Source organism: Balaenoptera physalus, assembly GCF_965194825.1.
Source record: "Balaenoptera physalus genome assembly, chromosome: 7".
Lineage (NCBI taxonomy): Eukaryota > Metazoa > Chordata > Mammalia > Artiodactyla > Balaenopteridae > Balaenoptera > Balaenoptera physalus.
The window spans coordinates 12,582,060-12,685,947 of record NC_138886.1 but is presented as its reverse complement, the minus strand read 5'-3'; the positions used below and the strand labels follow the sequence as shown (position 1 = coordinate 12,685,947).

General features: G+C 43.2%; 2 protein-coding genes across 9 annotated transcripts; one reads left to right on the top strand and one right to left on the bottom strand.

Moving 5' to 3' along the window:
* Positions 1–7,572: 7,572 nt before the first annotated feature.
* RBM18 (RNA binding motif protein 18) lies at positions 7,573–29,328 on the bottom strand. Of its 5 annotated transcripts, XR_014265389.1 has the most exons (7): positions 29,193–29,328; positions 26,385–26,513; positions 19,393–19,519; positions 16,377–16,463; positions 14,596–14,681; positions 9,733–11,191; positions 7,573–8,290 (listed from the first exon to the last, which is right to left on the bottom strand). XR_014265389.1 is itself a non-coding variant. In XM_082467903.1 (6 exons), exons 2-6 carry the CDS (start codon positions 26,415–26,417, stop codon positions 11,032–11,034), a joined length of 540 nt encoding a protein of 179 aa, XP_082324029.1. In that variant the 5' UTR covers positions 26,418–26,513; positions 29,193–29,328; the 3' UTR covers positions 9,147–11,031. The 5 variants fall into 5 exon arrangements, 4 of the variants coding, with proteins under 4 accessions (XP_082324029.1, XP_082324028.1, XP_082324030.1 ...); XM_082467903.1 differs by lacking the exon at positions 7,573–8,290 and having other exon boundaries at positions 9,147–11,191; positions 19,393–19,566; XM_082467902.1 differs by lacking the exon at positions 7,573–8,290 and having other exon boundaries at positions 9,147–11,191.
* Positions 29,277–85,000, top strand: MRRF (mitochondrial ribosome recycling factor). 4 transcript variants are annotated; one of them, XR_014265388.1, is made up of 8 exons: positions 29,282–29,414; positions 34,193–34,404; positions 40,949–41,104; positions 45,088–45,206; positions 52,470–52,561; positions 74,690–74,849; positions 80,880–81,045; positions 84,431–85,000. XR_014265388.1 is itself a non-coding variant. In XM_082467893.1 (7 exons), the coding sequence occupies exons 2-7, from the start codon at positions 34,221–34,223 to the stop codon at positions 84,506–84,508; spliced, it is 789 nt and encodes a 262-aa protein (XP_082324019.1). In that variant the 5' UTR covers positions 29,282–29,414; positions 34,193–34,220; the 3' UTR covers positions 84,509–85,000. The 4 variants fall into 4 exon arrangements, 2 of the variants coding, with proteins under 2 accessions (XP_082324020.1, XP_082324019.1); XM_082467893.1 differs by lacking the exon at positions 80,880–81,045; XM_082467894.1 differs by lacking the exons at positions 34,193–34,404; positions 80,880–81,045 and having other exon boundaries at positions 29,277–29,414.
* The last annotated feature ends 18,888 nt before the right edge of the window (positions 85,001–103,888 follow it).

The window sequence follows — 103,888 nt, the reverse complement described above, 5'->3', positions numbered from 1 at the left end:
AAACACCCCACACAACTGTTCTTACATGTGTTCACACATCCATAGTTAAGAGAGCACAGACTCCCATGGAGCTCCATACACATGGAAAACCCCGTGTCCTCGACTCAGACACCCTCAGATATACACACATATCCCTACAGATGGCAAGGTAACCATTTATAGTCAGAAACAGCCTACACACCTCTGCAGACACAGGATTCCCAGTAGTCACGGCTTCAGTCATGCACACACACAGGCACATCCTAACAGACACAGGCAGACAAGGGTATCTGCCCTCCAGTGTAATACTAAAGACTCACACCTGTATCCTCGAAAGAGACAAATATCTGTTTTTTTACAGACACCAAGGTACACGAAAATGGCCCCCGCCTCAGCCAATGGCATTTCCCACCCACTGCATTTCCAGCCATTTATTGCTCTCCGATACAGACATTCAGAGTGAAAAGCTTCTCTTCGGACCCTAATCATTTTTTTAATATATAAATTTATTTATTTTATTTATTTATTTGTGACTGCATTGGGTCTTCATTGCTGCGCACCAGCTTTCTCTAGTTGCGGCGAGCGGGGGCTACTCATTGTTGTGGCTTCTCTTGTTGTGGAGCATGGGCTCTAGGCATGCCTGAGGCATGGTAGTTGTGGCATGAGGGCTCAATAGTTGTGGCTTGCGGGCTCTAGAGCACAGGCTCAGTAGTTGTGGCGCACAGGCTTAGCTGCTCCTGGGCATGTGGGATCTTCCCAGGCCAGGGATCGAACCTGTGTCCCCTGCATTGGCAGGTGGATTCTTAACCACTGTGCCACCAGGGAAGTCCCTGGACCCTAATCTTTTCTACTAAGAGCACAATTGCAATGTGAAAGTTGGTGCATACGCACACACATACACACACATACACACGCACCCTCAAACATCCACATGACCACAGACGAACAACATCCTCCTTCTCAAATATCTTTTTTGAACATAATAAACCCAGCAGCCACTCCTTGGTACTTTACTCCAGGACAGGCTTAACATTTTACAATCATGACCTTTTTTTTTTTTTCATAATAACCCTATGAAGTAGTGTCTCTTATTGTACCCATTTCACTGATGAAGAAACTGAGGTTCAGAGAGATCATGTGATACCTCCAAAATGGTGCCACATGGCTACTAATTGTCAGGTCCAAGAACTCAAAACCAGATTCATCTGACATCAAAGTTTATGCTCTTGATTTCTAGGCTACATACATGACCATGTCCACTCTATGCATACACACGGACACACATGTGCCCACACACACACACACACATTTTCCATATTATCCATCAAAAGACCTGGATATGACTCTTGGCCTCATCAGTTACGGGCTAAGCTTGCTTTGTCATCTTCAAAATGGAAATAATGGTCGGGCGACTTTATCTCCTTGTTCTCCTCCCCTCTGGGTAGCTGGGGGAAGCGGGAGGTCATTGAACATTATATGAAGCTGCACATATGTCAGATGTGTGAGTGCAGAAGGACTCCAGGAAAGAAGAGGCCATGAGGATGGTACTGGCTTTGCAGGCAAGAGGTGCGGAGGAGGCTTGAGCTAAAACGAAAGGGCATATGAAATATGGATGCATTCATGGGAGAGAAGAAAGTATTCCAGGTAGAGAGATGACGGCCAAGATTCAGAGGCTGGACAAACAAGCTGTTGTTGTCCTATGAGAAGGAACGTGAAGGATTCGCTCCCTAAGTGGTGGTGGTGGTAATAATAATAATAATAATAATAATAAAACTACTGTTTATTGAGCACTTATGTGCCAAGCACTGTTTTACATGCATTATCCTCTTGACCCCTTGCAATAACTCTGCATGGAGGTTAAATTATTATACTTATTTCATAGTTGAGGAAACAAGCTTACAGAAGCCTCATTTCAAGCTCTAGCACTCAGACTCCAGAACCCAAACTCTTACCTACTACGCAATTCTGCTCCTGAATTCTGATATGGCACTCAGAAAATCAAAACTAGAATAACAGGCATTAAACTTAGTAGGGAAGCACAAATACTCTGGAGTCAGACTGCCATGGTGCCAGTCTTGACATTGCCCCTTACTACCTGGAGGACCCTGGACAAGTTATTCAGCCACTCTTCAGTATCAGTTTCCTCATCTGTAAAGTGGGAATGATAGCAGAGTGCACTTCTTATGCTTGTGAAAAGTAAGCAAATGATTCATGTAGAAGGGTTCAGAACCGTGCCTAGCACACAGAAAGCAACCAATAAATATTAGCCATTGTTACTATGGACTGGCTGCCTTTTCCAGTTGTTATTCTAGTAGGTGCCACATCAAAAAAAATTTTTATGGCGGAAGGCAGGGCATAAGTCAACCAAAGAATCAAATATTCTCCTGAATAACTGCAGAACCATTATTCCAACCCAGGGCTTGCCTGACTTCAAAGAGGACAGAAGTGAAATTGATTTGAAAGAGAAATCTCTTCCAGCAACTCCTGACTCCAGCAGGAAAGAGAGTCGGGATAGCAGTGACCTTGGCAAAATCAGGATTAGCAAATTCAGTACATTCTATCAGAATCCTGGGGTTCTTCCTATGGGAGACTGTGGGCAGGTCACTTAGCTTCTCTGAGCCTCAGTTTCCTTACTTGCAAAAAGGGAATAACAGTACTTACCTCTCAGGATTGTGGTGACAATTAGCTGTATATTAAAAACTAATATTTTAAAAGTGTTACCTCTACTTCTGGCACAGTATAAGCGCCTTACGTGTATAACGCCATCAGTAGTCCACATATATAATGTCATCAGCATCCTGCATGTACAACGTCCTAAGCACCCTGCATGTATAATGTCTTCTAGTTCTCACCTCAGTCTTTCTCCTGGTCACTAAATAGGATGTGGTCATCCCATCCCCTGGGGTGAGTTTTGCAATCCTCCTCCACCTGAGTCACGGTCCAAGATTTGGGTTTAAAAAGAGGCTTCATTAGTAACTGGTAAATTCTGTGGGAGTGCCCCCAGCAGCGGTTCCGCCCCACCGGGGAGTAATTCTAGGAAGGTAATGTGAGCTGGGGGAGGCTGGAGACCCAACTTCACATTTATTTACTCTGACAGCTAAATTGGTGAGCACAGGGGGACATCAGATGAAAGGCATTTCAGAGTAAATACTAAATACAATATTTAAACATATAGGTTGTGACAAATGGGAGGAGGTGACAGGAAAAGACACGGGCAGCGCTCCCCTCCCTGGCTCAGGACCCAGTCCTCACCTGTCACCTTCCTGGGCACTTCCTGTTTGAGTAGAGGAAAGAGCACAGGATGCGGTACGGACCACATGACCCTAGGCAAGCAATTGACCTCTCCTGGCCTTGGCGTCCTCATCGGTAAAATGTGTCTGTGTTATTTGAATCAGATGATTGTGGAAGTGATGGAGAGACCACTAGCCTTGAAGTCAGATAGACCTGAGGTCAAATCCCAGCCCAGTCACTTCCTGGCTGGGTGAACTTGGACAAGTCACTTATCAGCTTCCTAAACTATGGGGATAATAACCTCAGAGGGTACATGAGATAATCAGTGTGCAAGGGCTTTTAGACTTCAAAGTATATTGCAAATGTGAGCAGCTGTGATCACAAAGTCGTTCAGTCCTCTTTCAGTTCTGACATCCACTGTGTAAATTCAAGTCAGCAGACATTTATGAAGCACTGACTCTGTGCCAGGCTCCAGATGAAGCACAGGAAACAGTAAACCATGAGGAGCCCAGTCTACAGGGCGAGAAGAGAGCCAGCATTTGCAGTGTAGCAGGACAGGTGCTACACAGTGGGGAGCACAGGTGCTAGAGAAGCAAGGAGGAGGGGCATTGAAACTGGCTCATGGGGTAGGGATTAGAAAAGTTGTCCTAGAGGGGGTGACCTTTCAGTGAAGTCCTCAAGGATGAGTAAGTCTGAGGCAGGCTAGGGCTGGGAGGGGTCGGATCAGGATGGAGGGTGGGTGCCCAGTCAGTGGTTTGCTGGGGCAATGTTGGGAGATGAGCTGGGGAGGTGGCTAGGAGCCAGATCGGGGAGGCTGAGCGCTGAGCAGAGGAGCTGGGATTCCTCTTGAAAGCTATGGGTCTACGAGTCAACAGTTCTACAGGAAGCAGCATCCTGTCCCTGCAGACGCAGCATGGTGCAGTGGTTAGGGAATCTGGGTTTGGAGTCGGGTCGCCCGAGTTAACACCTGAGTCTATTACACACTGGTTGCGGGACCTAAGGTGGGTGACAAACTCCATGAGCCTGAGTTTCCTCAACCACAAAATACGCCTTGAGCTTCCCTGGTGGCGCAGTGGTTGAGAATCTGCCTGCTAATGCAGGGGACACGGGTTCGAGCCCTGGTCTGGGAAGATCCCACATGCCGCGGAGCAACTAGGCCCGTGAGCCACAACTACTGAGCCTGCGCGTCTGGAGCCTGTGCTCCGCAACAAGAGAGGCCGCAATAGTGAGAGGCCCGCGCACCGCGATGAAGAGTGGCCCCCGCTTGCCGCAACTAGAGAAAGCCCTCGCACAGAAACGAAGACCCAATACAGCCAAAAATAAATAAATAAATAAATTAGAAAAAAAAAAAAAAGGCCTTAACAGAGAACCAATTTACAAGTGCTGTGATGATTCCAAGAGAGCAAGATGAATCTCTGAATTGAGAGGTTGGCACTGGCCTGGCATCCAGTAAGCACTCAGTCACCGAGTGCCATAGTCATTGTAAGAAGAGGGTGTAATGGGGCACAGGAGGCTCTAGCTAAATGGGATGTCCTCAAGGGGCTAGATGTCCCCTCCTCAGAGAATTCTGCCCTGGCCACACTGTTTGAAATGAATCTCTCTTATTAATCTTTTTCCAGCAGAGGGTAGATGAGGCTTAAAAGTAGGCTAGCCTGGGATAAGTCTTGTATAGCATGCTAAGGCATTTCAACTTCAAAATATAAACTGTGAAGGGCCATGGTCAAACTGCGGCCTCGGAAAGATGACTTAAGCTGCGGCTTGAGGATAGATTTGAAAGGGATGAGTCCTTCCCTGAGTCCTGAAGACACTGCAATAATCTAAGGGAGGGGTGATGAGACAGCTTCAGGGACAAGGATGGAAAAAGGGCATATAATGAAAAGTTAATTATTATATGTCACTTTATCATGTTATATATGATCATATATTATATACATTTATAACTATACATATAACAATAACACATCCAGTTTCCTAATCTTTATATATTTAAGCTGTATATGATATTACATAGGATCCTATATAAAATATTGATGTAATATATGATTCTATATAACATCATATATAATTTTAATATATAAAGTTGACTATTTAGGAGACTGGATTTGGGGAGTGGGGGAAAGGAAAATGTCAAAGAAAACGCAGAGGTTTCTAATTTTTAATTTATTTTTAATAAACATTATGTTGTTCCCAAAGACAAGGAACACAGGAGCAATTGGGGAGCGGCAAGGGGGAGTAACGAGCTCGGTTTTGGTTCGGGTACCAGGGGAATATTCAGGTGGAGGTGCCCAGGAGTGAACCAGACAGATAGGTCTGTAGCTCAGAAGAGAGGCTGGAACTAGCTCAGAAGAGAGAAGGGAACTTCAGAGACATCAGTGCAGGGATGGCAGTTGAAGCCAAAGGAGTTGAACATTTCCAGCATCCAGGATTAACTCCACATACAGAAGAGAGTTGACTGGTGTACTTTCCGAGTTCATGGGGAAGCAGCTTGTCCTCAAGGCTCGTCTATTTTCAGTGAGAATCATTTTTTAAATTATAAATAAATAAATCTCTAGATAGATAGAGCGATGAGTCCTAAAGCAGAACCAGGCACTTAAGAAGCAGAAAGGCAGTGGACTGCCTTGGGGGGTGTGAGGATGGGTAGGGAGGTGTCTGAGAGACAAATGGGTTCGAGGTGCACGGAAAAGACTTTGCAAGTAGAAGGAACATCTTGTACAAGGACACGGGGAACTGGGAGATTGCGTGGCGTTGGGGTGTACAAGCAGTTTTGTCTGGTTGGGGGGAGAACATACATTGGGGCACACTGCAGAAGGCCTTGTACTCCTGGCTTATCCTGTGGGTAGAGGTATTCAGAAGTGTCTTAACTCCTCTTATGATTAGTTCTCGTGATCACTTCACTGGGCTTTGTTCTCCCTCCGACACTCTTCTTAAACCTTTTGCCTGGCTAGTGTTTAAACACCCTTCAGCGCTCAGCTCACCTGCTGCTTCCCTTGGGAAGTCATCTGTGCCCTCACCTCCGTTTCCAGCTTGGTTAAGTGCCCACCTTCTGTGCTCCTGCAGCTCCCAAATCTTCCCTTTCTCAAGGCACACGATAGTGCACAGGGACCATGCCTCCTCATCTTTACACCTTCCACGCCTGCCATGTGTAGATGTTTGAGGAATGAACCGCTTTCCTTTTGCTGAGGTTGGTGGCCAGAATTTTTTAATGGGGAGAGGCCTGTTTTCAGCGAAGGTAAACTTAATTTTGTTTTTTAAGGTTAAATTTTAAATTCTATTTCTACCTTAGAAAGGTCACAGGGCATATCAAAAATAAAATGCCATTCTGTATAATCAGAAATCCTAGCCAAGTAAGACTGAAAGCAGAGGAAGGAAGATGCAGCCCCATGTCCTGGGAGAAATTCTGAGAGGTCTGTTTTTTTTTAACTTGGGATTCAAGTCTCTCTCCAGAGACCATTAAGGAGAGCCTGCCTGAGAACGAAACTAACCCAGAGGAAAACACAATCAAGAGATAGACAGATTCCTGACCATATCATTCGAACACCTGGTCTTTTTAGTTCCCTGAGCCAATAAATTTCCTACCAGAAGGTAGCTGGAGTAGGGTTTTTGTCACTTGAACTGAGTCCTGACTAACCTGCTTGCACAGCTGGGGCTAGAACACCAAAGCTCTTTGGGTCTTAAGTTTCCTCCTGTACAGTGAGGGAATTTAGCCTGCACTTGTATAGTTTTTTTCAGTAGAGATGCTACTAGACTTGGACAGCCAGTTAGGGGGCCAGAGATGTGATAAGGAACTGACACCATTCTCTCGCCTCTGTGCTGCTTTTATTCTCTGCTTTTAACGCCGGAACTGTTGACACTGCAAAGGTTTAGAAAGACATTTCCACAAATGGAATATACTTTAGAGCAGCGGTTGGCAAATTTTTTCCATGAAGGGCCAGATGGTAAATATTTTAGGCTCTGTGAGCCATACAGTCTTTGTTGCACTAAACTCTGTAACTGTAGTGGGAAAATAGCCATGGACAATATGTAAATGAATGGACACGGCTATGTTCCAATACAACTTGTGGATACTGAAATTCAAAATTCATCTAATTTTCATGTGTCACAGAATAGTATTCTTGACTTTTTCCTCAACCATTTAAAAATGTAAAACCCATTCTTAGCTTTGTGGGCTGTATGAAGAGGGCACAGGCCAGTTTGCTGATGCAGCACCGGACTAGGATTCGACCTAACGTTCTTCCATTAACTACATGATCCTGGCCAAGTCACTTTGTCTCTCTGGGTTTGTGTTTTTTCCATCTGGACAGTGAGGGGGCTACTTGGGATGGCCTTTCAAGGTCCTTCAGTTCTCAAGTACCACGATTCTGATTTTTCATCAACAAGTATTTATTAGGCATCTATACATACCCGGCATTGTTTTCAATGTTGGGGACATAGCAGTGAATAGAAGCTCCTGTTCCCATAGAACTTACATTCTAATGGAAAAAAAAAGAAAAAGAGAGAAAATGAGTTTGTATACGATGTTGGGTAGTGATAAGGGCTATTTAGAAAATAAAGAAGGGGAAAAGGATTAGGAAGTGACAGGGCTGTGGTTTTAGAAAGGGAGGTCAGGTAGCCTCTTAGACATTGACCTTTGAATGGAGACTTGAACAAATGAGGGAGTGTGGGCTCTGTGAACAGCCAATGCCAAGGCCTCGTGGTAGGAGCTCCCTGTACTCAAAGAATAGCAAGGCCAGTGTGGCTGGAGCACAGTGAACAAAAGGGATAAATAGGCTGTAGGGTCAGGCAGGTTGTCAGCGACAGGTCATTTAGGGCCTTGGGATTTAGGTCTTTGGATTTTATTCTAGGTGTGATGGAAAGCCCTTGAGAAGGGAATGGCACACTCAGATTTGGAGAGGATAGCTTTGGCTACTGTGGAGGCAGGGAGTTAATTAGGAAGGTACTGCAACAGCCCAGGCAAGAGATGACAATGGCTTGAACAAAAATGGTAGCGCTGAAACGTGGTGAAAGTGCTTGGATTCAAGATTTTTTCTTTGTTTTTTCAAGACGTATTTTGAAAGTAGACTTGGCAGGATTTGTTGGAGGACTGGGTAGGAGGAGCAGAAGAGAAAAAGAGAAATCAAGGATAAATATGATGGAATCAAATCATGTTTTAGGAACATAATGATTACATAAAGGAAATATTTAACATTAACTTGTAAGGTAAGAATTAATCCTATTCTTTTATATAGTAGTATTAAAAAAACACAGATGTATTTGGTGATTTAGAAATTAACTGTACATACCTTAATAGACAAGGGACAGCTCTAGAATACCTGGTTTTAAAAACTTTGGCTGTTGATTTTTGGTATGTTTTGAAAAATCTTTCCTCATGTGATTCTTTTCCCTAATACTGAGATGCCAATTACAGAAAATCAACTGGGTAGGGTTATAGTTTGCATTTGATAAAATAGGAGCTGAGATTAAGAAGATATTTCCCTCAGTTCTTCACTCTTGTATAAATCAAAATTGTGACTTAATTTTAGCAAAACAGTAAACCAATAAATAATTTTAAAGTACAGGTAACTTCATAACAGTTGACCAAGTTAACACTTATATTTTACAAGCGTTTCATCAAACCGCTTTCAGCATATTTATGACACACACATTTATTCTTTTGAAACCCCTACTGTGAAAGAGGGCCTAAGCACATTATGATACTTCAGGGGACTTCCATTAACAACTTCTTTTCAAATAGATTTATAGTGAGAACAGCTAGTCTCTTTTCTCATCTCTAACAGAAGTAGGCAGGCAGAAAAGGTGGACAGAACTGCCTCTGAGGTCTGAGAAGGCACTTAGAAACAGCACCCCGCCTGGACACACTGGCCCACGTCCTGAGGGGAAACAAGCCTCCCCGAGAGCCGTGGTCTTCACTGCAGGAGATGGACGAGAGAAGACACAGCCGCAGACACTGTCTTGCATTTATTCACACAGAGGAATAAGAATCGGTACAAATAACAAACATTGCTTTAAATACAAATAAATAGCTCTGGTTTCTAAAGGAAACAATTCTAGATAATTCAAAGTTAAGTATTTTCTAAGTTCCTATTAAAAATAGAAGACTATTTTGCATTAAATAAGTCCTACTCCACCATAACTCTCTGAGGACTTAAGGGTAAAACGGTGAATTCTATGCTCTCAGAAGTCACCAGAAAAATGGGAGATAATGCTCCTACCTCCCTGACCTATCCCCCAAATGGAAAGAGAGTTACTTGCATCTTAGACTGAGCTCATAAACGCAGGAAGTATTTAACATTTAAAGATATCTGAAAAGTTTTACCTTGGGAAAGGTGATAAGAATTTCTCTGAACCAGTTCTGTGAATTCTGAAACCTCACTATGCTGAAGTTTTGGTTCAAGTGTCTTAAATTCATTTATGCTCATAGGAAGACTTAAGTTCCTACAATGAAAGCTTCCTCCTGCTAGGAAAAATGACGGTAAACAGTCTGTACTCACTAAGAGTGGCACGTTGGGTAACAAAATGATTTACCTGGTAAAGAAGCAACGGTGCTGCCCAATGAAACAGTCTGTCAACCTTGCACCAAAATGACCAACCAACACTGCCGACAGAAACACAATCCCAAATCTGTTGATTTCTTTTTCTTTCTCTATTGTTATATTTAAAATGTTCACAGAGGCAAAAAATATCCGGGGAGAAGTAGGTTCTACACATGAAGAATCGTTTTAAAGTCATGCAGTCTTTCAAGCCTTTAAAAACCACATAAAACATGAGGTCATTACAATCTCGGTGCCAGAGCAGTGCCTGCTCCATTGACTTTCTGTGTCCACTGCATGTCCCCACCTCACTCCGCATAAGAGAATTTGATTTCTTCTACTCAGACCTCTACACAATTATTAATAAATAATATGTCTGTTAGAGATCAATATAGCAATGTTTAAGTTTTCAAAGAAATTTTGCTTTTCTATTTAGATTGACCATGATACAATTCCAAATAGAACATCCTCATGCTATTAAAAACAATCTCATGCAATAAATGCAATTTTAAAAGTCCCATATTCATAATGACATTTGGTATTACAGAGGCAGGATTATTTAGATTCTTAAAAAATGATTCCAGTAGAAAAACTGGATTTCCAAACAGAACTTCCATTGTGGTATAAAATGCTAAATTTCATTCTACAGTTTTGTCAATGCAAACAACTTTTTAAGATACACACGTTTTCTGAGTTGGGATTTTGAAACAATAAGCATAATTCTTAAACAATTACCCCAACATTTGCTCAGAGAAACAGCTCTTTTTGCCAAGAACCTTTTCTTTTAGTCCAGTTGGAGGGATTTCCATAGAGAATTCTGGAACAGCAGTTCTGAACATGATTCAAAAATCTCTCACTTCCTTCCCTGTCTTTTACTTCTTCTTTATGTTGTAAAGACACTTGAGTACAGAAAAATGTTTTTTTTTTTTTTAAGATGGATATTAATAACTTAAGTTTCCTGATTTAAATAGTAACATTTTTTATGTTTGCCTTTCTCTCTGGCACACTATATAATGTTTCTGGAGTTACAAATCCAAACAAACCAGTCAACTAGAGCATCCCAGTGTTCAAATCACAGTTTTGGATACAATCCTATTTATTCTGGATGATGCTCAATTCCACACATACTTCAGGGGAGAAACATCCATAAGAACATCCAAAGACGTTATGTTACCAAATTCTAACATGTGACTGTGCTCTGTCGGATAGTACCATTCACAGCTACAAGCACAAAGGCAGAGGATTTCAGGTGTGGAGACCAATTTGCTTTTGCTGTTATGGTAATTCATAACCATCATCTTCGAGACTTCCAAGCTGTTCTAGAATAAGGCGTAGTCCTTTTTTTATCTGGTGGCTTGAAGTAGGAATAAACAGGTGCTGCTGGATACTCTGCATCTGGGTTTTCTGCCATCATTTTCAGCTTTGCTTCAATGGCTTTTATCTTTGCAGTGACACTGGAAAAAGGACAGCAGAGGATCAGAGTGGGTACATTCAGAGAATACCTGTGTCTTTCATCTTCTTTGTGCCTCTTAAGCATATCAGAGTAGCAACAAGATATTCAAACACAAACATGCAAGCATTTCCTAGAAAACACATATAAAAACAATTAATGTTCTCATTTCAGGAAAGAGATCAAGTCTGGTCCCTCTATTAAGTTTTTTCTGTAAGACACTGTTAGAAGTACTTTGCATATTGCTACATTTAAACCTCAGACACCAACACTGATCAGCATCTTAGTGTCTGTAGATAGTAGGCACTCAAAAATAATTCATGTAGGAATTCAAAGCAGAGTCTGGAAGAGATGTGTACACTCATGTTCATGGTAGCATTGTTTTTTTCATGGTAGCATTATTCACAATAGATAAACTGTGGAAGCAACCCAAGTGTCCATTGAAGTATGAATGGATAAGCAAAATGTGGTATATACATATGCTACAATGTGGATGAACCTGGAGGACATTATGCTAAGTTAAACAAGCGTTAAAAAGTTAAATACTGTATGATTCCATTTACATGAGGTACTTAAATGAGTAGTCAAAATCACAGAGACACAAAGTGGAATGGTGGTTGCCAGGCGCTTGGGGGAGGTGGGAATGGGGAGTTAATGTTTAATGGGTGTAGAGCTTCAGTTTTACAAGAGGAAAAGAATTATGGAGACAGATGGTGGTGCTGGTTGTAAATTATGAATGTATTTAATACCGTTGAACTGTACACTTAAAAATGGTTAAGATGGTAAATGTTATATTATGCGTATTTTACCACAATTAGAAAAAATGGAAGAAATGATTCACGTAGGTTATATTCTTCACTTTGCAGATAAAGAAAACAAGGCATAGAAAGGTTAACTTGCCCAGTGTTATACCGCTAGTGAGTGGCAGAGTTGAGATTTGAATACAATTGGACTCCAGAGCCATACTATGAGCTATTATACTGTACCACCTTCTGAATCACTAAATAATAATGGAAAAAAAATCCTGGAACTCCTACAAAGTCCCTGTTTACTGACAAATGTGTGTTTAGGCTATCATTTACAGAGTGCTTACAATGAGCCAGGCAGTGGCCCAGTATTTTACTTATATTGTTTCTAATTCTTGCAACAATATTGCAAGGGTTTTGATCCACATTTTACAGGTAAACAAATGCATAGAGGTAGGGATTCACCCATGGTTCACACAGCTAAGAAATTGTGGAGCCAGGATTCAAGCCCAGTTTATCATCAAAGCCCTTGCTTTTTCCTCTCCATTAGGTTGGGAGCTGCGTAGCCATGTATTAGAGAGAAGGGGTGAGGAGACATTGCAGAAGTTGTGAGGAATTCCCTTCTGATCAAGGTCACTGCTATCCCTGGACCAGAATGCAAAGCACTTAGGCAGAGTATTTTTTGGCCCGCGGCTCCCTTTATTTTCCATTCTGATGCTGTCAATGGTCTACAGCCCGGGACAGAAACTTGGGAGGGAATGTGTACATGGCCTTTTAGAGATCCTCAGAAGGCATACATCTGCACATACTCATGATTTTACACCGGCAATGTAAAATTAAAAAACTAAGTTGCAATAAAAAAAGAACCCTGAGGTCGCACTGAGATGCATTCCAGCACCTTTTTCCATTAATGGAAAATTAACAGCCAGCCATTCATTCTGTATGAGTCACAGGGAAAACAACCTTCTCTAATTAGGCATAGATGTTAATCGAAAGATGTAAACTGAGGTTCTCTGGATTAAAAAATAAATGGAAAACACCAGGCTAGATTATCTAGTAAAAAGAGCAAACAGTGAAAATAAGAAACTAAAGACATGTTCACTGTACCATGGAGATCACCAAGCATAAATGCAGTCGTCCCTTCCTAACAGGAGTTAGATTTATGAAAACCTTCATGAAACCAATCTGTGATCAAGGAGGTTTAATCTCATGCGGGAAAATAGGATAGCCAAAATAAGTTCCCAGTGAATCTACAGAAGTCATTGGTTAGGGAAAAAAAAAAAAAAAAAATTGGGAGTATAAAATAAAGCAGCACAAAATTAAGAAATATCAATGATATTAGACAAATTAGTTGACTATAAAATTAATTTTAATTTACCAATTTTATCGCTCCTGAAAACATTTCAGGATCACCTTCCCCTGCAGTTTAATGAGATGCTTGTACATCTGTTTTGTTTGGTGCAAATATACAGGAATGTTTTTTTTTCCCTGTCTGGCCCTCTGTCCAAATAGGCATCACTTTCCTGACTTCGTGACATTGTTGATTTCTTTTTTTTTTTTTTCATTTTTATTGGGGTATAATTGATTTACAATATTGTGTTACTTTCAGGTGTACAGCAAAGTGAATCTGTTATACAAATATATATATATCCACTCTTTTTTAGATTCTTTCCCCATATAGACATGTTGATTTCTGACCCTTATGGAACACAAATGCTCTTTCACACATCTTCTTCCCCTCCCCTGGAACAGGCTTTAGAACAGTAGTCCTGCATTTACAGCCTGGAGTTTCTTTGAAGCAGTAATTAAAAGACTGAATTTTGAAGTCCAGTAAACCTGTCTTTGAATCTGGACTCTGCTATTTGCTACCTGAGTGATCCTGGCCAAGATATTTTACCTCTCTAAACTTCAGTTTCCTCATTTGTAAAGTGAGTACAACTGTACTTTTACCAGAATTTTTATAATTCAATGACATACGGCATGTAAAGTGTTTAGCACAGAGCCTGCTTCATAGTAAGCTCAACAAATCCTGGCTTTTGTTATTGTTACCATTTCTCCCTCGGCTACGATGCAAGGTAAACCCCTCTACTTCTGCTCACCCATCTACTTAACTTCCGCTTTCTCTACTCAACCCTCAATTCCTTCTGTTTTGAATTAACTCCAAGGAAGGAAATGATAATTTGTACTTACTAGAACCAAAAGTGTTATATTTGCTGAAATGGTAGATAAAATTAAAGTGCTACAAACCCAAACTGTGTATAAAGGAACTCGTAGTTGGGGAGGAATTTGTGTATAATGACAAACGCTGAAGATAATCAAGGCCTTATTAAAATGCCTGTTTTTATGGCAAGGACTGAATCTGATTTACCTCTGTATTCCCAGTGCCAAGTATAATGGCCGGTACATGGTAAGTACACCCAGCCTCTTTTGAGTGTATGAATTCTGTAAATGGCTGGTACACACTCTTAGGGGTGTGGGAGGAGGTGAAATGTATACATTCTGGAGACTAACTGAACACACTTCTCAGCGTGTCAAAAGTTAGTAGATTCCACTCTAAATTAAGAGTCCGAAGGTTTACTAGAACCGGAATGAAGGTTAGAATGAAGAGATGGCTCAAGCTCTTGCATACCTGCTTGCGTCTTCCTATAGTACACCTCCTTACCTTAGGTTAGACTGAGCGGGCTCAGTGCTTGAGGATGGCTCAAGACTAATTGGAAGGACCTTATCATTCTTGTTATGATCGTATCTCTGCAAGTAAGAAAAAGGCAAATTACTTCACCTGGGCAGAAACCAGCCCTCTACTGCAGGGCATGTGTTCAGAAATCCTAATCCCATCAGTGTATCGTTAGATTATTTTTCGACAATCTTAGGACTGCTTTATGCTTAGAATTAATGTAGACGTCCAGACAGTTTTGGCCTAAAAGTTATAAACTGAGAAATTTAGAAGAGGCTTCCCATCTAGCCATTAGTCCTCCTTATTTGGTAGGGAAAGAGTTTCAGCCTTTAAATTCAGATGGTACAGATACACAGCAGGATTGCCCTCTCACATTCTTATTCTGTCATACATCACCTCTCACAATATTTATTTTGCTTTATTCCAAGCACTTTAAAATTTTGCTAGATTTTTGCAAAGTACCAACCATAGCATTCAACTCTTAACAGATCTAAGTGGAGAAGAAAAGTAGTAACAGCTTTCAGCCACTGATATAGAAAACATTCTCCAGGAAGAGTAGTTTATTTGATGTCACATAATTATATACTTCTTTTAAAAGGTAAATACAATATTAAAGAGCAATCGGGAGCCTCTGGTGGAAAAGACGTGTAAGAGAAGAGAACTGCAGGGCACAGAGATTCTCAATGAAAGAACGAAGGATGATTTATTTCTCTTGCATGTCTTTTCAATGAGATGCAGAATGAGAAAATGACAGCCAGTCTGGCAAATGAGACTTGATTTTCTTTTGAGTAAAAAAGCATTTGGTAATTCTCTTTGCTGTTTCTATTTTTAAAGGCAATGGGTCCTAGAAATTGAGACGGTTCTGTGATTACCTGGAACACTCATAAAGATCCAAAGTGTCTGAGCTCTGTTTTTCAGCTTGGACACTGAACTCAAATGTCTTATTTCTGTGACTCTTTACTGGGAAGCTTGTTGGGTACAGTCTCTGATCAAAACTCATGCTCATTTAGCTAAAGACTGAGGCTCCAAATCTAGTTGTCACATATCTTTTTGCAGGCAGCTCTGTAAAGACCACACTGCAGGAGGAAAAGAATCAACTTTGGGAATTGCTCCAGTGCACATACTTCACCTGTGCTGGCTGTAACAGAAGACTGTTCTTTTTTTTTTTTTTTTTTTTAAAGCGGTTGTAGCTTTTCCAGTGCACTTTCCCAAGAGAACAACTAGGAGATGAACCTGGCAGTTCACCACTGCTTGGGCCTTGGAGTCAATACAGACACTGCAAAGTCCCACAAATAACTCTTAAAATCTCTGGAGTAAGGAAATGTCAGTGCTTTAAGCACTCTTACAAACTACCCATTTCGCAAGCATTTAGAATAAACAATTCAAACTCTCCACAGAACTGAGAGGCTGGGAAGAGTCTAACAACGCCTAAAGCAACTAATTTTAAAAATAAATACATTTTTTTCCTCCAAAGAACCCCCACCAAAAAAATGATAGAGGTCTGAGTATACATATCAGTCACATGGAAGAATCAATCAAAAACAGAATCTGTGGGTATGCGGAGAGAAACGACGAAGGAACTTAATCCCTCCTGAGATGTTTCTCAAAAGAAAAATCTGGCAACACACATGGTAAATACAAGTAGGAGACCAGAGTATGGCTGTTCCAGATGTGCAGAGGCTCGGATGCAAATGGGCAAGTGGACAACTGTCTTTCGGAAGCTTCAGTTAGGACGAGCTGGCGCTGTCTTTCTAGCCTGCTAGACTTACCTTCGCTTGCGCGTGTGCCCATCGCACCACCAGCTTCTTGGACAGAGCCAGCTTGCCATTGAGACACTGGATGGCTTGTTCTGCTTCCTGTTCGGGAAAGGGATTAATGTTAGTCAAAGATTCAAATGCCTCACTAGCTTTGATGGCTGAATTTCTAACTGTTTTGTTAAACAAGTGGCAAAGGGTTCACAAGAAAAAAAAAAAGGCAGAATAGTAAAAAGGGTATGAGTTTTTGTAATCTCAGTCATACAAAAATTCAAATCCTGGCTCTGCCACTTACTGGCAGCGTAATATTTAGCAGGTCAGTTAATCTCTCTGGATATTATCTTTTTCACCTGTAAAATACGGACATTGCTTGTTCCTCAGTGGTCATGAGGAGTCAAAGAGCGCATGTAGAGCACGGAGCATATGGTAAGCACTCAACCAAAGTCAGCTTATTAGCTGACTATTGTGTTGCCTATTGGGTGATACCTTTCTACATACTTCCGTTAGTTACAGCAGCACCTACTATGTCAAGAAACTGTACTCCCCCAGGGACTCTGAAACTATATCCTGGACTAGGGCTTATACTCCCTGAATTCAAAGGATATAGGAGTGAAGGAAACCAGGCCGGAAAAAGCAGGAGTGAGTCAAAGAGACTACGAGCAAGGTATCTCTGTGGGCCAATCTCTGCACCTGGTTTTCAGAGCCAGAACTTCCCTGACCCTTTCCCCATCAGATATAGGAGCAATGAAGTTGAAAGGAATTCCTGAGGCTGGGTAATAGGCACTCTAGGACATTCCCAGGAAGCCTGGCTGTACTTTTCCATCCTGCCAAGCCTTCTCTGCTCCATTTGTATCCATGAGGCATTCGGCCAAGCGTAACCCACGTTTACTGGGAGTGAAGAAGCCCTTAAGGAACAGGAAGAGGAACAAGGAGAGTCCGAGGCTCAGTGTAGGACATTCCAGTCTCGTTTTCCCAGTGACTCTCTTATTCCTCTGGATCCTGCCAGCATAACATCCAACAAATATCTGAGTACCTACTATGTGTCAAATATTCATCACTGGCATCCTTGCCTCACTATGGCACGCAAAGTTAGAAGGACAGATGAGACATTTTATTCTTAAGTTTCACTTAGTGAATTAGAATTTACATGACACTCTCCATTAATTCTGTAGCATCAACAGTCATAAAATGCCAGCAGGTGATAAATGTTTTAAAAAATAATTTCCCGTCTCTGTAACTTGTTTCAAAATTCATGTTTCCAACAATATTATTAAATGCCAAATGTGTTTTCATATAAATTCTCACCTATTCTCTCAACTTCCTAAAAGGTAAGGAGGGTGTGTGTTTTTAATCCCCATTTTTAGATGAAAACTGAGGTCAAAATAAGTTAAAGAGACTTGCCCAAAGTTAATAAATAAAAGAGTCAGAAATAACAGGCTTTGTGACTTCGAGTTTAGTGTTTTTAAACCAGCATCTATCCTCAACATGACCACTGATTTTAGTTGTCTGTAAACATCCTCAACGTGCTCTATCATTAGGAAAGAATAAAGTATTTTAAAATGCTAACTATATAGAGCACATGTTCAGTTCCCTCAAAAAAAACCTTGAACAATTAGAACAATAATGAATCACATACTGCCTATCACATTTGCAAAAATTAGGGGAAATTAAAAAAAAAAATCCCCAGCACTGTTAAGGACAAATGACACTCTCAGACAGTCTCAGAACATACTGATACATCATTTCTTGAAGGCAATTTGGCAGTCATATTACGAAGAAAAATTGTGGCCTTTGTTGACACCACTCCATTTCCATGAATATAGTAAATATGTACATAGGGCTAAAGAGATGTTCACTGCACTGCTGACACATGTGGAGATTAGCTAAGTAACTTACCATATGTTCACAGAATAAAATATTATGCAGTCATCAAAGATGACACTGTTTAGTTTTTAAACTGAGGTCTAAATAATAAAATGTATTATAGATATAGATCAGTGAATTTTTACATATATCTACAGCTACACCAGTGAAACCACAATATGACACAGAATGTTATCTTGATGTGTATTAGATGACAGAAAAAATTTTAATTTACTTTCAGTGGTAAATAGGATATATGATTCTGTTTGTGTGTTATAAGCTGCACGTTTTTTAAAAAATTGTGTACATGTGTTTGTGTGCGTGTGTATGTGTATGTGTGTATGAATGTGAAGAAAGAAGAAGGGACTACAAAGATATACAACTAAATATTAAAAACAGTGATTATTTCTGGGTTTTAGGCTGATAAATGAAGTTACTTATCTATATTTTCATCTGTAAGAAACAGGTATCACTTTTACAGTAAGAAAAACATCCAAATACAATTATTATTAATAAAACAGTAACTAGGCAATGTTCTCACACATGACTAATAAAGTTATAGAGTTATAAGCAGCGTCTCCATATTTAATAACATTCAAATTCAATTCCTTTATCAATGCATGACCTCTCCAAGGACTAAATTTTAATCCGGATACATGGATACATCACGGTTGAAGCTGGACGTTCTCTTTCTCCGTATATATTCAAATTTGTCCACATTTATTCTGAGACATTGAGAAGAAGCATACATTTTTAAGAAATAAAAATAAAAGAGAGTTTGTGGGCGGCTCACCACAGACAGGGAGGGCTTCTGCACCACGGGGCAAAACTACTGAAAGAAAAGGAGGCTTGGTTGGCCAGCCACTAAGGGAACAAACACAAGAGAACAGGGAGGATCACGTCCATGTGCTTAATGTGGGCATCCCGAAGCATCTGGTCAGAAAAGTAGGTCAGCTGCCTGAGACTGCCAGCCTGGGGACGGGAGACTTGGAAAGCTGTTCACTAATTCAGTTTTTACCGAGGATCTCCTTTAGGACTCAGAGCACAGCACACAAGATGAATCCGACATGGCTCCTGCCCACAAGGAACTGCTATTCTAGTAGTCAAGAGGGATGCACAGATAATTATGAGAGCATAAGTACTGGGAAAGGGGGAGAAGTTCAATTACCTGCTTAGTTTCAAAGTTAACGAAACAGTACCCTCGAGGCTGTCCCTCCAAAGCACCTGACTTGTGGAAGAGGAAGTCGAACTGCTTCACCGTGCCAAACCTCTGCAGGAGCTTGAGAAGGTGGTATCTATGGAGAAAGAACAGCCCCTGAGACACTCTGGGAATTTGGTCAGCCTGCGAGATAAAAGCAGGAGATAATTTACCCCAGGGATAAAATCTCACATCACTGCCCCCTGCCTTCCTCCAAACTGCCGTGTTAGTTTATTTGGCAAACAGAGTTGTTTGCCTCTATTTGGAATGGGAACTAGAATTGTCATGGCTATGCATCTGTCCAACACAAAAATACCAAACAAAAAAACCACACCTAGCAAACAGCTGTCTGGCCCACAAGCACCATTTGTTTTTCTTTTGGAGAACAGCTCAAAAATAGTGTCGATTTATTTATTTTCGATTTCCTGGCAATGAAATAGTATTTGTGAATAACTACAACTCCATCAGAAACACACACCCACACTCCAAATGCAAAAGCCAACCCTACCTCAAAAATAAACAAAGTAACACATATACATTCACACAAACAAAAAAACAATCCTGGAAGACTTCCCCGTTAGCTTTCACAGTTAATCATTAGCCCCAAATTGCACTTGAGACAAATTCTGCCAAAAGCCAAACCACAGCTAGTGGCACTTCCGTAAGTGCTTGAGAGTTTCCATCCCTGATGTGACCGAATGACAGGACAATGTGGAACCGCAACGTGATGGAGGCTGGTGTCACACAAGGCAGGGGAACCTGGCCGGTCCTATAAATCATCCCACTGCAGGTAACTACCCAACCTCAGTTGCTTCAATATGATTTATGCTCTGGAGTGTGGCTGAATAAAGAATCTAGCTGGCCAAGGAAGGCATTTACTCCTGGCAGGAGGTTTACCCCAAGCTCTTGCTTGCCACTCTGCCCCTCACCCTCTTCTTGGATTCCTTTCTCTAAAACTTACTTGGTTTCTATAGAGCTTTTAAGTTATTCAAACAGATGTGGCCTTAACAGGTTGCTGTGGCCAATCTCAATTCCGACTTCCTGTCATCTGATGTGAGGGTGAGACAAACCAACAGCTCTCCCGTTTCCTTTTCCTTTGGCCTTCCTCCTGGCATCCTCCACGCTATTCAAATGGAGTCAAGGCTTTCTCTAAACAATGCTGTCCCTGTGATACTAAAAAGGTATCAGCCCACATGCTAAAACTGTTATTACTGGGAATTCTACCCCACAGGGAGTCAGTAAAGCTGTCTTCACAGCCACATTTATATTCACATTGTTTTCTAGAAGAAAACTCATCAAGATTTTATTCTTGAGTAAGGATCTCCTTTGGGAGGCAGAAAGATATGAAATGGAGCATAAGCTACACTAAATTTGAGACTAATGCACATCAACAAGCAAGCCCATTATCCTGGATCAGGTCCTGACACAGTGGAGCAAGGAAGACATAACACAGGTCTTATACTGGGGCAGGGTGCAAGGATCCCAAGGCATACAGTGGATATTAATCTGGCCTTTAGATCTGTTTTGAAAGAGAAAACAACCATAACGCTCTAGTTTCCGAACTCTCAATTCCTATCACGATACCTCAACTGCTGGTGAGAATGAATGAGGTGATTCTTCAGGGGAAAGGGAGACACCTAAAGTGCAAATTTCTGGTTTTACTTAGTTTTCTGAATATGCTTACAGCAAGGGTGGGTCTCTCAAGTGCACAGACAGATGGGCTAGAAGAATCTCTCTCAGGGTCTTTAATTCACAGCTGCATCTTCCACTTAGTATACCCATTCAAACCTCAACACTGCACCAGTTGCCATAAATGGTGGGTCAAATCTGTTTTTTAAAAAACAACCTAAGGGCTACTGTGGGCCGGTCATCTTTTCATTAACTCCATTCTGCTTAATAGCAGGAAGGTAAGGCGATCGGCATTTCCTAGGAAATGAATTTTAATTTACTCAGGGAAAGAAAAAAAAAAAAACTCCGACAGATTATTCTTTGAAAAGCTAACAAATGCGTTCTGCCCGAGAAGTGCGACCTTAAGATTCCAGGAACATCTGCTTAGGTCCGTGTCTTTCAACTGCTCCAGGATTTCTTTCCTTGTTTGATAATTTCTTGAAATTATCGGAACACCGAAACAAAAGGAATGAAATGTTTACTATTTTGCTTCCTGGAGATGGGGACTGCAAGCTCTGATAGTGAAAAAAGCCTGAAGAATCTTGCTTTCACATCTGCAAGCACTTTCATCTGCTGCTGAAGTATGGGAGAGCTCACTACTCATCAGAGCCTTGCTTCACTTAATGAAAACGTGGGCCCTGCAGCCTGCGGGAGCCAGAGAATTAGTACACCAGTCCCATACATATTTCTGCAACATAATCAGTGTTTTCTGTAATGGGTCTTTAAAATGGCCTTCCTGCCTAATGGCACAGAGGGAATTAGTCTATATGAATTAGATTAGGTTAAGACAGACACCTACAAATGTGTCAAGAATTGTAGTATTAGGCACTTGGACTATCCAAATGAATACAACTAAGTCTCTGTCTTCAAAGACCTGACATTCTGGTTCGAGGAGAGAGAGATGTAATCAAACAATTTTAAAACAGTGTGAAGCTTGCACACAGAGGTATGTACGTGAGCACACAGATGAAGAGGACCACCTGCGCAGGGAAGGTGGCAGTTAGTGAAAACCCTGTGTAAAGACATAAAGGTGAAGAAGACCGATCCCTCGGCAGACAGTGGGGGCTCTTAGACAGTAAGAGAAGAGGCTGAAAGGCAGGCAGGGGACAGGCTGTGAAAGATGTTGTGTGCAGGAGGGAATCTTAATGTGATGTTGTAGGTACTGGGAAGCCAACGAAATGACATCTAAGATTCTTTTTAATGCACAATTTGTTTCAGAGAAAATTTTTTTTCATAAACTTACAGAAATTATTATGTGGTGGGTCTTTATGTTCTATGCCTTATATGTTTTTAAATGGTCTTACTTTGTTTCAAATATAAATAAGCGAATAGTAAAGGCTGTTTTATGCAAATCAAAGCATGAGAAGCAGCACAGGTCATGGAGGAAAAACAAGGAATGGGCTGAGAGGGAAGCGGGGGCGTCTTCAGGGGGAAACACTCTGTTCTTACATGCTCATGCATTTATAATCCCTTCAGTTTAGCTCTGAAAGTCTGCATCAGAAGGACATTTCCACCCAGGTGGCTCTCCATTGCTTTTAAGTTTACTTAATACACGCCAGTCCTGACCTCCTCCTCTCCACAAACTATGCCTCTTTCCAGCTATTCCGCTGGACGGTGTGGACATGATTCTTTTCCATTTCTCAGGCAAGAGACATCAGGATCATCTTTAGCTCTCCACTCCTCTTCAGTCACCTTCTTCATCTCGCAGACTCCACCCAGTGGCCTCCAAGTTCACTGTCTCTATCTAGGTGATATTAATGGCAGGTCCGCAGCTAATCTTCATCTTTAGTCTTTGCCCCTCCTGTTCATCCTAAATACTGATGTCTGATTTTCCTACTAAAACATCACTTTCATGATGTTGGTCTCCTGCCAAATACCCACGAGTCTCTTCTACGTGAAATTCAAACTTGTCTGAATAAATTTTATAGATCCTGTCTTAATCTGATAGCATTCTCTCTCTCCAACTACTATTTTCATTATCGTTTAGTATTCAACCTCCCCTTTAGTCAAAAAGGTCTTCCCGATATTCGACTCATCCATAACAATACTTCTTATTCCTACTTATATTCCTTTATTTATGATTCACCCTCCATCTAGAATGTTCTTTCTTTTAGAATTTCTACTGGCTTTGTTCTCTCTCATACTTCTCCTTATGCATAACGCAGTGGCTATTAATTTGGCTTTCTATACAGCACATTTAATATTTAAAAAAGAAAGCAGTATTAACCCTTTCAGAAGAAACCATGGTATGGAAAATAGATGTCTAAAGACATTAATTTGTTCAGCTTCTCTATTGACGGCACTAGTAATGGTATTTAAAGTTGTTGTTTTTACTCTTACAGTTAGACTGGGTCCCATAACATTTAAAGGAAGTCCTTACAATGAAAAATTTAGAATAGAATACTTCAGGTTATGACTGTCCAGTTACATGGATTGTTAGAATATTTGTGCAAAGAGCCCTATATTAGGTGCCAGGAACTTAGTCCTATCATTAACTACTTAAGTGAACTGAGTCAACTCCCTTTACCTTTCTTTACTTATAAAATAGGGAAATGTTGTCTGTTCTACTTGCCTCACAAGATTGTTACAAGCTTAAATAAGAGGAACTAATGAAATATTAGAGCTAGAAGACATTTCCAGAGCATTTAGTTGAACAGTCTCACTTTATAGGTAAGAATTATGAGGTACAATATAGTTGAAAGGAATCCAAATATAGTGGAAAGAACACAGGCTTGGAATCTGCTACCTCCATAAATAAGAGTATGTCATCATTCCCTTAAATCCAGATCTCTAAGATCTATTTAGTTATACAGATATTCCTGGCATGTAACATGGTCCTAAAATGGTCAGTATTGCAACTACAAACTGAACAGAGTACCAGGGTGCTAGGCAGTCAGTCAGCAATGCGTATTCTGTTGAGAAGAGGCTGATGGACATCCTACTATAACTTGAGCACAACTCAGATTAGTAACAGGCCCACACACACATAAGATGAATAGAATTATTATGAAATAAACTTTGAAAAACTGAGTGGAAAAGGTTTTTTTCTTTAAAAAACTTCTGTCAAGAGTCATTAGAACTTTAGAGATTTGGATTCAAATAATATTTTCTGAGATTGGACTACAAGCTGGGTACACATGTTCACACAAGTTTCATCATGTAGCCCTTCAATGTTTGGGAATGACTGTATTTTAATAATTAGTCTAGGTCCATCGTTACCTACATCTTGAAAGGAACAGGATCCAGAAGTTTACGTACTTCAGAAACTTGGAAGAAAATCACATATTTCTACAAGATGAGACCTACCTTACTATATAATGTTAGGTTTCTTTGCTGTAATTAAGTAAATTAAATGAAGTAACACTATGCATTTCATGCTAACCATAAGCTACAATTGGTGGTTATGTCATTAAGAAGAAATTTAATAAATCAGTTTGTTTATCGAGAAAATATTTTAAGACAAGGAATCCATAGATGAACTACAGTAGAAATGACCTCTGGTGACACAGAGGTGGGAAGTCACAGGTGGAGCCAGCAAGGCCCTGATCTGTAGTCTAGTACTGGATGTCCACCTTTGTCCTGGTATGAGAAGAGCAGAGATACCAGTGGGAGAGTTTTTGATTCCATGTTCCTGTTAATGCTCTAACTAAAGAAAACATTCACATACTCCCACTTATGACATAAACTGAGGTGGCAGATGCCCATGTGAACCTTCCTGTCAAGCAGCAGGATACAATTATAACACGAGTATCATTACAGGGCACCGCAGCTACAACAATGAGCATTGTTTCCTCGCTCCAGATTTCCATTCAGACAAGAAGCGGTGGGAATGGAAGCCACTCTTGGGAGCATCCTCTCACAGCCCGGGTTTTAGATGATGGAAACAGCTTCTCTGTTTAATTCCCTCATTAACTGAGAGCTTGGGCAGGTTCACACATTCATCCTCAAAGCCGTAAGTCATAAAGAGAGCCAAAATAAATGCACAGTCTATATTTAAGGGCCCTCGTGACCAAGGTAACATAATTAGGGGGCAACACACCTTAAATACCATCATAATTTCTAGAGGGACCCAACAGTGTCTGCACTTAGCCAATTTGAGCTTGAGCAGGTTTAAGGAACTGAACATTCTGTCATGATCCTGATATGTTAGTTTACATCTCTTTCCTCTCTCATAATCCCAACCCTGCTATACACCTCCTCTCACCCCAGACTCCAACAGGCAGATTCCCTTGTTTCCTCTCTCCTTGCTTTTAACACTATTCCACAGGGAATAACTTCTAGGACCGAGGCTGTAACCCATGCTTGCTTTAAGCGTTGACCCCAAACGGCTCAATCCACTCACGCTTGGCTATCCTGCCACCAACCACCGCCTGCCCCTACCGAACAACTGGGGGAAGGAAAAACGTCTCAATTCTCTCTGCTAAGCAATTTCATTCCACTATAACATCCACAAAGGAAAGAGTGGGGAGTCGAGACAATTCAATTAGCTTTGTCACCACGGACAAGGCACTTCCACCTCTTGGGTTCCAGTCTCCTCTGCTGTAGGACAAAACAGCTGGAAAACCTCAGAGTCCTTCAAGGCTGCTCCACGAGTCCTATCAGTGATTGCCAAAGAAAGGGCGACTGCTGCCCAAAGGCACTGGGCATACCTTGTCCTCCCTTTAATCAGAGCAACTCTGAGCTTTTATTTTATATCTAGGTTCTGTACTTTAATAAGACAAGGCTCCTCAGATTTAGAAACTCTGAAAACTGCCTAGCATGGCACTTGGCACACAGTAGGCACTCAAATCATTTAACGAAATGAATGAAAACCAAAGTGACTGGGGTATCTCTAAGATCCCTTCTGACTTTCCTTGGTTCCATGGCTGCTTAACATGAATTAGAGTCAAGTGGTACCTCTCTGCCTTTTTGTGAAAATACTGATACTTCTTCTGCTTGTTCCTTCATTTTGGGGAACGAAAGTATGCCCATGGCTGGTTTTAGGAAATAATTTCCTAGTCACTGGGTACAAGGATTCAAAATAGTTGAAAATTAGGAGAACATCTTAGGCAAGCAGGAGAAACAAGTAATATATGGTTTAAAGGGTATCCAAGTCTGTGTCTATGCAGTAGAAGAGTCCAAATGTAAGAAAAATGACAAGATGACAGGCTAAAACAACATATTCCCTTCAAAGATAATTAAAACATAAATAAAAGGGCCAAAATATAGCCTATATCCCTTGAAAATGCTTCTGAACGTCCTCACCACAAGCATCCCAATTTTGTAGGTAATGAATTAAAATATCTTAGACTCACTCTGTGATTTTGGGGTCCAGGTTGCCAATCCATAACCGGTGCCCTTCCTGTAGGGAACCCTCCGAAAGGATGGATGCATTCTCCAGGGGAAGAGTTTTGGTTTCTGCTTCCATCAATCTCTACGAAATACTAAAGGAAATGTGAACATTCAGACAGGAAAGGAGCAACATGTTGTGAACATGAGACTTCAAATTCAATTCAACAAACATTTATTCAAGGAGGGCATGCCCTGGGCAGTCCTTCAGAGGCTTCAGTTATTCCACAAACAGGGCCCCAGCACCAGTTCCCTTGGGACAGCTCCTCCGGCAGCCAGAGAGCAAAAGCTTCCATTTAAGGTGAAAGGGGCGTGGTTCTGTGTGTAGAAACTAGTTTTTCTCTTCTGAAGCCAGAGGCGGACTGGGCAGGAGGCCAAAGTCTCTATTACTACATGATACTCCAGTTCAACAACCGTCACCCAAAATAAGCCTTGGAAACCACCAGAAAGTGAGTCTTAATGACACTTAAGGGTATGGGTGGGGAAGAACAATAATAAGTAATCAATTAGCTATTATCATGTCTAATATTTTGGGAGACACTGGGAAGAAGAGACTACCTTGCTCCGTAGTTATTCCAGTTCCATTATTTACTAGTTCTGTAACGGTGGGCAAGTTACGTAACCACTCTGTGTCTCAGTTTCCTCATTTGTAAAATGGGGATAATAAACAGCTATGCAGATTCACTGAGTTAACACACCAAAAACATTAAGAACAATAAACGCATGGCACCTAAGAAGCATTCAATTAATTTTAGCTTAAACTATTACCGACTTAGTTCCTGAAATGTCTCATCTCACAGCCACAAAAGGAGGATGAGGGTTACGATGGAGACAGTAATGTAACGAGCAAAAACCTTGCGGTCAGAAGGCCTGGTTTCAGATTTTGGCATTTCCATTGGAAGTCACTTCACTCTTAGCTTCAGTCTCCTCACCTCTACCTAATAAACCTTGCCCTGCTTATAACTCAGAGTTGCTGAGAAGACCAAAAATGACACAACAGATGTAAAATAAAGCTTTAATGTATAATGTGGTAGAGGAAGAAAACTAAAAGGGCTGGGAAGATGGCAGGCTGTGACAGACTTCAGAACTCCCTGCTAGAGAAAACATGTCCTGTAAAACCAGAAGTGCCTCCGAGATCAGTGTTGCAGGAACTGTGTCTTAGTAACAACAGCTGACATACTGAACACTGCCATTACCTCTTATTCAACTCAGCACAGCTTACACAGGCTAGCACATAGCAGCCCCTAAGGTAATTGTTTGTTAAATGTGTTTATCTACCTCCACACATGAGGGTATTTTTCTTCCTCTCTCATTCACATGTTCAATCTGTTCCATAACGTGAAACAAGCAACTAATAACTGCTAAACCCTGGGCTATGTGCTGAAAATAGAGAGATGAACAAGCCATAGCTCTTGCTCCTACTTCCTGGGACAAAGGTAAAACAGGCATAAATAGAATCCCAGGTGTGGAAACTGGAGAGGAGAAATATTTTGTCCTTTCCTTTCCTTCTACTTACAGATCATTCATTCAAAAAATGTTTATAGAGCCTCTATTTTCCAGGCGGTGTCTAGGTACTGGGGACCGAGCAGTGAACAAGCAAGGTCTCTGCCCTCTGGATGCTTATATTTGGAAGAGGGGCAGGACAAGACAAAAGCAAAATAAATAATCAAGATGTAATTTGTGATAAGTGCCGCAAACACAGTTAAGCAAGGGGATTTGACAAAGTCTAGGGATGGACTACTTTAGAATTAGTGGAATGGGAAGACCTCTATAGGAGATGACATTTGAGATGAGACTTGAATGATAGAATCTTCTGATACTAATACCAACAGGAAATAGTATCACACGAGGGAACCATTTTTAGTGGGAAGAGTGCAGGATATGGGGCCAAAAGATAGGCACTCAAATCCTGGCTTTTGCACCCAGTTATTTTGTGACTTTAGAAAGTCATGATTGACCCTTAAGTGTCCCGTCCTCAGAAAAGCTTTCCCTAATAGAGCAGAGCATCTGGTTAGTCTCTATGACAGCTACCTTTTTCTTTCCACATAATACTAGCTCAATGTGTCACATACTATTTTATCTTCTGTTTCCCTCACTAGAATGTAAGTTACTGGAGGGCAGGGCCTTACCTATTTTGATGATTCTATTCCCGGCACTTAGTACACTGCCTGGCTCCTGGCTGGTACTCAGTATTTACTGAATGAATGAATGAAACAAGCCACTTCCCCACTCGGAGCCTCAGTTTCTTCCTCCTTCCTACAAAAGGCATAATTATCCCTATCTCAAGGGTTGTTATGAGGCTTAAATATGACAATACACGTGACAGCTCGGCACAGCACTTTTTGAGGAACGGTAAAGTGTGGTAAGTGATCAAGATGCCATACGACAATCAAAATCCTTTGGGTTCGCAATGGCGACAACCTCTTATAGTCACAGAATTCACAAAACGCTCCCGCCCACCCCCCCTCCCCCGCTGAGCTACAACGACCCTGGAAGCCACGAACAGTCATTTGGGGAAACTGAAGAGCAGAGAAGCAGGCGCTTGTTCCTAAAAGCTAATGGTAACGGTGGGGTCAAGCCTGGAATCCCGGCTTCCCGATCCCTGGCCGCGAATTCCCAGATGCGATGGGTCATTACTCGGATTGTTATTTCCGGGCCAGCAGCGGGACAATCCGGGGCGGGGCCTGAGAAGCCGTCTCTCTAGGGCAGCCTCCTCTGGGAGCCCCTCGCGGGGCCGGGGCTAAGGTGCAGGGGCTCGTCGCGGCCGGACTCACCTCGTCACCTCGGTGTAGTCCCCTCGGCTCATGCCCCCAAAGCAAGCCCCGACTCCGCGGTCAGATGGCCCTCTAGACGCGTCCACCTCTGCGCCGCCAGCTGCCAGGCCGCCCGTGACGCACTACGCCTGCGCCGCCGGCCCGCCCCGTGACGTCACGACGCCCGCGCCGCCGCCGTCGCCACCGTCGTGCGAGTCTTCCTAGTAGCCTGGGCGCTAGCTGGTGAGTGGCCTCGGCACGGCCTCGAGGCGCGCGCGGGGCCCGGGTGCCAGAGATCTCTACTCAAGGACCTCTGGGGGACTGAACACCCGGACGCGTTCCATTCGAATCCGGCTTGACCTTTTCGGCTGGGGGCGGGACCTGCTGATCAGAGCGAGTCTGGGGGCGGGGCTCATCTCATCAGCTAGGAACTTCCAGGATGGGAGGCGGGGCTTACTAAATAGTGGCAGCTACTTAGTAGCTTGCTACCTGGCTGGAGCATTTAATTTTCATAACAATCTTTTGGGGGTAGGTTTTTCTTTTTTTATAGAATTAAGTCCAGACCCTTTATTTATTTATTTTTTTGGCCGCGTGGCATGTGGGATCTTTTCCCCAACCAAGTATCGAACCCGCGCCCCTTACTCCCAGGGGAGTAGGTATTTTTAATCCCCCATGCTGGAGAAAGGGAAGCGCAGAGAAATAACTTCATCAGGGTCACGTGGCTAGTGAGTGATGGCGCCCAAATTCCAAAGCCTCAACTTTTAACCATTACTCTGTGCGGCCCAGTGGCAAAACAGTTGTCATTTGAATAGCCCTTCTGTATCTACAGAGTGCTTCTGCATCTCTTATTCGATCGTCCTGATAACCCTGATAAATATTATTGTCATCTGCAGATGAAATTGAGGCCCAGAGATTTTGACCTATCGAAGGTCACATACCTAGGAAGTGCTGGAACCAGCACTCTTTCCCAGGTCTTCTCTAAGTTTGATGCCTTTTTCCTGTCACCCCACTGTCTTGCATTCTCAGAACCTTGGAGAGCTTTATAGTTAGAAAGAATGAAAACCTAGTCTGACCCTTCGTTTTATAGTTGAGGAAAGAAAACCTAGGTAGAAGAAATGACTTGATACAAGTCTCAGGTCATCAGCAGAGCTTCCACAAGTGCTTTTTGAATACAGGGTAGTTATGAGTCTAAAAAGGATGGCTGGCAGGGAGTGATGAGATAGGAATATTGGAATGCAGCCCTCCTAGCTCTTAGGCAAAAGCTCTTTCTCCACTTGTTAAAGTGTCTCATCCTTCCTTTGGCTGTGCCAGGGACATGATCCTGCATAGAGTCAGATACTATAAATGCCTTCATATGGCACTGAATTTAGAGAACATGCCCTATTATCTCTAAGTGAAAAATCTGGCAAACCAAGAGATAATGGAAGCAGTGGGAAGTAGAGCCTAGGACCTACTGTCTGAGGCTTAGATTTCAGTTTTGGTGCCAGCATCGTGACCTGGAGGAAGGACTTAATCTTTATAGACTTTGGCTCATGGATTCTTCACATTTATTCAGTGTCTCCTGTGTTCAGGACTGTGGTAGGGACTGGGGATGCAGCCGTGAACAAGACAACCATAGATTAGTCCTTGTACTGCCTATAGTCTTACGGAGGGAATTAGACAATGATCAAATAACTACACAAATATTAACTGATATTGTTAAAGTAAGTGCTATGAAAAAGTACAGGGTGCTATGAAAGTGGGCTATAGGACGTTTGACCTGTTGGGCTAGAGGAGATAGCCAAGGAAGGCATCCTCTGAGGAAGTGATGCTTAAGCTGAAATCTGAAAGGAAAGTGTGCGGTAGTTCATTAAAGAGGTGAGGGAAGATCATTCCAAGCAGATTCAACAGTATTTTTGAAGACCCTGGAGCAGGAAGAGTATTCAAGGAAATGAAATATCAATTTGCTTATTTGTAAAATGTGGGTGATTATCACAACCCTGGTTACTGTGAGAACCAGGTAACACGTGAAAGTATTTTATATAAAACAAGGGCCTGCGTGTGTGCACACCCACATTTATAAAAGTCTACGTATCATAAACTAATATACAGCTGGATTGGTAGAGGTTGCTGGGACAGTGGATAAACCAGGACTTTGTGTTCCTCATCTATTTCTTTACAAAATTAAAGTGCACCTTCTATGAAAAAACAGGAAAATTCAAGTTTTGAGAACTTCGACTTTGGATAAAGAATTTGTGCTTCAAGTAGTTTTTAAAAATGTTTCAACAGTTGGAAAAATAATGCCAGTAATTATACTGCCTTATGTACACAACCTAGGATAGTGGTTAAGAGCACAGACTCTGGAACAAAAGTGCCTGAAATAAAATCTTGGGCAAATTATTTATCTTGTGCCTCTGTTTCTTTATCCGTAAGATGGTTATAATAATAAGTACTTATCTCCTAGGTTATCATGAAGCTCAAATGAGTTAATATATACAATATATCACTTAGAATTGTTTCTGGCACATAGTTATCACTATATGATTATAAGCTATTGTTTCATTATTTTTGTTATAATTACCTTTTTAAAGGCTCATTAATATCACCATGAGAAAGTTGCAGTGGAAACTGTAGCTCAGAGAGGCTGATGATCTCCCTAAGGTCACACAGCTAGTAAATGGGCAGACTGAGATTCCAGTTTAAGACCGCATCCAAAGGTCAGATATTTCCTGCTGCATTTTTTTTTCTGAATGTAGGTTAATTTTGTTGTATAATACTTGGGCTCCCATAATGGTTCCTTTCCTCGACCTTACTTCTCTGCTGAACTGAGTGTTAATATGCATGTTCTTAAGGTAAAGGGTCCAAGGGATTGCCTTTATTGACCTTCCACTTTGAAGTTTCCTGACTTCTGTGCAATTAAAATCTACGCCTTAAGCATTTCAGCAGTGTGGTTTATTTATAGAGTCGTCTTCCGGTTCACGTGTACCGGGTCTGCTTTTGGGTGCGTTTTCTGTCAAAGGTTGTTTATTTCTAAACCATTTTGATTTCCTGTTGCTTTGTGGATTGGTATTGTGACCTGCAACAGGAACACCAGGAAACCTGTCTTAGTGAAACAGCCAGATTGAGACCCTGTAGATTAAAAAAAAAACACACTATATTATACAGCCATATTTGGATATAAGTGTGGGTTAGGCATTGGCTATATTAGGCAAAAACCTAGATATAGAAACCTCACTTAGAGGCACATTTCTGTGAACAGTTTTGCTGCTACAGGGCAGAACTATTAGCTCCATGCCCTTGGTCAGTGACAGTCTCTTTGAGCCTCAGCTTCTACATCTATAAAAAGGAGAATATTATACTATCTTTGTGGCATTTTTGAGAGGATTAAATGAATAATATGGGTAAAGCAGGCAGCCCAGGCCTGACCTCCATTAATAGTAGGCATTAATAATGTAAAAGGGGAAAATTTTTTTTTTTTTTTTATCTAGCTCTGTCTTTACTGACGTCCACACACTCATCACTGACATCTAGCATCTCTTGCTATTAAAAATTACATCGGGAGAAGTTATTTGCCTTTGTGCAACTCATTTGCTTTTCTTTAAAAAAATAGTGGTAATGATAGCCAGCTTTTATTAAACAGGTACTATATTCCCGGCACTCTACGAGGTTTTTAATATGCATTCACTATCTCATTTTGCTTTAAGAGCAGGATTATTTTTCTCATTTTGCAAAGGGGGAATGTGATGCCCAGTAAGTGGAATCAATTGCCCAAAGTTGAAATTTATATCTAGATGTGACTGACTCTAGGCTTCCTTGTACTTTAGTAATGACATGTACGATTTCTTTGTTGTGTCTGACCCTGGCATGGAAGTCTTTGAAAGGAAAGGTGACAGCTGTCAATAGGTACCCTTTTGGGGAACTCCTGCTGTCTGCTAGAGACTGTGCCAAGTGTTTTACTTACATTAACCTATTTATTCTTCCCAAACCTAGGAAATAACTATAATTATCTCCATTTTACAGTTGAGGAGATCAAGGTGCGGAGAGGTTCAGGGGCATTTAGTCACCATTTAGTGGTGGAGATGGGATTGGATTCCAAGTCTTCTGACTGCAAAACCCATGCTCTTATTCAGTCTGTTATACTGCATCAAAATTCTAGGATGAGATTTGTTATTTTTTTAATGAGGTTTGGGGCTCTTTTTCAAAGACGGTAGTTTCCAAGTATTTGATGCTAATTGTGCTTAATTTTTAGCTAAGTAATAATGGCCAGATTCCTGGCAGAAGCTATTAATGCTACATTTGCCAGTAAGCTAGAACTGTGTTCTATCCCAGAGGTAGCTGTAGGCTCTAGCATCTTTTCCATGGTCAAAGCCCTCAGAAGTATAATGTGTAACTTGTGTTAACACCAAGGAGGGTGGCATTTCCCAGAGCTTTAGTTCTGTAACATGGAAGACCTCAAACCTCAGCCATGCTTCAGACTCACAGTAAAGTGCATTCTAATTGGTAATCGGTGCATAAGGAACCAAAGAAAATTTTAATTAAATGCTGTTGTGTGAATTTTCCAGTCATTTTATGCCTGTTGAAATGGTTTTATTTAGTTTAAAGTCTTCTTCCAGTGATCTGCCCTTCCTCTTTATAGTATAACTGTATCAAGATTTTGTGCCTTTTCTCCTATAAAGGTTTAATTACCATCATTAAGGATTTAGTCTGCTGCACATTTACTTAACTCTGTTCCCTGTGTGCTAAGGGGCATTTGCTGTAGTGGAAAGAGCATGGCGATTTGGAGTCCTACAGACTGTGAGCAAGTTACTTAAATCTCCATGAGCCTCAGTTCCTTCGTAGTATAAAATAGGGCTAATCATATTAAGTTGTACAGATGTTGGGAGGAGGATTAGGGATAATGTATTTAAGTTACCTAGCACATACTCAAAACTGATTGATAGACTCTGCTGATAGGATTTGCTTGCTAACTGGTACAGATTATTTTCTGAAGTTGTAATAGGGTCTGTTTTACTTTGATCTCCTTTTTGTCTTGTTCTTTTTAGTGGGTGTTCACAAGAATTGTCTTCAGTCATGGCCTTGGGTTTAAGGTGCTTCCGCTTGGTCCACCCTGCCTTTTGCAACTCCCTTGCAGCCTTGACCAGACCTGTTTCAGAAATTACGCTGAAGACAGTGAGTGGAAGACAGAATGACCACGGGCAATACCTGGCCTATCCAGCTGTACCAATCCGTCATTTCGCTACCAAGAAAGCCAAAGGTAGAGGCATGACCTCCTCACCCCTGTCTTATATTTAGCCCTTGAATTATCATAGCTGGAAGGGATCTCAGAGATGTTCTGAATTTCTCCCCATGCCTCATGAGGAAATGGTATCTCAGGTGGTTCAGTTGATTAGCTTAAAAGGTCACAGTGACAGAGATGGTATTAGAACCTGTTTTCTCATTTCCATGCTGCCTCTTTTGTTATTATGGCTCAGAAAATGCCTAATTTCTTTTAGATTTAGAATTAGAGGTATAAGTGCCAAGCAAATCAGAATACTTGTGGCAGGGATCAACATGCCTTCTTATAGGAAGATCTGCTTTGGAAATAATATTAAAAGCAGAAGGTTGTTGGGTGAGGAGATATTAGAGCCGTGGATTTAAATGGATGATCTTAATGGCTTGTGTCATCCAAGAATGAGACCTTGATACAACTCAGGTCTCAGCTTAAATGTCGCTTCCTCAGGGAAGCCTTCCCTGACCTCTTAGGCTGGGTCAGGTCCCTTGTTACGTGCATTTGTGCACACTGTCACTTTACCTTTGATGTACTTAAGCACAACACTCATTAATTAGTTAATTATTGTTTGTTATGTCTTCCATACTGGACCCTGTGAGGTCTATGACTTTCTTGTTTAGCAACTAACAGGGCCTGACACATAGTATGTATCAAAAAATTTTGTTGAAGGAATGAATGAGTGACAGAAAATTGTCAAGCAGACTTGCTATTTGCAGTGGTGGGTCAGGGAGTCCACTCCTAAGGATGGTGCTTGAAATACCCTACTGAATATTTTTCCCACTGCTTTTCTTTTATGGTTTCATGCAGACCTTTTCCTTTTCTGTTAATAGGAAAATTAACAAGTTGCCAAAAGAGCTTTAATGCATAGAAGCCTTATAGTCGGTTAATAACTTTTGATCTATAGGTTGCATTATATTGTTTTAAATTCACATACATTTAATAATTTAGTTTGATCCTTATAATTATCCATTGAAGGAATTGTAATTATCCAGTGAAGAAATTCTTCTAATTACCTAGTGAAGCACAGATCTCACCGTTTTGCAAATGAGGAAACTGAGGTCCGTATGTAAGACATTTGCCCATGGTCATATCAAGTTAGTGGCAGAACTGGAATCCAGGTCTCCTGACGCCCACAGCATTGCAGTCTTCTAGTGCGCTAGACGTTAGCTGCAGCGCGTAAGCAGCATCTTGTCATATTTCATTGGCTCTTCAGTTTTTGTCTTCTTTGATTGCCTCTTAAAAAGTTGGTTGTTTGACGTTTTCCTTTAGATTTATTGGATTCTTTCTATATTAGGAATGCTAATCCTTTGTTGACTGTATATGCTGCAAGTATCTACTTTGCCTTTTTACTTTATGATGTCTTTCATTGAACATAAGTTTCAATGTAGTCATATTTTTCAGTTCTTTTATCATTTTTGCTTTTTCTGTCTTACTTAACAAACCCTCAGCTATCTGAAAGTCATAAAGCTATTCTTCTGTATTTTCTTCTAAATCTTTTAAAGGTTTTTACTTTCCACATTTGGGTTTTTAATCCATATGGAATTTATTTCTGAATATGATGTGAGGTAGGGAATCTAATTTTATTTCTTTTTAAAATGGGTAATAAGTGTGTCAGCCTCACTTATTGAGTGGCCCTTCTTTACTCCCAGATTTGTAATGCTTCCTCTGTCATATGTCAGGTTTCTTTATATGTACGATTTATATCTGAGTTCTTGATGTGTTGAACTACTCATCTCTCCCTGCACTAAATTCCTTAGTGCCTGAATCACAAGTCTTGAATCTAGTGGTACAAATCTTTCCCCTCAGAACATGCTAGCTTTTTCTTTTTCTTCTTCTTGGCCTTTTGCTCTTCTCTATGAAACTTATATTGTCAGGTTTTCTCCATAAAGGTCTTGCACAGTTCTTTAATCAGGTTTATTTCTAGGCTATCATCATTTTTGTCACTTTTGTATATGATGTTTTTTAAAGTAAATTGAGTGATGTACACAGAAAAGTACGTACATAAATTGTAAGTGTATGGCTCAGTGAATTTTCACAAAGTGAACACAACCATGTAACCATCACCCAGATTAAGATATAGAACGTCACTTGTACTCTGGAAGCTTCCCTCATGTCCTTTTCAGTTGTCACCCTTCAAAAGACAGTCCCCTCTCTTGACTTTACCACCACAGATTTGTTTTGCCCTTTTTGAACTCAAGATGTATTCTTTCATGCCTGGCTTCTTTTGATAGCAATCTGCATGTGAGATTTGTCCATGTTGTTGCCTGTAGTAGTTGTTGGTACATTTTTATTTCTTTATAGTACCCCAGTGAATGCGTATACCACGATTTATGTGTGTTTTCTATAGTTGATGGATATTTGAATTGCTTCCAGTTTTGAGCTAAAATAAATAATGCTGCTATGAACATGCATTTTGGTGCCCATATGTATGCCTTTCTGTTGGGTGTATTCCAAGAGGAGGATTGCTGAGCCTTCGGTTATGCATATATTCAGTTTCAGTTCAGTTTCAGAACATACAATTCTCCAAAGTAGTCATGTCAGGTTACACTCCTTCCCAGAGTGTTTTAGCTTTCTATTTGCTAAATACCCACTGTATCCTTGTGAGCACTTGGTATGGTCAGCCTTTTTAATTTTAGCCATCCTGATGGGTGTGCAGTTATATCTCATTATGGTTTTAATTTATATTTCGTTGATGAATAATGATGGTGAGCACCTTTTATTTGTTTATTGGTTATTTGGATATCTTCTTTCCAGTCTTTTGCCCATTTTAAAAAATTGACTTGTAAGAATTTTAATGTATTCTAAAGATAAGACTTCTGCATATATATATGTATTGCTGATAACAATTGCCTTTTCACAGTGTTTTTTTAGTGAACAGAAGTTCTTAATTTTAATGTAGACCAGTTTATCAATCTTTTTCGAGTAGTGCTCTTTTTTTCCTTTTCAAGAAATTTTCCCCTGCCTTAAGGTCATAAATATATTCTGTATTATTTTATAGAAGATTCATTGTTTTAAGTTTATATCTTTTTAAAAATTGTGTGTTCTACTTGGTTGCTGGTGAATAGGAATACTTTTTTTTTTCTTTTTTGGCCACGCCATGCAGCTTTCAGGGTCTCAGTTCCCTGACCAGGGATTGAGCCCAGGCCACGGGAGTGAAAGCCCAGAATCCTAACCACTAGGCCACCAGGGAACTCCCCGATTTTCTTTTTGTTCTTGAGTTAGTTTTAGTAAATTATATGTTTATAGGAAGTTCTTGGCATAAAGTTGTCCATAATAGTCTCTTAAGATTATTAAAATCTCTACTGTTTTGGTGACTGTGTCCCCTTTTTCTTTCTTAGTATTATTTATTTGTGTCTACTTCCCTTTTTTAAAATAATTAATTAATTTATTTATTTTTGGCTGACTTGGGTCTTCATTGCTGCACGCGGGCTTCCTCTAGTTGCATCGAGTGGGGGCTACTCTTACTTGCAGTGCGCGGGCTTCTCATTGCTGTGGCTTCACTTGTTGCGGAGCATGGGCTCTAGGTGCGCGGGCTTCAATAGTTGTGGCCCGTGGGCTCAGTAGTTGTGGCTTGTGGGCCCTAGAGCGCAGGCTCAGTAGTTATGGCGCATGGGCTTAGTTGCTCTGCAGCATGTGGGATCTTCCCAGACCAGGGATCGAACCTGTGTCCCCTGCGTTGGCAGGCAGATTCTTAACCACTGCGCCACCAGGGAATTCCCTACTTCCCTTTTTTAATCAGTTCTTTTTGACAGAAGTTTGTCAATTTTATACACCTTTTTAGTAAAAGAGCTTTTAATTTTTTTGGTCTCTCTTTTTAAAAACTTCATTGACTTCTGTTCTATATTGTTTACTTCCTCCCATGTTCTTGTTCTTTTTATATCCTTTGAGCTGAACAGTTAGTTCATTAATTTTCGACTTTTGTTCTTTTCTTGTAAGCATTTAAGGCTGTAAATTTATAAATACAACTTTAGGTACTTCCTACAAGTTTTTTATGTGTAGTATTTTTATTATTGTCATTTAAAATATTTTAAAATTCCACTGTGCATTTTTCTTCAGTCCATAAGTAGTTTTGAAGCTCAGAATTGTTATATCTTTCTGGTGAATTTTTTCTCTTTTTATGAAGTGCTCCTCATTGTTTCTAATAATGCATTTTGTTGTAAAATCGATTTTGTCTTATATTAATATAACTACACCAGCCTTCTTTTGATTAATATTTGCTAGGGTTATAATTTTCTCATGCCCATACATTAAACTTTCTGTGATCTTATATTTTTGTAAAATCTCTTGTATATATTATATATGACTAGATTAAAAAAAATCTTACTGAGAATCTCTAACTTTTAACTGGTTCTTTGGTCTGAGTACTTGTATTTCTATTATTTTGTACTACCTCTTTATTGAGGTTTTCTTTGTTTCTTCTTTTCTCCTTTCTATTGGATTAATCAAGTTTCTTTATTCTTCTTTTTTCATCTCTGCTGATTTGGAAGGTATACATTCTATTTCTTATTGTTTTGGTGGTTACTTTTAATTTCTTTTTTATGTTTTTATAAAAATAAAGCACCTATGGAAAAGTGCAGCTATCATAAGAAAATAGCTTGATAATTTTCACTTATATAATTTTTACTTATGTAATCAGCACCCAAACCAAAAACAAGAGCATTCCCAGCATGTCAAAAGTGCCCTTTTGCTCCCTTTTAGTAACTTACCACCTTCTACCCTTTGCAGGTAACTATTATTCTAACTACTCATGATATACTGTTTATCTGTTTATCTGTTATACTGTTTAGTAGATGTTATTGTATCTGGATTTTGCACTGTACAGTCTGGATTCTTGTGTCTAGCCTCTTTGCTTAACATTATGTTTGTGAGATTCATTTAAATTCTTCTTTGTAGTTATAGATCTTTTCTTCTTACGGTTGTATAGTATTTCATTCATAAAGAATATTTATCCATTCTAATATTGATGGGCATAACTTAAAATTTTTAACATGCATACCTGGTTTAACACCAAAGTTGATATTATTTCCATTGTTTCTAGCTTCTGTTGTTGCTCTTGGAAATTATTTCTAGCTTCTATAGTCGCTATTATTCTAAATTTTGATCCTTTATGGATAATTTGTCTTTTCTCTGGCTGTTTTCACAATCTCTTTGTCCTTGGTTTTCTGCATTCACAAAATGTAGGTATGAATTTACTTTTATTATCCTGTTTGGAACTTGTGTTTCTAAATCTGAAGATTCACCTCTTTCATCAGTTCTGACAATTCTAAGCCATTAGCCTGTTAACTTAAGACCAGTGAGATTTCAAGCAAGATGGTGATACAAGCAAATAAATGTTCAAAAAAAAAAATCACTCTGCTGCTAACTGGTTGGTTACTTTGGGCAAAACATTTAAATGGCTTGTGCCTCAAATTTCTCATCTGTAAAACGGGGACAATAATAATCTCTGTTCTTCCTACATCAAAGAGAGCTGCTTTGAATATCTAAAAGAAGAATGTACTTGAAATTGCATTGCAAACTGTAATATGGTATACAAATAGCTCAGGATCTAGCTCACTGTAGATGTTCAATAAAATTTGTTGTATACTTAATAAATAAACTAGTATAGGATAATATTATTTAAATATTTTTATTCTTTTTCTCCTTCCCACACCCTCCTTAAAGAAATGCAAGACTATTTGTAATACTCACGGGAGTGATCTATGCATGTACACATTATAGATGCATATGAAAAATCGCTATGATGGTTTAGATATAAATTAGAATTTTATTCAGTTCTCAGTATTGTTGCTTTCTAAAATATAAGCCATTGTCACTACTACCGGCGGTGTTTAATGTTGCTAAACTACTGTTGTTTTTTTTGTCTGTACCAGCCATCAGATACTTTGCATATCCTTGTCTTAGGATTCATTTTTAAATGAATTAATATATTTTATGTATCTCCAATTACATTTTATGAAGACAATTTAATGGAAAGTTCATGGGTTTAAAATTAGGCACATCTGGGCCCAAACCTTGTCTTTACTATTTCATGACCTTGTGACATTAGGCAAAGTCACTCTACCTTTCTCATCTTCTGTTTATTTTTCTGAAAAATAAGGAATTCATTCACTTATGGAGTGTCTGCCATGTGGATAGTGCTCTTTCAGGTATTTGAATTACTTAGTTTGTATCCTTGCAGCAACCTGGCAGTATAGATATTATTCCTGTTTCATAGGAAAGGAACCTGATATCAGAGAAGTAGAGTAACTTGCTCAAGGTCATAAAGGTCGTATGCATTATAGCCCATATTTTCACCAGGATGTCTCATTATAAAACGTGTGCCTTCACTAATATCTGAGAAAGTGCTTTGTGTGATGCTGGGTCCCAGGTTGACAGTAAGTGTAGGCTCTTTTTTAGGGCAGTGACAATGTTCTGTAATTTTCCAGCACTTGGCTTTTTTCCCTGCACATAGTAGGTACTTCTTAACTCATTGTTTATTGTCTCTGTTTATGCTGCTGTTTTTTTAATTCATTGAATGTTGACTTTCTAGCCAAAGGGAAAGGACAGTCCCAAACCAGAATGAATCTTAACACTACCTTGGTTGAGGATATAATCAGCTTGGAAGAGGTGGATGAAGAAATGAAGTCGGTGATAGAAGCGCTCAAGGATAATTTCAATAAGACTGTCAATATAAGGACCTCACCAGGTTAGTGACTGAACCTGTGTTTTGGAGAGGGGTATAGTGGCAAAAACATTGCTTTGGCACAGCTGGATTTTAGTCCTAGCTTTGTCACTTACTAATTGGTGACCATGGGCAGTTACTTTACTTCTCTGGTTTTCAGTTTCCTCGTCTAATTCCTACCTTCTAGCTTTGGGACGGGTAAATAAATGAGGTAACATGTGCAATGGTTCTAGCACAGTGCCCAGCACATATTAACACTACATTTATCCATTTAGCAAATACTTGCCTACTATGAACTAGGCATTGTGCTGGTATACAGTGAACAAAATAGGTATGGTCTTTGCTCTCATGGAATAATACTCTCAAAAAATGGGAATTTTATTATTGCTGTACTCTATACACTTGTAGGTATTTAGTCTCATAGTAACTGACATCTTTGGTCTGATTTTTCCAATTTGTCCTATTTGGCCATTCTTATCGCTTACTGGGAACCAACTGGCTGCAGACCTGCCCACCTGAGGCATTTCTGTACCCCTGAGCTTGACCAGGAAGATTCCGTTTGGGTTAATAACTTCCTGAAAGTGGCTTTCCTAAGTGGGAAATGTCAGAACTGTCTAGGAGAACTGTTTGCAGATGTGATGGAAGAAGTGAGTTGTCAGCTAATGGTGCAGGCAGGCAGGAAAAATCCAATTGCTGTTAAATTGGCCTTTTGGAAATTGTCATCATCCTAGAGTCAAGCCTGGGACCCCCTCGGAAAGTATCTATGGGAGCTTGCACTGCTCCCACTCACATCTTGCTTGGGGTAGTTCACAAGGAAACTAGAAAGTATTTCATGAACTTGTTCTTAAGAAAACCAAGTGAAAAGTATACGGCTTCATTTATAAACACCAGCAGAAACAGAGTTCAGAGACGAGATCCAGTGTGAAACCAGAAGACCATTCCGTCATTTGTCAGCCCTGGACTGGGGCATTTCTGCCTTTGCTGACAGTAGAGCGTGCCATTCAATCTCTCCCAACTGTTTATTTTAAACTTGCTTATTATTTTAGGTATGAAGCTGATAAAGTGCTTTGTCTCCCCTGTGCTTTCTGGCCTGTTAACATTCTGCAGCCGAAACCAGAGAGCAGTTTGAGAGGAGCTCAGGGAGAAATGTGATACTTAAAATTAGCCAGCAAGCTCCACTCTTGTTGAACTTAAAAAGATGATGGGCCTGGAAAGAGGTTGGGAGTGTAATTTGTTAAATGTTAACCTCTGCGAAAATGAGGGGCAGGAATGAGGCTGAGGGAGATTCTCGCTGGGGACAGATTGAGGGAAAAGGATTTGATGCATTATGTCGATACGGATTTAGGGAGTGGGAACCACCACAATTGCGTACTGAAAAGCCCATGTTGGGACTTCTGTGGCAAAGGATCTTTTGGCAAATCAGGAAGGCTGAATTAAGATCCGTTTTCAGAAGGCCTCCCATTGGTATTTCCTCTTTGCTTCTTTCTCTTCAGGGTTATGTCTGTGCAATGTTCTGTGTAGAAATTTGGGCCATGAAGAGACTGGGTGAAACAGGCTAAAGACTTAGCCAGTCTTTTATTTTATTTTATTTTATTTTTTTGCCAGATTCTTTCATACCATCTTTCATTACTATCTGAACCAGCAGGCACTTTTCCTCTTACACGTCCATCTACCAGCAATTTCTGTCTCCAAGATAGTTGATTGCTTTTAATAGTTGTCTAAAATACAGGTTTATTTCTTTGTTCATTCTTGTCCTCTCATTCATTCATCCATCCATCCATACATTGATTTATTCATCAAAGCATTATTGAGCACTTATTCTGTGCTGATTAATAGGTGCTGTAGATACAAAGAGAAAAGACATTGTCCCCACCTTCCAAGAGCCTAGATCCTAATGTGAAGGGATAGACAAGTAAACCAACATGTGTAAAACCATATAGCAAAGCAGAGTGGTGAAGACCATGGCTTTGGAGTTGATCAGACCTGGGTTTGAATTCAGGCTCCATTATTAAGAGCTTTTGTGACCTTGGACAAGTTATACTCTGTGCCTCAGTTTCCACATCTGTAAAATGGTGGAGCTGTCTCATAGGGTTATTGTGATAATGAAAGCAAATAAATTACAGAAAGCATTTAGCACCATGTCTTGCCATGGGAAGTGTTCAGTAAATATTGGTTGCCATTATTGCAGAAGTGTGCATAGGATCCTCAGGAGCTCATAAAGGGTTTGTAATCCAGCCTAGGAGGTCAGACAGGATTTCTGAGATTAGATACAATCATAGCTGAGTGTTAAAGAGTGAGCAGGAGTTATCCGAGCAGAGAAGGGCATCCTCAGTAGAAGGATCCTGAGGCAAGAGAGAACAGGCTGTATTAGAGAAATTGTAAGTAGGTTAGTTTGGTTAAAATACAGGAGAAAGTTGAGAAGTAATAATAATAGCATTTATTGGGCACTTACATATACCAGGACACAATTATAAGTGCTTTCCATAAACTCTTTCATTTAACCCTCATAACAACTCTGTGAGAGAAGTATGATTTTAATGCCCCATTTAGAAATCAGGAAACAGACGCCCAAAAGGTTGAAGGGACCTTCCTAAGGTCACACAGTCAGGAAGTGGCAGGGTTGGTATTTGAACCCAGGTCACTGGTTTTCAGAATCATGGACTTTTCCAGATTGAAGCCAGTGGTGTCAACAGCCTTCTATCTTGTGATGGTGAATTGAGTACTGTGCTTCAAATCAGATCTTTGGGCCATGGTATGGTACTGCATTATTCTAACAACAATTTGCTGGGACAGCTCCCAATTTGTTTAAAAAATTGACCTCCAGCCCCCGACCCTTTACTCTTTGTGTATCAGAATGAGCCATCTGTGAGTGGTTCTTAACGTGAGTGGTAAGGTTTCCTTTTAGTTTTCATTTGCATAGGAAATCAGGGAGTTTGAATAACACCCCTTTTCCATCTGTAACTATATACTTGCCTTCTTGACAAGAAAATTTTGCCCAGGGTTTTCCATAATTCAGATAGAGACAAAGATCAGATCCAGGATAACAGTGAAGTGGTAATAGTTGGTGGGGGTTTTTTTTTGTTTTATGTTTTTTGTTTGTTTTTCTTCCTAAAGGGAATCTAAGTGCCAAAATCAAGGTGATCTCAGGGAACAGTTCCAAACCTGGCTGCATGTCAGAATCATGTGGTGATCTTGAGAAAAACTACAAGCTCCCCCAAAATCACAGGCTCCCAAGCCCCTGCAGAATCAGGCTCTCTGGGGGTGGGGCCCAGGAATCTATGTGAAAAAGCTCCCTGGGGATTCTGATGCACAGCCAAATTTGAATTCCACCGATAAGATAAGGGTAAGAGCCTTGATTAGAATTGGAAGTAAGCACACCTGAGTTGGAGCTTGGCTCTTGCGCTTTTTCCTTTCGTTAGCTCTGTGATTTGGCCCATTTAACCTCCCCAAGTCTCTTTCTCTGGTGTCAAGTGGAGACAGTGATAGTGTTACAGACTAGTTGTGAAAACTAAAAGTCCTAATAAGTGGTAACTATTTTTATGTTTATTTTTTGTGCCTATGGTATACTTGCTTGTTTTTATTTAGTTATATTCCTCACTTTAATCCTGTAAAGTATTTTTTAATTGAGTTGGAAACCGAGGTACCGAGAACATGACTAACTTGCCTGAGGTTTCATGTTAGTAAATGGCAGTGTTGCTGGAGGGGTGACCAGCTCTTTCCAGTCTCAGCTCTCAAAGTCACGTGTCACAGGAAACCGCTCAGGGCCAGGCAGACCAGGACTGTTGGCTACCCTGGTGCTGGTAAGCAGTTGCAACCTAGTTTTGTCAACATTTCAAAGCCCTTTCCATCACATGACACCACTGCTCCTGTGGAAGCCCCTTGAACCATCTTGCCACGTTAGTAAGGGATCCCTAAACATTAGCCGAATCTGAATTGATAGAGACTTAGATGTGGGGCTACCGAAGTCCTTCTGAATTTGAAGACCCTTTATTTCATTTTTCTTTTAGGATCCCTTGATCATATCACTGTGGTAACTGCTGATGGGAAACTTGCTCTAAACCAGATTGGCCAGATCTCCATGAAGTCACCACAGCTGATTTTGGTGAATATGGCCAGCTTCCCAGAGGTAAGGTGGCCTTGCTAAAGGGGTCCCTCTCCATGGTCTCTTTTGGAATGCAGGAGGCTGAGTCGAGTCAGGAGAAAGTGTTCCCTCTAGTTTGGGATGAAACGAGAGAAGGCATAATAATGGGAACTTAAGGATAAGAAAAGCTCTCTTCCTGTTTGTAAATTCCTTTTCTGTTTAACTCAGAACACTATAGAGGCCAAGCAAGTAATTTGAATACTGACACGGGCCCCATCTAAGACAAACAGTAGTGGCAGCGCAGTGATGGGAAGGGCTGGGGTAAACTGTGGCTGCCGTGCCCTGTCTGAAGGGAGCAGCCTTTGCCCACCTCCTGCTGATGCAGAAATGCAGGCCTGGGAATTAGATATTACCAGGTGTTAAGACGTTTGTTTACAGAAGAAGCCAGTGACCCAAATTTTTATGTAAGATCTTTGTTAAATGTTGATAACTAATTCCCTTTTTTGTGTGTTTTGTTTTAAGACTATGACAAAACCTAATGGGCCACGTTTGGTCTGTGGGCCACCAGTCTGTGACTTTTGCATTAGTATTTGGAGCAGACCTTCCAGGAATTCACATTCCTTTCAAACTGGACTGACCATTGCAGAATATTGCACAGAGCACAGTGCTTCCAAGGCTGGAAGGTGGGTTGCATTAGATCATTGCAACCCAGAGGCTATGATTTTAAGTCTGGTTGAGGAAGGTAAACGGGTTTTTCCTTACTGGTCCAGTAAGAATTGACCTGGATCGGGAATCACTGAGGACCTGGAATCTGGTCCCACCTGTCTCGCCAGCTGGCTGTTTGCCCTTGTGTAGGTTGCATCACTCTCTGGGTCTCCATTTCCTCATCTGTTAATATGAGGTAAAGGAATCTGAAGTCTCTCCCTATTCCGATGGTCTGTTTCAGCAGTTCTAGCCCAAAGACAGAGACCAAAGTTGAAACTGCTGGATTTGACAAACTGGGTTAGAGATATGAGTAAGAGAAAGCCCTTGCTGTCAGCAGGCTGTTTCAAATAGGAGGGCTCTTGTAGCTGATGTGCTAGGTACATTTGTGAGGGGTATTACTCACTACTCCACCAATCTATTCTCTATACTGCAGCCTGAGCGAACTTGTAAAGATATCTACTGGATTATGTCATTCCCAGGCACCGAGTTTATCAGTGGCTTCAAGTAATCTTTAAGAGATGACTGTGGCCTAGAAGGCTTTGCATGAAATGGCCCCTGCCTGTCTCTGCAGACTCTCCAGTCTTGTGCCACTGTCACCCTTGCACACGGCTCTAGCCACACTAGCCTTTCAACTCCTTAAACCCTTTGCATCCTCAGGGCCTTTGCGTATGCTCTTTCCTTTGCTCGGAACACTCTTGTCTGGCTAATTGCTACTCATATTTTGGATCAGAGCTTACATATTACTTTCTCAGGGAAGTCTTCCCCAATCTACCCAATCTCAATTATTCCTCCACATTTACCACTTTTATACAGCACAGTTCTTTTTCTTCATTGTACTTGTCATTATCAATAGTTATACAGTTATTTACATCTTAATTTTCCAGCTCACTTTCACTAGATTGTAAGCTTGGAATGTAGGAATCATATCTAACTTGCTCTAACTTACACCTAACACTGTGCCTGACACATGGATGCACTCAGTAAATTTTCCTCAAATGGATGAATACTTGTCTTTAGGTTGATGGAAGGGAGACACTCATTCCTGGTGTTACCGAGGAGCAGAGTAATGGACAAAAAGGGAACTGTCAGCTCTTTCCCTTTCTGGCCCCTCTGAACCACTGAGGCCTCTCTGCCTTGTTCATCTAATCCCACAGGCACTGCGGGCCAATTTAGGGAATAGCCTCCTAATTACACAGTTTGAAGACCTCATCAGGCAGATTGCTTTTCAGAGCCAGCCACTTCTGTTATTAAATAGCAAATGGCATTCACAGAAGAAGCACCTGATTGGCCACCAGAGCATCTTATGAGGCAGGAGGAGGTATTAACAGCTTAATTTTTTCTTAGGAAGTTGGAGTATATCTTCATTTTTCAAGCAAAGCATCTTTGCCATTTCTCCAAGTTGAAATTCTGTGGGTTTTGAAAAAAAAACATTTACAGTCATCTCACTAGAGAGGTTCTTTACAAGGACAGAGTGAGGAAGTGTGAGTTACATTGTCTTTTGAATTCCTTTATCTCATCTGGTGTATATATTAAACAAATAGCTCTAACTAAACATTTCCTTCCTCCAGTTTAGAAGCTGTCCATGCAGTACCCAGGTTTATAGCTTCAAAATGCTGAGCTAATCCTCACTGTGTTTATATAATTCCTTTCTGTTTCATATGCGGTTGGCTTTCTTTTCAAACCTGAGCATTTCTGTGTCATGCCGTAGAGACATGATGCAGATTTACATGCAGAATCTTTTCAGATGCATCAAGGACAGAAAACTGCGTTGCATTTGTTAAGCATGTGTCCTGCTTGATAAATGATGCAGTTGCTGCCTTCCATAAACTTGCCTGCAGCTAGAGTTAATGATTGGAAAAAAAGAAGGCAGTAAAAAAACCACAGCATGATTTGAACAAGGCAAATGAAAAAAAATTCTGCAGGCTCCATTATTGCTCTTGTGGCAGTAAGAAAGCAAATGTGCGCTGAGCGTCTACGGTGTGACCAGGCACTGCTTTCTCATGTTTTGCTTCATGTGATCAACACGGATACTCTTTATTTTTTTATTATTATTATTATCTTTATCATTAAAAAGTGTTTTTATTTATTTATTTTTTAACATCTTTACTGGAGTATAATTGCTTTACAATGGTGTGTTAGTTTCTGCTTTATAACAAAGTGAATCAGCTATACATATACATTTTTTTTTATTATTATTATCTTTATCATTAAAAAGTGTTTCTATTTATTTTTTAACATCTTTACTGGAGTATAATTGCTTTACAGTGGTGTGTTAGTTTCTGCTGTATAACAAAGTGAATCAGTTATACATATACATATATTCCCATATCTCTTCCCTCTTGTGTCTCCCTCCCTCCCATCCTCCCTATCCCACCCCTCTAGGTGGTCACCAAGCACCGAGCTGATCTCCCTGTGCTATGCAGCTGCTTCCCACTAGCTATCTATTCTACATTTGGTAGTGTATATATGTCCATGCCACTCTCTCACTTTGTCCCAGCTTACCCTTCCCCTTCCCCGTGTCCTCAGGTCCATTCTCTAGTAGGTCTGCGTCTTTATTCCTGTCCTGCCCCTAGGTTCTTCATGACCATTTTTTTTTTTTTAGATTCCATATATATGTGTTAGCATACGGTATTTGTTTTTCTCTTTCTGACTTACTTCACTCTGTATGACAGACTCTAGGTCCATCCACCTCACTACAAATAACTCAATTTTGTTTCCTTTTATGGCTGAGTAATATTCCATTGTACATATGTGCCACATCTTCTTTATCCATTCATCTGTCGATGGACACTTAGGTTGCTTCCATGTCCTGGCTGTTGTAAATAGAGCTGCAATGAACATTGTGGTACATGACTCTTTTTGAATTATGGTTTTCTCAGGGTATATGCCCAGTAGTGGGATTGCTGGGTTGTATGGTAGTTCTATTTTTAGTTTTTTAAGGAACCTGCTTACTGTTTTCCATAGCGGCTGTATCAATTTACATTCTCACCAACAGTGCAAGAGGGTTCCCTTTTCTCCACACCCTCTCCAGCATTTATTGTTTGTAGATTTTTTGAGGATGGCCATTCTGACTGGTGTGAGGTGATATCTCACTGTAGTTTTGATTTGCATTTCTCTAATGATTAATGATGTTGAGCATTCTTTCATGTGTTTGTTGGCAATCTGTATATGTTCTTTGGAGAAATGTCTATTTAGGTCTTCGGCCTGTTTTTGGATTGGGTTGTTTGGTTTTTTGATATTGAGCTGCTTGTAAATTTTGGAGATTAATCCTTTGTCAGTTGCTTCATTTGCAAATATTTTCTCCCATTCTGAGGGTTGTCTTTCCATCTTGTTTATGGTTTCCTTTGCTGTACAAAAGCTTTTACAGATGCTCTTTAAAATTAAAGTTTATTCCATTTTATAGATGAGGAAACTGAGGCTCAGAGAAGTAGAATCTCTTCTGCAGGTTCACGCTGTTGTGTTAGAGCCAAGATTTGAGCATGGGTCTATTGGACTCTAAAGGCTGTGCTCCTTTCACCATCCATTCGTTAATTCCACAAATATTTTTTGAGTCCCTGCAAGTCGGCTGTTGACTGGAACCTGGATTGTCAAGAATTTGTTCACCTGTCTACAAAAGTTTCATCGTCTTTTGTCCTGTAGCGTAGACATGCACATAGACGCAAATGAGTTAGATTTATTAGTTTAAGAACAGTAATAGCAGACATTGCTAATTGATCGCAGCACGCTTGCCTGCCTGAGCCCAGGTAGGGTTTGTGATCTTTCTCGACCCAGTACTCCAAGCAGCTGCAACCAGTGAGTCAGTGTTATCACTGGAGAGCAGCCTCCTGGTGGGCAGCCCTTCAGCGAGGGGGTAAAAGCTAGGAGAGGGAAATGTGATAGAAGTATATGCCTTTTTGTCTGAACCACGAGCAGTTCAGAAGTCACTTTGGGAAAATGACTATAATTCCCTGAGTTTCTGTATCCTTCCATATCAAACTAAAATGTACATGTTTAGAGTATTTTAGAACTACCTCTTTTAGTAGATTTCTTTGCAAATGAAACCTCTCTTGGTTCATCTTTTTTCTGCATGTGAAAGGACACAGAACATGTATAAAATAGTATAAAATAAGGGTTTTTTGTGTGTGGGGGGGTTATAAACATGAAGTAAAAGTAAGTAGATGAGTTTTTCTAGCAGGTCTGAGTCAGTGCATTAATATACTCACTCAACCAGCTTTTACTGAGCACTTACCACACACTAGGCCCTGAGCCTGGGACTGGGAATACGTAAATACTGAGACATAGTTGCTGCCCAGCTTGGAAGCAGCAGTGGGTACTCCCTTGCTTGCCTGGGAAGGCTGTGTGGCAACACTTGGGTCAGAATGTGAAAGGAGGGTGGTGGTGGTGGGATGGTCCAGCTGAGTTATCAGTCAGTCAGTGAGAAGCTTCAGAAAAGGAAGGTTAGGAGACTTGAAATCAGGCCGCTCCTTCAAAGTGGTCATTCTCCTTTTATTGTTAACTTTAGAAATCTGTGTTTCATTTTATTATGGAAGATGGCAGTTTTCTTGCAGAGGAAAATTTCATTTCTTCATCCAGCTCTTTTATTTACCTTGGCCATACCCTTTATACACCAGACCTAGTTCCAAATTCTTTTTGGCTATTAGAAAAAAATCAAATTCCCTGTGCCACAGTTACTGAATACATTGAGCTAGGGGATCTGGAAGGTAACAGAGACAAAGTAACGTCACTGGATGGAGAGTTGAGGAGCGAAGTCTCCTCTTAACTCTGCCGGTAACCGGAAGCATGACGGACGAGGTCTTCACTCCCTTGCTCATGGCTTTCAGGGACTGTATCTCTGTATGAGGGATGTGACCTTTACCAGCAGGTCCCTGCATTCGTAAGGAAGGGACTGTACCTTGTTATGTCCCAGGTCCCTTCCGGCTCCAGTAGTCTATGGTCAGAGGTACATTTTAAGAATTTGCAGTTTTAAGCAGTGGACACACTGTTAAATCCTGTAGCCCGAGGGGATGGTTCGTCTGCATGTGGAATGCCGGTTTGTCTTTTTGACGTTATGATAATATGTCATGTCCCTGTAGAATTCAGGTCATTTAAAAATGAAATGGATGAGTTTTCTAGGCACTCCCTTAAAAAACAAAACAAAACCTGGAAAAGTAAAATAGGTGTGCAGCAAACCCCATTTATTTAAACCAGAAAGTCTAGGGAGGAGCTCAAGGCTGGGAATTGGCTCTGTGAATCCAAGCAATGTGGATTGGCTCTGGTCAAACCTAAAATTCTTTTGAAAATGTCAGAGGCCTTGTTTTCATGAATTCCACATTGTCATGCCAGTGAAATTATCTTTCTTCCACACTGCTTTCTTTTATGCTTTAGGATTGCAAGCCAGGTGTGGTTATAATGTTGCTTGAGGTGAGATGAGGCACTTGGGGAAATCAGTGTACCAGTGTGCCACCTGGCACGTTAGAGAGCAAGGCTGTGTCAGAAGAGACCCTGGAGGATGTCAGGACAGCAATGCATCAGGGAATAATATTCAGTATTCTGAAATAAGCCATAATGGAAAAGAATATGAAAAGGAATATGTATAACTGAATCACTTTGCTGTACAGCAGAAATTAACACAACATTGTAAAACAACTATACTTCAATAAAATAAATTTAAAAAAAAAAGAGGGACTGCCCTGGCGGTGCAGTGGTTAAGACTCTGTGCTTCCACTGCAGGGGGCATGGGTTCGATCCCTGTTCGGAGAACTGAGATCCTGCCTCCCGCATGCCTCGTGGTGCGGTCACAAAAAAAAAAAAAAAAAAAAAAAAGACAGCAGTGCATCAGCTAAGTGATGATATCAGCTCGTCGTTATTTGGGGGTTTTGTGCGTTCTTCATTTGTTGAATACGTTTATATAATAGCGCCCCTTGCCTGGGTGTTACAGGCACAAGAGGCATGGCTCATGTTGCCTCATTTAATCCTCTTTGAGGTACAGTACCGCAGGGTCTCAGATTACAGCATGGAGGCTCAGAGAAGTCAAGCTTGTTGCCCAGGGTCACATGGTTAGTAGAGCCGGGATTTGAGCTGAGATCTTTCACGCTACCTTTCTTGGTGCACACACCAGCAGAGATTCATTGCTCATGCCAAAACATGAGTGAGGTGGGTGTGAGCATAGATGCGAATGAGTTAAATTTATTTACTCATTTCAAATCGGCACTGGTATATTTTGAGTGTAAAATGTCAACTGGAATTTTTAATGTATAAAATCTTTCAGCTGTCTTTACACCAGTCTTTGCACAGATCAGCCCTCCTCCCTTGAGGATTTATTGTGGTTTTGATCTGTGTTGCCTCAAACCATTGAAATCTTTTCAAAGAAGCAGAGCTGTTTTCTTTTTCTTTTTTCTTTCTCTTTGCTTTTTCCCTCCCGCAGTACACTAGTACCAGGAGTGGACATAGTTTGCTATTCAGCTTGATCAAAGCACTCTACACCAATGTAACTTCCTGATCTTACTGGTAACAGAACTAAATGTTTCCATGTTCTGCCAAGATGGGTTGCCAGTTATCGATGGAGGGCTTGCATCTGGTAATAATTATTTACTAATTCTGTTTACCTTTTGATCTGGTTTTCAGTGTACAGCTGCAGCTATCAAGGCTATAAGAGAAAGTGGAATGAATCTGAACCCAGAAGTGGAAGGGACGCTAATTCGGGTACCCATTCCCAAGTACGTCTGGCTGAAATTCACATATTTTGACGTAATGGGGCAGTTGTCTTTGGAAGGAAACCAACACTCCATGATCCTGTTAGACTGATAGTGTACTTTACCTGTACTTCTCATCCTGGCAGACTCCAGCATCTTTTGAGATCCGGTTTACTTATTCAGATGCAGCAGTGAATCTGACAAAGTTCTTGTCCTCATGTATTTTACATTCTGATTGGGAAGATAGGACACATAAATAGAGAAAGTCATTCCAAATAATGAAATGCTGTGAGGAAAGAGAAGGCAGTGTGATCCAGTAGAGAGTGCCTTGATGAGAGTGATGGTGGCAGGGACAGCTTTAGCTGGGGAGGACTCTAAGGGAAGTCACATTTTGACTGACAGTTGAATGATGAGGAAGAGCCAGCCTAGGGGAAGAGCTTTCCAGGCAGAGTGAACAGATAGCCCAAAGGCCCGGAGTCCGAAAGATCTCGACACTTGTAATCTCTAACCCAAGTTCCTTGAAGAGTCATTTTCCCATTAATCCTCACTTGTTGAAGAATTTTAGGCATAAGAACAGAATATTGTTAATTACATAAATATATAGAACTTAGAGTTTCAAATGCATAAAATGTATGTTTATTTTTAAATTAAAAAAGAAATGATAAGACCTTGGTATATTTGATGAAGAGAAAGCCATTGTGTCTGAAACTCGGTGAGGGAGGGAGAGAGTGGGACTGGGGGTGATGGGCTGGTGAGAGGACGGTGCTCTAGGCATTACAGGCCGTGGTGAGGAGTGGGGGCTGTGCCCTCATTGTAGTGGGCAGCCATTGGAAGCACTTAAGCAGAGGAGTGATATGATCTGATGTTGACTTTTTGGAGGTCTCTCTGGCTGCCAATTAACAAGTGGAATGTAGGGAGACAGGGCAGACGCAGGGAGCATAGTCGGGAGGCCACTGCAGTAGTCCAGGTGAGATATAAATCTTCTCAGATTCCATAGCAGGCAGAATCAGTTTCTCCTTCTGTAATCTCATTTCTTAGTTGTTTCTAAACCCCTCTTCCTACACAGTGCCTCACATCTAGCAAGTCCCAAATAAGTGTTGAATTCATTCATTCAGTCACTCAACAAATATTTATTAAGCACTAACTACATGCCAGGCCCTTTTCTAGTTGTTGAGATAGGGCAGTAAACAAACAACAAGAAGTCCCCATCCTCCCAGGGCTTACTTTATTGTCGAGTAGGCACAGTAAAAAGAGAAACAAATAAATACGTAATGTAATGTCAGGTGATGATAAGGACTATGAAGAAAAATAAGCAGGCTAAGGGGATAGAGAGAGTTGGGGGTTTTATTGTAGGCAGGAAGGTTCAGGAAGGAAGTGATGTTGGAGCAGAGACCTAAGTGAAATGAATGAATGAAGCTTCCAAATAACTAGAAGAGAAGTGGAGTGTGACACTTGCTGAGTCATTGTGTGCCACTCATCGTCCTGTATTCCTTTATATAGATTGCCTCATTTGTCACGCAATCTCTGTAAAGTAGGTTTATCCCCAGGTGTGGAAATTTAGGCTCAGAGAGGTAAAGTAATATCTCTGAGGTCACACAGCTTATGCTGAAGCTGAGACCTAAACCCAGGTTTAGTTGATTCTAACGCCTCATGATGTACCCATGCTAGCAACAAGAATTAATACCAACACTGAGAGTCCGGGATCTTTCCCACTGAACTTGTTTCTTGCTTTATGGCCAGAAAATGGCCTCCTTATTCCATTGTGTACTCGGTACTCTGTAAGTCAGAATTAACACTCTGCTTTGAAATCATGTTAATTGGGAGAATATAACCTAGGGTTTAAGAAGCAGATAAACCTGAGTTCAAGTCCAGTACCTGTTTGCTTGGTTAGTTCATTGATTCGCTCAGCAAATTTTCTACAAATGTGTTATGTTCCAGCCTCTGTGCTGGGTGCTGGGGATGTATGTGGACCTGATGTTTGCCTTTGTGGAATTCAAGGCTGTGCCGGGCCCCTTGTTTATATTACCGGCAGCTTACTTGTGGAATTTACTCTTACCCATAGTTTATAGATGAAAAAATTGAAATTCAGAGAAATTAAGAGACTTGCTGAAGATCACATGGCCAGTTAGTAGCAGTCAGGACTTGAATCCTGAGTTTTTCTGTTACCATAGTCCGGGCTCTTTCTCCTGCACCCTCTATCTAGATGGGTAATTCTGGAAAGTGCCACGTGCACTCATGGACATCAGAAGCAAGACTTGCAAATGGAATGGATAGTAGTCAGCAGCTTTACTTTTTCGTTCTTGCTCTCCTGTCTATGAAATCTTGGAAAAGCCACTTAACCTCCCTGAGCCTCGGGTTCCTGATGCACAGGCTGGAGGGGTTGTTCTCAGTGGTCTGCCAGGTCCCTTCTGGAGCTCCAGAGTGCTGTGATGCTGTGAATTTATGCCGCTAAATGCTCGTTGCTGACTTGGATTCTTCTTAGAGTGGCCCATTGTAGATCATATGTTTCTTTCAAAGAGCTCGTTGATATAATGTGCGCCTCTGCAGCCCCACACGAGTTAATGATTGCCCTTGTGCCTTGTATATAAGTTTGAAAGATCAGTGAGTTTAACTTGAATTTCCAAAGACACGGGGATCTGTTACATTATATTTTGCATTATTTTATGTTGGTTAATGGGTGTAATCCAAGAGAAAGTTGACGGACCAAAACCGTCTGCTCCTGCAAACCTCATTTTTTATATGCTTTCTTCCCTTTGACAAGGTGGTAAGGTCATGAGGCCCCTCACTGAATTATACGTTTAGTAGTTTTCCAGATAAAAAATGAATGATCTGTTCTTTATTATGGAGGCTGTGTCATGTGAGAGGATAAAGGCTGATTTAGATGTAAAGAGGACCAAGGTTTTTATTTGGTTTTGGCAGTGACTTCCATATGACTCTGGGCACGTCACCCTAACAGCTTGCTGCCTTCTAGCTCCGTATTTGTAAAATAAATGAAATAATACATAATGGTAGCTAGAGCTTTGGTGAGATTAGCAGAGAAAATAGATTAAGTAGCGTGATCTCCTTAGAGGAAAGAAGCTATATAAATGTAAGATACTAATATTTCAGTAGACGTAAATTTTTCCATATGTACATAATTTTACTTTAGGAGAAAAGGAAGGAGTGAGGAAGGGGACTGATATGTTGAGTACCTACTATGTGCCAGGAACTGTTAGGTGCTTGACATATACAGGAAAAGTGGAAAAGTCTAACGGTTAAATTTGTGCCTTGGTATCACAAAAGCATGAAATTGAGTTCTGACTCTTCTGCTTTTTAGCTGTGTGACAATGGCAACTGTCTCTACCTCTCTGAATCTCAGAGAGCTCCTCTGTAAAATATTTATGGGACTGGCCTTACATAGTTATTGGGAGATTTCAGTGAGATAATGTGCACAAAGCTTTTGATGTTTAGCAGGCACCCAGTTAATGCTAGCAAATGTTCCTTCATTCCTTTACATAAATAGATAGGCACATCCCTCCCTTCAAAGGATGGGGAAACTGAGATTCCAAGAGGTAAGGCATTGGCTCCAGGTCACACAGCTGGTAATTGGCAAAGCTGCAAGGAGGAAAATAACACACTAAAGCTTATGTTAGGAGTTTGGGAGGTGGGAGGGAATCAGAAGCATAAATTCCCATGATCAGTTTCTGATGATAAAATCTCCAAGTTTAGTTCTATAAAAATTTACCTTTCCTGGTTGATTGTGGTTCTTCCTCTGCCTAATGATAGTCTGCAAGTTTGCTTTTTTGCCTTCACTCTGGATGTTGCCCAGAGCTAAGTTTTATTTTCAGTTGCAACAGATCTCAGCTGGTACCTCACCCTCATCACACTCCTCTGATTCTTATATTCTTATTTAAATGAGTCTACTGAGTACGTGACTCTTCCTATAATCTGCCTCTGATCATTTTGGGAAGTAGGCGGAGAATAAATCCTAAAGCAATAACAGGTCAAACTTGGAGCCTGGGTGGTGCATATCACCAAGCCTTCTTTTCAAAGCCTCTGCGAATCCAGCTGTGTGTGGCTGTGTGCAAGTTTTTTCCTGGCTGTCCTCAGTAAAATGACATTGGACCTCACAGGCTCTGGGTTACATTCGTCCGCAGTGACACTGTGTATAGCTTTTGTTTTCTTCTCTGGCCAGTGTTCTTCCATTTAGAGCAGTCCGTCAACTGGACGGATTCTTTGAACATTCCTGTTAATCAAGATTCACTGAAATAGTTTCTTCTATTTTTCTTTCTTATTTATGTAATCAAGTTCTGGGTCCTATTTATAAACCACCTGCACTACAGGTGTAATGCCTGGAGGTACTGTGCTGAATGCTTGAGGGTTTCTCCCTGAATTCTCACACCACCGCTCTGAGGTTGGGAGACTGCTCTTATGCCCACTTGCCCGATGGAAGACCTGAAGCTCCCAGGAGTCAGTGCCCGCTGTCATAGGGCTACCAAGGGGCAGAAGCACGATGGAGCTCAAGTCTTATTTACTGCCTTTTTCCCTGTTCTTTTCTCCGGATAGCAGCTTTTTCTGGTATATCAGTCTTCCACTTCTTAATCAGGGACCCTGAAACGTTTTGAGCAGTTTATTTTGATCAGAGGCCCCACCCCATTCACATCTTCATTATGCCCCCAAACAAACAAACAAATACTCCCTTACTTACTGTTTTACCAAATATTGATGAGAAAACTGCACAAAGTAGAATGAGGGTGCTTTGGTTTGAGAGCACTGAGTTCGTGTCTGGCTTTAAAGAAAGCCGTAAGGAATCATGAATTCACCGAAGAAATCAAAGTGCTTAAGGTTGACTCATTCCCCCGCAAAGTTGCATCCTTCCTGTATTGTCCTCCTCTTTCATTATTCTTGTCAGTGTCTGCGTTGGTTTTACTTTAAGTAGGATTAAATAAAAAAGTACCGGGCTTCCCTGGTGGCGCAGTGGTTGAGAATCTGCCTGCCAATGCAGGGGACACAGGTTCAAGTCCTGGTCTGGGAGGATCCCACATGCCGCGGAGCAACTGGGCCCGTGAGCCACAACTGCTGAGCCTGCGCGTCTGGAGCCTGTGCTCCGCAACAAGAGAGGCCGCGACAGTGAGAGGCCCGCACACCACGATGAAGAGTGGCCCCCACTTGCCGCAACTAGAGAAAGCCCTCGCACAGAAACGAAGACCCAACACAGCCATAAATAAATAAAAATAAATAAATTTAAGAATCCCTTCTACTTGCTCATTGAATAAAATTTAAAAAAATAAAATAAAAAAAAATAAAAAAGTACCTCCATCCTATTCTCCATAGGGCACTACTTTTAGCACGTTGATTTTCCAGATTTTTTTCTGTGCAACTTCAGACACGTGTAAATCTCCTTCTCCATCTTTCTTATAATGGTATGGGATTATATTACACGTACTCTTATGCAGTTTCTTTTCTTTCTTTAAAAATTTATTTATTTATTTATTTTTGGCTGTGTTGGGTCTTCGTTGCTGCACGCAGGCTTTCTTCTAGTTGCAGTGAACGGGGGCTACTCTTCGTTGCGGTGCGCGGGCTTCTCATTGCAGTGGCTTCTCTTGTTGCAGAGCACAGGCTCTAAGCGCCTGGGCTTCAGTAGTTGCGGCATGTGGGCTCAATAGTTGTGGCTTGCGGGCTCTAGAGCACAGGCTCAGTAGTTGTGGTGCATGGGCTTAGTTGCTCCACGGCATGTGGGGTCTTCCCAGACCAGGGCTCGAACCATGTCCCCTGCATTGGCAGGCGGATTCTTAACCACTGTGCCACCAGGGAAGTCCCTGCAGTTTCTTTTTTTAACTTAACGTGTCATTGCTCTCTCTGAGGAGAGTTCTTCCTTACTCTTTTTAAGGGATACGTAGTGCTTGCATGTTACGTATAACATTAAAACGTTCTCAATTGTTGAGTATCTTGGTCATTTAAAATTTTTTCTCGTTTACTAACAGTGTCGTAATGATCTCCTAAGGATCTTCCTGTTCTTCTGCTGGGAATGGGAAGTGGTAGAGGCGGGACCGTAATTGGGGAAGAAGTGAATGGAATGTGGGGGGACTTGGTGTAGCTTTTGTTCCTTGATTGTCTCAGTGCTTGTTTGCACCAGTGTGCTGCATATTGCTGAGCTTCTTGGAGACATGGACACTTCAGGGCCAAACAACCATCTGCAACACACCCGAGTGGCCCCTCCAGTGGTCCTCAGACCCAAACCTGACGTCACTCTCTTAGGAAACCCCATGGATATTTGAAGGGCCTTCCTGGCTCACTGCATGGCAATAATAATATTAAGCAAAGTGACTACTTACTGAGTGCACACTGTATTCTAGGCCTTATGCTGTATTACTTAAGTCATTCTATTATCCCCTGTTTTTTATACATGAGCTAAGTAAGCCTGAGAGATGTTAAATAACTTGTTCAAGTTCATTTAGCTAATAAGGATAGAATTGTGCAGGATTTAAATATGGGTCTGCTTGACATCAAAGTCTATTCTTAACGTCTATGGACCTCTGAGAGCACTTTTTCTTTTTGTAATAAGGGGCAGTAATTGGTATTTTAAAATTTAATTATATACCAACCCAAACCATGTGGAGCATAATTGCCAAAGCTCAAATCAGGATGCATAATCTGAAATGAATTTATGTGCCACTTTTGGTGTGAGAAGCACTCTGGAATATAAAGTATTTGTTTTTTTGTTTTTGTTTTTTTAAACTTTGGGTTTATTTATTTATTTATTTATTTATGGCTGTGTTGGGTCTTCGTTTCTGTGCGAGGTCTTTCTCTAGTTGCGGCAAGTGGGGGCCACTCTTCATCGCGGTGCGCAGGCTTCTCATTATCGCGGCCTCTCTTGTTGTGGAGCACAGGCTCCAGACGCGCAGGCTCAGTAGTTGTGGCTCACGGGCCCAGTTGCTCCGCGGCATGTGGGATCTTCCCAGACCAGGACTTGAACCTGTGTCCCCTGCATTGGCAGGCAGATTCTCAACCACTGCGCCACCAGGGAAGCCCCTTTTTTTTTTTTTTTTAGGTAACTTTATTGAAATGTAACTTACATATAAAACATGAACCCATTTCAAGTGTACATGATGATGAATTTTGACAAATATAGGTCAAATATATATCTTGACTGTAACCACCATCTCAGTCAAGATATAGACCAGTTCGGTCATCTTGAAAGTTCCCCATGACCCTTTGCAAGTCATCTGGCCCCAGGTGACCACTTAACTGCGTTTATGAGAATATAAAGTTTTTATGCTGAAATGTGAAACTTCTAGAGTATTTGTAAATTTATTCAGCAGATATTTATTAGCACCTACTATGTGTCAGGCATCGTTCTAGACATGAAGGACACAGCAGTGAATAAGCTAGACAAAGCCTCTGCCTTTGTGGAACTTCTACTGGGGAAATGGACAGTAACACACACATGCAGTGTGTGTGTCAGCTGGCCATATTTTTCTCTCTGTGGAGAAAAAAAATAAAGGATGTCATAGATGGGGGTAGTGAGCCGGTGCAGTTTTAAGTAGTGTGTTCACGGAAGGCTTCGGGGGAAGGTGATAATTGAGCAGAGAGCTGAGGACATGAGAGAGCAGACTAGGCTTATATTCAGCACTAAGGCAGAGGAAGCAGCAAGTGTAGAAGCCCTGAGGTGAGGGTCCACCTAGGGTGTTCAGGGAATGGTGAGAGCACTCATGTGTCTGTAGCAGAACGAGGGAGGGGAGAGAAATAGGAGATGAGGTCAGAGTGAAATGGAGAGGCCAGTATCATGTAAAGTCTTTCTATTAGTCAGTGTTCTCCAGAGAAAAAGAACCAACAGGATATATATATATCCATACACACACATGTATATACATACGTATATGTAGATAGATTGATGGATGTAAGTATATGTGTGTGTGTGTGTATAAAGAGATTTATTATGAAGAATTGGCTCATGTGAATATGGAGGCTGACAAGTCCCAAGATCTGCAGTCTTGGGAGACAAACTGGGGACCCAGGAGAGCTGATGGTGTGGGTCTGATCTGAGCCTGAAGTGCCTGAGAACCAGGAGAACTGATGGTGTAGTTCCAGGCTAAAGGCCAGGAGGCTTGAGACCCAGGAAGTGCCGATGTTTCAGTTTGAGTCGAAGGCAGGAAAAAACCATTGTTCCAGCTTGAAGGCAGTCAGGCAGGAGGAATTCCTTCTTATTCAGGGGAATTCCCTATTATTTTTGTTTTAATGCAGGCCTTCAACTGATTGAATGAGGCCCACCTATATTAGGGAGGGCAGTCTGCTTTACTCAGTCTGTTGATTTAAATGTTCAGCTCATCCAAAAACACCCTCATAGAAACACCCAGAATAATGTTTGACCAAATATCTGGGCACACTTGTGACATATAAAATTAACCATCATAGTCCTAATAGACCCTTATAAGGATTTTGGCTTCTACTTGGAGTGAAATGGGAAGTCTCTGGAGGATTTTGAGCTAGGGAGAGACATGCTCTGATTTAGGTTTTGAAAGGGTCATTCTGCCTGCTATTTTGAGAATTATACTGTAGGAAGGCGAGGGTGAAAGCAGGGACTGGTTAGGAGCTATTGTAGTAATCTAGGTATGGTGCCTGGACTAGTGTGGTAATGGTGTTGGTTAGAAGTGGTCAGATTCTGGGTACATTTTAAAGGAAAAGCTGCCAGGATTTGCTGACAGATTGGTTGTAAATTTAGGAAGAAGGAACTCAAAGATGACTTCAAGGTTTTTGGCCTGAGCAACTGGAAGGATGGAGTTGCCATTTACTGAGATAGGGCAGATGTGGGAGGACAGGCTGGGTGTGAGGGAAGAGCAGGTTTTGTCCATATTTATTTTGAGATTCTACTAGACATCCAAGTGGAGAGGTCAAGTAGGCTGTTAGGTATGTAAGTTTAGAGTTCTGGTGACAGGTATGGGCTCAAGAGAGAAATCTGGGAAGCATGAACATGTAGAAGAAGCCATGAAATTAGATGAGATTATTTTAGAGAATAAATACAGATAATGAAGAGAAGGGTTTGGGAACTGAGCCTTGGACAGTCCACATCAAGGTTTATGGGTCAGGGTGATAAGGAGGAACCAGCAAGAGAGACTGAGAATAAGTGACCAGAGAACTAGGAGAGTGTGGGGTCCTGGAAACAAAGGAATTGTTTTAGAGGGGAAGGACTCATCAGCTACACCAGATATCGCTGACGGGTCAAGGAAGAGAAGGTCTAAGAATTGGTCATTGGATTTAGCAACATGATTTATTTATCAGTTAATCTCTGGGTATAAAGGAAAGCACAAGGGCTTTGGGGTAAGACAGACCTAGGTTCAAATCCCTGTTCTCTCATTCTCTGGGTATATCAGCTTGGGTCCTCTGAAAACAGATGCCAGGACAGAATTAGATGTGCAAGAGATTTATGGGCAGAAAGGCCTGTGAAAGAGACAGGGTGCGGGTCTGCCACTGGTGAAGAAAGGAGAAGAGGAGGACTGGGTAGAAGACGCCTCACACTGCAGTGCATTTCTGAGAAGGTCAGCCGGGCTGATGGGGCGTTCCTGAGCAAAGATTGCCCATCAAAGGAGTCTCTGTGCCACGGGTGGCCATTGGCTGACAGAGGCCTGGGGAATGTGCTCACTGTAGTGACCTTGGGCAAGTGATTAAATTTTGGAAACTTCAGCCTCCTTATCTGTAAAATGGGCGTTATTTCTATGATTTTTTTGAAGAATAATGGGATGTTATATGTGATACTCCTAGAGTGAGGCCTGGTGTGTCATAAACTTTAATTCCTTTTTCTTATAGTATTTGTTATTATCTAATTCTCCTGGTTAAGGAGTTCTTGGAAACATTCTTTTTCTGGTTATTTGGGAGTAAAACCAGCGATATTTTCTTTCTGTTTGTTTGCTGACTGCTCTTTCAGTCCTTAACACTCTCTTTCCCTCTCTTCCTCACTAACCCCCTCCCCCAGCCCCATGTTCATTTTTTTTTCCTATCTTTTCCTCCATTTTTAGGGGTGGGAGGAGTTGAGTCATTACGTTGTAATTATCTTGGAATTTAAGTTGCTCAGGAACACTGTAGTTTGTTTGTTAATGAGCACTTGGTTTGTTCTTTGAATGTGAATTATGGTGACCAAGACTTCCAGGAAGGTATATCCCAAGGAAGAAAATCCGCTGACTAGTCCTGCCTGTGGTGTGAGATTTGCTTAGTATTTCTGGAAAGGCCAAGGGACCTTGGCTCTTCTTGACACCCTCAGCCCACTGAACTGCTCCCCAAGGCCTCACCAGTGTTGGATAATTGCCATCATTGGCTCCCACTTTTCCTTCAGGCGTTGTTAGTGACGATAGACCTTATGCCTAGGCCAGGCTCCTGCCCTCAGACTTTGTTCCAAGGTGACAGCATGGAGGAGAATTCTCCTTGGGATCGGACCAGGCAGTTTCACCAGATTACAGTTAAAAGCCCTGGGTTGTGGTTCTCCTAGGCTGGATTCTCTTTCTCAGGTGTTTTTTCGCAGCACATGCTGATGTACAGCCTCTCATGGACGGTGAGCAGGTTTTCTAGGGAGAGCAGCTGGTACGGCAGGGTAGCAGGGTCCCCAGGCTGCGTTAAACAGGGAGGGGTAGCTGCTGTGCAGCCAGGGAGAGCTGGAATTGATACCTGGAGGAGCCAGGGTTACAGTCAGAACAACCTGAATAAGAGAACCAATGAAATGAGTTGTGTGACCTTAGGCTAGATACTTCAACTCTCTGAGTCTCGGTTTCCTCAGCTGTAAAATGCGGTAGTAGCAATATTTACTTTTCTGAAAAGTTATTGGGAGAAACTCTTGTGGGGGATAAAGGGGAGAGGGAGCAGGAGTAGACAAGGAGAGCCTTTAGACCGTGATGCAGGTCTGATACCAGTGAAGAAGGGAAAGAAATTCACTAAATGAGAAATAATGTTATTTTTAAAATCTTCCTTATCAAGTTAACTGTTGTTGCTGAGCGTTCCCGTGACTTTTTCTGCGTGGTGATTGTTAACTGTTATGGGGAAGCAGTTACTGCCATCCCACAGGTGAGGAGATCGAGACATGCTGCCTGCCATTAAGCTTTCCACCTAGGAGACAAGTACTGTTCAATGACGAGAACCAGATAGGCATATGGCATCTTTTAATAGCTTTACTGAGATATAATTCACCCATTTAAAGTGTATAATACAAAGGTTTTTAGTATATCCAGAGTTGTGCAACCATCACCACGTTCAATTTTAGGACATTTTTCATCACCCCACAAAGACACCCTGAACCTACTAGCAGTCACTCCGCACTTTACCCCAAATCATCCTCCTAGGGATTGCTCTAGGCGACTACTAGTCTGCTTTCTGTCTCTATAGATTTCCCTATTAACACTTCATATGAATGGAATCACACAGTATGTGGTCTTTTGTGACTGGCTTTTTTCACTTAGCATAATATTTTCAAGGTTCATCCATGTTGTAGCATGTATCAGTACTTCATTCTTTTTTATTGCCACATAATATTGCATTGTGTGGATATGCCACATTTTATTTATCCTTTCATAAGCTGATGAATATTTGAGTTGTTTCCACTTTTTGGCTATTACGTATAATGCTGCTATGAACATGCTTTCAGTTCTCTTGGGTATATACATATGAGTGGAATTGCTGGGTCATGTGATAACTCTGACTTTCTGAGGATCTGCCAAACTTTTTCACAGGGACCACACATTTTACATTCCTACCAGTAATATTTAAGGATTCTAATTTCCCCATCTCCTTGCCAGTACTTATTGTTGTTACTGTTATTATTATTACCATGCTAGTGGGTATGAAGTGGTATCTCATTGTAGTTTTGACTTGCATTTCCCTAATGTTAATGATGTCGAGTATCTTTTCATGTGCTTGTTTGCCATTTGTACATCTTTAGAAAAATGTCTATTCAAGTCCTTCACGCAGTTTTTAAATTGGGTTGTTTGTACTTTTGTTGTCGAGGTGTAGGAGATCTTTATATGTTCTGGATACTAGACTCTTATCAGATATGTTATTTTCATCTCTTTAATTATAAAAATAATACACATTTATTGCAAAAATTCAAATCCTACAGAAAAATAAAAAGTTATTTTATTGTTCCCCAAATATTCTTCCCAGAAGTAACTGTCGGTAAGTTTAATATATATCCTTCCAGATTTTAAAAGATGCGTACACACACATACACACACACACACACATACACACACATACATATTTAGTTTACATAAACGGGATTAAGTATCTGCAGTGCCACAACTTGCTTTTTTTGTCTTAACAGAATCTTCTGTACATCTTTTCATGGTGATCTCATTGTTTTTGTGCCTGCAGAGAAGTACCGTTTTGAGATGAGTATAATACAGATGAAGAAACTGGGGTTCAGAAAGTTAAGTACTTTGTTCAAGGTTACAGATTGGTAAGCAGAGGAGTCATTATTCAAATCGAATCTGTTTCCAAAGCCCACGTTCCTGCCACACTATCACATTGCTCTGCGGGCTGCTGACCTGGAACCTCCCTCCTTCTAGCTCGGTGGCCTCTTTGTCTAGCTGCTGTATCGCTTTGTGGATCTCGTACCAGGGATTAGTGTGTATAAGATGCACATTCTAGGAAATATTGATAATGCCCTTTTCTTCCATAACTCACATACATATAAACCTTTAGTGATGGTGAAAGAAAAATCAGAGGAGACCGCCTAATGACCTCATTCGGGCTGGAGCAGCCACCAACTGCGTTTGAGCAACTGTAGCAGCTTTTCCAGCCCTTTTCATGCCCGCTGCCTGTTCGCCATCGCTGCTTTCCAGGGCCGTTCATTCATTCATTCTGCTGGAGGACTTCCAGTACAGTACGTTGTTTCTCTCGACTTCCAGGCCTGGCGAGCCTCCGTGCAGTTTTAGGATGGCTGCTTTCTCCTCACCCAGCCTGTGGCTTTTTACGAGAGCCTCCTACTATTCAGGTCCCAAGTGTGTGGAATGGGGGCCCCCTCCCTGCACAGATGTTCTGTTTGAAACACACAAGAAAGTGCAATCAGGAATCAAGAGCGGAGCATGGGCTGCGGAGAAAGTTGCCATCAACACCCGTGCAGAAGCTGCGCCCAAAAGGGCAGGCTCCTTCTCCCCCTGCCCCTCTTCTGTTGTCACCCTCTGTGTCCTGCACCTACTTACAGAACCTGGCAGTTGGCCGCTGGAGATCAGCTAACTGTTCTACTGCCCACCTGTAGGGACTCGCTTTCTCCTTTCTCGCCACTGTGCTTAGACTTGTAGGGGAGCCGGAGGAGTAGCCGTGAACTGTGTGTCTAAGCAGGCCTTGGTGACCGAGCAGTGCCCTCCACGTCCCTGCAGCTAGTAAGATTAGCTGCTTAGATTTGTCTAGCACCATCAGGGATACCCGGAATTCACGAGTCAAGCTGCACTGGGCTCAGATCCCAGGTCTAGCAGGAACTTGTTGTGTGGCCTTGGGCAGGTTACTTGGCCTGTCTGAGCCTCCCTTTTCTAATCTGCAAACACCAGGTAATAAGGCCACTAATGTCATAGGAATGATGTGAAGGTTCAGTCAGCTAATGCACAAAGTGTGCGTCACCCCAGATCCTGGCACGTGGGAAGAGCTCTGCAAATGTTAGTCATTGTTCGAAGGCGAGCAGATGGCACTGGGGCTAGAGGACTAGGCAGTTACCAGTGGGCCTTGCTGCGATCATAATGTTTCCTCCTTCTCTCCCCATCTTGCTTTATTTTCTTCATAGCACTTACGTGTCGGTTTATAGACTTACGTGTACTCTTTCTCTCCTTCACTAGAATGTGACTAGGCCAGTTTATTTATCTCTTGGTAAAATAAAATACAGTGTGTGTTTGTGAAACAAAAAAAGAAGACTGTGATTAGGTGGAGCCTCGTCGGTTTTGTCCATTGCTGTATCCCTAGACCCCGAAACGGGGGCTAGCATGTAGTAAGGGCAGTAATGCAGTCAGCGTGCCCGCTGCTGTGCCAGGTGCTACTTGTACATTAACTGCTATATTCATAACAGTCTTTTGAGGTAGGTATGTCACTACCCCTATTTACAGATGAAGACGCTGAGTCACAGGGGAGGGGAGTCCTTTGTGCCCAGTGTTACACGGTTAGTAAGGGGAAGGACAGGCGTCTTCCTCAGAGCCTGGGCCTGTAGCCACTCTGCGCTACTCGCTCTCTCTAGTGGGAGACTTCACTATTATTTTTATTACTGATCTGATTGACAGCTTTTAAAATAGTCAGTACCTACACACGCAGAATTCTTTAACCATCATCTGTCATTCGCTCTTAACACTAACTGTGGAAGAAGAAAGGTAACATTTTTATTACTCCCCCCGCCCCCATTTACAGGTGAGCAAACAATAACAGATAGTGTTTCTTGAACATGTCACCGTGACCGGCACATTTAGTAACTCTTTTGATCCTTACAACAATCCCATTAACTTAGTGGTATTATACACATTTGACAGATGGGAACACTGAGGCAAAGAGGTAAAAGTACTTGCCCAGGGCCATACGTCTAAGAAATGATAGATCTGGGCCTCAAACCCTGGCAGTCTAGCTTCAGAGACTGTTCTCCTAAACACTTCAGTAAACACCCTTCTTTGTGATCTAGGGAGGAAAAGTTAATTGTCCACAGTTACCCAGCCTCTAAGTGGCAGAGCTGGGAGTGGAAGTCAAGTCTGCCTTGACCGCCAAACCTGTGCTCTTTGTCCTGTACAGGAGAGCTGAGGTAAGAGTTACCTCCACGTATCCCTGGACTTGGGTTTCCAGCCTTCTATGGTGACAGGGAAGGAGAACGTGAGTGACTTCTTTAAGGTCACTCAGCTGCGAATGTGGAGCTGTGACCCCTGACCTCAACCTCGTCTCTCTTTCCACCATGCTGGGCTGTATTTCAGGATGGCATGTCTGGTTTAGCCCGGCCTCAGTCACAGGACAGGCCTTTGAAAGCAGGTGCCCACTTGTGTCCCCAGAGAAAACCGAAGGCACTGCTGATGGTAGAAGTCCTTCCAAAGTGTGTGTGTGATTTCCTTTGGGCTAGAAGGACATCTCGTGTCTTTATGAGACATGTAAGACAGGCTGGTGAGCTGGAGGGGGGTGGGGTAGGGTGGGGATGGGGGGTGGTGAGGAAAGAGGGGAGGGAGAATTGTGTCCCTAGGAGCACAGGAAGTCTGGCCGGGCTACACAAACAAAAACATTTCCTTCGGGGCCAGCGGCCCCAAGGCGTTGGGCAGCGCCCACCAGCAAACAATAAAACAGGGCCTGTGTCTGCTGCTGATTGCAGGCCGGTGCGCTGCTGGCGGGGAGTCCCCCAGCAGCCCAGCGCGGAGGCGGGCAGCAGGCTTTCTCTTGGTGGAGCTGTCAGAGATGCGCTTCCACAGGCTGTTTGTTCCCTGGAAGTGGGGCACCCTTCTCCCTCAGCCTCCTGCCTCCCGTGACCCCCATGCCCGCTCTCACTCTTCCCGTTCTGCCCCTCGCTGCCTACCAGCCACTCAGTAGCCTTAGTTCCTAGTGACTGAATCCTTTTTGACTGCCTTCTCCCCCAACCCTCGCATCCTGTCGTCCCCCAGCCTTGGAGATTCTGTAGTAAGGAAAGTGGCCACCCTGTATTGAGCTGCTGCAGTGCGTATGCACTGGCCGTGTGCCGAGCCCTTGCCGCCAGCATTTCATTTAATCCTTGCTTCCGCCCTCTTAGTAATATTCTTACTTCTATTTTACACGTGAGGAGACTGAGTCAGGAGAAGTTGAACAGCATGCTCACGGGTCTGAAGCTAACAAGTGGCAGAGCAGAGATGCCAACTTAGGTCTTCCTGGCTCTAACACGTTCCTTTCTACCTCTTTAAGTCCCCTTTAAGTGACCAAAGATCGTTTTGAAGTCTGACATATTATATTGGGCTGGCCAAAAAGTTCATTTGGGTTTTTCTATAAGATGTTACGAAAACCCAACCAAACTTTTCTGACCAGCCCAATAACTGGTTTTTACTGCAGTTGCCACGCTGAGCGTAGCTTCCTCTGATGTACACCTGATGAATGGCTTTGCACGTGTCCCGTTCTCACTGAAACCATAGGAAGTATCATTTCAGTCGGGGGGACTCTCTGCTTTGTGAGTTACCAGAGGGGCATGCCCCTCGGCTTATTGTTCGTGGGAACATGCTCAAGGAATTTTGCAGGAAGCCCCCATCCAGGATGTTACTGGAAGACCCGCCTGATGGAGTTTGTACAAACAAAGTGTGACCCTCCCAGCTCAGCCAAAACCCCTGCCTTATGCGGGGAGGCTCTCTGACCCTGGCGGAAAAGGCTACTGTCTTCATCACCCAGCCAAGAAGCCGCTACAGGCTAGGCCCTGAGCTCCCCATCCGCGGGCCTAGAGGCTTCTGGGCAGACTTTTGCCATATCCTTAGATCTGGTTTGTACATTGGTTTCTGCACAAAATACAAGTCTGATCACGTTTCCTCTGCCTCACTCAGACGTCTGTGATATCCCATGTTATTCTTAGAAACAATCTACTAAGACTCTTTCTTTTTCTCTCCTTTTTTTCTTTTCTTTTTATTGTGGTGAGATATACATTAAAAATCTACCATTTCAGTTATTTTTAAATGTACAGTTCAGTGGTATTAAGTACATTCACATTGTTGTGCAGCCGATCTCCAGAACTCTTTTCGTCTTGCAAAACCATAACTCTGTACCTATTGAACAACAACTCCCTGTTCCCCGATCCCCCAGGTCCGGGATGATCACTATTTTACTTACTGTCTCTATGAATTTGGCTATACCAGGTACGTCATATAAGCAGAATCATATAATATTTGTCCTTTTGATTCTAGCTGATTTCACTTAGCATAATCTTTTCAGGGTTTCTCCATGTTGTAGCGTGTAGCAGAATTTCCTGCCTTTTTAAGGCTGAACCGTAGTCCACTGTGTGTACCTACCCCATGTATGTGTCCCTTCATCCATCAGGGGATCTACTAAGCCTGAATACGGCATCGAAGGGCCTGCGTACTAGTCTCGCCCTTGCCAGCCCTGCCGGCCTCCTCACTGGGCACAGTCTTTCTCCTCTGCTTTCTGTGCTGCAGCCACGCTGCCTTTCTTCAGTTCCCCCAGGACTTTACCTGGAAAAAGGCCTTTGTTTTACACGGGCCATTCCTTCCAGTGGGAATGATCTTCCCTAGCTTCTCCACTCTTCTTCATCCTAACTTGAATATCCCTTAACTTAAGTATCTTCACGTTTTCTTCTGGGGTCCCACAGGAGAGCTTGCTCAGCCTCCTTTCCCCTGCTTATTTTCATAGAGCTCAACATGTCTTTATTATGCTTCTTACCACTGTAACTTATTGATTAACTGTGCATGTGTTTGTTTAATGACTGCCTTCCATGCCAGACTGTAAACTCACTCTGACATAGTGGCTGGAATGCGATAGGTGCCCAGTAAATAGCTGCTGAATGAAACTACAAACTAAGTGAATGAATTAATACCAGAAAGAGAAAAATTCATGGCTATATGCTGGGAACATTTGGATTTTTAAATGTACACAAGGTGTTAAATTACTAGTCAGATCTCAAAAAGTCATCTTGCTGGAGCACAGATTGTTTGCCTTGTCATCTCTCTGTTGATAAAAACTTCCATGAATAAACTGTTCATTATTTGAAGGTGCCTCCGTAGTTGCCAAAACATAAACAACAATAGCAACAAAGGCAGCTTACATTTTCTGATTGTTTCTATCAGGCTTTGTACTGTGTACTTTCCATATATTATCTCACCTAATCCTCACAAGGACTCTGAAAGGTAGATGCTGGGGGTTTTGTTTGTTTATTTTCAATTTCTATTTCCAGATGAGAGGACCAAGGCTCAGAGAGTTTAAATCGCTTGCTTAAGGTCACTCAGCCAGTAAGTGGCAGGTGCAGAAGTGGAGGGGCATCAGGGTGGGATGGAGCACATCCCCTCCCCTAGTGCCCTTCCCCTCATTAACTGAAAGAGCTTTTTATCTGTTTTTTAAATGGGGCCTCTGCCTTGGTTTTCTTTGAAGCCAGGGTTTTGTGGCTAAAGAAGAATTTGAAAACTCCAGGTCTACAGAACAAATTTGACCCTGATGCACCTTTTTCAGCCTCATGCCTTCCTGCCGTTACATCTCCCACTGTGCTTCTGCCTGGAGTGCCCTTTCCTTTCTTCTGCAGCTGATGAGTTACTGTGCATCTCTGGGGCATTTTCCAAACCTTGAGACAGAATGAGCTGTACTCTCTGCATGCTCCTCCTGCAGAAGGCCTGTGCATGTGTCCTAGCAGCAGTCGTGCTCTTCCTAAGTAGTGGTTGACAAGTTCGTCTACACTGCTGGACTGAGCCTCTGGAGAAGTTGGACCAGGCCTGCCTCGTCTCTGGCGCTCCTCAGCCCAGCCTGGGATCTGGCAGGGAACCCCGGGGCCTCAGCCAGTGCTTGATGAGTGAATGCATGCCAAGTGCAGAGCCGGTGCTCAGAACCAACCGGCTGAGCCCAGAGCCTGGAATACAGCTAGCCTGTACTCACAGAACCCTGTGAATGCGAGATGGAGACGATCAGATGTATTAATCACTGGTTTGGAAAGGAATTAAAATATTTCCATAATATAGTATGTTTCTTTTCTAAAACAGATGTGCCCTCGTTGTTTCATGAGGAAGTAATTAAGTGTGTTTGATTAAAACATTCATAAACACGGTCAAATTTATTCAAGGCTACTATATGCTGCTATCTTTATTGTTGGTACTTTATATATGTTGTGTGTGCATCTCCCAATCAGAGAGTTTTTATTATCTTCATTTTAGAGATGAAGAAACTGAGGCTGAGAGAGATTAATTAGCTTGCCCAAGGATAGTCAGCTTCTGAGTGATAGATACAGGAATAAAATGTCTGTCTTGACTTCAGAACCAGTGCCTTTCCATCATCCTGACTGCTTCTGATCTTGTAACTTGGATACCTTCGGCTCAACACCCGGAACCAGCATGCAGAGATGCCTCTCTTCCTCTCAGCCCTTCCTGTGCCTGGCGTCCCCTCCCCCTCCTCCCCGCCCCCCCCCCCACCACTGCACTCCCCTCTCCATTTCCTTAGAATATTGCCTCTGTATTTGCATCCTGAAACTGAAATATTTTTGTCAATGTCAGTAATTGAATATTATTATGTATGGAAACTGGTGTTAATAGTGTAGTAAGGTCACATTTACATTAATAAATATAAAAAATACACTTTATTAAGGCCAAATTACGTATATTATGAATTTGTTTTCTTTATATAGCCATTTATTCTTAAGGGTTTTTTGAGTCCCAGTTTATATATTTTTGAATGTGTGATTTTTTTTTTCTCCATGTAAAATATAAATATAACAATGTAGTGAAAAAGAAGTTGGTTAGATAAATTTTTTATTTTATTAAAGATTGTCTAAAAAGCAGGCTACCTATTTCAAGTTATATATGAAATATAAGATTAAAATACTTCTCTGTAGAGAAGTTAAAAGGTTTCTTACAGACTTAGATGCATTTATTTTCTGCCCCTCCTAGTATTTCAGCAGGATTAAGTTTTTTGAATCAGTGGATCAAGTTTTAATTTTCCTGTTCCTTCCTTATACTGACATATGCTTTGGCAGAACAAAAAAGAGACCTAAACATGTCAGCATGATTTTTGTTCAATGAATTAAAAACCATAAAAGTAACAAGATCTGATCCAAATCCCTAAACTCCTGACATGGTGGTTTTGTCCTTTTCAGTCCCAAGATTCATATTACTGACTTTGAAAAAAGCTTTGTGCCTGGAAGCAGAAGTTACAGCAGCAGTGCATAATTTATTTGAAATAGATTGCAAGGGGTAGGCAGCATGGAGTAGTGGGAAGAATACAGGCTAGAAGGTTCTGGATTTGAATCCCAGTTCTGTCACTCAAGCCCATCTGTGTACCTCAATCTCCTCATTGGAAAATGGGGGTTTTAGAATCTAGTTTGATAAGTTGTGAGGTTCAGTGAGGTAAAGTACTCATGTGGCATTGAGGGGCTTAATAATGGTAGTAATCAGGATTATTTTTATTTTGAGAATGTTTTAAGAATTTGAGAATTTTGAGAATTCAAATAGCTGGATCCAGAAGGATTTATTTATCACATAGCTGTTCCACTTTGTCCTCAGAGCTTATTCTTTCTCAAAATTCTTTAATTTTTTTTCTCATCCTATCAGGAAAAAAATACCAGGTAAATGCCACTAAATCTTTAACACCTGTTTGTCACTGTTTCACACGGAACATATATACCCAGAACTTGGGATTATCCTTACTGAACCAAAACCACGTAGATTTGAGGAGCAGGAACCATTTGCCAGTGATCTCCAGCTCAGGACCCAGGAGGCAGAGGAATTTTCTCATACTAAGACCATTGGCTTTTGAGACAGGCCAGCCTAGGTTCGACTTTGTGTAAGATAACCAAACTTCTTTGGGCCTTATTTTCTTCATCCATAAAATGGAGTTCGTGATCTTACAAGACCCTCTGTGACACAGCTTTCCAGCCTCTTTTCTTGTTACTCCCTTCTCTGTTATCTGTGCTCCAGTCAGTTCCTCGCATGAACACGATCTCGTTGTAACTTAAAGCCTTTGTACAATGCTCTTTCTTCCTCCTGGAGATCCCTACCTGTACTGGCAACTTTGCCCTCATTCTTTAGATCCTTGTGGTGTATTAGTCAGGATAGGATGGGCAGTGCTGTAGTAACAAGCAACCCCCAAATCTCCATGGCTAAAACAACAGAAATTTATTTCTTGCTCATGACGCATGGGGCACTGTTCATCATAGTCTCTCTGGGGCCTAAGCTGATGGAAGCCCCCTCTCAACTTGCACTGCGGCCAACAGAAACAAATGTGGTGCAGTGCACACTGGCTTAGAAACCTTCTGCCCTGAGGCGACGTCCATTCTGCTCACATCTCATTGGCCAAAGCCAAGTTGCACAGCCACACCAAACTTCAGAGGGGATGGGGAAGTGCCTTCCTACTGGAAGGAATAAAAACCAGAATATTAGTGAACAAACCTAATGACTACCATGCTTAGATATTATTTCCTCAGGGAAGTCTTCCCTCCCCAAACTGACCCCTCCCCAAACTCAGACCCGCTCTATTGGAAAGGTCTGTTTACTTAGCTCTCTCCCTAGCTAAGCTCCCTCAGAACAGGACAGAGGTCTGTCACCTTCATCGTAGCACTCTGTACAACCAGCACTCTGACAGGTGGTAGGCACTCAGTGCGTACACGACCAAGGAATGAAGGCAGGACAAACATGCTAGACTACTTTGCTGGCTTGTTGTGATGATTAAATGTGAAATAGGAATAACAACTGCTTCATACGGTTGTTGTAAGGGTCAACTTACAAAAACGTATAAAGTGCCTGTCGCAGGCGTTTATAATAGGCCTTCAATGTGCTCCTTGTTGTTATTATGATGAGGATATTAATCGTAAAAATAACTGACATTTATTAAGCATTTTTAATGTGCCAGACACTCTCATGGGTATTTTATGGAAGTTAACTGGTGCAGTGGTTCTCACATGTTGTGTCTGGGTCAGTGTTGAGGTGATTCACAAGTAATTTGCTATAATAACAGTTAAGATTCTGAAGGTTGCTGCTTATTTGTTTTGGGTGATTTAGAGGTATAGAGATGATGCTATTTCTGTAGCATCATCATCCATTGGCACTGCTTTCTTTAGTGGGAGACAGAGGGGTGGAATTATAGCTAATAGTTGCTTCCTTTTATTGAGCACTTAAAATGTGCCAAGGTCAGTGCTAAACAATATACACGCATCATCCCATAATCTTCACACCACCCGTTTAAGTCAGGTACTGACTATCCCCATTGTACAGATGGGAACTCTGAGGAGGGGAAGTCAGCTATGCATCTAGTAAGGGGCATGGCCAAGATTTGACTTCAGGCCTGCCTAGACTCCCTGGCTCATGCTTTTAAGCAACACTCTTCTTACTGGCTGTTCTCAGCTATCTCACCAGGAACTTTCCTTGACCTTGAGCATACCCATGGGCGTGTGTCAGGAACGTGAAGACCCTCCACTGGCAGAGAGTAAAGTTACAAACTGCTGAGCTAGTGGACAAAGTGATGTTGAATTCTTGGCTGGCTGTTAATGCGTGGGATGATTTTGTTGAATGTTCTTTTGTCTTTTATCAGAGTAACCAGGGAGCACCGGGAAATGCTGGTGAAACTGGCTAAACAGAACACCAACAAGGCCAAAGACTCTTTACGGAAGGTTCGTACCAACGCAATGAATAAGCTGAAGAAATCGAAGGACAAGGCCTCGGAGGACACCATTAGGCTCATAGAGAAACAGGTACTGTTGCCAACAGATGTAGTGCTTATGTATCTGACCCAGAAAATCACTTGTTCATGTCTGAAGTGAGGAAAATGAAAACGGAATACTCCTAGTTCTTTCACTGATGTGATCGGTATTGGCTGAGTCTCTGCTCAGGACCTGGCCCTTCACTGGACCCTGGGATAAAGGAGGAGGAGAGGAAGCTGCTGACCTTCCACTGTGTTCCAGGCTCTAAGCTGAACGCTTTGCAGCACTTCATTTATCCTCGTCACTACAAAGCTGTGAGGTGGGTGGTGAGGAGACTGAGGTCCACAGAAGGTAGATAACTTGCCCAAGGTCCCACTGCTGGTAAATGGCAGCAGTGGGATCCAAACCCAGCAGACTGATCTCAGAGGCTATACTCTGACGCTCTCCTGTCTATGCTTGGTTGTCTGCGTGTGGAGATTTGGGGACTTGGCACTGTTCTTAGTGTGCTGAGTAGTGCAACTTCAACAAGTCTTAAAGGAGCTACTGGAGTGAGATTGAGAGGCGAGGGGGAAATGTTGAACAGCATGTGTAAAGGTGTGATGGAAAAGAACACCGTTCAGTTAGATAACCGTGGCTTGGACCCGGGTTGACACTGGGAATGGACAGAGAAGACAGAGTGGCCAATTCATAGCAGGTTTTGTATACCAGGGTGAGGAGTTTGAACTTTAACACGTCCAGAGGTTCCCACATTGGCTCTGCATCTTTATCAGTCATCCGTGGCCACAATAACGCAGTGTAGCAGAGTACCTCAAAACTCAGTGATTTATATATCAAGCATTATTTCTTATTCTTGTTTCTGTGGGTCAGCTGGGATGTAGCTGTTCTAGGATGGGCTCAGTGTACTTGCCTTTAGATCTTGGATGGGGCTCAAGTCTGCTGTGCATCTCTCCAATCTTCTGGAGTCAACAAGCTTCCCAGGACATCTTTTCATGGCAACAGCAGATGCCAAGCGCATAAGCCCACCTCCTCAAGTACATTTTAAGCACCTGCTCTTGTCACAACCCACAGGCCAAGCAAATCTCACGGGCCAAGCCCAGCATCACTGGGGCAGGGAAGTATATATGTTCATGGAGGTCTGGGAGAAGGAGTGAATACTTGTTGAACAATCATCTAATCTAATCTATCATCACAGCATTCCAGTCACTTGAGGAGCTAATAAAAATATGTATATCCTCCCCTCCCCTCCCCCTCCACTCCCAGAGACTGAGTCAGTGAGTCTGGGGTGGGGCCTAGGGATCTGCATTTTAAAATGATCTCCAGGTAATTCTGAAACAGGAGCTCCCTTGAACGATTATTTTTTCAGACAGTGGGGGCATCACACTTGTGTTCAAAAGATGACTGTGGTGGCTGGGTGGAAAACGGATGGTAAAGGGCAAAACCGGAGGCCCGGAGGCTGTTGCAGAAATCCAACCGGGAAATGATGGTGGCCTGAACTTGAGTGGTGCCAGTGGAATTAAGACGGGAAGATGAATTTACCAGTCTTGAGGAGATAGAATTTTTAATGTTTAGCATAATATAAAGGGCTTTCCCAAAGCCTCCTCATCCACAATAAAAGCGTTATCTTAGGAAGATTGAACCGGAGTGTGGGCAGGATGGGGAGTAAAAAGGGAAGATGCGGGAGGCTGGGAGAGCCGTTAGGGGGTCATCAGGAGGAGGCTGTAAACTGGCTAACTACTCCCTTCTCTTAGACTTGCAGTTAAAATGCTAGTCGTCGACCAGGCCCAACAGTCACCCAGGGGAGAATTTTAGATGGATGCCTGGCCCGCTTCTGCATTTTCTGATTCAGTAGGTCTGCCTAGGAATGTGCATTTTTAAAGAACTCCCAAATATGCGAAAGCAGACAGGAAAGGTAGTGACCTGGAAGCATTGCAGCATACCCCTGTAATGGCACCCGTGTTAGAAAGAGGTTGTTCCGCACTTGATGTCTTATAACCTTGGAGAAGTTACTTGACTCCTTGGAGTCTGTTTCTTCTGTACAAAGGGATTTGTAATTCCGCCCTTGAAGGGTTGCCCTGGGATGCCAGAAGCACCATTAGAGTATGTGACACCTAGCCCCTCAGAGCGCCCTTCCTGACCTCTTTGTTCCCTCCTCTTTGCCTGCATTAGCTCACAGAGGTTCAGAGACTAGCCCGGCCTTTTCTGAGCACTGCCCAGGCCTTGTAAGAGTCCAGCTGGGGCAGCGCCTTGACTGTCTCCCAGGGGATTCCATCGCTGCAGTTGACTCTTGGCCTTTGTGCTGCTTCCTGGTGGTGAGCCTGTGGACCTCTGGGGCCTGTCAGGCACTCCTCACTCAGCAAGTCTGGGCATCTGCCTCAGGGACCAGAGCCCACGCTCCTTGAAAAAAGGAAGAATGATCAGATATCCAGCAAGCTCCTTTTTCTTTTTTTTGTAATCTGTCTTCTTGTACTTTTAAAAAAATTATTGAGGTAACATTGATTTATAATACTATATGTTTCATGTATACAACATTATATTTCAACTTCTGTACACACTACAGTGTGGTCACCACCAAAAGTTTAGTTTCCACCCGTCACCATACAGTTGACCGCCTTTACCCATTTTGTCCTCCCCCCCACCCCGCTTCCCTCTGGTAACTACTAAATCCATTCTCTTTATCTGTGTGCTTGTTTTTGTTTTGTCTGATTTGTTCACTAATTTTGTTTTTTGGGTTTTTAGTTTTATTATTTTTTTATACCAGCACTCTTTTTTTTTTCTTTAAATTTGTTTATTTTTCTTTTTGGCTGCGTTGGGTCTTTGCTGCTGCGCGCGGGCTTTTCTTTACCTGCGGCGAGTGGGGGCTCCTGTTCGTTGCGGTGCGCAGGCCTCTCGTTGGGTGGCCTCTCCTGTTGTGGAGAACGGGCTCTAGGCACGCGGGCTTCAGTAGTTGTGGCTCGTGGGCTCCAGAGCGCAGGCTCAGTAGTTGTGGCGCACGGGCTCAGTTGTTCCGTGGCGTGTGGGATCCTCCCAGACCAGGGCTCGAACCCATGTCCCCTGCATTGGCAGGCGGATTTCTATCCACTGTGCCACCAGGGAAGCCCCTATACCAGCACTCTTGATAAAACCTACTTGACAAAGATCTCCCCCGAAGCCTTCACTCATTAGCACCCGCCTTTTCACCTTTTTCTTCAGATTAGACTTTTTTATTTCGTGCTTATTACTGTTGATTATTATTATTTTCCAAAATGAAAATAACTTTATTAGTTTTTTTCTTATACTAAACTAATAGATGTTTAGTGTATATTAAAAAAAAAATTAAGAAGAAAGTAATTGCAATCTCATCACCCAGAGATTACCCTTGTTAACATTTTCTTGCAGGCCTTCAGGTTATCTCTGTAAACACATATGTAATATTACAAGAAAAAGGATCATACTATATATATTACATGATATATCCAGTGCAATAATCTTTATTATTTAAGATATTATCACTTAAATATTAGTTCTTACCATTGTTGTTAATAACTTTATTTACTGTCATATGGTTAAAAGTTTGCACAAGAAAATACTCAGTTGGGACTTCCTGGGGGTCCGTGGTTAGGACTCGGCACTTTCACTTACAGGTTCCGGGTTCTATCCCTGGCTGGGGAACTAAGAACCTGCAAGCCATGTGGTGTGGCCAAGAAAGGAAGGGAAGAGGGAAGGAGGAGGGAGGGAGGGAGGAAATACTATTACTGTTTTATGTCTAACCTTTATGCATTTTTTTTCTCCACATATCTAAGTAAAGCCACTGTAATGATGGTCATTCTTATTCTTTCATTCAGATAAGTGTTTTCTTCATCCCGCACTGAAGGGATACGTGAAACAATGTTAACATTTTTGGTAATGCCTTCAAATGGGGATCATTTTGTTTAACTTATTACAGAAAAGCTTGAGTAAAATAAATATTAATTGTCTTTTTGCACGCTTCATTTTGTTCTTTTTCCCCAACAGAAGGCACCGATCTGGAGTTTTGGGTGCGATTTTTTTTGCTTTTATTTTTTTTTTTATTTTTTTTTAAATAAGCAAGGCAGGGGCTGATTGTTGCTGATTGTTGCTTTATCAAAAAGTTTTAGTTTTTTTTTTAAATTTATTTATTTATTTTTGGCTGTGTTGGGTCTTTGTTTCTGTGCGAGGGCTTTCTCTAGTTGTGGTAAGCAGGGGCCACTCTTCATCACGGTGCGCGAGCCTCTCACTATCGCGGCCTCTCTTGTTGCGGAGCACAGGCTCCGGACGCGCAAGCTCAGTAATTGTGGCTTACGGGCTTAGCTGCTCCGCGGCATGTGGGATCTTCCCAGACCAGGGCTCGAACCCGTGTCCCCTGCATTGGCAGGCAGAGTCTCAACCACTGCACCACCAGGGAAGTCCTCAAAAAGTTTTTTTTAATATATTTGTTTACTTTGTTTCTGAGCAGTGTAGGCTCATTGTAGAGAATTCAGAAGACTGTTCTTAAAAATGGAGAAAAATTCACCCCATAGTCCCACATTTGGGGATATTTCTCCTTCCCCCCGCCCCTTTTTAACTACATAGTTTTTAACATGATTGAAAACTTATAGTTTACATACAATTTTGTATCCAGCTTTTTATTTTCTGTTTAGCATTGACTATTAGCATTTTCTTTTCCTTAAAAAAACCTCTTTGTAAACAGCCGCATTCTGATGGTTGCAAAATAGTCCATCTTGTGGTTATACCATAATTCACTTTCATAAGCCCTCTTGTTGGACATTTAGTTTGTTTAAACTTTTTTTGTTATAAATAAGGTTGCAGTGAATATTTTTATAGATAAATCTTTGTTGAAATGACTTCCCTAGGGTAGAGTGTCATGTGTGGAATTATGGCACAAAGGGAACGCATATTTTTAAGGTTCTTGATACATGCTGTCTAAATCACTTGCAGGGTGTTTAGAATATGTGTATGTTAAAAATTTTTTGCCTTTCTAATCCCTAACGTTTGAACCTAGAATTTTTAATGTGAACTTAAAATGTTACTCATCTTGGAAGTATTGTTTTTACTTCCACACTCCACAGAAAAGATTTAGTTATTCTTTCTATAAATCCATAAATCTTTCTAGAGGATAATATGGTAGTATATACCAAAACCCATACAATTTCTGATTCCATTGACTTAAGGATTTATTTAAAATAAGTTATCAAGAATCTTATCTACAGCGGTGTCCATTGATGTATTATGTATAATAGAAAACTGGAAACTGTCTAAATTTCTGATAGTAGGAAAATAGCTTGTTTTACATCCATTTGCTGGAATCCCTATATATAGACAGTTTACAGATACAGTAAATGTTTTCGGAATGTATTTTTTTTTAAGGTAGGTTACACTATAATATTCCATTTTTATAATGAAAAAGTATCATGTATATGAAAAAGTTGGCAGCTTATTTACTTCAAAATGTTAATGGTGGTCATTTGGATTATGAACAATTGTAATTTTATTCTTTGTGAAATTTTCTTTTTTTTTAAATTTCCAAAATTCTTTTGAGTCAGATTTTTTAAAACTGTATTATAAAAGTGTTTCACCTTTGGTATATAAGAATGAAAGGATTCAGTTGTAGGTCCTATTCCTGCAGTCATGTCTGATCTCCACCTCTCCTCTACCACCTTCCCAGCCCCCAGCCCAGGCCATCTCTGCTGAAGAAGGACCAGGGTCTTCCCACTTGGGACTCTGACATCTGTCAGCCTGCTGTTTCACCTTCACTTTAGTTTGCTATAAATGGGTCTGCTGAACATTAAAGCACTTGGCAGAAACCACCAGTCAATCTGGCCAAGATCCTTTCACTGCCGCTTTTTTCTGAGAAACAGAGCCGCTCTGAAGCGAAGCTGGGTGCTAGTGGGGCTGAAGGGCTCCTAGCAGACTGTGCAGGCAGGCAGGCAGGAAGGCTGGACTGAGTGAGGCCGTGGGTGGGAGCAGGACCCACGGGCACTGTGGGCGTTCTGAGCTTTGCTACCCAGGCCTGCCCCGGGGGTGCACTGTGTGCTCTTAACGGTCTCCCTTTTCTGTCTCTGCCCTTCATTTTCCTGAACGTATAAGGAGCCAGCGTGATGATGATGATCATCATGACCATGGCAGTGACGATGATGTTGATGATGACGTGATCATCTTCATGAGGCAGCATGTTGTCATGGAAAGGGCTCTTGCTCTGGAGGCAGACTGGGCTGGATTCGAATTCTAGCTCTTTCACTTCTCAGCTGTTAAGGTCAGCAAATGGCTTCACCTTTCTGGGCCTGTTTCCTCATCTGTAAATTGGGAGAAGTAATGCCTATCTCACAGGATTGGTACGAGGACCAAATGACACAACATACTTTTTTTTAAAACAATTTTTTTTTTTTTGCTTTTTTTTTTTTATTCATTTATTTATTTATTCATTCATTTATGGCTGTGTTGGGTCTTCGTTTCTGTGCGAGGGCTTTCTCTAGTTGTGGCAAGTGGGGGCCACTCTTCATCACGGTGCACGGGCCTCTCACTGTAGCGGCCTCTCTTGTTGCGGAGCACAGGCTCCAGACGTGCAGGCTCAGTAATTGTGGCTCACGGGCCCACTTGCTCCGCGGCATGTGGGATCCTCCCAGACCAGGGCCCGAACCCGCGTCCCCTGCACTGGCAGGCAGACTCCCAACCACTGCGCCACCAGGGAAGCCAACACAACATACTTTTAAGTAGCTAGTATGGTTGCTGGTCTTCAGTAATTGCCCTCTTTGTCCATCCTACTCCTCTCTCTCTCAACCTTATGGCTTTGAATATGGGAATGGGATTAACTGTTTTAATGAGTCTAGCACAGCCTCCCTTGAATGAGGAAGGACTAGGCCAGGTTCTGTGGGCTCCCCAAAGGGAGTAGCAGCTTTAAACTGGCAATCAGGGGTAGGTGAGTTCTTGGCTCAGTCATACCATTGACTTTTTATGTGATCTTGGGCAGGTTAGTTAACATCTTATGCCTTGGTCTACTCCTCTGTAAAATGGGGATAATAGCTGTCCCACCTGCCTTATAGTATAGGTATGTAACGTTGTTGGATTTGAACGAAGTGACAGAGGACAAAACATTTCTGCATAGTGTGAACTACTGTGCAACTGTCAGGTGAAATCATTAATATTCACAGTATATTAAAGGGAGATAATAATAGTATTTCATACATTTTGAGGGTTATGTGAAATAATGCATGTAAAGTTTTTAGCCCAGTGTTTGGCTCCTAGTAAATAGATGCTGTTGTTGGTATCCTTGTTGTTGTTAATCATCGTTATTTTAAGATGGGAAAGATGAACTTGCAAGTGGACTGTCCCAAGGGCACTTTGTGCCTGTAATATGGCAGAGAGTTAGTAAATATTTTCATCAATTGATTAATTTGAAAAGAAGTCAGAAAGTGATAGTAAAAATCAGAGTAACACAAGCAACATTTGCATAGCAAATAACCAGTTTAAACGTACTTGTATATTCATGGTTTTGTTTAACCCTCACAGTTACTCTCTGAGGAAGGGACTAGCATCCCCATTTGAGAGATGAGGAAACTGAGACTCAAAGTGGGAACTTGCACGTTGTCACCCCACTGAGAATTTAACCCATGACCCATGTTGTCAGATTGTTCCCGTAGGTCCTCTTCCTCCCCCCAGTCCCCGTCTCTGTCCCCAGACACCATTTTTCCAGAGGAGGCTTGCAGCCCTCGTTCCTGGCCATCCCAGGCTGCCACCCTGCAGGTGCTGAAGTGCTGCTGGGCACCACGCCACACCCCATGCAAGGCGGCTGCTCGGGGTGGGGGCACAAGAAGCCTGCCAAGGGTTTGTGTCGGCTGAGTGAGGAGGCCCAAGCGGCCGTTTCACGCTGGTCCTGTTCCGGAGTGCCCAGCAGCCCCAGGGGAAAACCTTGCTCTCCCCACTACAAAATATGCAGCTGCTGCTATGGCAAGAAGCTGGCTGTCTCCCTGCCTGGGACCAATTGCTCCAAATCCTTTCCAGTGCACTTATTTCCCAGTTCCTGGCCAGGGCCTGTGGTCTGCAAATAAAGATGTCAAACAGCCGCTGTGCTGCTGAGCACACAGATCCTGGGCAACACGCAGCCCCTTCAGAGCTTCCTGCCTGAGGTTCCTGCCTGAGGTTCCTGCCTGAGGCTCCTGCCTGAGGTTCCTGCCTGAGGCTCCTGCCTGAGGCTCCTGCCTGAGGCTCCTGCCTGAGGTTCCTGCCTGAGGCCCCTTTACACACGAGAGGGAGGCTGCAACACTCACTAAATTTTGTACTGTGTTTGCTTTTCATTCTTTGAGGGAGTATATGTTTATTGCAGGAAATGTGGAGAAAATAGAAAAGCACAGAAAACTAATAATTATTCATTTAGCAAATATTTCCTGAGCACTTGCTATGTACTAAGTTTTATGCTAAATGTGACAGATACGGACATGAATAATACATTTCCTGTCTTCCCATCACTAGAGGATAATCACTATTAACATTTTGACACATTTTCTTCTAGTTTAAAAAATATGTGTATTTTTAACGTATTTGAGATCATTTCTACTATGTATATACACATTTTGTATTCTGCTTTTTCTTTAATTCAAGGGTAACATGAGCATGTTTCCATGATATTATAAATAATATCTTGAAACATTATTTCTTTTTCTCTGATTACGAAAGCAATCCAGGCTTGTTATAAAACAGACATTTCAGAGCTATATGCTGGAATGTTATTTATATTTATACCCTCTCCATGAGAAATAGACAGTCTTAACCCTTTTTAACGGCTGTATGTATTCAATTACATGTGCTGTCATTTTAAATTTTCTGATTTATGATTATAAGCTTTGGTATATATCTTTGCATATAGAACTTAAGAACATTTTCTCGGATCCCATTTATGTGGTAATTTCCCAGTTGAGAGAGTTTGGGGTTAAAAAATGGTAATAAGAACATTTGCATCAATTTGAATTCCTATCGGTGATATGTGAGTTTATCCATTTCACCATAGCTCTGGCACTGAATATTATGATTAAAAACCACAACATCAAATTTTGTTAACTATGATAACTAAATTATATCTTGTTTTAATTTGCATTTCTTCAGTGTCTATTGAATTTTCCATGTTTGTTAACCAGAGGTACTTCATCTTTTTTCAGTACTTTTTTTCTGCTTGTCTGTTGGGATCTTAATATTCTCCTTATTAATTGGTATGAGGGCTTTATATAGCAGAGTGTCTGAGGTGTAGGAAATTCTAGATGTTCATTAAGGGACAGATAAGACTGGCTTCTCTGCACTCTGTAATAATAGTTAACTATTTTGGGCTGTGCAGTCAGACTACCTGGGATTAAAGTCTGTCTTTGCTGCGTTCTAGCTGTGTATCCTGAACAAGTGATTTTAACTGCCTCAGTTTCCTCATCTGTGAAATGGGGATGATAATACTATCTCATGGTATCTATTTCTTGCCGTTAGGAGTCAATAAGCGTATGTATACGAAGTTCTTAGTACAGTGCCTGGCTGGGATGCAATTCATGTGAGCTTTTGTCACCATTATTATTTCCCAGATAACCTTTAATAGTTCTGGAATATTTCTTCCCCTCCCCTTCTCAGCCCCAGTTATCAGGTTGTCTCATTTTGTGTTTCTGCAGATCAGCCAAATGGCCGACTACACCGTTGCAGAACTGGACAGACATCTGGCAGTGAAAACCAAAGAACTCCTTGGATGAAAATCCCCCAGGGGCCAGCAGTGCTCCCAAGCCCAGTTTCTAGTGGATCCCATGGGTGGCAAATTGGCACCTCTCCACCCCATCCACACGGAAGGCTGTCACCGTGCACTTGTCAGTCCTTGGAAGGCCCAGCCTTCCAGTGGGACACTGTTGATTCTCTTCCTCCTGTCCCCTTTCCACCCCATCTGCTCTGGACCTTCTGGCCTGGGTGGCCCTCGGAGAGTCTCTGTTGCTGACAGAGGGCCTTTACTTGGGCCATTTGCCTTGACTGTGACGTCACCGAGCTGTCAGGACCATTGGCAGGCGTAGCACTGCCTGCTCCTCATCTTGGGAGCCTCCTTTTCAAACAATTAGTCAGGCCCTGTCCCCACCTTTGAACTCTGCTTGGGCCAATGTGGGCCTTCACCTGTGCCTGGATACCTTTGCTAGAGGCCCATTTTCACCAAACAATAAAATCTAAATAAATTGATTGGAAAGAATAACAACCGCAAAGGATGGAATCAGTCTGAATTAATGATCTCTAAGTACCTCTGTGTAAAGCATCCAGAGCAGCGCTTTTGCCTCTGAGTCATCACACGTGCTCTTTCCTCTGCCTGGACCATTCTCCCACTCCTCACCTGGCTGGTCCTGTTCATCCTTGGCTCTCAGCTTGGATAGCACTTCCTTGAGGAAGTCTTCATTTTTCCCCCAACCTAGGACGCCTGTTATTGGCTCTTCTAGCACTGTCCACTGCTTTTATCTGAACCTTAATTGTTCTTTTTGATAATTAGTCTGTATGTTTTTAGTTTCCTTATAAGTTAGCATAATGCCTGGAACACAGTAGGCATTCAAATGTGCTGTGAATGAATTGCACATAGTAGCTACTCCACAAATGCTGGCTTCTTTTCCTTTCTTTCTGGTCTTAACACGGTTATTCTGTCATTTTCTACTCTTTCCTTTGTCCTCAACATTTACTTGGTAATGAGATCCCTGTCCCCAGGGCCTACCTGTTATTGATGGACAAGTCGTTTATTGTGGCTCATCTTTGGGTACTAGGTTAAGTTAGGTTTTCCCCCCCAGTAATTTTTTTTCCTTTGTTCTTTTGTTCATTCATTCATTCATAATATAGCCATCATGAGCTAGATACAGTTCTAGGTAATATTTTTAATCTTCACGGTAAACTCACAAGATGCATTATTATCTCCATTTTAGGAAAACTAAGACCTGACAATATTAGATAACTTGCCCAAAGGGTTAGAGGGTTTCATTATTCATTGTCAGTCTCATTCTACAGAGAGGGGAGAGCTCAGAGAGGTTACGTTTTTTTGCTTGGGGTTACACAGCTAGCAACTGGCAGACCTGGGAGTCACACTGAGGCCTGATCTCAATCACGTTCTCCTCCCACTTCGTCCTGCTGCTGTCACAAACGGTGAGCACCAACGCTGTGCCAGGTACTGTGCTCTGTGCTGGGAATACAAAGATGGGTGAGATGTGACCCCTGTCTTTGAGAGGTGCATGGTCACTGGCCTGAGCTGCTGTCTATGATGTCTTGGGTGGAAGGTAGGAAGTTTATTCCAGTCCTGCCAGATGTCTGCCTTTAGAAAGGAACCCACTCTGGCAGCAGCAGGGCCTGGCTGCCTTCCTTCGAAGCAGCATCCAAGTTATCATTGCTGTTTCACTCCTCTCAGACTCTGTCCTGTGCGAGAGGTAATAAGGGTTGCACTTCTCCCTCTGCTTGTACTGGCAGAGCAGCTGCACGACAGCCAGCGGGATTCAAGGTCAGAATTAGGTCAAAGATGAAAGAAGCGAACCATAATCTCCTGCCCCGCTTACCTGTCCTCAGTCCAACCCCATTCACCAGCCCTGAGCAGCCATCACACGATCGGAAGTCAGCTGGGGGAGGGACAGGGATAGAAATAGCAATCAAGGAGCCTTTTTTGGAGTAAGCCACATGGCAGGGGCTTTGCAGCAGTCTTTTGTGAGTGGCCGAAATCCCCCAATCACTGCAAATGTGCTTCTCAAAGATGCAGGATTTTTTAATAAACAGAGGAAATGATAAATTATGTTGTAACTCCACTCCAAAGGCATTTGGTTCTTAACAGCCAAATCCTCTGTAGTCTTTAAATAAACAAAAACTTATTTGGTGAACAGACCGGGGAGGGGGGGTGGGGGGGTGGGAGGAGGCGGGAATGAAAGATTTTCTGTACTTGGGTTCCACATGTCAACAATTTCTCTCCTGTGTGTATGTTGGCCAAAGCCGTATATCATGATAAATGAATAAAGGAAAACCTGGAGCCCAGGGCAGTCAGACAGCTCAGCAAATGGCTTTCAGCTGATTGCTCTATTTCAGTTGACATTTATCAAAGAGTTTCTCTGCTCTGTATGTCAGGCCTGCAGTGGTGGCAGGGACAAGAGTGAGACTACCTGTTTGGATGTGCTGAGGAATGAGTAATGCTGGAGCAATTCATTCTCCCTCCTTCAGTCTCTCTTTCAAAAAGAAAAGCTGGGTATGGAAATTCTCACACTTGCCAGGAGAATTAACCACCTCCTCTATTCAGTTCAACGGCTTTCAAAGTCCCATGAAAAATACAGGCCAAAGAGAATTTGAGAACTTTTTTCTCTGTTTTTTTTTTCTTCTTTCTTCTACGTGTGTGTGTGTGTGTGTGTGTGTGTGTGCGCGCTAAAATTACAAAAGGTATGTAAAAAGTTAAAAGAGACACATCACAAGTCCTGAATCGTACTCCCTTTAACAATTAGATGTATATACTTCCAGACCTTTCTCTATGCATGCATAATTTTTAAAAAACAAGGATGGGAACTATTCTTTTCCTATTTTGAAGCTTGCTTTTTTTCCCCCCAGCATATCATGGCTATCTAGCCATGTGTGAACAAGTAGATAAAATTCATCCGTTTTCATTGTAATACAGTATTCCTACAGTATTCCACAATAAGGATGTACTGTAACTTATTTTACTATCATTCATATGATATTTTAAAAAATCATTTCACATGCATTGGAAGATGTTTCTACTTAAAAAAAAAAATTTTTTTTTTTTTTTTTTTTGAGAAAAAAGAACCCCTAGTCTAAGTTTATCTCTTTGGTAAGTTCTGCTCTTTGTCTCTTTGGTAGATTCTAGTCAGCCTCAGACTAATGTACATTAAGTGTCTCTGTGGACCAGGTACCATGCTGAACACTTCACATGCGTTACTACATTTAAACTTCCGGACAATCCTAGTTGGTGTAGGTATTACTCCTACCTGTGTTTACATATTGGAAAACTGAGGTTCAGAAAGGGTATTTAACTTGCCCAAGGTCACACAGTAAGTGCCAAAGTGAAGTTTGAGACTCAGATCTCACTTCAAAGTGGGCTCCTGGTCAGTGTGCTTCAGTTTGTAAGTCTTCACTGAGCACTTACTCAGAATGCACCCAGCACTCTTCTGGGCCCTGAAGGTGATATAAGAGAAGCAGAAAGCTCGCTTTGTTAAAACAGAAAGCTCTTTCTGGTAAAGGACTGCATGTAAAACAGTACAGTGGCTGGCACATAGTAAACACTGAAGAAATGGTAGCTCTTATGGAGCCAGTAAAGATTACATATTTATACCTCCCGTTTGACCGACTCTTCTAGAACGTGTCATAGAACCAGGGAGCAAGCGGAAAGGCCACCCAGCAGTGAATAATGATAATAACAACAATAATAGTATTGACAGCATCAGTAACTAATGTTGGCTAGGTGCTTTTTCATTTTCAAAGTTCTTCTACATCCTTGATCCCATAGAAACCATTGGACGAAGCTTTGCAATTTCTTTTGCTCTAATGTCAGTTTTCATGATGTGTATGAAAAGGTGTATTCTCTATTTTTGGGGGGGAGTACAAGTTTTGTTACATATACAGGAAATGTATTTTATAGATTATGTTGTTTGGATTTTCTGTGTTTTTACTGATTTTTTGACCCCAGATGAGACTTGGACTGAAAGTGGTATGTTTTAGCCTTCTGTTAACGAGCACCTCTATTTCTTCTTGCATTTTCTGTAATTTCTTCTCTGTGAAAGCGCTGCTGTGTTGTGGTGCTGCAGAGATAGTCTGACTCTTATCTTCTTCGCCCCATTCAGTGCCAGGAGTCTGAGTTCTGTCTTGTCATATATCAAGATCACAGCCCTTGCTTTCCTTTTGCTTAAGTTTGCTTGGTGTATCTTTCCCATTCCTTTCTTTTTAGCCTTTTTGAATCAGTGTTTTAGGTGTATTTCTTTTGTAGAGTTGGGTTTTGTTCTATGAACCATTCTAAAACTCCTTTCTTATTTTTATCTTTATTTTTAATTGTCGTAAAATACACATTACATAAAATTTGCCAATTTTAACCGTTTTAAAGTATACGGTTAAGAGTGTTAAGTACATTCACATTGTTGTGCAGCCAATTTCCAGAACTCTTTTCACCTTGTAGAACTGAAGCTCTGAACCCATTAAACAACTCCCATTCCTCCTCCTCCCAGCCCTTGGCAACCACCATTCTACCTTCTGTCTCTATGAATTTAACTGCTCTAAGTACCTCATATAAATGGAATCACACAGTATTTGTCTTGTTGTGACTGGCTTATTTCACTTAGCATAATGTTGTAGCGTGTGTCAGAATATCCTTCCTTTTTAATGCTGAAAAATGTTCTATTGTCTGTATATATGAGACTCCTTTCAATAGGTGACTTCAACCCATTTATATTTATTGATAATACTGATATGTTTAGTAGAACCCATTTACTCTTTCTGTGCAATATTAATACTAGGTGACTTGGTGGGGGTTTTTTGCTTATTTTTTAAAATTTAATTTAGTTTTTTTTTTTAATACAGCAGGTTCTTATTAGTTATCTACTTTATACATATTGGCATTAGGTTGAGAAGTGTTGCTTCTGCAGAGAGGAAGTTACTGTTTGTTGAATGAATAAATGAGTGATGATCCTTTTCTCTTATATTCCTTTCTTCTGGTCTCTGTTTTTTGTTTTTGTTTTTAATTTATTTTTGGCTGCGTTGGGTCTTTGTTTCTGCTTGCAGGCTTTCTCTAATTGTGGTGAGTGGGAGCTGCTCTTCTTTGCGGTGTGCAGGCTTCTCATTGCAGTGGCCTCTCTTGTGGAGCACGGGCTCTAGGTGCGTGGGCTTTGGTAGTTGTGGCACGCAGGCACAGTAGTTGGTGGCTTGCGGGCTCTAGAGCGCAGGCTCGGTAGTTGTGACGCATGGGCTTAGTTGCTCCGCGGCATGTGGGATCTTCCCGGGCCAGGGCTCGAGCGGGTGTCCCCTGCATTGGCAGGCGGATTCTTAACCACTGTGCCACCAGGAAAGTCCCTGGTCTCTGTTTTAATCCATCCTGTGCTGTTAGGTTAGATCAACCTGAAACATAGCCTTTATGATGTCACTCTTCTACCCCAGAACCTTCCATGGCTCCCCATTGCCTGCTGAATTATGTCCAAACTCTTCTCCCTGGCATTCAGTAACTTCTGCAGTCTCTCTCTTTAGCTGTGATACACCTCCCACGACTACTCTATTAATACAGCTAGTGCCTATGCTGAATGGAATTATTAGCTTTTCTAACATTTTGTGCTGCTTTCTTTCACCTCCATGTCTTTTCTTGGGCTCTTTTCTTTGCCTGGTGTGTGCTCCTTTAAATCCCTGCCCAACCCAGTAGGCAAAATTTCTATCTAACCTTTAAAGGCCTTGGTCTCACGTCCTTCCTTGCACCAGCCCGTTCATTTCTCAAACTATTCCTCCTCATCCTGACACCTACGTATGCGTATTGAGCATCTCCCCTTGGATGGGCCTCATGCACCCGAACTCCGCCGGCCCTGCCTGGATTGCACGTGCCCCCCAGGCTTGCTCCCTGTCCTGCGTTTCCTCGGAATGGCATCACCTCCACCCAGGTGCCAAGCCAGGACATCAGGAGCCACCTGGGCTCCCCCTCCCTCACCCCTCATCCAGTAAGTCACCAGGTCCTGTCAGTTCTGGCTGCAAAGTGCTCTGCTTTCCTTTCTGGGTGCACCCTTGAGTGGTGTGAAGCACCCTTGAGTGGTGCAACCCCGGGAACAGATGTGGCACGTGTCCCAGGCGGGCCTTGCTGGGGTCTCTGGCCCCGCCTCAGGCAGAGCACCGCTGGCACTAGGTGAGCCTTGTGTAAGGCCCCTGAAAGGAAGCCCCCTGATTTTTAACCTATGGTCCCCTGACTAGCACAGTGCTGGGCGCAGAGCAGGTGTTAAGGAAATGTTTGTCCAATTGTAACGGGCCTGCCAGGCCTTGAATACAAATGAAGTCGGTTTATATCAGTAACCCAAAGTTTCTCTAATCACTCTCACCTGCTTGCTGAGACCTCCAGCCTCGTCTGCTGAATAGGCCTCAGGAGTTTCTGGGCATCTCCTAACGGCTTCCTCCCAAGCGTCCAGGATCACCAGCACCCACCATACTCCTCTCCCGCCCAGGCTACCCTTGCTGGCGCCTGTGGCCACGAATGCCACTTGAGCGGGCTCGCCTGTGCTCCTACTGGGAGTGTCAGCTTCGGTGACAAGAGTGCTGGCTCCCGGCCTTGGGATGCCTGAAGCATGTTAGGTGGGGTCTCTGAAGAAAGGGGGAGAAGTTTCCTTCTCTAATCCCAGGCTGCCCTCGGGATCAGCTGAAATCACCCCCTCTTTACTGTTAGGAATAACAAGTCCTGGGCTTTTGCTATGTATTAGGCAACTCTAGAGCTTATTAGTTTGCTCATTTTAGAAATGAGGAAACATGAAGCCCAGAGAGGTTAAGTTACTTGTTCAAAGACACACAGACCAGAGGAAGACTTAGAACACAGGGAGTCTGGTGTCTGCCCACCTCAATACATTATTTTAAGTAAGAGACCAGAGGGGCTAGAAAGGACCTTGTGAGATGCTGAAGTGGCCAGTGAGAGCTCGTGGGCCGTCCCAGTTTTGCCCTTTCCACCGTCAATAAAGGTCCCGCCACTTCCCTATGGGTACCAAGGAAGGGCTTGGACAAGATCAGTGGTTTCCACCTCAGCCAGAGAACCACTGCTGCTCCCTGACAACATTTGCACGCATTTGAGGCAAAATAAGTAAGACAAAGGCAATGTAGCGAATGTTTCCATAAAGTTAAATTTATTTAACTTAAAGGACTATTCTGTATTCTTACATCTTGCTCTTCCTACTTTTGTTTTTGGTGTTAAAATATTCTTTCTCTAATGGAATGGTAAGAAGTTGGTAATACTAAAAAAAAAAAATCCTCGTTTAGAAAACTCAAAAGTTGGTCACCTTCTGTTGGTCCCCTCCATTATTTGTTTTTAACTGTACCGATGCATGAATCCCAAAGTCTGGGAGCTGTGGGACCTCCTGCCTACTCCTAGAGCTGACACCCCCGAGTCTGTCATCCCAGGGAAGCCGGAGCTGTAACCTGGGAGAGAAGCGAGGGAGGGAGGCGGTTTGACCTTTGTGGGTGTCAGGGACCCGGTGGGTGAGCAAGCAGTGGCTGTGAGGCAGAGGTTGGAACAAGACAATAGCCAATCAGCAGGGTTCAGAGACCCTCCAGGGAGGACGGCTGAGCAGGGAGAGGTGAGTCAGAGAGAGGAGAGAGGAAGACAGACACAGGGAGAGACAGAGAGATGCACGCAGGGCCAGAGGGAGGGAGGGAGAGGGGCAGAATCAGAGACAAAGACACGCACGCCCGCGTGCACACATGCACGTGAACAAGCACCCGGATCAGCAGGTAGAGCCAGATAGAGACGGTCATAGAAACAGCAACAGATGGTGACAATGAGACCATTAACAGGTATTCCGAAAGAGAGACACTCGATAAGCAGAGACAGACACAGAGGGAGCTAGAGAAATACATACAAGGAGAGAAAGCGACAGAAAGTCGGGGAGAGGAACACAGAGAGATGGTTTAAAAAAATAAAAAGGAGGGCTTCCCTGGTGGCGCAGTGGTTGAGAGTCTGCCTGCTAATGCAGGGGACACGGGTTCGAGCCCTGGTCTGGGAAGATCCCACATGCCGCGGAGCAACTAGGCCCGTGAGCCACAACTACTGAGCCTGCGCGTCTGGAGCCTGTGCTCTGCAACACGAGAGGCCGCGATAGTGAGAGGCCTGCGCACCGCGATGAAGAGTGGCCCCCACTTGCCACAACTAGAGAAAAGCCCTCGCACAGAAACGAAGACCCAACACAGCCAAAAATAAAAATAAATAAAAAAACAATTCTGTACATATTTAAAAAAATAAAATAAAATAAAAAAGTAAAAAGGAAAGAAAGAAAAGAAAAATGGAAAGAGACACACACCTAGACGCAGGCTAAGCAAAGCAGACAGAGACAGAGGGGGAGAGAGTGAGCCAGGCGGGTGGCTTTGCCGTGCGGGGGGCCCCAGGTTTGCAGCGCAGGGTGTGGGTGGAGGAAGAGGCAGCACCAGCCCGGCCAGGGCTGCAGGGACCAGATAAGGACGCCTGCCAAAAGAAAGCAGGGGAAGGAAAGACGTTTACGAATCCCTGGGGGGAGAAAGCCAGGGAGGCTGCCCCAGGCCCGGGAGAACAATGGGTACTTGACTTCAGTGGGTCATTAATGAGACAATTAATGGAAAGAGTAACAGAGGGCTCCCCAGGGAAGACTTGGAGAGTGGATAAGTGGAATTATTGTGAAGGCCGTTCGGGGGGGTTTTAAGGGGGGGGCCTGTCCCGACAATCCCAGATGTCCAGCATGCCAACTGCAGATTCCTGGCCTGAGGCATGGGACCTCCCCCAGCTCCCCGCTGTGCCCTGTGCCCCCCCCACCCTGGACCCCTGCCAGCCCCCAGATGCGGCCCTGGCCTCCCTGTCCCATGCTTTTCCTGCTGTTGCTCCCTCTACCTCGAGTGTCATCCCTTGATTATCTGCATCCGTGGAAACGCTACCCATTCCAGGGATGAATAAATGTGGTGCATCCATCCAATGCAATGATGAGTCAGGGCCATATGTTTCAATAAGAACAGGGCTCCCAAAACATATTCTCACGGGCAGTGGAAAAAGCAAACGGAGTCATAAACAGTGTGACACCACTTATGTAAATTAGAATGACTGGAACACAAAGCAGTTCTTTTTTAAACTATGCCTGTCTTTATTTTGCATTATAAAATGATCTTTTTAAAGGGAGGGTTGTGAAGGGATACTTCCCAAATTCATAATGGTAGATTGCTACTGGGGGGTGGGGGGATGACTTAAAGGATACCTAACGTCGTCTCACATATATAAATATAGCTGAAAACTTGACAGTATGGTAACTTGGGGTTGTGAAAATAGAAGTGGTTGTTACCTTCTTTTCTGTCTTTTTTTTTTTTTTTTTTTCTTATACTTAAGAAAAATTTTTTGAGAGAGACAGAGACAGACATCCTGGCCATCCTCCAGACCCAGCTCAATGCCACCTCCTGCAGGAAGCCTTCCAGGAACTCACCTCCCAGTCAGATGTGGTCTCCCTTTGCCCCGGTGCCAAACTCTCAATTCTCAAAGCACTTTCCCTCTTGTGTTTCCCTTTGTGACTGTGTTTCCCATGGACTATCTTCTGCACCGGGCTCCTGTCAGCACAAGGCCGGCACAGAGGTAGTGCCCAGGGATGCCTGTGAGACTGAACCTCACTCTCCTTCCCACCGCTATAGGAGGCAGCCCACCAAGCTCTGCTCACATCTTAGACCCAACACACAATTGGTGTTAGTGGTGGGGGGTGGGGGGAGGGTCCTGAAAGTCAAAACATGGCTTCCAGAATGGGGATCTAGGGAGGGGAGCAGCTGCCATTCAAAAATGTTCACGGAGGAAGGAGGAGGTCTCGTTTGCTGTGACCAGAAAATCTTCCCACCCTGGTCAGCTGACTGTGGCACCATTGCTAACAGAGCCTCAAGCTAGAGTCCCAGCAGAGTACCCCCTTCATCCCCAGTGGGGCATAAAGGCATTTGGCTCCTTCTACCCAAATCTACCCACTAAGCCCCCGAATTTGACCCAGTGAATCCCAGTTGCTGGTAAAATGGAGCCATTGTGGAGGTGGCAGGAAGGCCCAGTCCTGGCCCACCCACCCAGGCAGACATGGGCCCATCCATCACAGCAGCGCCATTTACTGAGCAATTCCTCTATTCTGAGCTACGTTATCTAATTTAATTCTCACAATAACCCCTGTTTTACAGGGGAGGCCTTAGAAAGGCTGACTTGCTCAAGGTCACAGGATGGCAGTAAGGGTTAGAGCTGGGACTCCAGTCTTGGGTCTGGGTGGCGGGGCTCCTTACTTCTAGGTAGCTCCCTCATTGTACAAAAGGGGATACTGAGGCCCAGAGAGGGAAGAACTCATGCATTAACAGCGTAAGTTGAGTGCCAGAGCTGGGACTTGACCCCAGATTTCCCGACCGCTTACCCGCCCACCTGCCCCAGGCTGCCCAGTAGAGTCTACCGAATAGCAGGATTTTTAATCCACTGGGCTCGGCAGTGTCATTATGCCTTCATGGGACATAAAACTGTAGGGTTTGGGGAGCAGGGAGGGACCTTGGAGATCATCTTGTTTGATTCCCTCTTTGTCGTGATAAGGAATTTAAGGCCGAAGGAAGGCAAGTGACTCACAGGGCCTCTTTGATGTCAGGAAGTCCAGGCCAAAGAAACCAGCCTCCCGACCCATGGAGTCCCTTGGTTTCTCAGAACATATTGACCCCAACTTTAAAGCCCATTTTAATAATCGGTACCTTGGTAGCCAAACCCGGAGCAGATTGGAAAGTATAAATTAGAATGTGGAGGAGAGCATCGTCCACACTGAGATATCTGTTAAATGCTGAATACATGAATGAATGAATGAAGATTGAATGAATGAAGATTGAATGAATGGCTGCCAGGCTGATTTCTGCCTCCCACCTGGTTTCCCTTCCTCTGTCAGATTAATCATCTTAAACCAGCCTTTGCTGTGACGTGGCCCTGCTCAAGAGCTGGATAGCTCCCCATTGCCTGGATAACTGAATCACCTCCTTCGTTCCTTCATTACGGTGGAGGCCCTTCCAACCCGTTGTCCATATGGTGAACTGTTCAAAATGCAAATCATGCTGCTCCCCTTCACAGCTCCCCATAACCTCCAGACAAAAGCCCCAGATTCTCACGCCCAGGTCTTAACTGCAAGGTTTGACTTGGACCGTCTTTCAAATCCCACCTCACAGCAGGCTCTCCCTTCCTCTGGCTCCAGCTGGCTCTGGCTGTGACTTCTCTCAGGTGCCCACATGTGCCTGTCGCTTCAGGGACATGCCATTCCCCCTACCTGGGGCACTCCAGACCCTGCCCCACCTCGCTCACTCCTATACATCCTTTAGATCTCAACCTAATGTCACCGCTTCCAGACAGCCTTCCCTGACCTCCCCAGATGGAATTCATACCCTCCGTTGGCAGTTCCCCACAGCCAGTCGTCTGTCCCCAGCACCGCACCATCCCATTTGATTATACCTAACATCTTCAATGCCTGTATTCTGCCCAGACTGTGAGCTCCAAGTGGGCAGGGTCTGTCTTATTCACCAGCACGGGCTTAGTGCCGGAACAAAGCCTGGCACACGCTGTGTCCTCAATAAGTATTTGATGAATGACTGAAAAAATAGATTTGGCTCTTTGTTGAAATTGATTTATTCATTCAACAAATATTTATTGAGCATCTACTACGTGTCAAGCATGATTCTCCACACTCCACAGTGGTGAATAAACCACCACAAAGTCCCTGCCCTCATGGAGCTTACAGTCTACTTGGAAGAGGCAGATATTAGAGAGATAAAGAAATAACACAAGGCCAGGCATAAGTGCTATGAAGGAGAATAAAGCAGGGGCAAGGGAAAACCACTCAGTGTGTAGGTTTGGTGGGAGGTTGCCAGTTTCGATGGGGTAGTCAGGGAATGCTGCATGGAGGAGGTGACATTTCAGTGATGAGCCAGGGCTCCTGAGAAACACAGAGCCTCTGCCTCCCTTGGGCAGGCTGGGCCCTAGGGTGTGTCCAGGCATGACAGTCCCAGATCCCCAAACCCTCCCTGCCTCACAAGGGCAGAAGCAAAAGGAACCCAGAAGAGGACTTTGGCCAAGGTTTTGAGGCGGGTGTGGAAGCCCAGAGCTGCTCTTCCCAACAGCCATGATTGGGCTCTTTCTGCATGGCGAGAGGCGGCGATTGCTTTGTGCACCAAGGACTCGGCTGATTGTGGCCGGGCGATTGACACCCACAGACCGCGGCCGCCAGGGTTTACCGCGCACGCCAGCCCCGCGGCGGGCCGTGCGCAACGCGGCAGCCCAATCTCGCCTCCTATATTCAGAGTTGATTAGACGCTATTTCTGCCTGGATTTTCAGAAGGCTCAAGAGCTTTTTTAATCACTACAGTGGCTCATTACGGTTTTGCAGTGACACTCATGTCCTTCAGTTCTCTTCTCAGATTAGATTCTATAGTCAGATGAATATTGGATGATTTCATTACATACAAATGCAATCAACAGTTTTGCATAAATTTCTTCTCTTTTCTTGAGTTTCAATTGACCCCAGCACCCATGGTGGCAGGCACGAGCCACATGCAAATGAGCTGGGTTTGCAGCGCGGAGAGGGGCCTGCGGGAGGCGGGCACTCACACCAGCCCAGGAGGGAGCCAGGACGGCTCAGGTTCGGGAAGGGGGCCCGGGGTTGGGGGGGAGGGGATGCCGCCACGGCCCAGGCAGGGCACCCCCTTCAGATGATGTTCCTGCAGGTAAACTGAGGCACGGGGCTGCTCAGAGCCGGGCAGAGAATGGAATGTGGAGTTTCAGGCCCGGCGTCTGGGCGGGGAGGCGTGCCCTCAGGATGCTTGGGGCGGTGTCTACTTGACAACTGGTGTGGACATGTTTCAATATTTTTACAACTGGCAGGACCTTAACAGTGCATTCCAGCTGAATGTTAGCTCTGACCCGATGAAGGCTGCTGCTGTTGCTGGTGGTAGTAGCAGTATTATCATAATCATCATCATCATTCCTCCTGGCGGGCTCGAGCTACTGCCCTGCGGGCGATCAGCAAAAGTCTAAAAAAGGCACACAGGAAACTTGGGAGCCTGGGGCAGCTGCCCTTGCATCACTTTCTTGATTTCTCTCCTTCTCTTCTGGATGAAGGGGCAGGATATTCTCAGAACTGGGCCTGGGAAGGCTCCCAATCTCTCCCTTATCTGGTGATGGAATCCTTTCCACCACCTGCCTGTGGACGCATCTGGCAGCCTGTGCTTGTTCTCCCCTGGGGCTGAGGAGCTCCCTGCCTGCAGCGAGCCTGGTCCGGCTTTCTCAGCTCCTTGCTGACCAGGTGAACCTGATCCCGTACCCTGGGCCCACAGCCCACTTCTGCTCCCTCCTCCCTCTGACCCGTGACCCCCTCTGGGGTCTACAGTGGGGACAGTGCTCTGCTGAGTCACCTTTTCTAGGGCTGGGCTTCTCAGCCCCTGCAGCGTCTCCTCCCAGGAGGCAGCCTCCAGCCTCCTGCCAGGCCTGTCCTCCAGACGCTCCTGGTGGCTGAGACAGCCATGGTTCATAGTTCACAGTCCAGGCCTGGACGCAACACCAGGCATGAGGCCGGAGGGTAACGTGGGGCTGAAGCTCTGTGTGTGGTCAGGGGACCCAGGGCCAACAGCTGTGCACCTCTCAGGGAGCGGGCTGGGGGTAGGGGAGAACCAGGAAGGGAACAGGATGTTCAGGCCTGAGGGTCGGCCAGGACAGGGGTCTGTGCATCTCAAACCTCACTTCCTTCAGATAGGTTCTTTTTTCAAAGCTCCCATGTACACAGACATGGCACAGACAGTGTAGGATCAGGGAGCCAGAGAGAGGCATGTGGATGCCCAAGTGGTCGGGTTCCCATCCCATCAGGGATGTGACCCAAGCCTCAGTCTTCATCATGGACACGATGGAACCTTGAAGTGGATAGAGCCAGAGCCACAGCCGTGGGCATGGATGGGACACATCTGTGCTACCACAGCCCCAGGCTCAGGCCCTTGCCTATCACTGCCCTCCGCTCCCCAGAGTGGGGTTAGAGAGATCCAGGAGTCTGAACAGAAGCAGCGGAGCCCTGTGCTGCTCCCATGTTGCTGGTGGGACCACCGAGGTCCAGAGAGGGGAAGGTCAGGCAAAGAGCCACACAGCAGGAAGCCAGAGCCTCCTGACACCGTCTGAGGCTGCTTCCCTGCTCCCTCTGGCTGCTCCTGAGGACCATTCCCTTGCCATTCTGTCCTTCTGTGCACAGTCACGAAGGGCCCTTCTTCCCCAGCTGAATGGATCCACCCCTCACTGCCTGTCTGTCTGCCGTCTGCTGCTTTTCAGTCTTCCCAGGCTCTTCTTTCTGTTTGCATCTCTGTGTGCATTATTTTCCCTGTCTCTCTCTGTCTTCATCCTTGAGTCTGTCTCTCTGTCTCTGTGTCCCTTCCTCCCCTTTCTCTCTCTGCCCCCATCCCTCTTCCCATCTCTCTACATCTGACTGCCGGGTCCCTTCGCCAGGCCACATCTGCTCCTTGCTCTCAGCTGCTGTGTGACCAGAGCTGGCCTCTGTCTGGGGTTGGAAGATCTGAGACCCCCTGGGCTCTCCCCCTTAGATCTGTGGTCCCTGGAAGGACGAGGTTGGGGGAGGGGGTTGGTTTCTGAACTCTTTGGGGCCTTCCTGCAGTGGCCAGCACTGGGCCATTCATTTTCTCTCCCAGGCAAGGACAGCAGGAAAGCAGCCATCTCTCTTTCATCACAGAGCTCTTCTCACGCCAGCCTGGGAGAGGGGGCTGGGAGGTGGAGGTGGCAGTGTTGAAGAGGGCTCCCATTGATTCCGCAGTCAGGTGGGGGTCATCCTATCCAGGCCCCCAACTTTCAGCTGCCGTCTCTGGTGGGCTCCCCCCGTGGAAGCTCCATGACTACCCATCTTCCCTCCAGGTCCTCCTGGCAGAATGTACCTGGTCCACCAACCCAGTGGAAATCTGGTTTGCACCCACCTCGCCACCTTTCCCTGCTCACCTCTGTCTCACCCAGGCACAGAGGAGTGCTTTCCCCTGATGGACCTGCTTTCTGACTCTGTGCCTCAGTACATGCAGGGCAGAGAGGAAAAGGCTGGGCTCCAGAGGCTGGCAGGTCGGTGCCGAATCCCAGCTCTGCCGCTTGCCAGCTGGGTTGTCTCAGGCAAGCGACTTAACCTCTCTGAGTCCACTATCTTCCTCCGCAAAATGCAGATAACACTCCTTCCCTTGCAAGGCTGGCATGAGGACTGATAATTTATGTGAAAGTACCTGGTCCAGAGCTGGGCACAAAGTAGACACATGCTAAAGCATTTGTTGTGAAAAAATCAGTGTGTAAATAACAAATGAATAGTAGAATTGAACCTGTATAAGTGGGGTGTGGGGAGGGAATGCCAGGTGTCAGGAATGGCACAGGCAAGGGCATGGAGGTAAGAGGTCTTGGAGAGGGACCAGGGAGCCATGAGTGCTCAGTACAGATGCAAAGTCCGAAATCCCAAAGGGAAGTGTCAGGTAGCAGGGATGGGAATGGTCAGAGGATAAGGAACTTGCTGAGAGTCAGTGATGCACCAGGCAGCTAAGAGTAACTGTAACAGCAGCTGTCAGGAGTAGAGGCCCTGTGCTGAAGCATTTACAAGCATTAGCTCATTTAATCTTCACAACACCCCTGTGAAGGAGATACTATTATTATTCCCACTTTACAGATGAGGAAACTGAGACCTGGAGAAGTGACTTTCCTGGGTCACACAGCTAATAATTGCCCCCACCAGGATTTTTTTTTAATACTCCTTGCTATGAACTGAACTGGGTCCCCTCAAAATTCATATATTGAAGCCCTAACTTTCTTTCTTTTTTTTTTTTAATGTTTATTTATTTATTTATTTTCTTATTAGTTATCTATTTTATACACATTAGTGTATACATGTCAATCCCAATCGCCCAATTCATCACCACCCCCACCCCCACACACCCCCTGCCACTTTTCCCCCTTGGTGTCCATATGTTTTTTTCTCTACTTCTGTGTCTCAATTTCTGCCCTGCAAAGCGGTTCATCTGTACCATTTTCTAGGTTCCACATATATGCGTTAATACACGATATTTGTTTTTCTCTTTCTGACTTACTTCACTCTGTATGACAGTCTCTAGGTCCATCCACCTCACTACAAATAACCCAATTTCGTTCATTTTTATGGCTGAGTAATATTCCATTGTATATATGTACCACATCTTTTTTATCCATTCGTCTGTCGATGGGCACTTAGGTTGCTTCCATGTCCTGGCTATTGTAAATAGAGCTGCAGTTAACATTGTGGTACATGACTCTTTTTGAATTATGGTTTTCTCTGGGTATATGTCCAGTAGCGGGATTGCTGGGTCATATGGTGATTCTATTTTTAGTTCTTTAAGGAACCTCCATACTGTTCTCCATTGTGGCTGTATCAAGTCCCCACCAGGATTTGAACTGTGGCTTAGTCTGCCTCCGAAGCTGGTCCCTAGGCCCCTTCCAAAGGAAGGACCGCTCCCCACAATCTCTCGCCTGGTGAGGCCAGGTGAATAAAAAGGCTTAAAAACACGTTTGGTTAGTGAAGGAGAGTAAAGAAGGCATAATTGGAGGGCCCAGATATCCAGAAAATAGGTGCTTGGCGCCAGTGAATCAGGGAAGACTTCCTGGAGGGAGGCAAGAGTCATGGCCCAGAAGTGAGGCTGAGGCGGCCCTGCTGGGGGTGTGGGCGTGCTGACACAGGGGTGACACAAGAGCACAGGGGCTCTGCTACCGGGCAGCGTGGGGCTCTTGACCGGATCTGCTTTCTACTGGAGTCCGTGTCCTTGGTCCCACCTGGCCCGGCTGGGGCCTTCTCTTGCTAGTCCCGAGAGAGTGGGAAGGGCAGGTTTCTGACTACTCCAGACCCGAGCCCCATTCCCGGCTCTGCTACGCTCTTGTTGCAGGGCCTTGGCTGAGCTGCCTCCCCTTTCTGATCCTTACTTTCTCCACCTGTGAAATGGGACTAACTGTGCCCACAAGCTGGGTGCAGCTGCAGGTCAGAGACACGAGCACAGCTAGCACAGGGCCAGGTTCAGAGGAAGCGCTGAGCCATGTCAGCTCCTGACCCCCTCCCCAGGGCCCCCAACCCCTGGAGCAAGCCCAGACCCCCAATTCAGAGCATCAAAAGCCAAAAGACAGGGTGTGTGCTGCTGTGGTCAGACTCTGAAGCCAGACTGCCTGCCTCTTTCTTGCTAGGTGCTCTTGAATACTTAACCTAGTTCTGTAGTTTCCTCATCTGTAAAATAAAGATTATACCAGCGGCCCAGAAGCCCTTATCTAAAACCTGTGAAGTCGGATGGTTTCAAAGCTTTTCTGATTCTAAAGTCTATTACAGAACACACCCCATATACTGTACAACCTCCCCATGGGGTCTGGGGCATTTCTTATAATGAAATTTATTCACATTTTTTTTTTCAACAAAATGTGTGAATATTCATACCAGGTAGTGAAATGAAGACCAAAATAGTTTCTCCTTAGTTCAGGTCACCAAACCTATGTAAAATCTTTTGATCACTGAAGATTGTAGGATGTCAACATTGTGGAGAAGGGATTGTGGGCCTGGAGTATTTGCCTCACGGGGCTGACATGTGGATAAGATCAGTTACTACACACAAGGTGTTCAGAACCACGCCTGGCACACGTGAGCGCTCACACATGCTATACAGTGGGTCCCTCCCCTGCTCCAAACCCTCCCATGGCTCCCATGTCCTCAGGGTAAAGGGCAAGCAATTTCGAGGGAGGCCCTCTGTGATTGGAGCCCTAACTCCAGCCTCAGGGCAGACCCCGCATACCCTAAACTTTAGCTTCATCAGCTTTTTTCAGTTCCTCGTACACACTGGGCTCTCTCTCTCTGCAGCCTGTTGCACTTGCTGTCTTCTGCCTGAAATGCCCCCCTTCCAAACACCCTTTCTTAATTGTTTCATCCTATAAGTCTTACAGCCTCACCTAAGCAGAAATCACATGACAGGAGAACTGCCGGTCTCCTCCGCTGGCTGTGACCTCTGGGAGAGCAGTGGCCATGTGCACATTCTTCTCTGGCATCCAGTTTGTGTGAATGAATGAAGCTCCTCACCCATCAATGGCGTTGCCACTGACTCGGGGACTGAATACGTGCTTGTTGAATGAATAAATGAAACAGCTCTGGAGGGAGGATCCCACCCCCATATGCACCCCAGGAGAAGATTCTTGGAATGTTCTTCCCTTCCCCCACCCATCCAGGTTTCTTAAATGATTTTTTTAAAAGGGACCCAATCCATGCCGGGGGCCAGCAGGGCCCCCAGGATCGAAGGGCTGGGGGGAGGTGGCTTCAGTACATTAGGCAGAAACCACTTGTCCGGGGTTGGTAGAGGCCTCTGGAGCCCAGGGAGCAGGAGGCGGGGGGAAGGGGCCTCCAGCACTCTGGACAATTGCTATAAAATAAACTCCATAATCAGGTAAATGCGTTCGTGCAGGGGATGGTTCCCGTGCAGCTGCAGGCGTCCCCCCAGGCCCCGGAGGGGACCTGTCTAATCTCAGGGTAATGAAAACATGGGTCCAATTATGGTGGAGGGCCGAGGCCCGAGCCGTGGATGGAGTGGGGAGCTGGGCCCCTGGCAGCGGAATTAGAACATTTAAGCTGTCAGGCTGAATCCGGGAAAGGCCTGATTACCTGGCCCGAGAAGGGGCCGCTTTGGTTTGGTGTCGACTATAATTTCCTGGCCACCAGCCGTGAAGCCAGGGGCCACCTTTTCTCCTCTGCGATGGGGGTCCAGGCCCTGTATCTCTGGCCTCCACCCCTCCAGACCCACTTAGAGACCTTAGGCTGGCCTGGGTCTCCCAAGCTGCCTGTGAGGGGCAGAAAGAGGAACAGGTACATGAGTGACACGTGCTGGGTGTGTGTAATACCTGGACACAGGTTAAGGAGGGTGTGTGCACTGGCCATGTGTGAATGACACAGGCGCAGGCAGTGGACAGGGAACAGGTAGTGTGGATATCCTGGTTCTGCATAAATGATGCATGTGTCTGTGTGGATTACGTGCAGCTGATCCAGCACCGAGGTGCGTGGGTGACTCACGCACGTGGGCTGTACGTACAGGATACCCGTGTGGACATGTGCACATAGCAGGGCTGGGGCTACACAGGTTATATGAGGTGTGTGTTCACAGTTGTATGTGCTGGTCTATAAGTGCCACGAGAGCAGGGATCAAATTTGCCTTGCTTGATTGCTGGACCCTTAGCACCTAGCTGGGTGGCTGGCTGGGTGGATAGGTGTTGATTACAGAAACGCTGAATGAATTCACATCTGTGTGATAGGTACATGGGAGATGTGTGATGCATGTATTAACAGTAGGAGCAGATGGAGTCTGCATGGTGTGTGTGCCTGCTGTGTGCGTCACTTGTCCCCATTGTGTGATAT

Bases quoted from the DNA above. Each gene is read 5' to 3' on its own strand.
- MRRF (XM_082467893.1), top strand. From the start codon at position 34,221: ATGGCCTTGGGTTTAAGGTGCTTCCGCTTGGTCCACCCTGCCTTTTGC. The intron at 41,105-45,087 runs GTTAGTGACTGA...TTTTTCTTTTAG, and splicing joins CAATATAAGGACCTCACCAG to GATCCCTTGATCATATCACT. The intron at 45,207-52,469 runs GTAAGGTGGCCT...TCTGGTTTTCAG, and splicing joins ATATGGCCAGCTTCCCAGAG to TGTACAGCTGCAGCTATCAA.
- RBM18 (XM_082467902.1), bottom strand. From the start codon at position 26,497: ATGGAAGCAGAAACCAAAACTCTTCCCCTGGAGAATGCATCCATCCTT. The intron at 16,464-19,392 runs GTAATTGAACTT...TTTCCCGAACAG, and splicing joins TTAACTTTGAAACTAAGCAG to GAAGCAGAACAAGCCATCCA. The intron at 11,192-14,595 runs GTAAGGAGGTGT...TCCTTTTTCCAG, and splicing joins CCCGCTCAGTCTAACCTAAG to TGTCACTGCAAAGATAAAAG.